This window comes from Glycine soja, chromosome 1 (genome assembly GCF_004193775.1).
Source record: "Glycine soja cultivar W05 chromosome 1, ASM419377v2, whole genome shotgun sequence".
NCBI classification, from domain to species: domain Eukaryota; kingdom Viridiplantae; phylum Streptophyta; class Magnoliopsida; order Fabales; family Fabaceae; genus Glycine; species Glycine soja.
Genome location: NC_041002.1, coordinates 51,462,576 through 51,601,443, shown reverse-complemented (window position 1 = coordinate 51,601,443; position 138,868 = coordinate 51,462,576). Strand labels below are relative to the sequence as shown.

The window sequence follows — 138,868 nt, the reverse complement described above, 5'->3', positions numbered from 1 at the left end:
TAAATGATGAAATTAGTTATTTCTATCCAAAACTCAATTTTCGACAGAATTTTTTAAAATATTTTGTTAATTATTTATAAATACTTAAAAATGATTTTTGTCACACATTTTTTGCATGCTAATTTGTCACCAAATTATGTAGCTGCGTTCATTGAATATGAAAAACTTTGTTGTTGATAGTGATTTTATCCTGATTTTCAAAATTAAAAGTTAATAAAAAAAAATATTTTTCATTTCTATTTTATTTGATTTTTAACTTTCCAACTTAATTTTGCGTTATACCTTAAATTAAATCAGCCTATAGTTATTATAAAATATATACTATTTTAATGATTAAATGACACAATAGATGGCGTGTATCCAAAAAAAAATTCTTAACATTTATAAATAATTTTGTCTTTAAAATAACATTTATTAATAATTTTGTCATACACACAAAAATTAGACATCCCGCTATTAAAAAAAATAATACGAATTAGATGATGTGATGTTTCTAAAAGGCAAATAGTTGAATAACATAATAGACGACATTTCTTTCTATCAATGATTTTTCATCATTTTTTAAATCAAAATTTTCACATAACAAATAGAACTCAGTAGTGACAAATAAAAGATCATGACTTATTAAAACATTTACTAAAAAATTAGAATTGGCACTTGCTTAAATAACGTGAGAGCTAGGTGTGCCTCACGAGTCACTTCAAAATACTATTATTTTTCAATGGTGTCATCAGCCAACAAACAAACGGAGAGTGAACAATAACAACAAAAGAGGGCAGCTTCAACAAATACAAAGAAATCGACGCAATTATTAATAACAAGTGGGCTCACATGTGAAACACACCAAACAAAACAAAACAATGTTAGCTCGAACTGGATATTTCCCTTTACCTTTTTTGCTTATTATAAAAAAAAGTTTAAGCCCTCTTGGTAAATCAGCTTAATTAAATAATGAAAAATATCAAATGCTTTTATGCTATCAAGTTTGGTTCAATATGTTTGAAAAACCTTAAACGCTTATTTTTATCAATTTTCTGTGTAAATATTTCAATGTCTTTTGCATGAAGCTTAAATTTTTCTTTGATGTTTTGTGTTCTAAATAGTTAAAAGAAGTTTTCAACTAATCATTCACAATGATTAACCATAAATAGTTCTCCACAAAATTGCTAAAGTCGCAGTTAATTTATTTAGACCTATGATATATGTTTACTTTTCAACCACTTCGAACATTAGAATAAATTTTGTAAGAAAATTAATCAATAAAAAATTAAAATCATTTTATGCAAAAGACATGAAAAAATATATAGATTAGCACATTAAATTATTTTTCAAGTGACTAGACACTACAGCTATAATTTTTGCACTGACACGAATATTATTATGTTTCCGGCCTTGACCTGACATTACATTGACTCGTTTGATAGTAAAGATGAATAGATGTAGGCAAATTAAAGCCATTGACAGCTATTAGTAATGCATTTCTCATGTGTTAATTAAAAATCTCGGGAGATAGATTATAGTACGTAGTAATTTTTTTATAAGACTGTAATCCTATATTTTTAATTTATTTCTATCACCTCGATATAACAAAGAACAGAATGGTAGACAGTAAATTAATATCCCAATGACAAAAACTTGAATAATTATTCAAATTCACCAAAAAAAAAACTTTTAATAACTTGGCATGGATCCATGTATGATCATGCCTTTAATGGCTGATTGAATTGTTAATTTATCACGTCGATAGAATTGGCATAATTTTCGTGCAAATATTGAAAGAGAACGCTTGTTTCTCACTTCTCCAAACCACACCTAATCAGCACTTCACCCAAATTAATATATAAGTAATCTAATATAAAGTATCAACATGGTGGCTGATGATAATTAAGGTGGAAATATCAATTTATATAGTCAAAAGTATTTATTTATTAGTTATATAAAAATATTTATTCTGTACATTACACAAATTAAAATACTTGTCTAAAATACAAATGTAAAGGATAAGATATTTGTCAATATATATAAATATAAAATTTGTGGAGATGAACGATGGTTGGAGCTGAAAAGTCTAAAAATATGTGGAGGCTGCGAAAATATTTGGAATAATTTGAATTCCATGGTGAGAGAATTGTTTACCCTTATCTTTTTATAGGTCATATTTGACCTCTTCCATATTCAATGAACGTTTTTAAAATAAATATATTCAGATTTTTAAAAGATGAATAGAGATATATTTTCATCAAACAAATGAATGAATGGGTCTAAGTGAAAGGCTGAAAAGAAAAAGCGTGAAAATTATTTACAACCAACTTGCTATTACCACTAATTTTATTTTTCTACAGGACAGAATTTGCCTTTTGACTTGAAATAATTTTACTGAGTGATATGCAATGTAATGTTGCATTACATTATTGAATTCAAAGAAGTCTGCGTGTTGAAACGTCAGGTAAGGAGAGACCCAACCTTAATTGCTGCTACGTCAAGAACTGGGACCAACCTATGATAGATGGCCAAGAAAAATGAGGGTCCTCACAGTCATGTCACTCAATAACAATGATGACACTTGCAACTTGTCATCACTCATCACTTTGCCCCAGATTTGGGTACTGCTCTATGGAGGAATGGAATATAGAAGATGTAAGTACTACTACTATTCAACAGGTACATGTATGCAGTCTTACATTTATTACATCAAAGCAAATAGTCAACCAGTTTGTAAAGTATTATTATTATTATTATTTAGTTATAATTATATTTATTTTTTTTATAATAAATATCTAGGTTTAATAATTCACTCATTTTATAAAGATCAAAAACATCATATTTTACAAAAAAGAAAAAATTATAGAACCAAAATTAAAACCCGCTAATATTATAAGAATTAAAAATATGTTTAAGTCTAAATATTTTAAAAATTATATTTTATTGTGAATTATGATAGTTGATAGTGTACAAAATTATTTATTACTTATTAAAATATTATTTATTTAATAATTTTTATAGTTTATTTTGAGTAAATAATATTACACTAATTGTATAAAGACTTTGTATATTGTCATTCTAGTGTGAATGGTTATGTAAGACAAATTTATTAAATTTTATAATAATTATTTTAAAATTAATTTTTATCATATTTCTTATTGGTTGACATAATTTAATCTACTATATATTTATATAAAAAAGATATGATTTTATAGGGTGATGTGACATGATAGTTTCATATTTATTTCATCAAAAAATATTAAATGGTATTATTTAATTTAATTATTAATTTAAATTAATATTATTCTATCATGTAAATAGATTATATTTTGTTATTGATTCTATTAGAGTCATATTTAATTATTATTTTATTAAATACAGACAAATTATATTTTTAGAACTTTCATTCTTAATAACATATTTTTATTCTTAATTGATTATTTCCATCCTCTTTTAGAATTTTTAACAATAATTCTAACATTACTTAATAATATACTATAAAAATATCAATCAATTTATTTCATTTCTTTTTAGTATTTTTTAGTTAATAATATATCTTTTTTAGATAGTATGTATTAAGCTATATCATGTTTGAAATCATCTAATTAAAAATTATGAAAAAGAAAATATTAAATTAAAAAATCATATTCAAACACTAATTGATAAAAATATATTCAAATGTTAAAAGAACATTTGAAGTAATAACATTCACCTATTTGGAATAAGTTTTTAGTTTAAATCAGTTTTTCCTTATTTATTCAATTAAATAAAATTTTCATATTTCAAATTAACTTATTTGATTAATGTTGAAGTTTTTTCAATTAACAATATATGAATTTATTAATGTGAAAATATAAAATAAAATTAACGGGGGACACATTTATGAAGCCCAATTAACATTTATGCAGATACAAAAGACACAGATATGGTAAGATTTGGTTTCCCATTTGGTCGACTTGGTCATGGAAAAGAAAAGGAAAATCCAAGACTCAAAAACTCAAATAGAAGCTACTAATAACAAGTATCCGCGGAAACAAAAATCACGTTGGCGGGTCTCTCTCCTTCCTCCTAACTCAAATAGATGCTAAGACTTTTTATTTCTTGTTTTCATTATTGATTATCCTTTTCACAGCCACGCTTTCTTTGCTTTCACTGATTATCACCCTCCCCTTCCTATTGGTTCCTCTTTTCTTATTTTTAATTAATCTTTCTCGTCAAGTCTTAGATTTTTTTGTTTGCTCTCTCTCTCTCTCTCTCTACTTCGTGCTAATTTCTGTGGGTATGGAACACATATTGTTTATGTGGTAGAGATCGAGGGTCGACCGTGCTGAAAAGAGAGATTGAACGCATGCTACTTTTTCCCCTCCAAAGAGATTGCTTTATCTATGGTAGAGCTGCTTAATGTTAAATTCGTGGTGATTTTGCTGCTTTAAGAACTCGGAAACCATTGGCTAGCTAGCATTCTGTATCTGATCGGTTCAAGGGAAAAGAAAAGGACTTGCGCTTCTGCAGAATTCTTTCTCTGTAAGTTTGCCTCTTAATTATCCTATGTATCCTTTTCTATAAACCTTCTTTAGTATTTCATTCTTAGGTTTAAACTTTAAAAACTCGATCTGCATGTTCCGTATCATATAACCGCGCGCATGGGTATCGCACAAGAGAAATTATAAGATGATGATCCGGAGGATTAATTAGTATGGTCTCCATCGGTTAAATTTCATGGGACATATATAATCAAGTTTTAATAAAAAAACTTAAAAATTTAAAATTTCAGTTTAATGAAGATTGATCAAGACCACAATCACATGATAATCTTAGAATATTTAATAATTTATTGTCTAATAGGTGAATGGAACCATCATCTATGGTTAATTTTTCACATTAAAATTATAAACTGTGTTTTAGGATTCTAACTCTTTTTAGTTAAATTGGTCTTAATCCAGTATCCTTAAAAACAATTATCTTGAAACTCATATCTTGTTCTGGATAATTTTATTTTTATAGATTTTGAGACATGGCTCATTTAATGTCTAAAAGAAAACATAAAGACAAAATATTCATATCAAAAGTCAATACGAGAATAGCAATTCCATGTCAGACTCCATATCTATCAAAAGTTCATTAGTGTTTTGATATGTACTGATAAATGAGAATCAAATATCATTTTTGCGTTCATTTAAAGCTCTTTTTCCATTTTAATTTCATTGTACCTTTCTCGTTGTTTTTCGGAACATTTTGAATTCAAATTGCATAAGAAAAATTAAGAATTCACGTTGCTTAACGACAAGTTGATCCAAACAATAGGAAGAAATAATGGGTCAAAAAGGAAGATTTCAATCCGGAATATAATATTTGTTTCTCTTGTGTATATTGAGCAAATATAGTAAGATATGTTGCATGCTTCTTATTCAATGTTATTTGAAGATTGAAAGTCCACTGCTTCCGACATTTCAATTTAGATTTAGGACATATTTATTTTCGACATTATGAGTGAAATTGATTTAGTCAAACATCTCAACTACTTTCAATCATTTAAAAATAAATTTATAAAAATCAAATCTACTCAACTTTAAGAAAAATGAATTCTTAAGTGATGAACATTGGTGCAATTTTACTTTACATTTAAATGGCTTTTTATTCTTATAAATATAATCTATTTATTTTTAGTTCTTAAATTTTTTTACTAAATTCATTTCTAGATATTAAAATTTAAAATAAAAAGATTTTTCACCACTTAAAAAACGACAACGACTTGTATTTAAAGATTGTAAAAAACAGAAATATTCAGCAGCTTGTGAATCAGATTCACAAATTAGCTGCTGAATATTTTTGGCTCTCCAGCTGATCAAGGATGGAGACATTTATTTTCATCCTGATCAGTCTCTTATAAATGGCATTCGTGAGTTCATGCACATCTATAGGGAAGGCAATTAGTGTGCCAAGACTGGATCATCTTCGTCAGACAATATCCAGTTCTGGAATTTTTGTCCTTCGTCTCTTAGATCTATTTGTTTAGCAGATGCTTTGAGTATGTGTTGGCCTCGAGGCTCAGCTTTCTTCTCTTGTCTTTGTTACTTTTCCTATGTATCGAAAAAAATCCATCACACATGTACAATTAGTTGGGTACCAACTAGAAGTCTCAAATCCCAATACGTAATAATTATACAAAACAATATATGTCATGTAATTAATAAGTAGTGGCATTTATGAAGATTAAAATCATAAAAAATAAATTAAAATCACATAAGTCCCACATAAATCCATCATTACTTTCATATTTTTGAGTTTTGAGATGAATATTTTTATTTGTTGCTGTACCTTATAATGTTGGGTATCATCTTTGAAGTCAGCAGTTTGGCCAGTTGTTTTTATATTTTTTCAATACATGGATAGTTGTTTAATATTTCACACTAGTATTTATTCTTTTAATCAGTATGGATAATTTTGTATTGACTAGCTTAATTTTCATTTTTTTTTTCTTTTCCGGGTCTAATGTGTAGCTCTGGGACACTCTCCTAATGAGAACTGATATTGGTGAAGGGGAAGAGTTACAAAATCCCCGCTCCTTTAAGGTACATAAATATAATTGAATTTCACTATTATGTTTACTGACGATGTTTTCGAAATTTTATACTTTCAATACCAATTATTATTATTTTCTTAAAAACTAAACTTGGATATTAGAACTAACCAATCTACTAATCGGAATTCATGTTAACAGGTGCATAGTAAAATCTGCACAGAACTCGCAAAATTAGTGGATAGAATCTCAAGAATAGTTCCAGACATAGAGGCGGCAAGGCCAGGATTCTCATCAGGAATAGAGTCTCTGTGTTTGCTGAACAATGCAATTGATAAAGCTAAACTACTTCTGCTACATTGCTCTGAATGTAGCAAACTCTACCTGGTGTGTACTCCATTTTATTAAAAAAATAAATAAATTATACTATTTCCTATCTTAATTATAAGAAGAAAAAAATTATACTTCACACTTATTAAAAAAATTAATTATTTTTATTAAATTATGTTATTTTTAATTAAAAAATAAATAACTTTCTTAAATTATTCTTTATTAGAATCTGATATCAAACATAATTTTTTTTTACCTTATTAAATGAAAAATATTTTAGAGAGAATCTCATTAAATATTAAATATAATATAAGTAATCAAGATTTATTTATATTTAAAATAAAAAATAAGAAATTTTTATTGCCTATATTCGAGACAGAAATATCTAAAACTAGCTAAGGTAGAGAAATGCTAATAAAACATTCTCTAACATATTTTTTTAAACATATTCTTTATTATTATTGGTTAAAATTATTAAAAATCACAAAATTCTGCTATTCTTACCTCTTATCTAACGAGTCTCATACACGACTTTACAACTTCTAATTAATTTAACTAAGAATAAAAAGTGTGTTGCTACTGTTTCTCCCAAGCTTATAAGCTACGAGTCTATGACAATAAGCAACTAAAAATATGTATGATCTAATCCCTTATCAGTGGATTATACTTACAGGTTGCATGATACTGATGATAGTTTCGTTGGTTTTAATATTTCTTTCAGGCTGTGACAGGGGATACAGTACTCTCAAGATGCCTAAAGGCAACAAGATCATTAGAGAAGAGCTTAATCCAAATTCAGGATATGGTTCCTGTTATGTTGGCTGTAGAGGTTAGCTAGGTTATATTCTGTATTTTCATTTTCCTTCCTGATGCTATTGAATTATTACGATTCTTTTAACCGCATCAAGCTGTCAGATTAAATGGTGATTTGTTTGTTGACACTGAAATATGGCTCGCAGGTTTCTAGAATAATTCATGATCTTGAGTGTACGAGATTTGTTCTGGACCCTAATGAAGAAGAGGCTGGGAGGTTTGTGAGAGAGTTGCTTACTTTAACCTCAGATTCAGTTGATGATTCTGAAGTTAAAGCTCTCCAGTTTGCAGCATCTCGATTGAATATAACATCCCCAAAAGCCATCATAATAGAACAACGATCTATTAGGAAGTTGCTAGAAAAACTTGGACCAAATGACCTCAAAAAGAAGAATATACTGAGATATCTTCTGCATCTACTGAAAAGGCATGGAAAGCTCATGGTGGGAGAACATGTGGAGAAGCTCTATTCTCGTTCTGAGGAACAAGCTGCAACTGAGAACTCGAGTCACGGTTCTCTACGAAGCAACCATGTTGAATCAGACTCAAGCATGAACTATGGTCAGTATAAAACTCACACCAATGAGTTAAGTGGAGTTGCACCCCTTGAGGAGTATTATAAGTGCCCAATATCCTCAAGGTTGATGTATGATCCTGTTATCATTGAGTCAGGAGTAACATATGAAAGGATCTGGATAAAAAAGTGGTTTGATGAGGGTAATGACATATGCCCCAAAACAAGAAAGAAACTAGTCAATATGGGATTAACTCCAAACATGGCCATGAAAGACTTGATATCAGAGTGGTGCAGAAATAATGGAGTCTCCATTCCAGACCCTAGTAGGCATGCAGAAGATATTCGCACATGGGAAACTTCAAACACTTCCATTAACAGTTTAGCAAGCTATTTCAATGATTTCACCGCACCGGTGGATCTTAGTAACATGTCAATTGGGTCATTGGATACTAGTTTTAGTTCAGATGCCTCACAAAGTAAGACCACTCGTGGCTCAAATTTGATGCAGACCAAGAGCCGTGACAATTCTCACAAACATCAGGCTCATACAGAGATACATGATACTGATTTGATGCTCTTGCCTCAACTCTCTGATCTTCAATGGGATTCTCAATGCAAGGTCATTCAAGATCTGAAAGATCATTTGAAAAGCAATAGCCAAGCTTTTGTTTCTGTATCAGCAGAGAATTTCATAGAACCACTCGTGAGGTTTCTGAGCAATGCATATGATCTGCGTGATGTTCAAGTGCTGAGAGCCGGAAGTCAGCTTCTGTTGGAGTTTGTGAACAACTGCAGGCATGATTTCTTTTCCCCTTTCTCAATTTTCTTCTTTGCATATTGCTTACTTGCTTACATTTTTCTATTTTCATTTCACAGTTATGTTTTGTCTAAATTAATTGACATCTATCCTTTAAACTAATATTCACTTGCAAATGTGGTCTTTCTAATGTTCAAAACTCGTTTTGGTTGTCTGACTCATTGTTTCAGTTCTTTCCATTTAAATATTTGGAGATTGTTCAAACATATTTCATTTTTTTTCCTGTCTTAAAATTAATTGTGTTGTCGCTTTATCCGTGCCCCTGCTTTTGATATTAGAATGACTCTTCTTTTGTGATTTTCTTGCAGAAATGGCAAGACTAATTTGAGTGAAGATACTTTCATTATGTTGGCAAGTTTTCTCGATTCAGAAGTGATAGGAGAAACTCTTGCCATAATGGAAGAACTGTCAGGATATGGGTTTGGTAAAACTAAAATTGCAGCATCTAGTGCTCTCAGTTCTATTCTAAACATGCTTGATTCCGAAAACAAAGGTTTCCAACAGCAAGCTATTAGAATAATGTACAACTTGTCCTTCAGTGGTGAAGTTTGTCACCGCATGCTATCTCTCAGGTGCATCCCAAAATTGCTGCCATTTTTTAAAGACAGAACCCTTTTGAGATACTGTATATATATATTGAAAAATCTCTGTGACACGGAAGAGGGTAGGAAATCTGTTTCTGAAACAAAGGGATGCATATCTTCTGTTGCTGAAATACTTGAGACAGGCAATAACGAGGAACAAGAACATGCGTTGGCTGTTCTAGTTTCTCTATGTTCTCAACATGTGGATTATTGTAAGTTGATAATGCGTGAGCATGAGGAAATCATGGGCTCTCTTTTCTATATCTCACAGAATGGAAATGACAAAGGAAAGGAAAGTGCGTTGGAATTGTTCTATCTTTTGAAAGATGTTGACATTGCTGTGAATAAAAATTGTCCTGAGCCAAATATCAACAACTCTTGTCGAGATTCTAACAGTCACGACCGTGAAGAAAAAAAGCCATTAAAAAGATCCACGTTTCTGAAGAAACTATCACAGTTCTCAAAGTCCAGTTCTCATGCAACAAAATCCAAAAGATGACAATGAATTCCTCTGCATTTCAACCCACAGTAACAACCTTGCGATCTTATTATAGGTTTTGCCTTTTCTAGCACTTATTTGCGGCATTTTTAGCTTTGAAGATTCATTTGCAAATCATCTGCTACTTAATTTTGCAGTATAACAACAGGTAGTATGAGGATGTATAGTTGTGCTTTATGAGTTTTGACATTCCGATTTAGGGCTTGTTAATTGTTAAGGAAGTAGACAGTTTTTGTGATTTCTCTTTTCCTTCATACTAGGTAGACCAATTACACATTTCTTGTTTATTCTCATTGTGTATATATTTAACACTTCACAGTATTTGGCTATTACTGTAAAATAGATATTGGTGTAATAAAGGTGTTTGCCAATATTATTTTTACTTATCTTCATTTGATCCTGGTAGTTGTTGAAACTTGAAACCATGGGTGTGTTTTGCTGAATCTGTCGACTTCACCCCCCCCCCCCCCCCTTTCAGTTTAAGATGTTGTTGCTCAAATAATCAACCCATATAATTTTAAAAACTAAAATGGCTTACCATCAATGCAAACAGCCAAGCAGATTGTACAAGAGTTATGGTTGGCTGTGATCCATCAGCAGCCTCAGTTATGAAAATATCTTCCAGTTATCAAATCGGATTATCCAATAAACCTGACAATTTAAATTAAATCAATTGACTATCATTTTTTTAAAATTGACTATTATTAATTAAATCAATTGACTGTCGTTTTTTTAAAAAATTGGGACCACTAGCATGTTGTCACCAAAAGTAAAACTCTAATATTTTCTTAAAAAAATGTTAGAGGAAAGATTAAAATCGTGATTCTTGAAATAAAAAAAACATATTTTTACGGTTATACTTAAGTGTTCATTTAAATATTTAATACAAAATATGACATTAATATAAGTTTTATGTAAAAATAGTTAAAAATTCAAACTTTTTTTTTTAATTTATTATATTTTTATAATATTATATATTATCTTTTAAAATATAATATATTAGATTAAATTTTATTTTCATATAAATTAGAATATGTATATTTATATAAGTTTTATTTTTATTTTATATATTATATTTATTTTTTAAAATAATACTTATGATTTAGTGACACTATTTTTTTTTTATCTATATTAAGATATTCATGTTATTTATTGTGATATAGATTAAAAATAATATCAATAAATCACACACATAAATATTTTTAAAAATAAAAAATACTAACATTTTATTTAATTACGTATCTTTACTATATAATTTAATTTTTTTTAAAAAATTGCATACCTTATTAAATAAAATTAAATATAAATAAAAATTATTATTATAATAAATAATAAAATATCTTAATATAAGTAAAAAAAATTCTCATTAAATCACATATAAATATTTAAAAAGATAATAAAATACTGTCATTTTATAAAATTCTAATTTATATAAAAAAATTTACATCAAAGATAAAATTTATTATATATTTACTCTATAAAATAAATTTTAAATATAAAATTAAATATTTTATAAACAGGCAATAAGTGGAAAAAAATTATTTGATTTTATTAAAATCTAATGATCCAATTCAAATTAACCCAATTTTAATTAATTTGATTCAGTTCGAATTCGCAAAAGAAATTCAAAAATCAAACTAAAGTAATCTAATAAAATATAATTAGTTAAGATTTAATTTTATCCTAAACCCAAACCACTCCAACCCATAAACAACCCTAATACCTTCAACTAGATTTATAAAACTTGCTCTAAACTTTAAAATAAATAAAAAAATCCTTCCAGAAAGCTACTGTTGAAGCTTCTGGTGGGGGGTGGGCTTGGGAGCGGGAGGGGAGGGGGTAGTCTTGGTTAGTAATTGAGTGTTGTTTAAACCCATCAAGATGGCATCCTAAGATTTATTTGTAATAAACTAGAAACACAATACATAGACCAACCAAAACCCAACCAGGGATTCGATTGATTAGCTATAACTACCAAGGAAATACCGGTTGAAGAAGTAATAAAAATGATATTTAGCTCTGGCCGAACGCGTGTATATAGAGTCACCTGCATAGTTGGATGACAACCAAATGATCATCTAAGGAAAAAGACAATAAAAATAATACATACAACTGAAAATTCACTATTGAAAAAAAAAATTATCGGTGAGAAATACCATGCGACTTTATATTATAAAACTGAAGATTCACTAAACTTACTTTTAGTTACAGGGCTATGAAACAGCATAAAGTTAAATTCCATAATCAATAACTAACAACACAATGGGAAAATACTAAAGACTGCGTAGCTAAGATCTCAGTTGCATGCCCACCAGGCCTGATGTGCCTAGCAAATTATATATATATGATACAAACCAGCAGACGATCCAGTGTCATTGGTCTCATTCACAGGCTGGTTTGGTATCAATGCTGCTCCAGCAGATGATCCAGTGCCATCGGTCTCATTCACAGGCTGGTTTGGTATCAAAGCTGCTCAAGCATATGGCAAAGGCTTGGAAGGCAGAGAGTGGATAACGGTAATCCATTGTAAATATGTCTTTTCCAATCTTTCCAAACTGCAAGATTACCTTTTCTTGTTCTGCAGCAGAAACATTATGAGATGGATCAACAGCAGCCACAAGTTGAAAGTTTTTAACAGAAGCCACTGTAACACGACCGTTGAAGTTTAGGCACCAGCATTGCAGTTGCTCATGCCATCTAGGAGCCTTATTTTTAAGTACAAGAGGCTCAGCTGAGTCTTGGCTCTGTACTGGTAGTAGCTCTGGGAGGCTTGCATTGTCTAGATCTCTAATTGGACCTTTTCCTTTCAGTGCTGGTGAGGGAGAAAAAGGCTCGTCAATGATTTGAGGAAAAGATGTAGGAGTTGGAGCATTGCCCCCTTCCTGAACAGCTGAGACAGATATGGAGTTCATGGTGCAGTGCATTCTCCTTGGCCCTCTTGCACGGAGAACATTCAACTCATAGGCAATGGTGCTTACAACATAGTTACATGCTGGAACTCTAGGAGATACCTGCTTAGAATGAAATCTCCTACTAGATCTATTATCTGGTTGAATTGCAGCTCCTTGTGGGGGTTGGCTGTCATAAATAGTGAACTTGGTACCCAAAAAATTAGACCTGTCAAAGTTTGTCATAAAGTTGCAGATATGGTAAGGAGCAAGATGAAAAATAAAAAAGAAGGCAAGTTTCAATCAAACTAAAACTTGCCTGAGTTTTCCAACATATGTGTTGCTGGAGCGAAAAAAATCATCTGCAACCAAAGATATGACGAAGTCTGTGCCTGTTGCCCTTCTTACCTTTTTGGCAGCTAATAACAACTTATCAGTCTCATTCTCCGCTGCATAATTAACATCAAAACAATACAATTTCTCAAATATCATTACAAAAACAAAAGGTTCACTTTTGGTAAATCCAAATTATCCAAATTTCCCCTTATTCAAATAGCTTTTATATATTCTGCTTCCCAATATGTATGTGGGTGTGTGAATACCAAGTAATCCATTTGAGCAAAGAGTTCCAAAGATAATGATGATGATGATGATGATGATGACCATTGTGTATAAATGAGTTTAATAATACATAAAGAATCTAACATATTTAGAGCAAGAAGCTTGCAGTTCAATTGTTCATTCCAATTTTTGGAGTAATTTAAAAATGAGAAATATGAGGGCCCTTTTTCCACTTGAAAAGAAATGGCATGCATCTGCAATGAAACAGCATAACAAACTTACATGGTACCAGGCCAATGTACAATAGATATGTTGAAGTTTCTCTGTTCCTCCTGATAAAGCACTGTATTGGAGAATCACGAGGACCAGGCTATTCATACACAAGAGAAACATAACATAAGAAACAGAAATCCCCATAGGGAAACAAGAAAAAAGCTGGGAATTCTTGCTCCCATTGGACCATTTGTATCTATATGCATTAGGATCCCGATTCATGGATCTCTCCATTCAAGAAATAAAAATAAGAGGATCGAACCATTTCTTCTAATTGTTTTTCAAAGTGGATAAATGTTGGTTGATCGTATATTTCATTATAGTTCGATGATTCAAAGTATCATTTCCTATTTGACACCTTTGAATTCCATATTCGAAATTGGGCAACACAAGGGGTGAAGAATGTATCACCTGCTTCAACGAAATAGGAAATGTGAGCCTTCCACATTGTTCAGGAGTCTTAACAATCTCTTTCGTAACAGCCCTCCATGATTTACAAACCGAACCACAGTAAACAACAACAGCACGTGCAGGCCAAGTAGTCTCACTATCTTCCACCCTCCTTATTATGTCCAGAAGCAATTCAGGCGGTAAATTTGCCCACTGCCCTTGCTGAATAGGTTCAAGTGAAGTTAGAATGACATCAGGAGCAACATGTGACTTTGTCCGACCGTTCCAACGCCTGCTCTCGACACCTCGCCTTGACATGCTACCAATCCCATCCCTCATCTCCTTTAGTTCCCTTACTATGCTTTTCAACGACATTTTCCCACAGCATATCAATCTTCCTTACACCACAAAACTGCAATCACCTAAACAAAATCCAAATAACTCTCCACTCAGAAGGATAACAAAATAAGCCTATGTATCACAATGTCACCTTTTCAATTTTTCAGACACCAACAATTGCTCTTAACACAGCATAATGCATTCAAACCATAACTAAACTAATTCCAGCTCAAAACACATTCATAAATCATAGCCCATTAATTACAAGGCTTGCCCTAATTTCTCATAAGGTTAATATAAAAAAGTAATAGAACTAAGGAAAAGCCTGATTTTTCCTCTCCCTCCCCAAAAATATTAAATTTTTTAAAATTAAAAAACAAAGCGAAGACTCTATTGCAGACACCGTGTCCTCAGCGATCTATAAATTCTCAGAATAAACCGGAACGCAGAATGCCGAAGCATAAATTTATTTTTCTAAGGGGTAAAAAAAGAAAAGAGAAAGAAAGAACCAAGACCTGAAAAATTGAAGCGAACAAGGAAAAGACGAATCGCACCAAATCATCTAAGAAATTTCTGGCTTCGACGAGAGAGAAGAGAAACAATGAGAAAGGAAAGTTCTAGAAGCCGGATCCATAAAACGACGAGAAGAACCGAATCAGAGAAAGCGAGAGAGAGATCACGTCGTTTTGAACGCTACGACGAAGAAGAAGGTGAGGGAGATGGAGGAGGCGTGGGAAGGTATATTCCGGAGCGGAGTCTCCGCCACCCGCACCGCCGCGAAAAAGCTATCTCCGGGACCGGAATGGTGTGACACGAATCGGATCCAACCTTTTTATGTTAAATCTTATTTTAGTAACGTTGCTATTGCTTGCTGCAGAAAGCGAAGCGTCATTTATTGGAGCGAATCCAGTGCCTCCACCCACACTGCTCCCTATTTCTTATATCTGGACACGTGGCACTCGTCTTTCTTGTGATCTTAGTTATAACGAAATCGTTGATCCAAGACTTTAATTCGGGTTACCCTATCAACGTTGCTGTGTTATCTCGTTGGAAATAAATCATATCCACTCACCAAACTTTTACTTTACGCTAATTTTGTGCGCAAGTCATAACATAACAAATGCCATCACAACACACTTGATGAGAATAAATAACTATATTATATTTATTAACAAAAAACGAAAGTTTTAGGTTTTAGATGATATTTTGTTAAACATTATTTGTTTTTTTAACTAGAATTTAACTAAGTGCTTTAATTGATCTAACGGAATAAAAGCGCTAGTATTCCGTAAATAAGCTTTGATGGTTATCGGCTCAATAAAACATTATCATTCTCCTATTCATTATAAATGTATCACTATTATATAGAAATTTTAAAATTATTAATTAAAACATATCTTGAAATATTTGAGATGTATCCAATAATGTTCGTATCAAATATCAAATAAATATCGATTAAAATAGTCATTTTAAAGTATCGGGGTTTCATTATTATTCATAAAAGCAAAATTCTATCTCCTTTTGAGATAAACAGATACGAAATTAGCTTTCAAATCTTAATATTCAAACTAGATTCCTTATGTTGCTTGTATTTATAAGTTACGATAAATTACACTTGTAGTTTCATTTTATCATTTTAAAATTTATAATTCCCTGTCTAGGAGAAATAAAATGTGCTATTAGAAATCTATTTTAACGTGAAGAAACTTTTTTAATAATGATGGTTAATGATAAACAAATGTACGATTGTTTATGATAAAAAAAGTAATTTTAATACTATCTCAAAAAGTAATTTTCTTTCTAGAGATATATATATCTCTTGTCATTATAATTTTTTCAAATAGTTCAAAATTAAATAAATTTAATCCTAATGTTATTTTTTCATTTAAAATCCTTAAAAAATTAAAAAAAAACAAAAATTATCAAATAGAGGAGTCGAAGTATTAAAATTTTCGTATAACTCATTGGTTTATCCCAGTGTTTTTTAATCACTTACTTTTTACCTCCGTTAGCAGCTAAATGATCATACCTTGTAATTGTACCAATTAGATACGAGAGAATAAACAAGAAGAACAAGAGAATTTTCAGCTAGAACCCTAGTCTTAGTAATGTAAATTTGTTAACTGTGTAAAGCACGCACAGCTGGATATTAGTGGCTTGCATTCACAAATAAGAATATGCAAAGTAAGCTTTAATGCTGGTTTCTCTCGCCATAAAAAAATTAAGAAACTAAAAAAAATGAAAGAGTCAAGCCATATATAGTATTGGTGGTGACTGGTGAGTGGGGTGACTCAACAATCGAATGATAATAAACATAGACGTGCGTATATAGAAAACCACTAGAAAGGGGACCAACGTTAAACACGATTAATGATGAAATAAATTGGAATTTTAAAGCCTTAAAAGGCTTGATTGTATTGGTCTTTTTAGTTTAAATTATGTGAAACTTTGGTCTTTTAGTTTTTTTTAGTTGACCAAGTTCTTCTATTTTTTAAAATTAAACAAATTAGATTCCTTTATCAAATTTCTTCTATGACGCTCAAATTCTCAAATTTTACACAAATTGAATTGATGTATTTTCAAACTTTATTTTACTAAAAAATATATATATCAAAACTTCAAATTTTGCTTAATGTATAAATTCAATTTTATTAAATTTTCACTAAATATTTTACTTGTCAATTTTAAACTTATTTTATATCATAAATTTATAAAGAAATATTTAAATTAAAATTAATAATTTTAGAGAAAAATAATCAAAATTCACATTTATTCAAATTTATAAATAAAAAACTTAATTAACTTGAAAAAGACAAAACGACCTATAATCTAAATTAATGATAAAACGGAAGAAGTATGGGACAAAGAAAGGAGCGGGGAGGGGGAGTATTAAATACGATGTTGAAAGAATGAATGTTCATTTTAGGTTTTACTAATATGAACTACATTGGTACATCACTACTTATTTGTTTTTAGTTTTAGTTGAATTTCATGGGATAATGCAAGATATATAGCATCGATCAAAATACTAACTTTTATCCTTGTAATAGATAACAAAGTAAAAATAAGAATTAATATAATATAAAATTCATTTGATAGAGATTACAATTCTCCTTTAAACATTTAATGCTACATGCTGAAACTTCAAATTTAAAATCGCTAATAAGGTGAGAACAAGTATTATGTTTTTATATATAAAAGTTTAGGTCATTTATGTTTTTAGAAGTTCACCAAAATCAAAATAAGTCTTAAAGTTGAAATAATATTTACATGAGTACTTACATATTATTTATTATTATAAGATTCTTATATTAACAGCGGGTATTGAACATACGTCTTTTAAATATGACTTCATTTTTTATTAACTAGATGATTCTTTGTGGGTTAAGAACAATTTCTTATTATTTGATGTATTTAATAGGTGATATAAAAAAAATATAAATTTTAGCATTATTAATAAGCTCGTATCATAATTTTAATAAAATATCATTTATTAATTGATTTCTTATCCATTAAAAAAAAAAGCCAGTGATATGATATGACGTGAATTGGTTCAAGGAGTAGTGAACAAGAAGAGGAGGAGCGTGGGGTTGTTGGTTGGACGTTGGAGGAAGCAGAACAGAGCAGAAGAACACACTTCCCACTTGCACGTGCTGCGTCTCCACTGTCCTATCTTGGACATTTATCTTCTATCTATTACTCAAAGAAGCATGGTCTCATTTCTCACTTTGTGTCTCTTTGGATATTACTCATAAGTTTTTTTTAGAGCTTCTTTATTTTTTATGTCGTGTGTTAATATTTTATAAATTTTTAAACATAATGGCTTTTTTTGCAATTTATTTTTTTACATGTTCATGAATTATCACTTGAACATTATGGTGTTCAAGATAGAAGCTTCCTCCTAGTGGTGGGGCTAGTTCAAATTCAGTACTCATGTTTGAAAGGAGTAGCTGGCATGATCTTTTTCTTTTCTCTCCACTGTACTCTTTCCTTTTTCTTAAAAAAAAAAGAAAAAAAAAAGAGAGTGAGTGGATAATATTTATTCTTCTTCAGTTGCAATTTTATATTGCGTTTTAACTTTCATTTCATCCACTTTCGGCAATGTGTTGTTGCTAATATGTCCGGAAATTAATACCTACAATGATAATACTTGTCTTTATGTTTTAAGGCAAATTTCCACTCTAATAATCCTGTTTCGTAAATCCCTTACATGTCTATTAAGAAATGATTGCTAGTACAGAATGAAAATTGATTTAAACCCTTATAATTGAAGCGATTTAATTAGTTTGATCATTTTTATGTAGTGGAGAGATTAACTTTTTACTATCCAGTGAAAAATATTTTTGGCGTTTCATGAAAAATAAAACATTTATTATTAATATTTTACCAACCCAATACCAACAAATATTTCAATAAAACTAAAAAAATATGATATTTATTTTACATCAATAAAATAATATTTTGGCTCTTCAAGAAAGAATATGATATTCATTTCTTTCTATTATTTTAATACCTGCATCTTAGCTATCTTTTTTACGTACTAGTTTCATCCATTTTGTTATAAAAAAATTATCTATCATATCACGTGTCGAGATTTTGTAATGGTAATATCTGATTCTTAATTAACTTGTTTTCCATGCTTTTGTTTTGGTGCCAAAATGTCTGTACATTGTCCTGTATAATAGTTATATGGAGACACTCAATTTATGATTTTTTTTAAGAGAGGTACAATCTATTCATAAACCTAGAAGTACTAATGGATCAATATTATATATATACGATATAGTATAGTTATAATTTATTCTGAAAAATTGGATTCAACTTAATTAGATTTTTTATTATTAATTATATTACAAGCTAAACTAGTTTAGTTAATTCTTAATTTAATTATAATAATTATACTAATGAACTCTTCGATCAATTATATGGTTAAACAAAAAAAAAAAAAATTCTGGATGGGGTATCAGCTTAACGTCTAGCATTATCATTTCTCAATTAGTTTACAAGACATGTGTTTTTATCTTCCCTTATAATGTGGAATAGATTTTCTATATACATTTACAATTACCTATCAGTCTTAAACCAAACCAAGTGTAACAATTATAAAAGTAATTATAAAAATAACTACAGTGGTCTTAATCATTTATAAACAATTTTTGTGTTGGAAAATACTAAATGATAAAAAAGAGATCATCACCACTCACTAGTTATGACTCATGACATCAAAACGTGGCTCAGATGAGGAAATTTTCATCCATAGCGAGGATCCTCACAGATTCACCAAGCCAAGTAAGTACTAAGTAGTAACCGTTGAGATTTTCACCCCCTCCTTGACCTTGTACTGAGATGAGATCATGTACTTGTTTTTTTCTCTCTAGATTCTTCAATGAATCAATGAGCCAGGTGATGTAACCTGTAAGAAGCAACTCAGGTAGTGTCCATTGCATTACTTTTCCACGATTTTGGTACCCTACTGTCAAACACTGACACTCTGGCACGCCACTTCAGTAACCTCTATAGATTTGGTTACATGAATGAACCGTGAAGGTTTTCTAGGAGGAGTTTAAATAAGATCAGAGGAGAGACAGATATATTTTGATTTTTTTTAAGAGTTAAATATGTTTTTTTTTCTCTCTGAAGAATACTCAATTTTTGTGATTACTCATTGAAAAATAAATTCTTTTTGGTTGTTCCTTGCAATTTAAATTTCTGTTTCTATTCCTTACGTACCTTACCATTATGTTCTGTCGGATGATTGCTAAGGTGTCTCAACTTTTTAAATATGTTATAGTTATAAATACAGTAGAAAATGTTATTATTTTACATCATTTATAATATAACTCATAAAAATTTCTTCCGTCGAAATAATAACGTTTTCTACGTTAGTTATAGTTAGTTCAAAAAGTAGAAAAAATTGTTTTTTTTTTTAGATGTGAAGATTTGATGTATTCTTTTAACGGACATGCCAATTATCATTTGAAGGAATTCGATGATTAAAAATAAAGATAATTTTTTAAAATTGTAGGGAGTGATCATAACGGTGAATTTTTTCCGGAAACAATCATAAAATTTAAGTATTTTTCAGAGATAAAAATGTATTTAAGTTATTTTTAAAAATTAAAATAAAATTGAAGAGCAGACAAATAAGGAAAGACCGAAAGAGAGAGAAAAAGAAATAGGTTCCAAAGCTCAATTTTAATTAGGTTATTATTCTTTCTTTGATCAATGACTTCACGGAAAATAAAATATTATTCATTATTAATGGATAAAAGTTTAGAGGAATGAATATAATTTTATTTTTCTAGAGTATTTATTTTGATGTTTTGGATTGGGCGAACGAATTAGATTGGTGGGCTTCTTTGGTTTCTGTCGTACTGAACAAGTGAAAAGTGGCACGCCGTGAGGCACAGTTCACATGGTGTTGGACCCCCCAGTTTGTGGGTTGGGCTACAAAACATGTAATTTGTAATCTTTGTTCAGAACTGTGCCCAACCCATCTAGTGTCCCAGTAACCCACCACTTTCTTACCTCTTTATCTCTCCACAACAACAATATAACTAATGTTTAAATTATTCTGTAAGTATTTTTATGTTTTACAAAAATTTAAAAATTTAATAACTGAGTTTTATTTTTTATTTATTTATTTGAATCCGTATATCTAGTTTACCACTGGAGCATCATTATCTTATACTTAATAAGTTGCATCTAGGCATCTAAGTAAAAGTTTTTGAATTCATAGGGATAGGGTGTTAATTAAAAGTTTCAAAATATATTTTAATTTTTTTGGCTGTATTGTTGACTTAGCGTTATCATGCAATTGGTTAAGGTCCTTTTTTTTTTTTTATAACTGAGAAGATTATCACCATTAAATTCTTTATTCTTTTTTAAAAAATATTGTAAAATAAATTTAGGGACTGCATGTCATGGAGTTGCAACAGTAACTGCAGACAATTCGTTGCACCCTAACCTAGTACATGAGAAAAATGAATTTTTATAATTTTGATTTTCAAAGCAAGAAGTATTTGTAAACTGTCCTGTTTCAAAATAATTTGGAAGATCATCATCTCAAAGTCTATTATGGGTGGCATAATTAAATTGGGCAATAGGCATTAAACATAGAAGCAGAGATTATGACGCAATTTCTTTTCCCGCCGAGTGACATTTCTAATGCTATTCATTTGGAAGTGTTGGAGCTTTCTACAGGGCATATCTTATTGGCTCATTCATTTGAAAACATTTTTATTTGGTTTTAGCTTTTAAATTATTGTTTGTTTGCATGTCATTTCAACAGAAACTCTATAGTTTTTTCTTTTTGTTTTTACTTCACAAGGTTTCCTACCCAATTCAAATAATTTTTACTTCACAAGTTTTTTCTTTTTGTTAACACAAGCTTGTCATTAATAAACTCAATACTTGACAATAAAGACAAAACAAAGGGTTAATTAAATATGTACAAAAATATTATTGACTCTTTAGATAAAAATGTTTTATGGATAATAAAACTTAAATGAACTACGTTTTTTGTATTTATTTCAATTAAAATTAAAGTTTAATCTTAGTAACTCATTTAATAAAAGTTTTCCAATGTGATTCAGCATATAAAATAAAATAAAAGTCTTCCTTAACACCAAAGTCAAATTTTAGTTAAAGAAACATAATTTTTTTTAGTTAACTATGATAAGTTTCTATGGGATATTTGTATATTATTTTTGGTAAATATCACATGTATTTTTTATGAGAGATAATTATGTTTGAGCTTAATACTTATGAATCAAACTTGAGATTAATAAGTTAGAACAACATTTATAAAAAATATTAATTATATAAAAAGTAATATAACTATGAAGTATACACATCTACCCACTTTCCCTATTTTTCTCTTCATTTTCTTCATATCTCTTCTTTGTTTTATTACATACTTATAGTACTTTTAATTATCTCTAATCTCCCGGTCTCTCTTCTCTATCCATTCCGTTCTAACTTATTTTGTAGTGGATGTTTATTAGGAACACGGGCATATGAATAATTTAACATTATAAACACATATTTGACACTCTTAATTTATCTCAATCTAAATTAAATATTCTTGTTATATCATATGATTTATTATATTTATCACTTCTTTCTCTTCTAGTTTTGAGATTTAAGTGTACACAACCATTTTCCGTTTACTAGTGCTCTTATGTAACAATCATCACTAATGACTACTGGCTAGACACACAGCAACACAAGGCTCACATTTCTTAACTTTAGTTTGACGTAGCAGTATCTTAAAACTTCTGCTATTTATTTGCAACGGCAATCTAGTCTGGTTCCAAGCAATAGAAAGTCCACAAACGAAGGATTCACAGAATGGATACAAGCCCTGAAGCAAGCAAATATTTCTGTTAGGTGAATATCCTAATAGCTAAGTGAATTATTATTAACAAGTATAATGCTTTTAACTAAAACCTGGAATGAGTTAGATTGTTTACCCACTCACATGCTAAATACTAGTAATTATCAATTAAGAGATAGCATTTGATAAATTTTCCACTTGGCAGCACACAGAGTATCTCTGCTCAATCTCTCCCTACAGTTACGTTTTACCATTTAACACATTACTTCCCTTTAACGAAAAAGATTAGTTCAATGTACAATATAAGATTTGTTCGGTCCCCCGTGTCTCTCACTTTCAGTCCACATTAAAAACTAAAAAGAAAAAAAATGAATGGTGCGTGTGAATATTTTGAATTGGCCTAGGAATCTCAGCCTCTAAGGCATTCCAAAGAACTTGAAGTCCTTGTCAACATATCGCTTGCAAGTCTTGATGCAAAACAATTTCGTTACCTAATCAAGTTTCCTATCCTCAGTTTAACAAACTACTTAGTCCAACCTACCTTTGCAGCAATTTGTATAAATATTATCACACCACCTTTTTTGCCATAACTACCTCATCAACATAGAATCATACACATATACTAAACTGAACGAAGTTGTCTAAGAAGAGAAGAACAATGGCTGCTGGCATGGGCTTCCGCAGTCACAAATCTTTGTTAACAATTCTTTTCGGTTTTCTTGGATTGTTCTCCTTTACAGTTGAAGCAGCCACAAAAAAATACCAATTTGATGTGAGTTATATATTATATGCATTTACGGTCAAAACTAGCATTCTTAACTATCCATTTGAATTAATTTTTGAATTTTGATGACATTCATTATACTGTACCTACAGATTCAAGTAAAGAATGTGAGTAGATTATGTCATGCAAAACCCATTGTAACAGTAAATGGGAGGTTTCCAGGGCCAACAATTTATGTTAGAGAAGGAGACAGAGTACTAGTCAACGTAACCAACCATGCAAAATATAACATGACAATTCACTGGTACCGTACGCCAATTTGTATTTAACATGACATTATTATATGTGTTAATACATGCAAATGGGATTCTTACAAGCATATGGATTATATTGGTTATATTATAGGCATGGAATTAAACAATATCGCAATGGTTGGGCAGATGGACCAGCTTACATTACACAATGTCCAATCCAGACTGGTAATAGCTACACTTATGACTTCAACGTCACAGGGCAAAGAGGAACTTTGTGGTGGCATGCTCATATTTTTTGGTTGAGAGCAACTGTGTATGGTGCAATTGTTATCATGCCTAAACCTGGGACCCCATTTCCGTTCCCACAGCCAGCCAGAGAATTTGAAATTCTGCTAGGTTAGTTCAGCTTCTGAAATACATAATTCATTATATAACGTGCAAAAGACTAAGTGGAGAAATTATTATATGGTCTCAAACCATAGTTCCAACTAATCTTCATGTCTATTGTTACTAATTTTTTCATAAAAACTTGATTATGTGTCACATTAAAATTGACCAGAACTATAAACATGTGATAGTTTAAGATTATCCAATAATTTCTCGCTAGGGAGCCACCTTCACGTTTACTTGTGATAAATTAATACAACAAATTAAAAATTTTATAACAGGAGAATGGTGGCACAAAGACGTGGAAGAGATTGAAACGCAAGGGAATCAAATGGGGTTGCCACCAAATATGTCAGATGCACATACAATCAATGGGAAGCCAGGACCACTCTTTCCTTGCTCAGAGAAACGTAAGCAAAATTTGGCCAACTTTGGGATTATGTAAAGTAAAAGTCTATGGTTTGGCTAAATTTGGCTAGAAAGTATCTTTGCTCTAAAGAGAACTACGCTTAAAAAACATTTCATTCCCAATCTCTCAAATACAAAATGTTCATTTGTTTTCCAGATACATTTGCAATGGAGGTTGAACAAGGGAAGACTTACCTACTTAGAATCATCAATGCTGCCCTCGATGACGAGCTTTTCTTTGCCATTGGTGGTCACAACTTGACAGTAGTGGAGGTTGATGCAGTTTACACAAAACCATTCACCACTCAAACCATTCTAATTGCACCTGGTCAAACCACAAATGTTCTAGTCAAGGCCAACCAAGTAGCAGGAAGATACTTCATGGCTACAAGGACCTTTATGGATGCACCAATACCAGTTGATAGCAAAGCCGCAACAGCTATATTCCAATACAAAGGCATTCCAAACACTGTCCTTCCTTCTCTTCCTTCTCTTCCTGCTGCCAATGACACACGTTTTGCTTTGAGTTACAACAAGAAATTAAGAAGCCTAAACACTCCTCAGTACCCTGCTAATGTTCCACTCAAAGTTGATCGAAACCTCTTTTACACCATCGGTTTGGCCAAGAATTCTTGCCCCACATGCGTCAATGGAACTCGGCTACTTGCTTCCTTAAACAATGTCTCTTTTGTGATGCCTCAAACCGCGCTTCTCCAAGCTCACTACTTCAATATCAAGGGGGTTTACAGAACTGATTTTCCTGATAAGCCTCTAACTGCTTTTAACTATACAGGTGCACCATTAACGGCTAATCTTGGTACTTCAGTTGGCACAAGAATTAGCAAGGTTCCCTTTAATTCTACAGTGGAGCTAGTTTTGCAAGACACCAACCTCCTCACTGTTGAGTCGCATCCTTTCCATCTTCATGGCTATAACTTCTTTGTTGTTGGAACTGGAATTGGTAATTTTGATCCTGCAAAAGACCCTGCTAAGTACAACTTGGTAGATCCTATTGAGAGGAACACTATTGGGGTTCCCACCGGTGGTTGGACCGCCATTCGTTTCAGGGCTGATAATCCAGGTATGTATATGATTCTTCAGGAATAAATTATTACGTGATTCCAGATTATATATTATGATCCCAACTAATCTCCATATGACATATAGTGTGTTATTCATTTTTTTGGATAAATTAAAAAATCTTGATTATGTGTCAATGCTACATAGAGATTAGTCAAAATCATAGACGTGACTTTCTGACACTGTCTAATAATTTCTTTTCATTAAGTGCATGTGCTACCTTAAAAATTGAGAAAATAATCTTAAACACTGTTATGATATGATGTGATGACATATGTTGTTTTCGTACTTATGGTTGTGTAGGTGTTTGGTTCATGCATTGTCATTTGGAGCTACACACAGGTTGGGGATTGAAAACGGCGTTTCTTGTGGAAGATGGTCCAGGACAAGATCAATCTGTTGTGCCTCCACCGAAGGACCTTCCAGCATGCTAGACATGAATGAATTTGTTAACAACCTTGGATTGTGTTATATGGAATTAACGGTGTTTTATTCAACATTTATTGTCTGTTAATACTTCCTGCTAAAGATGCAGAGAGTTTCAATTAAGAGTTAACAAATGTAAGCAAAGTTTGGACCATGTACAAAATTTATTGACCTGATACATAAAACTTTCATTGATCATACAGTATACCCTCTACTAGTATTCTTTTTTACCACGAATTTGTTAAAGTTGGTGCAGCTTATATAATTGTCATTTCTTTTACCAAAGGACGGAACTGATGCCTTCAATTAGTAGAACTTCGAAAGCAAGATAAATATTGGTTTGTTAGCTAGTTTCTTTGAAACTCAACCATCCATGTTCATTAATTGTTCATGAAGTTTAATTGAAGCTATTCAGACTTTAAAATTAAAATGTTAAATACAGATAAATATATAAAATGCTCTAGATCGAAAATGAAGATAAAAAATCTAGCTGGACAGTTACAGTTCAAAGTTTAAACTCTCCCATGATTCTATAGGTAAATTCGTGCATGCATAGTCAAATATTAAGTTGTTCACAAATATTTGAGAGACTTCGCAGCTGCCACATGCACCAAGTAAAGTTTAGTCATATCATGGCTGATGTGATGCTCTTATAATTATACTTCTAAGAGGATGACATTAACCATCTTCACCAAAATAGTTTTTCGATTCCTATATAATTTTACGTCATCTTTTTTTTGGTTGTCATTTTCTAGCTTTCGTAATATTCGTTTCTTAGCAAAGGCTTCCTGTCATATTCCTGATCTCGTTGGAGTTTGGACTATTGTATTTGTAATATAGCCAACAAGAGAAAATCAGGCCTTAGATTTCTTGGATGCTCTTATAACATTTTCTACATTACCCCTGATTTACTTGTAGTAAAAAAGTCTAGACATGTTTTTACTAGTCATTTTAATATAGTATAGGAAAAATATAATTCTTAAAAAAAGGAAAAAATAATTGAATTTACTTTACCTTTATTTTAAAATAAAATACTTGTATTATTCAATAAAATGTGAAAGTTCTAGTATATATATATATATATATATATATATATATATATATATATATTTAGGTAGTATTTGAATTTTATTTTTAACAGAAATAATTATTTTTTATTTTTTTCGGATCGAATTCCAAATTAGTTAAGATTTTTTGTTCAACAGGAGGATTAAAACCAAAATATATAATATTGCTCCGTTTTTTTTTAATCAATGCAAACGTTTTTTTTTAACGGTTCCTAATTAAGACCCTTTTGTAACTTGGAAATTATTCAACTTTTTCTTCGACTCAGTGAATTCGATGAGAAAACAAGGGATGCATGTGCTAGGGAAAGCTTTAGTGCATAGAACGCTTAAACTCCATGCACTTGTTAACTACAAATTATACAAGATTGTTTTTTTTTAAAAAAAAGTTATCAATCAAAAGAATAAGTTGGTGGAAAACATAAACAGCTAGCGAACGAACTACGTTGGCGGAGCACCGTCGACCGTTCAACGACTTTTTCCATACATTAACCAAACAAAATTAAACAAGCTGTAGGTTGATAGCCTCTTATGTAAACCATATATGATCATACTAGCTTCAGAAGTTTAATAATACAGGTTAATTATATAACATTAAACAAGTGTGCAAAAATTAATTCACTTTAATGTTGTAAGCAGTTGTTCACTCTCAGTCTTGAGCCACATAAAATCGTGATATTAATTTATAATACATAAATAAGTATGCATTAGACTATTAAGAGTGGTCGGAAAAAATTGTGAATTCTATAGTTAAGATACATAATACTACTATAAATTGTGATTAATTAAATACATGTATATAATCTTCTACGTACAATGGATTTTGCTGATTTTCTTTTTTTCTCCTTTTAATATTCCCTCTCTCTTTCTCTCTTATAAGAGAAATTATTATATGTTCTAGATTATCATATATAATGAATCTTGAATCGGTATCACATAATAGTTTCTCTCCTTATAATCCTACTATATGAAGTTTCGCTTAAAACAAATTAATTGTTTTGAGGTTCGGTAGCTGAAGCATAAAGCCACATATTGCTTGCCCCCCAAAAGATTTTTTCTCGTCCTTCCTGATATGTATATACGTCAGAAAGAAAGAGATAAGACGAGAAAAAAGAAAATATATAAGTGACGAATAAAACGGATGATTAATAGAAAAGAGAAAGAAAGAAAAACATATAAATAAAGGTCTAAGAATAAATAAATCGTTGGTCCAAATAGTCCTAAGTTCAATCTTAAAAGATTTTTTCTCATACTACCTTAAATGTATATATTTCAGAAAGAAAGAGATAAAGCCAGAAAGAAGAAAAAAAAGAAGTAACCAATAAAATGGATGAGATGATTAACGGAAAAGATAAAGAAAGAAAAAGATATAAATAAAAGTCTAAGAACCAACAAGTTCTTGTTTAAGTAATTTTGATCTTGATCCCTAAGTAGAATCTTAGATTTAAATCTTATAAATAAAAAAATTTAGTAATTAAAAGAAGAGATTCTATTAAAAATGATTAATTAAATTTTTTGATAAAAGATTAATTATCAACAAATTGATCTAATGTAAAAAATCTTGGGTTGCTACTCCCATGGTCAAAATCTTGATTTATTTGGTATGCCACTTTCCTCTGCAATATGTAGTTGCAAATTTCATAATTTAAATTTTTTGAGAAGTTCAAATATGAATTGGTTGGAATTTTCTTTTACTGCGCGAATTATCTGAGTTTTATTTCTAAATTAGTTCAAATCAAATCAACTACTTTAATTATTCAAAACGTAGTGGTAGTATATCGTGACCTTCAAAACTCATCCACTGCTTTTCAAAGCTTCTCAAACAGCTTCGCGGGTTCAATATTCTTAACAAGGTTCACAATGCACCTGCAGGAACAAAAAAAAGCTTGTCATGTGTTCAAGAATTCGAGTTAATTATTAATGTAGCAGAAGATACACTGATACAGTCCACGGACGTTACATTTTTTTGTTTTTTAGGATGGACGCATTTCTTTTCTTAAAAGTTGCTACATCTTAAAATTGTTTAATTTTTTTACCCCAAAAATATAAAAAAGGGCCTTAACCAAACAAAATGAAACTTTTTAAATTGAGATTACATAACATTCTTCTCTTTAAAAAAAAATTTGGGAAAACATTTACCGAAATTGTAGTGGGCAACCCTCAATAGTGAGATTTTACCATAATGGCATCACAGCAATAAAATAAGTGGCGAAGGAACTTTCCATTTGGGTGGCACAAGGATTTAATTCCTGGCATTGGCATTCACCCTTAGGCCTTGCTATTACTTCTCCTTAACGATAAAGCCTGTAGCCAGAGTATATTAAGGTATATTAACAGGTTAGATTTCATGTACTTATCATTTTCAGTTCCAATTTTGAAAACGTGTAGTATAAAAAATTTATAAAATCTCTAAATATTGTTCACTCCCTACAAACCCAGCCCAAGGCCTTTAGAATTTTTGTCACATTTCACTTACAAGCTTTTATGCACAGCTCATTAAAACTGAAAAGTACTACCTAATCAGCCTATGGTGTTTTCAATTCTTCATGCAACAAACTGATAGCCCATCTTACCTTCTCCCCATTCATATAAATTCTCGAACATATGCACCACTACCTGCATCCATACAAGGCAAGATATCAAATAGAACTTCGACATCAAAGACAAAATGGCAAGCTTGGGGGGTTCCATGTTTGTCTCAACGTTTCTCTTTGTCTTTGTTGGCTTAATGTCTTCTTCATCTGAAGCTGCCATAAAGAAATACCAGTTTGATGTAAGTTAGACTTATTTTGATATCATAATCAACATGCTCATGCAAAGTTCCCTTGATAGCATTTTGTGTTTTCTACAGATTCAAGTGACGAATGTGAGTAGACTATGCCATGCAAAGCCTATTGTAACAGTGAATGGGAGGTTCCCGGGGCCAACTATATATGTTAGGGAAGGAGATAGAGTGCTGATCAATGTCACCAATCATGTACTATACAACATGTCAATTCATTGGTAGGTCAATTTTGCAATATCAGAAACATAGGTGAATGAAGCTTTTGATACTAACATGTATATGTATACGTTAATTTCTCTCACAACCATGTTGCTTCTTATAGGCATGGCCTTAAACAATTTCGTAATGGTTGGGTGGATGGACCAGCTTATATCACACAGTGTCCAATACAGACGGGAAGCAGCTATACTTATGATTTCAATGTTACTGGGCAGAGAGGAACACTATGGTGGCATGCACACATTCTATGGCTGAGGGCCACTGTGTATGGTGCAATAGTAATTATGCCTAAACCTGGAACACCATTTCCTTTCCCACAGCCAGCCAGAGAATTTGAAATTCTCCTAGGTCAGTTTGAATGTCAAGTATATATGACATATTCTTAATATTGGAAGGATAAAAGGGTAAGAAATTTGCTACAGCTAATTTTTTGTGCATGCAATAGGTGAATGGTGGAACAATGACGTGGAAGAGATTGAAAATCAAGGGAACAAAATGGGGTTGCCACCAAATATGTCAGATGCACATTCGATCAATGGGAAGCCAGGACCACTATTTCCATGTTCTGAGAAACGTAAGGAAATATTTAGCACAAGTTTGGGCTATTTGGTTGTGGCTTGGAAAGAGTGAAATCTTTGTATTAACTGCAACTTTGTTTCAATTTTTAGACACATTTGCAATGGAGGTAGAACAAGGGAAGACTTACCTCTTGAGAATCATCAATGCTGCCCTGAATGACGAGCTTTTCTTTGCCATTGCCGGTCATAGTTTGACAGTAGTGGAGGTTGATGCTGTTTATACAAAACCATTCACCACTCCGGCTATACTAATTGCACCTGGTCAAACCACAAACGTTCTTGTCCAAGCCAACCAAGTTGCTGGTAGATACTTCATGGCCACCAAGGCTTTTATGGATGCTCCAATCCCAGTTGACAACAAAACTGCCACAGCTATACTCCAATACAAAGGCATCCCAAACACTGTCCTCCCTGTTCTTCCACAGTTGCCGGCTAGCAATGACACACGTTTTGCTTTGAGTTACAACAAGAAATTAAGGAGCCTAAACTCTGCTCAGTACCCTGCTAATGTTCCTCTCAAAGTAGATAGAAACCTCTTCTACACTATTGGTTTAGGCCAGAATTCTTGCCCCACATGCCTCAATGGAACCCAGCTCGTTGCTTCATTAAACAATGTATCTTTTGTGATGCCCCAAACTGCGCTTCTCCAAGCTCACTACTTCAATATCAAGGGGGTTTTCAGGACTGATTTTCCTGACCGCCCTCCAACCCCTTTCAACTTTACTGGTGCACCGCTAACCGCCAATCTTGCCACTTCAACTGGCACGAGAGTTAGCAAGATTGCTTTCAATTCCACAGTGGAGCTAGTTTTGCAGGACACCAATCTGCTCAGTGTAGAGTCACATCCATTCCATCTTCATGGCTATAACTTTTTCGTTGTTGGAACCGGGGTTGGTAACTTTGATCCTGCTAAAGACCCTGCTAAGTACAACTTGGTAGATCCTATTGAGAGGAACACGGTTGGGGTTCCTACCGGTGGTTGGACAGCAATTCGTTTTCGGGCAGATAACCCAGGTATGTCTCGTGAAAGTTGTCCTAAATTTCAATAATGTTTAACTCTAAGATGATCTAAGCATTGCCCAATTTTTTCTGACATTTAACAGGTATATTATGTATGCTATAATGTCATGTTGTTATTGTAGGTGTTTGGTTTATGCATTGTCATTTGGAGGTGCATACTGGTTGGGGGTTGAAAACGGCTTTTGTTGTGGAAAATGGACCTGGACAAGATCAATCTGTTCTGCCTCCACCAAAGGACCTTCCAACTTGCTAGCCATCCACGAAAATATGGTCTAAGAGAATTTGATTTAAACACCTTTCAATGTTTTTACTGTCTTTCTGCTAATTGCTCAACCTTCCTGTAAAAGTTGCAGAAGGTTTTTAGTTGTGTTAACAAATGTGCAGAAACAATAGTAAACTAAAGAGTGATTTCATTCAGGAATTCTTGTATTTAAATTTCGAAAATAAGAATAATTGCTTCGTTCTATTTTGTTACTTCCGTGGGCATAGATTTTTCATTTCTCATGTATCTCTTAAAAAATCTCCTTCAGCAATTTGCACTGAATGCCTGAAAAACACATCACGGTCTAGACAACTAAAAAACAAAGAACCCTGTTAATCTCGTAACGATCTTACTTCCCTCCCCTTTATACATTATTTAAAGCACTTCATAATATAGATCAAACTACTTATCAAGAAAACTATGCGAGTTTCAAGTGTTTGGATGAAACTCCACGATGAAGTTTAAGCTTAGAATACATACAAAACCTCCAAGAAAGAGAAAAAAAGGCATAACATTTGGAACAAGAGAGTGCTTAGATTTATTTATAGTCAGAGATAGACTTCACTCCAGCAGTCCAACTTGAAGTTCAAACTTAAGAGACTCTTTTCTGTTTTTCCTTTCCTTTCCCCCCCCCCCCCCCCCCCCCCACAAAGCAAGGTATTTGTTGAAGCGAAATCAGCCCGCAACCAGAACCAGATTATGATCAAACCCAGACACGGCCTGTAAAATTTGAAAAGCCTCCAAGGAATCAATGCAAGATGGCTCCACTTGGTTAACAGAACTTCCTAACCCAAGTCTTCCACTTTTACCAGAGCCCCAGACCCACAATTCCCCTTTGGACGTGAGAGCAAGGGAATGTGCACGCCCTGCCGAAACCGAGACAGGGTTTTCCCCATCCAATGCATCAATCAAAGAGGGTAGTTTTCCATCCCCGGGCCTCCCAAGCTGAGAACTCAGGTTCCATCCCCATGAAGCAATGTTTGTAGTCCCCACACTAACATCTGATTCACCGAACTGGCATATTGCCAATGAATGCCCAAGCCCTGCTGCTATAAAAACGGGACTGAAGCTCATTTCAACGGGGAAAACTCCCAAATCTATTTTAGCTCGCCCCAACTGACCATACACGTTGCTCCCACAGCTCAAGAGCACACCATCACCTGATACAGTAAAACACTTAAGTTGAAAAATAATGCATACATCTTATAACTTGCTATTATTGAGTGTTGTGTTACTCACGGCAAAGAACCAGAGAATGATCAAGGCCACATGCAATGTCTAAAACATGAACACCGCGTAACTCTTCGACCAAGCGGGGTTCCCATACTATCGGCATGTTATTCTCCTGTTCAATTCCTTGCAAGACTCTCTTTTCAGCAGCTTCCAGGTCTGAAGTCGAGAGTTGTGAGTTATTTGGAGACTCAGATTCCAACGGAGATGTCTGGAAGTGATTATTCCCCATTTTCCCTATTCTACCGTCCGCTGAATAGCCCCATCCAAACAACTTGCCATCCGAAGTACGAGCTAGAGCATGCCCCCATCCAAACGCGACCTAAACAAACAAGTTAAGTTAGTTACCAAATCTGAGTATGATATAACAAGGGGAATTTATCAAGTACCACCTTGGCTACGTTTTCCCGAGAAAGTGCTTCAAGTTTAGTAGGCACAACAGCCTCGGTGATATGTTGACCAAGACCAAGTTGACCGCGTTTGGACTTCCCCCAGACCCACACGGAACCATCATCCCCAAGGGCAGCGGAAACAACGCCCGACGCAAAAGCACCACACACGTTCACATTCTCTAACAATCCCTTCACTCTTTCTGGCTCATGCCATGATTCTCTGCTCAAATAAAAAAGCATGAAAAGCGCTTCTTTATTTTTGTTAAAAAAAAAAACAAGTGAGTGAAGGGGGATGAGTTAGTTACCTAGAGGATGGGCCGCGGCCAAGTTGGGCCTCGTTGTTTCTGCCCCAGGCCCAGAGGTGGCCGTGGGAAGTGAGGGCGAGGGAATGGTAGTGTCCGGCGTGGACGCTAACGATGTCGGAAGGAAGAGCGGTAACAGGTGTGGGTTCGTATGCGTCTAGTCCCACACCTACTGGGGATCCAACGGCACCCTGGCTGCCATCTCCGAAACACATCACGGTGCTCATCCATCTCAAGTGGACCCCACTAACCGCTTTCAGTTTCAGCTTCCTCACCAACATTTCTTCTTTCTTTACTCTTCGCTTGTCCGTGACCGTGAGAGATTCCTACTGGATTTGTCAATTCCTTCCTATGGTGGGCTCTATATGTTCGGGCCTGATGGGTTTTGGGCCGAACCAATTTTGATCCAGTTGAGCGCAAGGAATATCCGAATTTCCGCGTGGCAAAGCTAGGAGTATAAATAAGAGGTAGTGAAGTAAGCTGATAATAATATTGGTGGTGGCAGAGTAGAATAGCAGATGGCGATGGTTTCCATGGCATTCGGTGTCAGCACTGCGACTTTTCCGAATCTAAACAGGTTGAGGTTAATCACTCAAAATATAAATTTCTCCTTAAACAGATTATCAATATAAATTTTGCATGTGGTTGAAGGTGTCGTGGAGTGGCATATGCAAGTTTGAGCAACAAAGCAAGTACTACATCTTTGGGAGTGCGAGTTACAGAGGGAGAGGGGAATTTGCCGAAGCTTGTTCTCACTTCCCCGGCCGGTAGGTGCGTAATTCTCTATAAAACTATTTTCCCTTCCCTTCACAACACTACCATGTGTGTACGTTGGTTGAATCTGTGGGTGTGCAGTGAGGCTGAGATATACCTGTTTGGAGGTTGCATTACTTCTTGGAAAGTTCCCAGTGGTAAGGACCTCCTCTTTGTTCGCCCTGACGCTGTTTTCAATGGGAACAAACCCATAAGGTTAGCTTCTTCTCTTTAATTACTCTTTTAAGTCTCTCCAGGTATTCTTTTTCCATCAACTATGGTCTATGCAAAGCATATAGTTTCATTTTTTTTTTATACTATTTTTGGATCCCCCAGACACTAATTAATTTTATATTATTGGGCAGTGGAGGTGTTCCGCATTGTTTTCCACAGTTTGGTCCTGGTCCAATTCAGCAGGTATGCGTGCGTGCTCCTTTAGTCAACTCTATTTTCTGCACTTCATCTTGTTCTTTTTTTCTACACATATTTTACCTTTTTATGTTATATCTGCGGAATTAAAATACAAAAATCTGAGGGCAGTACTAGTGATCTTCTTTCACTTGGTCTTGGGTAATAGGCAATGCTGTGCGGCCTGTGCCAGCTATGCTATTCTGATTTTTAGTTAATAAAAAACTTGCTTCTCTTCAGTGAAATCATCAGTGGTGTGATTACTTCATTATGCTGACCTTCTTTTCCATTGTATGCTAATGCTTTCGTTTTTAAAACACTTGCTTGGTTGCGTATTCAACAGCACGGGTTTGCACGGAATATGGATTGGACTGTTGTCGATTCTGAAAACACAGAAGGAAATCCTGTTGTAACTCTGGAGCTGAAGGATGCTCCTTATAGTCGTGCTATGTGGGATTTCAGCTTCCATGCTTTATTCAAGGTCAAGGGCTTCTTTTCTTCAACCACAATTCATCTTTGCAATAGTACAAATTTAACTTTCTCCAAAAATTTAACTTTCTCCAAAATGAGGTGATGCACTTTACAGGATAAGAGTGTAATTATAAGCATTAATTGGAAAATCAACGGTTGAGATTGTAATTTCATAGTTTGGTATCCATATATGTGTATTTTATTACAATCTCAACTGTTTGTTTTTGAATCAATGACTACAATTGCACTTTATTTTAACTATAAAAGAGCCAAATCTACAATACTACTTGTACTCATGCTTGTTGTGTTCTACAACCTAATGATCATGCAATTGCACGCTTCCTTTTTTGCAGGTCACACTAAATGCTAAAAGTCTTGCGACTGAGCTAACAGTTAAAAATACAGACAATAAAGCATTCTCATTTAGTACTGCCTTGCACACTTATTTTCGAGTAAGTGATAGGGGTCATTATTTTGAATGATCATCATGCCATAACCAAAATAATGTTTTAACATTTTGTATTGGGTTTACTGGAGATCTGAACTGAAACTAAGCATCCAATCCTTTAACAAAACATTTATTTATCTTTCAATAATTATTTGAATTAATTTAGAATTATTCTAATGCACAGTTTTTTAACTCAATGCATTGCATACACTTGCTACTTAAACTTGTAGAAGTAATCATTTTAGGGTTGTCTTGCAGGCTTCTGCAAGTAACGCATCGGTAAAGGGGTTGAAAGGTTGCAAAACTCTGAACAAAGATCCAGATCCTAAAAATCCAGTGGAGGGTAAGGAAGAAAGGTATGTATGATACTTTTTGTCTGGGGACTCTTAATTGGAAATAAAACAATAACTACTGGTAAAAGAAAATGGTAATACTGAACTTTGCTTTCCCTTAATCCAGGGGTTGGATAACAAGCTAACTATTGAGTATTTCAAATGATCTCTACCTTGCCAGACATATGTTGACATGCATTTTCTTGTGCATACCCGTTGTTCTTTATATATGTCAACTATTACTTAAAATCCATCTTTATTCATTTTGCCTGAATTTTAACAAGAATTCTGAAATATTACATTCATTTAGTGGCCAATATATGTTCCCATTTCTTCCTCATTATTCATCTTTATCTAATGCACAAGTATATTTCGCCTCAATCTAATTCATGTAAAATCAAAATTTCATTGAATAATGTAGAGTCATATCCTGACATTGAGTTTCTTAATTTAGCTTAATGTACAGTAACCTTCATAATGCAGGGATGTTGTCACTTTCCCTGGATTTGTAGATTGTGTTTATCTTGATGCTTCCAGTGAGTTGCAACTTGACAATGGTTTGGGTGATCTAATATCTATCAAGAACACAAAGTAAGTAATTTTAAACTTTTATTAATTATTTGGTTTGCCCAAGTCACTTGCTTATACTTCTTCTTTTGCCTCTTACCTATGTAGTTGGTCAGATGCTGTGTTGTGGAATCCTTACCTTCAAATGGAAGCATGTTACAAAGATTTTGTTTGCGTTGAAAATGCTAAGGTAATGACTTTACAAAACATTCTAGAAAGTGATCAAAGATATACTCTGCTTGGCTGTGCATTTTTCGTGACTACAATATTAGCATGGAGGCTATTGAATTTAAGTAAACATGAGTGGAAGTGTCCAGCTAGAAATAATTTTCATTGCTGAAATAATTTTAAAGCCTTCTCTATTGATTCTTCTAAATTTTCAGATTGGAAGTGTCCAGCTAGAGCCAGAACAAACTTGGACAGCTGTGCAGCACCTTAGCATAGCTTGAACTGTAAATGTGTTTCTACATCAGCAATTATTTTTGTCATATTTGATACCCCAACAAATATGTATCTTCTGTATTAATAATTTTCTATGCCACTACTGTCGAGGGAAGGATAGTGTACAAGAGTTAAACCTCATTACATTCGTAACATTATCGTAACAACAATAAGGAATAATAATTTTCTTTTATATTCTCAATGCTAAAAGACAACATTTTTCTCAGTTTGGTTTCTCCCAACAGGCAGTGAAAAACCATTATTCCATCTTCCCACTTTCAGTGGATTCGTTTTCATTCTCCTCTCAATTTTCTCCTTAAACATATCATCAATTTGCAAGAAGATTAGGCATGCCATATATCTCTTGGATATGTGGGTGGGATCCATCCCCAGCAAAGAACTCGTGGACAACCCCATTCAGGGTGATGCTACTGCATCCTGGATGATTTAGCAGTCCCCTATGTTTGATCTGGCTTCTCACTCTGACCACTTGGTTCCATTCTCCAGCAGCAGCATAAATGCTTGCCAAATGAATATACCGGCCACTATGATCAGGGTCTAATTCTATCAAAATTTTTCCAATCTCTTTACCAAGCTCAAAATGTTTGTGCAGTTGACAAGCATTGAGCAGTGCTCCCCATATTGCTGCATTTGGCTTGACGGGCATGGACTCTATGAACTCCCTTGCTTCTTTCAACAACCCTGCACGACCCATAAGATCCACCATGCATCCATAATGCTCCATAGAAGGTTTAATATTATAAACAGAACTCATGCTCTCAAACAGGGACTTTCCTTCTTCAGTTAGTCCGGCATGACTACATGCAGTCAGAATTGCTGTAAAAGTGATCGAGTTTGGGTTAATTCCTGCTTTCTGCATTTGGGTAAACCAATCTAGAGCTTCTCTACCCTTTCCATGGATTGCTAAGCCACCGATTATTGCCGTCCAAGCACAGACACATTTCTTCTCCAACTTACTGAACACTAGTAGGGCTTTCTCCATTTCACCACATTTAACATACATGTCTGTAAGAACACAACCCAAAACTGGATCTATTTTTATTTCGTTTTTTTCAATATAGGTGTGAATCCACTTGCCTTGCTCCAATGCACCAAGGCCTGCACATGCTGAAAGAGAGCAACTCAAGGTTATACTATCAGGTTTGATGCCTGCAACTAGCATTTGCTGTAGAAGAGACAAGGCTTCTTTGTGCATGCCTATCCTAACAAACCCAACAATCATGGTTGTCCAAGAGATGACATTCTTCTCCGGCATTGCTTGAAAAATCTTGTAGGCCATGTCTAGATTTCCAAATTTTATGTACCCATCAATCATTATGTTCCAAGAAACAATATCTCGCGTGGGAAGCTGATTGAATAGGACATGTGCAGATTGGATGTTGCCTGAAATTGCATAAACACGAAGAAGAGAGTTTGTGGCATAAACCTCCAAACCAAAACCCCTTTTGATAATGTGAGCGTGGATTTGCTGGGTTTCTTCAAAGGCTGAGAGAGCAGAACATGCTTTGAGAAGGAAAGGGAAAGTGTAAGAATTGTGAGGTACTGAGTTGTGAAGCATTTGATGGTACAAAAGAAGCGCTGCTTCTGGGTCATTACTATTTGAGTATGCTCTGAGCATGGTGTTCCATATGACAGTATTAGGTGAGCTTATGCTGTCAAAAACCACACGAGTATAGGCTAAGTTAACCAACTCTATTCTGGCGTATGAAACCAAGAGCGTGCTTACTGTTAATTGGTTCCTGATGGTGCCTTTTTTCAACAATTGGCCATGAATCTGCATCAGTTCTTTCATATTTGAACATCTCTCCAGTAAGGCCTGGGTCTGCTCCGTGTTTGGCGGAAGGAGCAGCACAGCCATCGTTAAAGTGCAAAGAGATCGAACTATCCTCAAAAGAGAAGTTGAAATAATTTGGAGAAAAGAGTAGAAGACGTTGCTCAAAATTAGTGGCTTTAGTTTGTTCACACTAGTTTGGATAAGATTAGTTGTAGAGTGAATAGAATATCCTGTTTTATATAGAAAATAGAATGGACTTCCTTTGGCTGTTTCCATGTTTTGGTGCCATTTCAGTATTGACCAATTATTACGAGACAGATTTTTAAAGTTACAAAATGAAAAAAGTAAATACAAGGCGCCGCAGTAAGAACTCACTGGAAGCACAGATGAAACAAACTAACTCAGCAGACTAAAGAAAAAAAATACTCGAATGTTACCAATCAATTGTATTCAGTAAACGAATCAACAAAATCAATTCTATTCAGCAAATTTTAGTTCTCATGAACAAATTTGAATCAATTAACAGAACTGCTCCCAACAATACAAGAACAATTGAAACTGTTAAAGAGGAAATGAAAGTAGCTTTACAGTCTCGTAACTCTAAACCACCCTTTCCAAATTGCTCAAGTCAAGAAGACAACATTGCAATGATGCATACGAGTAGTATAATCAGCCCCACAGCAAAAACCCAACACAACCATTTTCTGTTCTTCTTCTTCATCTGGTCGGCATAGTAAAGACTATTAGTCCCACCATGGATAAAGTTACCAGCATTAACCACATTATCCTCAATGTTATCCAACTTTTCTCCTTGTGTCTCAACCAGAATAGCCATATCAAGAAAAACTTGGTGAAGCTTATTCAAACTCCTCTGGATATCCATCACTGCCTCATGCCTAACCTGAGTGCCCAAATCAGCATCCGTTTTCCCAGCCAGAAACTCAACTTTGAGACTCCCAGAAACCATCTTCTCCATGACCTCCTCAGTAGGAACCTCACCAGTCGCGGTATAGTACCTTCTCTTCAAATCTTCCTTGTGATCAGATAGAATCTTGTCCCTCAAGGACAGAAAGTCATTCATCATGTCCCTAAGCTTGACCCTCAAACCATTTGTGACAGACATTCTGGTCCTGTCAATGGGGCTCCCCTCTTTGTAGGATTCTGACAAACTACGATTGGCTATGTTGGATTGGTCAAGAACCTCAAGCATTGCCTTGATGGTCCGTGCCTTGCGAAGCACGGCAACCATGTCGGACTCCATCCGGTCCCTTAGGCCACGGAGAACTTTGGCACCGTGGGTGCACTTTGCCTCTTCATTTAGTTGCTGAAGATCAAATAAGAGATTGGAGATCTCTTCCATTTCAACCTTGATTGCTTCAACTTCTTGGAAGAACTGAGAGAGGTTGCGGTCTTCCGTGGGGTTGAGTTTCCCTGCTTCAAGGTCAAGATCGTCGTCTTCAAGGTCCTTGCGAGCCTGTTTCTTTAGTTCCACATAACTTAGGAACGACTTTGTCATCAAATCATTCATCTTTGCAAAATTTTGGAAATTCCCAACTGCAAAAATACCAACAAAACAAGATACAAAGTAAGGATTAAGAAAACGGAACGCTTGTGGATTTTTCAAGATAGAAATGAAGCATACCCTTTTGGACAAATTCAAGAAATGAGTCAATTTCTCAATGGACGCAAGTTTTTGTCATGAAAAAATGTCCAAATGATCTGATGAAAGAAAGCAAACAGTCAGCGACGGCGAAATAACAAGGGAGGCGAGAGAAGAGAACCAAAGCATAAAAGAAAAGGAAAGCAAAAAAGGAAAGAGTGGAACATTAAAAATTGATTCTTTATTGTGCAACACGTAGAGAAACGTGGTTGGAGAGAGGTTTTTGCATTACTCAAAAAAGAAAAGTAAAATCAGAAAAACTACCCATGCAGTTTCAGAGAAGGAAAAACTACCCATGCAGTTTCAGAGAAAAAAACTATGGAAGAATAAGAAACATGAACGGGCGAAGATTGAAGAGAAGAGTGTGATTGAACCTTGAAGAAACTAATGTGGTTACCTTTTTTTTCTTGAGTGCTAATGATTCCTCGTCAATCAAATTAGTGAGAAGATGATGATAATGGGAGATTTTGAGTCGGTTTATTTAACATATCTTCTCGTAACAAGAATTTGAAATTTTTGTGTTCGAAAAAATATCCGTTGGATATGAGATATCTTCTAGCAACACGAATTTTATACTATTACTAGAATATTTAAGAAAGACATGAAAAATAAAAAGAGGTTTTAGGAATACAAGTGAAAGGAAAGTAACATTATTTTTTAAATTTTAATTGCATTAAATTACTTTTTTAGTTAAAAATATTTAATTATTTTCACGTATTATCATTAGTTAGTAGTATTATTTTTTCCTCTTGAATTATCAATTAAATGATCTTGGATGAGCATCAATCAACGGACCTCGTCCATGTGATTAACTTATTAAACTATCAATATTTGAGTAGATTTCTTTTTTGTGAGATATTTAAGTAGAAAGTTGAAACACGAACGAAGAACAAAAGATGGAAAAAAAAATCTTAGGAACAATGTTCTAAAAAATAGTGATAGAAATTTCATTCAAGTTGACTAAAGGCAAAGCACGACTAGGAATTTTCATGAGTTAGTTTCGTTTCTGTTCTTACCAGATTTCAGTATCGAGTATGGAAGCTTGTCAAATCTAAGTAATACAATTTCTTTGAGAGGAAAAAAAATCTAAAACAATTAAAATGGTTAACTTGGTATATATATATATATATATATATATATATATATATCAAACTCAATAAATCAAATTCATAAAAAAAAATGTTTTGGTTCAATTTATCATGTTTGAACTTTTCTACTTTTGCAAATCAGAGAAGTTCAAATTAATTAGTTAAAGAAAACCATCATTTTAGTCAAAACAATATTGTATGTTGAATATAAGTATGGTTAAAATAAAATGAGAGAATAGATTAAACATACCCTCATATGTAATTCCCTATGATTTAACATACAAGGAACGACCTTAGAGATCAGAGATGACATATTTCTTACACTTATCATGTTCTGTAATTTTTATAAAAGTTTAGAAAACTTACTTGGAATCCATAATGCATTACAAAAAACATTTACTTGATCATTCTCTCTTTTCTGGTCCCAATTATGTATATACCTTTCTGTATTGTTTTCCAATCAAAATAAAGACTTCATTATTTCTATATCTTAAACTACACTTGTTTTATATTTAAATATAATTAATTTTGAAAGAAATAATGTTAATAGAATTAGAGTCTAGTATGTTCTGTCAGTAAATATTTTTACACAATCAATGTCTCTGCGTGTGTGTGTTTAATTTTGTTAAAGCAACAAATCCTTATTTAAAAGATAAGTTATGTTGACTTCTTAATATTTGATAAAAATACAATGCTATTTTATACTTTGTTGCAATTTTATTTCAACTTTACCACATATATTTGCTACATATTTTATTTTGCAAACATATTAACTATTTTAATGTAAAACTTAAGATGTCAATTAATGGGACATGGGAGTGACTGGCTATCTTCTTTCTAAACTTCCAGTGTTCTATGAATTTGGTTTGATAGTATCTATTTTTATTTAAATTTATTATATAAATATTTATATTTTTATGTGAACGTATCATTTGAATGACACTGTTTAGAATAAAATACTTATTTCTATTAGAGAAAATATAAATATAAATACAACACATTCCTCTAAACAAACTAATAATGTTTTTTGTTTGGTGCGTTGAGAAAAAAACGATACATCTTTACAATATTTTTCCTAAAGAATGTGACTTCCACCTTTTAAACTTAAACAATGTCATAACATGGTAACATGCACTCACATGTCAGTTGCTTTAATGGACACCTTAAACTCATCTTTGAAGAAATATTTTGAAAGAAAAAAGTTAAACAAATTGTCTGTAACTAAGTCTGCGGTATCGTGTTTTGTTGTTTAGCCCTTTCAGCCTCAATCTTCCGTAGCATTGATGAACTCAGCTTAATTTCACCTGATTCTCCAGAGACCAAATCTACAACTTCAATCTGCATAAGATCCAAGAAAATAATTTCTAATATCTGACAAAATATTTTGATAATATTTTCTTAACTTTTATGTCAGAAATTATAACCAAACTACACAAACAATAAATTGAGACCTTCAACTGTGAAAGATCTCTTTCAGCTCTTCTTCTGTTTATAGCCAATCCTCCCGGTAATGTCTCTTTGCTGTAAAATAACCAAATCCAGTTAGTAATCAAATAACCCATAACACTTTTAAAAGTGAACATATATCAAGTTTGTGTTCAATTGTTTGTACTGCAAAAGAATAGACAAGAAATCATGACAACAATGGACCAAGGAATAAAAGAGGATAACCAGCTAAGTTTGATACCAAAACTTTAATTATCACGAACATTGAGATTAGAAACCAGCCAATGGGAATGAAATACTTGATCAGAACTCAGAAGTTACTTTTTATAAGCTGTCTATGAATATATAATTGGATTGCTCACCGCCATTACCAAAAATTAAGATGGAACACACACAAGCCAGTCTTAAATCTTAATACCAAGTTACTAACCTTACAATCACAGCCTCCAAGTTCTCATCTGTAATGGAAGGGCCAAATGGATCTGTGATTGGCACAGCTTGCACTTCCAACTCCGGCTTGATAGACTGCATGTTAGTTCAAACAAATATTAATCAAAATTTAAATAAGAAAAAAATGGATTTTTCATATAAACCCGGCTAGAAGAAATACTATACGCATTTGATGGAACACTATTGTTTATCATTTTATTTTCTCATATTTGCAGACAATGTCATGAACTAGGACAAGGTTTTACATTATATCTCCAACACATAAAACCAACAACACAAACCATGCAGCCTCTCCTATGCTACTTGAAAAAAGACATGTTGCTGTTAAACAGATGTATAAGTTGTCTACAATCCGTCCCTCATGTTCTACATTAACAAACAAAATGAATAAAAGTATTCTGACCAACATTTGTACATGTCAACTTTGTTTTTTTTATTTTTAAAAAAGCACAAAACACAGGAAATTCTTTTCATGAATTATAAAGGAAACTGTCATTGCTTGGATTCATACCTTTATGAAAGTTTTGACATTATTTATCCTTTCCTCAATGGGCTGTATCAGTTCAGCAAACTGCAAAAGTAGAACATGAAAGCACAAGGATAAAAATCCAAAAGCAACAGGATTGTCATACAGAAATAAGGTGATCTTCACTGTGTGACTAAATTTTTTAATAAACAAGATCAAATAGCATAACACGAGGCTTTAAATTTAAGTAGCTTGTATTATTTACTGAAGATAATTTTGATAAAGAAAATTTTATCACTAAATTTTAAGAGCGGAACATTTCAAGCATTTAATCTGTAGCACTAAATAGTTTTCTCGGTTTAATGGTAAATTCAGTTTACCTGTTTGAAATTTTACAAACTGACTGCAGAATATCATCCTTAGTTTTGACTTTAAAATACTAATAAATAATTTGAGGTCCTTTGTCTATTTCATCTACGAGCAATCAAAAATGAAATTAATTTACATTGAATAAATTGAAGTTGACTCAGAGATCCTCAAGAGAATATAACTCTTGGAGATAAAAGCAAAGTTCAGACTCCATCTATTTCATTATTCTTTTTTTTCTTTTAACTCTCAACAAACTTAATGACCATGCCTTGGAGTGCCAGATTCTTCAGTTATAACAATCCACATGACAGAAACTTACTTGACCAAAGCATTCACAACAGGATGGAACAGAGAAAATTAATATCTAAAAGTTGACTTTTCCAATAGAGTTTAATTTTCATGCACTTTCACACAGTAAAAAAAATCATAATTTAATCATCCAAAGTATGATTTTTTTAAGATAGTTATTATAAAAATCAACAAACTTATCATACATGATAACTTGTGGTTGGATAAACATTCGCACTGAATAGTTGTATGCAATTGTTTTCCTTTCCAAGAAAAGGCTCGAAAAATCAACAACTCCACTAATTCACAAAAGTGGAATGTTATCAAAGCAGCCAAATAACAAATTGGTTGAACTGTAATACAAATTACATTCAGCAGTTTAGGCTTTTCAGCTGAAAACCTAAAACTGTAGCGGGAGTACAATAATTATGGTAGGTGCGTACATAAAAATATATTAAAAAGAAGAGTCAAATCCATATAGGTTGTGTACTTGTGTTGTGTCTAATAGTAATTAGCAGTTAATATACGAAGGGAATTATGTATATGCATTTCATAACAACCAAAAATAACAATTAAATGTGGAAAATGGAAAAAGGTAACCTGTTTTTTTGCCAGCATAGGTCCATCGCAAACTCCAATTACAATCCGGCGCCTTGCCAACTCCGCTGAAGCCTGCACACAAGTTTCAAGCTTTGGCATTATCTAAATAAAAGAAAATGAAAAAAAAAATTGAAAGAATAGAAAGGAGGAGAGAGAGAGAGAGAGAGAGAGAGAGAGACGGTGAGGAAGAGGCGGTGGCCGTCGTGCAATCGGTCGAAGGTGCCACCATTGACGACGGCTTCGTAGGTGTTGGGCGGAGAGAGTTTGGGAACCACCATCACCATGGTGTCATCGTCACCGTGAACCGCCATTCGATGTGCAGGAATGACTTTCACTGGTGGCAGTAGGTGTGAGATGAAAAGAGGATCGGATTCGTTGTTATATATATTGAACCAATGGTTCGTTAGTGGTGCTTAACCGTTTACTTCAGTGTGCAGTGGGGACACGCACAACAAAAAAATTTAGACAAAAATAATTTTATTAAAGAATTAATAAAATTTTATTTTTATTTTTATTCGTTAGATTTACATTAAAACACACCTAACATTTCTGACTCCAATCTGAATATTGAGTCACTATGCTCTCCACAAAAATAATGGGCATCAAATCGAACCCATCTATCTACCAAAACATTATCTAGGAAATTTTTATGCTAGTCTTTGATATATTACTCACTAATTATTTTTATTAAAATTTTTATGTTTTAACTTTTTTATTTAATTTTTAATTTTTAATAGAATAATTTATTTTAATTTCTTTTATTTTATCATTTACATAAATACATTAAAGATTAAAATAAATGGTTTTTCATAATGTTAGGAATTAAATAACTTTTTTTTAAAAAATAGGGACAGTTGCAATTTTTACTCTAGTCCTGACTTTGCATCTCACTCTTTCGTGGAGGATGCTACTGTAATTGATTTACATATAAGTAATAGTTAATTTTTTTGGGTCTGGGGCGTTTTGTTCTGCCCAATCAGAAAAAAAAAACTTAAAAAATAACCATTAAAGTAATTAGTAATATTTATAATGTCAAAACTTAATAATAAAAAATCACTCTAATATCACAAACAAAATGTATACCAAGATGCTTAAATCATCTAAAATTAAAGAATAACATTAGTCAGTGTCACTGTCACATTAATTTTTGTTTATAAAATTAAATTTTATAGTTTAGTATAATTAATATTTTTAACAATTTTTCATTTTCTTAATTAATGTACGAAAAGAAATAACGTATGAAGACAAATAGATGTCCAGATCCATGTACAAGTTGCTTTATTTTTATACTTCCTTCTACCAAACATGGATCCAATCGCTTCACCAAAAATATGAAAATGTTGTTTTGTCTTTCAAATGCAGCCGCAGATTAGTCCAGGTACATTACATTGAAAATATGAACTTTTATAATTTATTAACCTAGAAAAGGAATGACAAAAATGGGACACGAGTAAAACAACCAAAAACAAAAGCAATTTCGTGAAACTCTCACTCTCACAAATATAGACCCATCTCGTCATAGTAAGGTTATATAAGGAAAAAAATGAATTGAACATTTTTTTTATAAATTAAAGCTAATATATATATATATATATATATATATATATATATATATATATAAACTTTTGAAGAAGTTAAATAGGAGTTCTGATAAAATTTAATTGCATAATTTGATTTTAATTTATGAGGAAATTTCAATTATTTTTATCATTATATTTTCTTCTTTTATAAGTGTTTATCAAAGAAATTATTTTAAAAACCTAAATCGACTTGATTTGAAATTAGCTTTGTTATTTTAAATTAATTTAATGTCAAATGATTTATGTATTTTATTAATTTATATTTTTAACAATTATATATTAATAAGAAAACTTCTTAACTTAATATATATTATATTATAAAACATACTTTAATTTTAATTTTATATTTCTTTGACTGTACGATTTAGGATGTACTTAGCGAAATTAATGATAAAGTAATTAAAGTTGAAAAAATTGCTAAAAGTAGAAAGCTTAAAGTTAAAAGATAATAAACTAGTGTTGAAAAATGAAAATGTTTGGTAAAAGTAGCTATTTAACTAGTTGAAAATGTCAAAAGATAGAAAATGACATAATTAACTATTTGACCAGAACTTGAACTAATAATTATATTTTTTAAATAATTAAAAACTTTCATATTTTAATTTATTTTAAACTATTTATCATCTTAAAAATTAGGATAATAATTTTTTTCATTTATAAATATCTTTAGGAAAGGAAATGTAACAATATAAATGAATTCCTATTATTATACAGAAATATACAGAAATGAGATTTAATAATATTGATGAATCCTTCTCAAGTTATTGAGTCGATTTGCTTGAACTTAAAAAAGTGATTTTCTTATAAAAAGAAAAAAAGAAACAGTTAAGAGTTGCTTTTTTAAAAAAGTAGAAAGTTAATTTAAAAAAAAAAACAATTTAAACAACCACATAAAAAATATTTTGTTGAAAAAAACATAAACAAACATACCCTGCAACCTATTACCTTCGGAAAGCAAGGAATGCTGTGGAATTTTTTTTTGTTTTGTTTTTTTGTGAAGTGTTTATTTTTTAATAAAACCAAAATATATTAAAATTTAATTAAATAAACTTTCATTTTTAATATATTTTTTAGTATAAGTAACATTTAGAAAACATTTCTTTTTGGAAAAAAAACACATTTTTTTCTCTTCAATTTAGAATTTTTATGAATAAAGATTAAATATTTTTTATTTAACTTTCGGCATTTTTATGTTTATTTATACTAAACGTGCGGTTAGAAACCGAACTGCATCACCTGCAGCGTATATTTATGTCTATTTTTACCAAAAAAAATTTTATTACCTATTTCAAAAGCTTAAAAGTCATAAGCTTAGGAATCCAGAATTGAAAAGACTCCCTGAGAACCCAAAAAATTCAAAAACCATGTACAAAGAAAAAAGAAATCGTTTTAACTCTAGGTGGATTAGTGGATATAATCATTTTATGGAAATGGATCACCTGCAAAAAAACCAAGTTCAAGTACACTGCTTGATCAATCTTAACAAGATTACCTATGGTCTCATCAGTTGGCTATGTTCAATTTCCGTTAGTCACTCGATCTCTGTAATAATCGTCAAAAGAATCATTACAATGTGTAATTGGCTGACACTGTTGGCAAGTCAATGTATTATGCCAATGGCTTGTATGTATTATGTAATGTGTTGCCACTGTTCATTTCTCTCCTTGTCCTTGTGATAATGAATCGCTCATCCGTTTGGAAAACTAAACGAAGCATTCCCATTAGGGATTTGATGCTATGCAAAAAACTTTAGACTTTAATGGGCAACTTAACACTTGTGAGTTCTCTGTTTGCTCGTGGCAAAACATTCGTTCAAAAATTCAGAAAGCTGTGATAAGTATAGGTCGGGAAATGTCCTATAATGATCCACGTGGGGAGATAAGCCGAAGTTAAAGGACCTTACCCTCTTTCCCATCTTCCTCTGCTCCTCAATTAACGTTTCTATGGATTGACATGGAACTACTTTGTCAGCAGTACTATACAGGTAAAGCTGAGGGCAAGGCTGGTGTTTCATGAGCACATTGACAATCCTTGTTAACCTCCTGCATTCAAGACACGAAAAAATGCTCTTAACAGTTACCACCTAACATTTTTAAGTATATTATACATAAGAGGGCCTATTAACAAACTTGGATGAGGCTGCGATCCATTCCACAATAATTATGAAGTAATGTAAGATTGCAGGGGAGAAACTTACTGATTCACATCTGGCAACTGCAAAACAAATGAGAAGAACTTCTCTAATAGTGACAAGACCACTGTTTCGATTGTGGAAGGTTCGTTTTGTTGAACCTTTGACAAGCTAACTTCAGTCTCTGATTTAAGCTTGCCTTCTACCTCAACTACGGGTCCTAAAGAGTTGCGCTTCTTTAATATAGCTGCAGAAAAACCAGCAGCCCATACCTACAATATAAATGTATAAATATGAGTGAGAGAACAATTTGATAATTCATAATCCAAGGAATTAGCAGCCATGAAGATAACAACAAATCAAGATAGTTTGGATATATAGAGTGGAAGAGGATAGAATGGAGTCAACTGGAATAAAACAAAATGACCATTATATTTGTGACAGATTGGGGAAAAAGAATGATTCCATCTCTCAAATTAAAGGGGAAGAAAAAGAGGGGTATTGGATAGAATGGAATGGAATGAATGCATTCCATCATATTCCATTTTCATTCCATCCTGTTTTAACAATTCAAATAGTAATAAAAGTTACTATCCTAGTATCATTTGATTTCAATCCACTCCTCTTACTATTCTATCACTCCAAGGCAGCATAACCTAAGAAATGTAAGCCTTGAATAAGAGATTCTAACATGTAATTGAAAGAGGGGGTGAGTGCTGACCCCCACATTATTTTATACACACACAGCAACACAATTCTCCTTGGTGCAGGGGAGACCGCAGAGTAAGAAAGGTGCATGACCTAAACCAATGACAATGTCTAACAAATTCAAGATTAAACAAAGCAACGCAAAACACATTCACAAATATATTATATACTCCAACCAAAAAACTGCAGCAACAGCTGAGTTTATAAAATGCCACGTTCTTAAACAAACATTTCATATTGCAAGGATTAAGCAATGGATACTCCAAGTAAACAATATTATTAAATCAGAATATTAGTAATTCAATACCTTAGGATTGAAAGGTTCTCCTCCTCCCGAATCAACAATGCATCCCTTAATCTTCTCCATGAGTTCCTCACTACCCAGCATTCGGGCAAGAATGTAACCATAACTACAAAAATAAAAAAATAAAAAAAAATCAAACATGAAATAGTAAATTTCAATAAAAAAAATGAGGAAGCTTTACGAAAGAGAAGAATCATATTAACGAGTCCACATACACAAACCAACCCGTGTTGCTGAAAGTGTGAAAAACCAGACAGTGTTCCCTCCCATCGTGTTCCTCGCGAGACACCCAAGAAACGAGGTGGTCGGCGAGGAGAGAGATTCGGGTCTCGAGCACGTGGCCGAGGTCGAATCGAAGAAGCTCCTTGACGTCGACGACGAAGGTAAGTGCGTTAATGCCACGCGAATTGTACCACTCGACGTACCTCTTGAGGTGCTTGGTTCTGGCTCCCAGCCACCCCAACAGCACCACCGTGGCCACGCGGTCTTTGCCTCCGCAAAACGCGGCGTTTCGGGTTTCGGAAGCCGGGTTCCAAGGGAAGGCGCCACCAGCAGTTTGGGAGTGAGAGAGAAAGGGGTTGAGGGATGGGGAAGAAGTGAGAGAGGAGAAGAGGAACCTGCGGGGATTCCAATTCGAAGGAATGGGAGGGCGCGTGAGGGTGGCGCGTGGGAAGGGAAGGGAAGGGTGTGAGGTAGTTTTGCAGAGAAAGTGGCGACCCAAAGTAGAGGGGCTTAACGACAACACTTTCAGTTGGGCTTCCATCATAGATACTGATACTGATACTGATACTGATGATGCAAATGCAAGACTAACATTCACAATTCAGATAATCAGATCCACTGCCAACCCTTTGTTTTCTTCGCCAATCTGATTTATTGGTTAGCAATAACATTAACATCATAATTCATTTCAAGTCCTCACCTTTTCTTTTTTTTTTTACTATTTTGTTTCTTTTTATTTGTGTTTAAGGTTGTTTTGTAAAAATTAATAAATACAATAATTTTTTTATTCATTTAAAATAGTTGTGTGATTTTCTATTATATTCTTTTTTTTTCATTCTACAATAAATGCATGTATAAATTAATTAAAAATTAAGAGACAAAATGAGAATATAATTGATAAAAAAAAGTGTTTTTTTCTTCAAATTCTGACAATTAAAAAGGAATGAAGAAAGTCACAATTCACATTCTCAATTTACATGTATTCTTCCAAGAGCGTCGAGGGTTGAAGGACAAAGTTTGATTAAATTTATGATGAATCAAAACTTTACAAGTTAAATTGAGTTTGTATAATTTTTTCAAACCCAACCCAAATGAGTTTATTCACAAGTATAATTGTTTTGGGTTCGGTAAACAAGTCTAAAAAAAATTTAAAAAAAAAAAGTGAAATAAAAGTAAATAGTGATATATAAATGCATATGTTCATGTTCAAATTCTATTATATCTTAACACTTAAAAATTCAACATAAAGATTTTCTATCCCTGATCACTAATACTAATATTTGTTTTTATCATGACTATATGTGCGTATAACCTTTCTTTTCTAAGAATGAGACTTAGTCCTTGACTATTATTTGAATTAATTACTTAAGTTTATGCTCGTTTAAAATCTCCTTTTGATGTCTTTCTCACTATTTAATCTATGTTAAAATGATTGATTACCGTTTGACATAATTTTAGATGCGATGAGAAAGAACTAAGAGGTGAATCCATTTATTGGATCGGCATGAAAGACACTTAGTAAGAAATAACCAAGCATGTAAACTAAAAAATATGTAACATCGTATGATTCAAGTAATCAATCTTACTTAGTGAGATATTTGCTTTTGTTCTATTTCTTTTTTATCTGAAGTGATTTAAACAACCTAAATGAATGTGAAGATATCTTCTACCTAATTTTATTCCATTATATAAAAAATGAATAGAATTCTGTCTAAGGCTTGGGACGTTTGGGATTATTCTTTGCTTCATATCAAGAGAATAATGAAAAGAAGAAAAGAATTAAACAGTTAAAAAAAATAACACACCCACGCATATATATATATATATATATATATATATATATATATATATATATACATTGTGTGTGTGTGCCTCTTTCCATGTGGAATTATCAGTTTTTAGGCAACATGATGGGACTGCCATTCAAAATGATAGGAGTACTACTTCACCTCCCCAGAATGGAACTACCATTCAAAATGACACCTTACTTCCCCAAATTAGATTTGAAGTTTATACCTTTCGCTGAGAACCTGAAGTCTGAACTGCTAGGTGGCATAATTGCTCTTTTTGTCCTTGGCCTTACTTATCTTTACTATCGCATGAAAACCCCCAAAGGTATGCCATTACTTGTAGATTTTGTTTGTATCATTTTCAAATAAATTCTAACTTCTCATTTGATCAATATCGAGATAAATCTTCTACTTGCTGCACCATTAATACTTTGCATTAGTTGTGACTTGTGATCGTCCAAATAGTAAGGTAGGGAGTGTAATGTTTGAAAGAGATGAGATAAAGTGTTATATTGGCAAAGCTAAAGGGAAATTCCAGTATTCAGTATTTACCTTGATTTTTAAGATTTGGTACCTTACTATTTTTATAGGCGCGCGTTTCCTGGTTACTAACTACTAAGAGTTGACAAATAGCAGTGACTGTGTGGCAAATACTGCTGGGCCGATCCAGCATCTTCTTTATGGGTTTATTCTTTGCGCTTTGCACCAATTAATATTTACAATTTACAAATACGCGATGACGATATTACCTAGATTTAGGTAACGGTATCAGCTAGTTAGAAACTAGAAAACAAGATCGTTTGCTGATATTCATATTTTATTAATATTAATATGAAAAATAATAACAAAGCACTTTTATGCAATCTTGTAAATAATTAATTTCTTTTGAAAAACGTAAATCTAACATTATATCGAATGATTTCTACATATATTTTATTCGATAGTAAAGAATGTTTTAAATAATTTTCTGTTAGTATTTCTCATATTAATATAATCTTTCAATGAGCATAGTTTTTTTACTTAATTTTTAATTAATTTTTTATAATAATTTTAAAGCATGACAATACTATTTTATTTTTTTAAAATTATATAAAATAAAATAATATTTTATTTATTATAATAAAAAATATGAACATAATATAAAAGCACCCTTGAGCCCATGTTTGAGAAAAAAAATTTCTTAAAAAATAATCTTTTTTTTTTCAAAAACTCTCAGGAAATTGAGAAAAGGCAACAATTATTTTTCAAAAATAAGTTGAACAGGATAATTTTAGACTCAATAGAAAGAGTTATATGACCCTTATTACTACTACAATCTAGCTAGCTCAAACTCGAATAAAATACGTTTAAGCACATACAATACAAACCTAATTTATTTTACAAACAAGATTTTGCGTTGAAGGTAAACAAAACATCTTTCGTTATTCCATGCACTGGTTGCAATACCTCTCTTCTAAGGCAAGCTCTCTTAGTCAGCAACAGCGTATGGTTTTGTATTCATTTCAGGGAGCTTTGGTAGGTTGGATTGAGGAATGTCCTGGATATGCCACTAATTTTTTTAAGAAATTGTGCTGCTTTTCTTTCTTATTTTTCCAAATGGGCAACCACCTTGTTTTTATGTATGAAGAGTGGATGCTTTAAGAAGAAAAGTTGTGTCCAAATTAAACATACATAAATTTAATAATACTACTATCCGAATTTCAATGGACATCGCTTTATAAACTTGACTTTCTTGTGCAGAATTTTAGGTTATGCTTCTTACAACAAATAACCATCACACGAGATAACTCAATTGAACATATTAGGAACGGGCTAATAGTGAGGCGTTGGGGTATTAGTTTAAGAAAGTCTTGGTTTAGATTTTATTGTCGCCGTTATTAAAAAGATGGCTGATGTTAAGTTCTAAAAAAAATCAGTTAAATATGAGTTTACGTTGATTTTAAAAATAAATATAATTAAATTAAATATTGATACTGAAATGTTTTTATTTTTTAGAATGTTAATAGCCTCTCTTTTTGTTTCCCTTTAGTCTAAGAGAAGACTCATAATAACCTTACAAGAGGAAGGGTAGGAAAGAAAGAAAAAGAGAGAATGAAACAAGAGGTATCACGAAATTCAAATTTAGCTCTTCAAAATTCATAATTCATGTTTACACTTTAAAAGTATTGTAGTTTCAGTTTTAACCTCTCTTTTTTGTCAAATAAATTTTGGCGTCATATTTTTAAAATAATTCTATTTTCTTTAGGAAAGAACCTTTACTTGCTATTGTAATTTAATTATGATGTAGTGATTTAATTTTTGTGAAGGGAAATAAATGACGTTATTCGTATCGTAAAAAACTGTCACAAATTTTTTAACCTCCTTCACTGACCTTCTTCGTAACGTAACTTTCAACGGACCAATCGACAAGATTACGACGAAGATTTTAGTGGTGCAGGTTCCGTTAATTGATTGCTTCGAACAATTGAACCCCATTAAACCACAACCCAAAATCACAAATCAAAACCTTTTTGAGAAAACCCAGATCTGAACACTTGCACCATCTCCGTCATGTACGCCACCGTTTCAGAGGAGGGGAAGGTCGAGGTGGAGTTCATCTACGAGCCTCTGAAACCGGCGAGTAAGCCCTTGCGCCTTGCGGCTGACGATGATGAGTTGAAGGATTTCAGTGTTGATGTATTTTTTTAATTTTTTTTTTTACAATTTTTAACGGTTAAAAATTATATTTTAAAATAAAAAATGACAGGTACGTGTGGATAGATTTGAAGTCATCAAATTCTTTTTTTTTTAAATTAAAAAATAACCCATTATAATTTTATAAAAACACAAAATAAACTAAAAAATTTACAAATATTAAATCCGAACTTTATTAATTTTATATGAATGACAAATATATTTTAACCAAAACATACTAATATTTTAATGAGTAGTGATACAAGAATGAATCACCCACAATTTTAAATATCATATTAAGATCTATTAATTTTTTTTTATTGTTTTCTATCAGATGATAAATATCTATATTAGTTTCCATTTTTATTTTCACTTGTTAGATAATATATTGAGTGTTGATCAAATATTTTCTTATTGTAATTTATTTTATCAAACGCCAACTAACTTAAGGAGTCCACGTCACAATCACGATAATAGAAGTCAACAAAATCCCTTCAAGTGATGAGATTCGTAGGTTTTTTCTATTGCTGACTATTGACTTGGATTGAGAAACCTAGGCTTATATTTGGACATAAACTGTCCTACAAATACCAAGGGAATTCAGCCCTTTACTCATCACAGCCTCAAACTCGCTGCTTGTTTTGATTTGAACTTTGTAGTTTTGTTATTTTGTGGAATGGCAGCGAAGAGCAAAATCCTAGTCCTTGGAGGAACAGGATACATTGGAAAATTCATAGTTAAGGCAAGCGCAGAAGCAGGGAACCCCACTTTTGCCTTGGTCAGAGAAAGCACCGTTTCTCACCCTGAAAAGTCTAAGCTTATTGAGAGCTTCAAGAGCTCCGGAGTTACTATTCTTTATGTATGTGGCTATGTGCATTTGAAGCACACTTCTTCTTTTTTTTTTCAAAATAAAATAAAACTTTTGTACTATTTAAATGTTCAATAATCCAACTTTTCTGACACCTCTCTGTATAATGTTGTAGGGTGATCTAAGTGATCATGAAAGCCTTGTTAAGGCAATCAAGCAAGTTGATGTTGTAATATCCACACTAGGTGGACAACAAATAGATGATCAAGTGAAGCTCATAGCAGCAATAAAAGAAGCTGGAAACATCAAGGTACATACATGCACTAGTCTTCTATAACAAAATAATTAACTTAATCACTATGCACGGTACTTCATTTGTCAAATGTACGCATATATTGGTGTATAGTATTAGTAGGTAAATATAAATATTAAGTATAACTCTAGGTGTGACTTGGAGAATAATTTGACAAAATCTTCAGTTTTATTTAAGGATTTTTATCTTACTCTCGATTTTTTCATATTTATTTCTCACGTGACATAGCCGACGAAAATCAAATTTCTTTTCTACCGAGTTAAAATGGATGAACACTTGAATCAGAGATATAAAGTTGTGTTTCTTTGATCATCAGAGGTTCCTCCCGTCTGAATTTGGGCTTGATGTGGAGCGTCACAATGCAGTTGAGCCAGTGACTAGCTTTCTTGAGAAAAAAGTGAAAATCAGAAGGGCAATTGAAGCTGAAGGAATCCCATATACTTACATCTGTTCAAATGCCTTTGCCGGTTACTTCTTACCTACACTGGGACAACAAAATGTCACTGCTCCTCCTCGGGATAAGGTTGTCATTCTAGGAGATGGAAACGTCAAAGGTAAAATTGCAATGGTTCAAATTAATCTTTCATAATTTTTTTTCTACAAGTAAAAGATAATAGCCAATTAGCCATGCAGTTTAATTGTCTCAATTGTGCGTTTGAAATGTTTGTTTCAGCTATTTATGTGAAGGAGGAAGACATTGGGACTTATACCATCAAAGCAGTGGATGACCCAAGAACCTTGAACAAAATTCTGTACGTGAGACCCCCTGCAAATATTTTGACCTTCAACGAACTCGTGTCCTTGTGGGAGAACAAGATTAAGAATACCCTTGAGAAAGTTTACATTCCAGAAGATCAACTTCTTAAGTACATCCAGGGTCAGTGTGAATGCTCATTTATGACTTTTCTACCATCACAAATACAACTTATAAGAACTTTTGGTTTCTGTTTACATATAAATGCCACTAGTTTATAGAGGGTTGATCTTATTTGTCTTGAGTTTATTAAAGCCAACAAAAGTGTAAAATGCACGCTTATCTTTACTTCATATTGGAATTCAACTTTTATTTTATATAAAAAGGCAATAAGAATCAAATATAGACCATATAGTGATATAGAGTACGTATTTAATTTGTTAAGTGAAGGCAACTAAATATTTTTTATATTTAATTAAACTGTACCTCATATTTACTTTGATTTTTATATTTTTTATTTATCAATGCAGAGTCTCCTTTCCCTGCCAATTTGATGTTAGCATTAGCCCACTCAATGCATGTAAAGGGTGATTGTACAAACTATGAGATTGATCCTTCTCTCGGGGTGGAAGCTTCTAACCTTTATCCTGAGGTGAAATACACTACAGTCGACAACTATTTGAATGCGTTTGTCTGAAATCCAGGGAACGTGTTATTGTCAATAAACTGCTCCACCCAAGTTGATCAATAAAATCAGAGCATCTTGTTTATTGCTCAAGAATTTGTACTTTGTCTTTGTATTGTCGTTCGCTACTTCGCTTAGCTGGGTGCTGCTTGAAAGTTCTTTTAATGTTACAGTTCTATTACTATTTGTTTGTGGTGTGAATGTGATATTTGTAAGGTCCTTATCAAGTTGTTTACGGTTGAATTTGAATCAAATGTTAGACAAAACAAAATCCATTTATCTGGTTTTTATGTTGTTTTTTTTAAGAGATAACATGCACATGTTAAATTACTTTGGACAAAAGAAAAAAGAAATTTATAATTGATCTGATATGAACTCAAGAGCAATTGAAATCCAAGCTCCGGTGCCATGGTAAGATATTAGTGACGTGGTGCGATGAGAAAGTGGGGAGTGAATTCCCGCTAGAATAATCTTTGAATGTGAGTTTGTTATTTTTGAAGTGTGTGAGAGTAAAAACTAATTGATTCATGAGAGAATGGTTCTTTTATAATTTCTTCTCCCTTGGATTAGGTCTTTTGTACCTTACCTTATGCATATTCTTCTCTATGGAGCTGTTTTTTTGGCATTTCTTGTAACGGACCCGTCATAATGTAGACGTATATCATAACAGTTGTCCTTAGATCAGTGTCGTTTAAGTATAAATGTTGTTGACTTAAGTTATGAATTTGAGATATTCTCTATATTAATTGTCCCTAAATCAGTGTTACTTGGGTACATGTGATACCGATTTAAGTTACAAAGTTAAAATATTTTCTATAACAATTGTTCCTAAGTTAGTGGTTCAATCACAAGTAATGTTAACTTAAGTTGTTAAGTTGAGATATATTTTGTAATCGTTGATGTCACTTAGGTACAAGTGATGTTGACTAAGTTATAAAATTGAGATATCCTTTGTTACAATAATAAATAAATACAAATTCTTAAAGGCAAAAAATTAATTAACATATAATAGTATAACATCAACTAAATTACCTTGGTTTTACGTACCAATGTTATTGAATCATGCGCATTCACGAATGATAACAATAGATGCGTTGCCCTTTTTTTTTTTAACAAAAGGAGTCACAACCCCCAACTTAGAAACCCACATTTAATATTGTAAATGTAAATTATGGGTACAATGACTATACAAAAAAAAAAAAAAAAAAACTCACACAAATCATGTTATGCAAAGTATAAAAAGAGGTGCTTTATTTTTTTTCCCTCTAAATTATAGGTATTCTTGATCAAAGATAATCATGTGTGTGTGGAACCAAATTGTATAGTTAATATAGTAAAAGAGTTGTGTAATTTGATTTAATTTATTTTTACAATTCAAAATTGAATTGAACCACATAAAAATTTGAATTTTTAAAGTCATTAAAAAAGACAACAAACTTCGATTATTCATTTTTTTTAACCCGTGTTAAAACTTTGGACAAAAGAAAAAAATGAATATTATAAAAAATTGTAAATTTTAAAGGACAAAGGGCAAAAATTGGCTTTTATATATATATATATATATATATATATATATAATAATAATAATAATAATAATAATAATAATAACATCAAGAAATTTTAAAGGATGACCTCTATACATATTTCTCATTACCGTGTCAAGGTACAACACATTATATATGTTTAGTAATCTTACCATATTATTTCACTAGTTAAATAAGGATGAATTTTGGATGATGATGTCAGTATCTCAAATTTTGGCTTCAATAGTTAGAGTTATTAGGTAGACCGTAGAGATTCGGGTAAGTAGTCTGCAAACTTTCATTTTCAATAACTTTTTAAGTTTCAATATTTGATATTTCATTCGTAAGAAACAAATATTATTATTTGGTTGTGATTTTGTTTTCTTTTTTAAAAAAGGATAGAATTACCATTACTCAAACTTTTTTCCAAAAATACACCTTATGATTATGACAATTATGAATTAAATTTTTTTAGAGAAAATGGTGAAACTAAAAAAATTCCCCAATCAAGGCAATAGTAATATTGAGTTTGAATGGCAAGCCTAGACTTATCGCTGGACCAAAACTTTCCTATAAATACCAGGGAAGTTCGTCCCTTTTCTCATCAAGGCCACAAACTCTGACTTATTTTAATTTGAACTTTAAAGTTTTGTTATTTTGTGCAATGGCAGCAAAGAGCAAAATCCTAGTCATTGGAGGAACAGGATACATTGGAAAATTCATAGTTAAGGCAAGCGCAGAAACAGGACACCCCACATTTGTCTTGGTTAGAGACAACACCCTTTCTCATCCTGAAAAGTCTAAACTTGTTGAGAGCTTCAAGAGCTTTGGAGTTACTCTGCTTTATGTATGTGCCTTTCATTTACAATTTATTTTTTCTTTTCACAAAAGAAAAGAAAAATACATACAGTACTATTTCAAATTTCAATCCAACTTTTTTTACATCTCTCTGTGATTTTGTAGGGTGATCTTACTGATCATAACAGCCTTGTTAAGGCAATCAAGCAAGTTGATGTTGTAATCTCCGCATTAGGTGGACAACAGATAGATGATCAAGTGAAGATCATAGCAGCAATAAAAGAAGCTGGAAACATCAAGGTACGTACGTACATGCATAACCCTTCTTTTACAAAAATACTATTAACTTAATCCCTGCTTCATTTTGTAAAACGTTTCCCTATCAGATATTAGTGCACAAGGTATTAAAAATTGCTCCTAAACACCATCATCATCGGCAAGAAAATGATACCGACATAGACAGAAATCTCAGCATGGTTGCAAATAGCAGTAAGTCAGTAAACAACTGCAATGGAACGGTGTTTCAGCGACAACAAGCACATAAAAACTCTGGGTTTTTTTTTTCATATTTAATCATTTTTTAGTTACTTATTTTTTGCATATTTTTTTTCTCTCTATTAGATCAAATCCATTTATCCTTATTCGTAAGATCCGATACTGGAATTTGCTAATTGCATGTTTTCACAACAAAAATCATATTTTATATTGTTCATTTATATTATTTAAAAGAGATTAGTTTTTATGTATATGACTTTTAAGGTAGTTTTTAAATTTAAACCTCCAAATATGATTTTGTAATTAATTTCTTTGATGATCAGAGGTTCCTCCCGTCTGAATTTGGGCTTGACGTGGACCATCACAATGCAGTTGAACCAGTAAGTAGCTTTTTCGAGAAAAAAGTGAAAATCCGGAGGGCTATTGAAGCTGAAAGAATTCCATACACTTACATCAGTTCAAATTTATTTGCTGGACACTTCTTACCCAACCTGCTACAACAAAATGTCACAACTCCTCCCCGGGATAAGGTTGTCATTCTAGGAGATGGAAACGTCAAAGGTAACATACAATACATCAAATTAATATATTACCGCTTTTTGAAGATTATCAATTTTCTTTAATAGAGGTTATTAGTAAGATTAAGTTTCTCATGTATAGATAAGCGTACATGTTACATTTGTTTTAGCATCTTGATATAGACCTTCTTGTATCAGGGAGGCTTTTGATTTTCTCTAAATGCGTTTATTGTTTTATCATTTTGGGTTTAATATAATTTACATTTTTTTAAAAAAATATATTACCGCTTTTTCCAACAAGTAAAAGATAATAGACATGCAGTTCAATTGAAATTCTTGTTTCAGGAGTTTATGTTATCGAGGAAGATGTTGCCACTTATACCATAAAAGCAGTGGAAGACCCAAGAACCTTGAACAAAACTGTGTACGTGAGACCCCCTGCCAATATTTTGACCTTCAACGAGCTCGTGTCCTTGTGGGAGTACAAGATTAACAGCACCCTTGACAAAATCTACATTCCCGATGATCAACTTCTTAAGAGCATCCAGGGTTAGTGTGTACTTTGTATACTCTCATTTATGACTTTTTTGCGGTCACAAATGCAACTTATAAGAGTCTTTGGTCTCCGTTGTAGTAATTTTTTTTATCTGTGCAGAGTCTCCTTTCCCTGACAATTTCATGTTAGCATTACGCCACTCATTTCTGGTAAAGGGAGATTGTAACTATGAGATTGACCCTTCTTTCGGTGTGGAAGCTTCTAAACTTTATTCTGAGGTGAAATACACTACTGTCGACAACTATTTGAATGCGTTATTATTGCCAATAAACTGCTTCACCAAAAAGTCAATAAAACCATATAGTAGAATCTTGTGTATTGCTCGAGCATTTGTAATTTGTCTTTCTCTTTAAGTAGTTACCTGTTGTTGTGTTGTCGTCAAAAGACTCCTCTCATACTTAAATTGTACTGTTGTTCTTCTAATACAAGTTCTATTACGATTATTCATTTATTTGGTCACTCTGATTTCATTAGATTTTTTTTAGAAGATTAGGTAATTTTTAGATATGAGAAAAATAATTATACTATAAAAAGATTTACACCATCTTCTAATTGGAAAACTTTGGCTTATTTCTGGTACCAAAACTATAAATATCAGGAAAATTCATCCATTTTCCGATTAAAGCAACAAATCACAGTGTATAATACTCTACTATTAACTTCGGTTGTCTTAAACTCTTTAATTAATCATAAGAGATTAAAAAGTTAAATTAAAATAATAAAAATATTTTAAAAAACAAAACTATGTTTCATTAATATTAAAATAAAATTATAGCAAAATAAATTAACATTGTTTTTTTCACAATTTTTATTTTTAACTTCCTAATTGATATCATAACAAATAAAAAAAGAAATAAAAATGACTTATAGAAGAAATAAAAAAATTAGTTTTTATCACCATACTATCAGTGGTTAAATAGAAGAAAATAAAATACTGCATAGCTAGGTTTTGAAGATTCAAAGGGATTTAATTTGGTAGTGTAAAGCAACCAAGAATGGTGCTAACCCGAGTCTAGCTGCATGAAGAAGTGGGGTCTGGGTGCCACCTTCATTGGCTGCCTCAAGCCTATGAATTGAGAGACTGAGAGCTACTTTTGTTACAGATTTTTCTCACAAGTGCGGAACTTGTTCTTAAAGTAAGTGGGAAACTAATCTCCATACGAATTAATAGGCACCGGAGTGAAATACAATTCAGCTCAAATATTTCGCAAAACAAAATTGATTCTGTGATTTTAAATAAGTAACATCCGTTACAAAAATGAGCTATCGGTTTTTAAATGATAAGTATTCTCATTGTAAAAATGACTTGTATTAATTAGCCATAAGCGTATGATCTGCATATAAGGGGCTAGATATGAAGAGATTTAACACCATAATCAAAAATCTTAAAGACTCAAGTTTATGAATGTTTCATTCACCTATGTGTTCAACTTTCTCATTTTCAATCAATGTTAAACTTCACCTACTTTGATGATCCTTAATGTTTAACCGTGAACCGGTCACTTGGCTTAATTCCATCAATGGATTCACTCATTAAGAACACTTTCAATACAAAAAATTCCTATATCCATGGATTCATGGCTAACTCCATTATACTCATTTGAGCTAATTTTCATGTTGAATCATCGACTCTAATACTAATTATTGTGAAACCAAGAAAATAAATAGCAGGAAAATTTAGCCAATGAATCTATATACTCACACTTATACTCCAACGTGAATAAAAGAGGTGCCAGCAAAAAGGCAAGATAAAGATGTCCAAGATAACATGCATAATAATTTAAGACGGTGAAACATTCATCTCGGAAGGATCAATGCTGATTAAATAGAAGAAAAGATAAGAAGCAGGAAGATGGAACAATATGAATCAGATCCAGAATTAATCGACAATAAATTAGAAGTGGAAATGGAAGTGGGATAACTGGATAAGAGTAACTAATATGTGGCTTGCTATCTGCCGAGTGCGCCCATGTCTTCCTGCAAGCATAATGATTCACAGAAGAAGAAAAAAAAAATAATATTTGTCTTGTGATTCCATGATGACTAAATAGTAAACAGTGTTGTGGTGGACCAAGGAGCTATACGTACACTATGTTGGAGTTAAGTAAAGTATGACATTTCTTAATTATTTGTTTCTTTTCTTCTATACGTTACAGTAATGGGGCTAATACCTAGTTCACTCTCTCTATATAGAATGAGACAAATATATATGGCAACATTTTTCTATCTTGCTTCACAAATCACACATTTCAGGACTGGTTGCAATACACAAACACTAACATACACATGATATTACTATTTATGTTTGGGATGAATAAATCTCGAGAGCTTGCACAGCTAAGCAATGATCTGGACTATTCTTTTCATTGCCAACCGTCTTTATAACATTACTATTAACTTCTCTTGTCTTGAACTCTTTAGTACTAACTTTGGGAATCTTACCTTAACTGACGATAAGAGATTAAAAAATAAAATAAAAATGTCTCGTTAATATTAAATAATTTGGAAAAATACCTCAATTTAAGAAAAAAAATATTAGTATTAATTAAATTTGTTATATTTCTTAATTTTAATAAATTAATTAATGGAGTCTTATAATAAAAATGAAAAGCCCATTAGTTCAAGTAGTTCAGTCACAATCAGGATAATAAAAGTTAATAAATCACTTAAAATGGCGGGATTGGTCACAATATTTTACTGTTGAGTTCGATTAGGAAACCAAGGTTTATCACGGGACCAAAACTTTCCTGTAAATACCAGGGAAATTCACCCCTTTTCTCATCAAAGCCACAAATTCATTGCGTATTTTGATCTTAACTTTGTAGCTTTGTTATTTTGTGCAATGACAGCGAAGAGCAAAATCCTAGTCCTTGGAGGAACAGGATACATTGGAAAAGCTTATTCGACAAAAAAAGTGAAAATCAGAAGGGCAATTGAAGCTGAAGGAATCCCATACACTTACATCAGTTCAAATGCCTTTGCTGGATACTTCTTACCTAACCTGTTACACCAAAATGTCACAGCTCCTCCCCGTGATAAGGTTGTCATTCCTGGAGATTAACACTAACAAGTAAAAGACATGCAGTTCAATTATTTTGTCATGTTTTGCGCTTGAAATTCTTGTTTCAGGAGTTTATGTGAAGGAGGAATACATTGGGACTTATACCATCAAAGCAGTGGAGGATCCAAGAACCTTGAACAAATCTCATGTTCGTGAAACCCCTTGGAAATGTTTTGTCTGCTAACGAGCTCGTGTCCTTGTGGGAGAAAAAGATTAAGAGCACTCTTGAGAAAACCTACATTCTTGAAGATCAAACTCTTAAGATCATCAGGATCAATACTTTTTTTTAAAATATTGTTTGTATAAGCATTCCACATAAGCAACCGTATTGAAAATGTTTGCTAGCATTCTTTTAATAAATAATAATTTATAAAGCTATACCACTTTAGACAATCACCCAAATTATTTTTTTCAAATTAAAGTTTAGCATCATTGTTTTAAAATTAATTATGTTCGAGTTTATTAGCGCAATTTATAGTATAGTGGTGTCAAAGGGAATATTATTTGCAGGGACCAAATCAAAGTCAAACTTGAACAAAGAAAATAAACATAGCAACGTAAGCAACTTATCTATAATTATTAAATAATAATATAGGGAATAAATGAAGCAGACAAGGAAAACAAATCACATCCCAACTTCAATACTTCATATCAATGAATTCAGTTAATTTGTATTCTAAACCGGTTCATACTTCGTTGAACATTGCCCATATAGCGACTAAAAACAGATCATTATATTAATTTATTTTGTAGGAATTCCGTCACAATCAGAGTAATAAAAGTCAATGAATCCCTTTAAGTGAGGAATTTCGAAGCATTTTATCATTGATTATTCAGTATTGACTAGTATTAACTTTGATTGCAAAACCTTCAAACCTAGGCTTATCTCGTGACTGAAACTGTCTACAAATAGCAGGCAAATTCATCACAGCTACAAACTCAGAGCTTATTTTGATTTCAACTTTGAAGTTTAGTTGTTTTGTGGAATGGCAGCGAAGAGCAAAATCCTAGTCCTTGGAGGAACAGGATACATTGGAAAATTCATAGTTAAGGCAAGCGCAGAAGCAGGACACCCCACTTTTGCCTTAGTTAGAGAGACCACCCTTTCTCATCCTGAAAAGTCTAAACTTATTGAGAGCTTCAAGAGCTCTGGAGTTACTCTTCTTTATGTATGTGCCTTTCAATCACAATTTCTATTTTCTTTTCAAATAAAATACAGTACTATTTCAAAGTTCAATAATTCAACTTTTCTGATACCTCTGTGATTTAATTTGTAGGGTGATGTAAATGATCATGAAAGCCTTGTTAAGGCAATCAAGCAAGTTGATGTTGTAATATCTACACTAGGTGGACAGCAGATAGATGATCAAGTGAAGGTCATAGCAGCAATAAAAGAAGCCGGAAACATCAAGGTACTTCTTTACAAAATAATTAATTAATTAATGACTGTCCAAGGTACTTCATTTTGTGAAATGCACCCATATCCAAAAGATATAGTATATTGGTGCATGTTAGGTAAGTTTGGGTACTTATCAAAACAAGGCGACAAACATATCATATTCGTTTCTTGTTTTTTAAGATTTATATAGAAGAAAACAGACAAAACAACAACAACAACAACAACAATGCCTTATCCCACTAGGTGGGGTCGGCTACATGGATCAACTTCCGCCATAATGTTCTATCAAGTACCATACTTCTATCCAAATCATTAAGTTCGAGATCCTTTTTGATAACCTCTCTTATAGTCTTTTTGGGTCTTCCTCAGCCTCGAATTGTTTGTCTTCTCTCCATCTGGTCTACTCTCCTCACTACAGAGTCTACCGGTCTTCTCTCTACATGCCCAAACCACCTAAGTCTATTTTCCACCATCTTCTCTACAATAGGCGCCACTCCAACCCTCTCTCTAATAGTTTCGTTTCTAATTTTATCCTGTCGAGTCTTACCACACATCCACCGCAACATCCTCATCTCCGCTACACCTACTTTATTCTCATGTTGGCTCTTGACCGCCCAACATTCTGTTCCGTACAAAATCGCCGGTCTTACCGCAGTCCGATAAAACTTTCCCTTTAGCTTGATCGGTACCTTTGCATCACATAACACCCCCGATGCTTTTCTCCATTTCATCCATCCTGCTTGAATGCGATGATTCACATCCCCTTCAATTTCCCCATCATCCTGTATTACAGACCCAAGATATTTTAACCGTGTGACTTGAGGGATAATATGGTCTCCTATTTTCACCTCTGAGTTAGAAACCCTCCTTCTTTTGTTGAACTTACATTCCATATACTCCGATTTGTTTCTGCTTAGGCGAAAGCCATGTGTTTCTAAAGCTCGTCTCTAAGTTTCCAACCTCTCATTCAACTCCTCCCTCGACTCTCCAAGGAGGACTATGTCATCTGCAAAAAGCATGCATCTCGGCGCTATCTCTTGGATTTGTTCCGTGAGGACATCCAGAATTAAGGTAAAAAGGTAGGGGCTAAGGGTTGACCCTTGATGCAAACCAATTGTGATGGGAAAATCGTCTGACTCTCCACCCTGTGTCCTAACACTAGTCGATACCCTATCATACATATCTTGGATAGCTCGAATATATGCAACCCTAACCCCTTTCTTCTCTAGAGCTTTCCACAAAATCTCTCTAGGCACTCTATCATACGCTTTCTCCAAGTCAATAAAAATCAAGTGCAAGTCTTGTTGGGCCATGCGATATTGCTCCATCACCCGCCGTAATAAATAAATCGCTTCCATGGTCGACCTTCCCGGCATGCGATATTACACCTAGACCACTCCTTGAAACACTCCTTTTTTACTCTAACTTTGCTCTGAACATTTTCATTCCACCACCACGATTCTTTACCCCTAGGTCCAAAACCTCTAGATTCACCCAACGTCTCTTTAGCCACTTTAATAATCTCTTGGGACATCTTGTTCCACATATCATTTGCACTTCCTTGTGATTGTCCACACCATCCCTCCCATATCTTTTGTTGGAAGATTCCTTGTTTCTCACCCTTCAAGTATCACCATTTGATCCTTGGTGCTACCATAGGACTTCTTCTCTTTGCCCTATCTCTAATTCTTACATCCATAACCAAAACTCTATGTTGGGTAGTCAAGCTCTCTCCCGGGATAACTTTACAGTTCAAGCAATACTTCCTATCAGACTTCCTGATAAGGAAGAAATCTATCTGAGAACATGTCCCTCCACTTTTGTAAGTGATAAGATGTTCCTCTCTTTTCTTAAACCATGTATTGGCTATAGAAAGATCCAAAGCCTCCGAAAACTCCAAGATGGATTTACCCTCCCCATTCATCTCCCCTAGGCCAAAACCCCCATGCACCCCCTCAAAACCTCTAGCCACGCTACCTACATGTCCATTGAGATCCCCTCCTAGGAAAACTTTCTCTCCTTGGGGTATATCCTGAAGTACCCCTTCTAGATCCTCCCAAAATTTTACCTTAAAGTGTTCTGCTAACCCAACTTGAGGTGCGTACCCACTAATAACATTAAAGGTGTCCTGTCTCACTACCAATTTTAAGGCTATGATACGATCTCCTACTCTTCTTACATCCACGACATCCTTCTTCCACTCCTTGTCCACAATAATCCCTACCCCATTTCTTGATCTAATTTTTCCCGTATACCACAGCTTAAATCCCGAGTTGTCTAATTCTTTCACTTTTTCACCTGTCCACTTAGTTTCTTGTAGACACATAAAATTGATCTTCCTCCTCACCATAACATCCACTATTTCCATAGATTTTCCAGTAAGTGTGCCTATATTCCATGTACCAAAGCGAATCCTCCTGTCATGAACTAGCTTCTTTACCCACACCCGTTCACGAAAATGTGGGAACCCTTGCTTACTTTTCATTACATCCGGGCGGCAATGCAGTGGCCCTTGCTCTTTTGACACTGTACTCGAGCCATACAGCGCGTTGCTTCCGGGCAACGACCTAGCATTCACATTATTACGTAATTGATCCATATCATAGAGATTCGACAAAGTTTAACGTTGGCTGTCGAAAGCCTAACACAACCCTCTCCTTTTATCCGGGCTTGGGACCGGCTAAGAATAGCAAAGCTAACCTAGGCAGGATTAAGAAAACAGACAAAACAAATACAAATATTTGAAGAAAAAAAAACAACTTCAAAACAAGGTGACAGTTTTATAATTATAAGAGAAAATAGAAAATAGAAAACATTTTCTCAAAGTAAACTAGCCTTAAGTTACCATTCTAATTTATAATATATATAATAGATCAAGTGACAATATTAATTATACTTTAAGGTGGGTTTTTGCCTTACTTTCTATATTTCATTTTTGTTTTGCTATTTAATCAAATTCATTTCATGCTTATTTCTAAGATCTAATATGCAAGTTTGTTAATTCTATGCTTTTCAAATTGGTATTGTATGCATACTCATCCAACATAGCTTAATGAAAACCAAATTTCTTTTCTGATGAGTTTAAATGGTTGAAGTGTTGAAAACTTGACTTAGTCATCTGAAGCGGTGTTTCTTTTATCACCAGAGGTTCCTCCCATCCGAATTTGGATTAGATGTGGATCATCACAATGCAGTTGAGCCAGCAGCAAGCTTTTTCAACAAAAAAGTGAAAATCAGAAGGGCAATTGAAGCTGAAGGAATCCCTTACACTTACGTTTGCTCATATGCCTTTGCTGGTTACTTCTTGCCTACATTGGGACAAGAAAATGTCACAGCCCCTCCCCGTGATAAGGTTGTCATTCTAGGAAATGGAAACGTCAAAGGTAACAACTAACATACAATATGCCAAATTCATCTTTTACAACATATTCTTTAAGCAAAAGATAATAGATACATGCAATTCAATTACCTAAAGCTGTGAGCTTGTTTCAGGAGTTTATGTCACGGAGGAAGATGTTGGGACTTATACCATAAAAGCAGTGGAAGACCCAAGAACCTTGAACAAAACTCTGCACCAGAAACCCCCTGCCAATGTTTTGACCTTCAACGAACTCGTGTCCTTGTGGGAGAACAAGATTAAGACCACCCTCCACAAAATCTACGTTCCAGAAGAGCAAATTCTTAAGAAAATCCAGGGTCAGTGTCTATACTCATTTATGACTTTTCTGCCCTCACAAACATAGTAACTTACAAGAATCTTTTGTCTCCATTAACATGACATCTTATTTGTCTTGAGTTTTTTAAACACACAACGTTTGGAATTGGATGTACACATTTACCTAATATTTATGTTGAGTTTGTTTTTTTTTTTTACAATGCAGAGTCTTCTTTCCCTGCCAATTTCTTAATAGCATTAGGTCACGCAATGCTGGTTGAGGAAGCTTTTAACAATGAGGTTGACCCTTCTGTCAGTGTGGAAGCTTCTGAACTTTATCCTGAGGTGAAATACACTACCGTCGACAACTATTTGAATGCGTTTGTCTGAAATCCAGCGAATGCGTTATTATTGCCAATAAACTATTGCACCCAAGTTGATCAATAAAATCAAAGCATCTTGTTGTGTATGGCTGGAGAATATGTACTGTCTTTCTATTATTTAGTTACTTGTGCTTGTGTTGGCGTCAAAAGAGTTCTTCCTTACTTTACACTGTAACCTGTACTGTTGTTCGCTTAGCTTGGTGCTGCTTGCAAGTTCTTCTAGTATTTATTATGGTTCCGTTGCAATTTGTTCATCACCACTCTGATCCTAGTGGATGTGCGTTGAAACTCAATTGCCAACAAGTATTACAGTGTGATTATCTCGAAGTTCTTATAAATTAATGTCAAAGTTTTTCACTGTCCGTTCATGGTTGTTAAATTTATCATCACTGCTTTGTAAATTCTAATACCCATTTTTTAGTTGTTGGATCAAGTAGAAAACGAATGTCAAGTGCACAAAGTCACGGAGATAACTTTATTAGAGATTAATGAATATAATTCTAGTCAGACTGTGAGAAATTTACAATACAAGTATGGAACAAATTGCTTCTTAATTTAATAACCGATCTAGAATATTCATCCCAATGTTACAAAAATATCATCACGTCATATTCTATACCAATTTTCAAGAAATCAATGTAAATTGCCAATATAAACAATCTTTTTTACACTAGTTTCATTAGGTGGAAATCTGGTGCAATATAACCTTTTGGATGACAAAAACAAGCTATTTTGACCTAATATGAACCGGGAATTCTAATGGAATTTTTACGTATTTTAAAAAATTATTAACTTGTATGTTTAAAATATGTCCATTAATTTTGTTATTTTTATTTTTTATTTTTTATTTATTTTTATAATTAAAATTAAAATAAACATTCAATAATATAAACATTTTATATTTTTTATATTTTATTTATTTTTATAATTAAAATTAAAATAAACATTCAATAATATAAAATTTTTTTATTTTTCATAAAACAACAAACCAATATTTAAATCTCATTAGCTTAGTTCTCCATGTCTTAGATGAATAGGAAATTCACATTTTATCATTTATAGAAATAAATTTTTATATTATTTGAATTTTAATATATTTAATTTAGCTTAAATTTTAATAAATATATATTAGTAGATATGTCAATAAATATTTAAATATACTTTATATATGCATAAACTTGTTATTATTGAGAATATTATCCTAGCTAGATCCTTTTCACTTTAGTGATGTTTTGCATGTTTCTTTTTAACTTTTTTTTTTTAAAAAATTGTTTAGTTCATTTTTTTTTGTTTGCATGCTTGATTTGAGATAATAAAAATTGAGTGAAATTATTTAATTATAATAAAATTTCATGTTTTTTAATTAAATATATTTATTATGATTTGCACACATGTTTTTATATTTTATACTTGTAGTTAATTGCATAGTTCAACATATTTAATATTGTTGAATCCTTGACAAGCGTATCAATTCGTATAAGTAGTAATAAGACGGTAAGATTGAGTATCGAGTACACAAGAATTTTGCTTGTACTCACAATTTTATATATATATATATATATATATATATATATATATATATATATATAATGTTTAAACAATTTGTGATTCAAATCGAATATTATTCATTGATTAAGTATAACAAACACAGGGAGTTGTGAGATGATGTTGATAATGAGTTATGAAACATGTTAAGGGCTTAGGTTACCAAAACTATTCTTGATGTAATCGTAATTGATTTTTCTCTATTTAATATTAATTTGATTATTATCCGTATCTACTAACCTACTCTAACTATGATCTCTCAAGTGAGAGAGCCTAAATCACCTAATATTGTTCCTAATCCCTTAAGAGTTATATTAAATATTTTCATTACAAACAAATATGATAAACAGGCTAGACAATACCACTTTATCCCTAGACATGGATCACCTAGATATTTTTTCCAAGTTCTTATCATATAAATATTTTCCAATGTCTAAATCCTAAAACAGTACATGAAAAATGGATGATCAAACCACAGATATGTGAATGAACATAAAAAAGAACAATAATATTAATATCATATAAAATAGATGGTTTAGAATTATTATATCAAATAGAGTTTGATTTGTAGGACTTCTAATAACAACAGAGGAATTTTGGCCTCTTATTGTCATGAAAAGCTAATAAATATAAAGAGTGAAATGAATGGAAGAAAATGAAATAAAAATGGAGTGAAATGGATTGGTCGAAGCTTTGAAACGAATTTTCCTTGCACTGGCTGTCTATGGCTTCTTGCATCTCCTTTCTCTATTTTTTTTTTTTTTTTTGCTTTGCTTCATGGTGAAGGAACCACCTCCTGAATGAAAAATTCATTCATTTTTATATACTGCACCACTTGATGGACTAATCATCCTTGTGCGTTTAGCGCGATGCTTGCGCTGAGCGCACTTATCCAATTGGATTAGGTGGTCACACGGTAAGCCATAGGATATGTGCTTAGCACGGCTGCACGCGACAACTGTCTTTCAATGTGACTTCTTGCACTAAGCAGAATTGCTTGGGGTGAGCGATTTTGACTCACTAAGTGAGGACGTCACGCTGAGTGCGACACTTCAGTTCTTCAATCCTCTTCCATAACTCTATTATATCTCTAGAAAAAAATACAGCCAAAATTATTATAAAATCATTAACTTTAGCATCTTCTATCTAAAAACTTAGAAGAAGCTAAGTTCTTGTTGTTTCAACACAAAAAAAAAAAACAATAAAAGAAAAGAAAATTAGATACTTATGTGATTTAAATATATAAATAATGTATCCATAGCAGTTATCAAATATATAACAATTAATAAATAAAATGTTTTATGTATTATTTTAATCACATGATAATTAATTATTGTAATTATAAAAATTATTTCAGAAAAATTAATAAATTAATTAAGGTATTATATAAAATAAAAATTCATATAAGATTTAATTGTTTATATAATTTTGTCAAATTTTCTATACATAATTGTTTGCTGAAAAGTAATTAAAATTGATTTAATTAACCTAAAAAATGATTGTATGTCTTTTATTAAATAAAATTTTAAATTAAATATATTTATTAAATCAATTAATTATCAATCAAACATTATTAACACAGTCAAATATGTCTAATTAAAACAATCAAATATTCAATATATCAATCAAATTTCAATAAACTATAATTAGCATGAAAATTAATGTTTAATGATATATTTATATTTGGTATTAATCTTTTATTCTAACTCCATACATTAAAATAATTTTGATTATATATTACTATAAAAAAATTATTTTTAAAACTTAAAATCTTTAAACTAAATTTATTAATGTGACTGAAACAAACAATAAGGAATAAATAAGAATGCACATATAAGTTTATTTATTACAAACACAATTTGATTAGCAAAATTGAATTTACAAAATACAAAATTATAAATTCTTAATTCTTAATTCTATAACATAAAAGATTTTTTTAGAGACCTATAAAATAGAAGATAAAATACAATTTTGATTATGTTTCTCATCTACATCCATCTTATCAAAGTACAAGATTATGTACATTATATTCTAAATATCAAAGAATATATAAAATTTAATTCTTACTGTGGGATTGTTATTTGAAACACAAACTTCAACAATCTTTTCCTATTTCATCCATAAGGCAAACATATATAAATGAAACACAAGACTGACAAAAATAAATATAAAATAGAATAAATTAATTGGTTTTTATCTATCTATAATATATATTGTTACATATTATAATTTTAAAAAATTTAATTGCAATAAATTATTATAATTATATTATAATTATTATATAATTTAAAATAAATTATCTTTAAAAAATAAATAAATTTATTATTTAAAGTTCTTGAAGATATCACGTATATATATTCCTATTGAAAAATATCTTCATATATATTACTATAGATATAGTAGATTAGAAGAGATATATTCACATTTAATATAGACTCTTCTCTAAAAAATGTTATCATTTTTATATAAAAGATGCAAGTGAGAAAACTAAAATAAATTTAAAATGAAAATCTTTCAATTCGAAAAAAAAATACCCCAATTGTTCAACGCAGATATCAGTTTGTCCCTTATTTTATCGTCTATCTAGAAAGAAGAAAAAACAGTCAGTTTTATGTAACATTAAACAAAGTCAGTCAAACCTTAAAAAGAAAAAAAGCCAGTCAATGCAGATAAAAGAGAGCATAGCATGCTTTTCAAACCAAGGGCTTCTTATTCAATAAGCTTTATGCTCTAACGTATATTTAAATTTTTCTGTAAGAAAAAAAGTGTGTAAATTTTAATTCGAGTATGTGGCTCAATTAAAATGAAGAGTATTTTTTATATCTTAATTCTGATAAAATTAAATAAATAAATTTGAATAAATTCGTAAATTATTTATTATATATGTAAATGTGATGTTAATCGTTACTTTTTATTAATAATTAAACATTTATTTTTTAAGTAATTTAAGATAATTAAATTTCTTCATTACAATATGTATATAATCGGTCTGTTCCGCCCGGTATTGTTTTAAACTGAATTATCAAATGTTCAGTATATGTTTTATGTCAAGAAAAATGCATGAAATTCGTTAAAGTAATTTAGTTTAGACTTTGGAATAACGTTTTATATCTTTGCTTTTACTTCGGGGTGAACGACCCATTGCACTCAATGTATTTAACCAATAAAAATTAATCTAATTAACAAGAATCAAACTCCTATCTTATAAGCATCGATAAGGTAAATTAATTGACGTGAAATTTTTGTGGTGTTTGATTGTAAAAAATGAAAAAGAACTGTTTAATTAGAATGAAAAAGATAAAATATTTAATAAATAATTTTTTTATATTAAATGAAAATATATTATTATTATTAGATTCCTTTAGTTTCTACCGTGTCTTTGGAATTCATTCTCTGACCAAAAGCATGTGGCCATATGCATAACATATAACATATAAGCAGTATTTTTTTTTTTTTATAAAAAAGATCACTTTCTTTGACTATGTTTTATCAGACCTTTGAGTAATTTATATAAGCTTTTTTTTACTAACTTTGATGAAAATAAACTTGCTTGTTTGTCTGGTATATAAACTTATTTTATTGGTTTATTTTTTATAAAATAGTTTATCAAAATAAGTTACTTGAATTAACTTATAGAAAATGAATTAGTTTATAATTTACTAATTTTTTCTTCTTTTTCATCATTGTATTCTTACTATTTCATTTTTTCCTCTTAATTTTATCCTTATTATTTTATTTTATCGATTAGGATTAGAAAATATTATTCATATCATGTTTCCCTGTCACGCAAGTGAAAAATATACACATTCAAGTTCTTCTTGTACAAATAGAAAGAATGAATATTTAAGAAAAATTATAATGAAAAAATACTTTTAGTTTTTTTTTAAAATAATATTATTAATAAAGTATTTAAATGTTAAAAAATGATTTTAAACAATATAATTCTAATAAAATTATTTTATTTTATTTTCCAAAAAATGAGAAAATTAACTATACCATTTTTTGTAATTCAAAATTTTAAAAATTATTATCCTATGATTTAAAATGAAAAGTAATTAAAAATAAAAATTCAAATATTAAAAATATTAAATATGTCACTTTTAATTTAATAAGCTAGTTTTCAACTTTTCATCTCATAATTTATAACTTATAAACTTTGAGTTAGCTTATATGTTAATTTTACCGAACATAGTCTTGTCCCTTTCAAATTTAAATAATTTTTATACTTTCATCTTTTCTTCCTTTCATTTTATTTCATATGTTTCAAATATTGCCTTAACTAGAATCCAATATATTTTTTAACCTAATGAATAAATTAATCTCACTCATCATAGGAAATTCTTAACATATGAACCCAATAAAATCTTACATCATTTCACTAATTAAATACTCCAAGCCTCAAAATATTAAAGAGATGAATAAATAACTTTTATCATCTTTATTCAATTGTCTCAAAAGGTTCGACTAGAATTATTCTAGCTCCGGATCACTGTACTCGCTCGTCTAAAATGGCAATCAAACAAGCTTCCATTGTTGAATCATGAATGTTTGTTTGACTTTTTCATTTTTTTTATAAAGGTTAAATTATTGGTCTTTATAGTTTTATGATTCATATTTTTTAGTCTTTATAGTTTGAAAGTGATTTTTTTAGTTCCTATAGTTTATATTTTAATTCTTTTTTAATCCTTATAGTTTAAAAATGATTCTTTATAGTTTGTACTTTAATTCTCTTTTAATCTCTAAAGTTTAAAATTGATCTTTTTAGTCTCTATAATTTGTATTTTAATTACCTTTTAGTCCTTACTAAAAAAATATAAAAATAATTAACTACAAATTAATTATAAATTATCAACTATTTTTTATTAAAGATTTTCTTGCGATAAATTAGTTATAAATTACTTGTTAATATTTTTGTAGTTAATTATAATTGATAGTATTACTCATATTTTGATGATAAGAATTAAAAGAGAATTAAAATATAAAATTTAGGGACTAAAAAGACCGCTTTCAAACTATAGGGACTAAAAAAGAATTAAAATATAAAGTATAAGGATTAAAAAACTACTTTCAAAATACATGGACTAACATAGAATTAAAATATAAACTACATAGACTACAAAAACCACTTTAAAACTATAAGAACTAAAAAGTACAAGTGATGAAATTACAGGAACAAATGACTCATTAAACCTTTAATAAATTGGTTGAAATTTAGCTAGTAGAAGATTATGTTGTTTTGGTTTGGCTAAAAAAAAATTAGAACAGAAAACTATTTATTATAATTAAAAATATAAATCAATAATATAAAAAATATATTAATCTAATCCAAATATGTTATTCATGCCGAATAATAAGAATCTGATAATATTTGAGTAGATTTATCTTATCAATTCATTCTATACTAAAAAAAAATTAAATGACGTAATAAAACAATGACGAACCCAAATATTCATCTTGTCTAAAGTTCAAACATGCACTGCATCTACAAAGGATATGTTTGCCGTTAAAAACAAAGATATTTTTGGTTTGAATTTGATAGAATAGATTTTAACATGTTAATATGAAAAGAATTGTTTTAAAAAATGATGTTAAACAAATTAATCTATGTTTAGAAATAATATTTTTAAAATGGAATATTTAAAAACATTTTTTAAAAATGATAAAATGATTCACTTTTGAAATATGTTTTTTTTAGAGAAAAAAAATTAGCGAGTCTTAACCTAAAAAACAATTTCATTTGCCTTAAAATTATGTTATTTATATAAAAACCAATTAAACCTATTACATTTTTTTCAGTCTCAAAACTTTCCAAATAGCATCGTTTACTAGTGTTAACTGACTAAAATGAGGTTGTTAGGTTATACGTAATATTTCACCTACCAAAGAGCAAAGGAGTCAGAACGAGACGTGCATGATCGCCAACAAAAACAAAAATCATGACATAAGTTTGTGTTAGTTTGTTTGACTAATCTAGTACTAGTATCAGTAATTGTTATGACGACTTATGGAAAGCAAAACTTATGTCATGAACAAAACTGTACAATAAAGCAAGCTTTGAATTTTACTTTGAAAATAGGTCTATAAAAATAAAATGATCGATTTAAATGTAGAAAATCCATCTATTAATTGAATATGTTGATTTAATAAGTTTAGCGTTTAATTATACTAGTAAAGTCAATTATATATTATATTTAATTCAATTTAATAAGTATACCATTTAATATTATTATATAGCCAACCCAATTGTACTGATTTGGTACATTACTTTGGTTTTGTTTGAATTTCAATAATAAATTAATAACATTATCCATTATATAAGAACTGGAAAGACAAAAATTTATAGCTCTTTCCAAGGGGCAATGGCACCTGAGGGAGGAGGTGAGTTGGTGGATCGATGAGTACTACCTTCTCTTCTTTTTTTTCTAATTTTTTTTTTTATCTTCAATGGTTCGTTTTCCCTTCCTTTTCATCTTCGATTATTACAATATTTCTTAACATTTATAATAACTTGGTTAATGAATGGCTTGAACTTTCCTCAATTTTTAATTTTGTGCTACTCAAGAAACAAACACGCCCGTCCCTTTCTTTACTAAGACCATGTATGGTCTTTTTCACTGGTTCCCAAAACAATATTTTTACGAAGCCATCCAATTATTTATTGTCAAAAAAAATAATTTAAAATTCAAAAACATGTTATATTAAAATATAAAAATAAAAAGATGAATATTAAAATCATTTCGTTACAATATGAATAATGAAACATAAAATTATTATATATTTGTATTATTTTTAATTAAAAATTATATCAAATTATTGGTTGGTTTGGACTACGGAACTCATGGAGCCGCCGGCCGCTGATCAGGAAATTGATACTTGTTTGTTTGGTGCGTTAAACTTGGAGAGAAATGAAGGGAAAATTTTGACATATAGATCAAAGTTGATGGCCCTATAAATACCAATTGATGTATTGCTATACATCATCACTAAGCCATAGCTACTTTGATTACCTATCAAAAACAAAAACCACTGTTTTTTTGGACTAGTTTTAATTTCTTCCAATTCCATGGCTGGGAAAGATAGAATCCTGATTTTGGGACCCACTGGAGCCATTGGAAGACACATAGTCTGGGCAAGTGTGAAGGCAGGGAATCCCACATTTGTGTTGGTGAGGAACACCCCTGGCTCTAACAACAGGGTCAATCTGGTCAAAGCTGCTAATCCTGAAACCAAGGAAGAGCTCATTGAAAGCTTCAAAAATTCTGGAGTTAAGCTGATTCAGGTTGGTGCTTTCATTTGAATGGCAAATTCTTATTTAGAACTAGTAGGAGTAATTGATTTGATAGATATCTGTTTTGATGGAATATTCAGGGAGATATGAATGATCATGAAAGTTTGGTGAATGCAATCAAGCAAGTTGATGTCGTAATCTGCGCATTTGGTAGACTACTAATTGAAGACCAGTTGAAGATCATTGCAGCAATTAAAGAAGCTGGAAACGTCAAGGTTGGTCCTTTTTACTGAATAATTTTAAATTTTCATGTGTTCAAATTGCCAAATAAATTAATGCAGTACTAGTAGATTAGTTTTATTTGCTCATGTAACAAAAATAATGATCGTTAACATCACTTTTAAATTAATTATTATAAAAATCAATGATGGCACTATTAGTACGCAGGTTATTTTTTCAAAAACTTATCCAATTGTTTAATGCTGTTATAAATTTTTCTAAACTAATAATTACAAAATGCTAATTCTTAATTCCTTGTGTCAACAGAGATTTTTTCCATCTGAATTTGGGTTGGATGTAGACCGTCACGATTCAGTTGACCCAGTTAGAGAAGTTTTCGTGGAAAAAGCAAGAATTCGAAGAATAATTGAAGCTGAAGGAATTCCTTACACTTACCTATGCTGCCATGCCTTTACTGGTTATTTCTTACGTAACCTGGCACAGATTGACATCACTGTTCCTCCCAGGGACAAGGTGTTCATTCTAGGAGATGGAAATGTGAAAGGTAATACTCATATATGTTGAATTTATTTAAGACACAAGTAGTGAATAACAGAGACAGTTTCTTCAAGGTGTAAATGTTGTTTACTTGTTTCAGGAGCGTTTGTGACTGAGGCTGATGTGGGAACTTTGACCATCGAAGCAGCGAATGACCCTAATGCCTTGAACAAAACCGTGCACATAAGACTCCCTAAGAATTATTTGACCATAAATGAGATCATCTCCTTGTGGGAGAAAAAAATTGGGAAGACTCTTGAGAAAACTTATGTTTCAGAGGAAAAAGTTCTTAACGACATTAAGGGTAAGTAACAAATTCATGTTTAAGTACATGTTACATCAATTTTGTGAAACTAACCATAAACCATGTCTTGATTTATGATGGTTTTTTGGTTTACTGCAGAGGCTTCTTTCCCAAATAATTACCTGCTGGCATTGTACCACTCACAGCAGATAAAGGGAGATGCAGTGTATGAGATTGACCCTGCAAAAGACCTTGAGGCTTCTGAAGCTTATCCTAACGTGGAATACACCACCGTCGATGAATATTTGAATCAGTTTGTCTGATTTCTGAGGAACTGGTGCAATGCAATTTTTGTTGATCTGGAAAGTGCCCAATAAAACCCTTGCCTTTTTTACTTTTTGCAAAATTGCTTGCTTTTGTCCTACCCTTCGGAAACCATCCACATTAATGTAATCTTCTTTTCACCTAGAAGAATGAGTAATAATACTCTAATCTGCAGTCGGAAGCACTGTTTACAAATTTTTACATTATCCTTGAATACATGTCACTGTTCATTTTCTGCTTGATGGCGAGGGATTCACTTTGAAAAATATTTCAAGCACACTGCACTCACACGTGGGTGCCGGAGTTTCGTCAAAGAGGGATACTCTACAATGTATTCTACTCTACAAATTGTCGAATATATAAAATGACTTAACGGAATAAAAAAATGCTACATTATTTTAAGTATTTTTAGAGTTATATTCCCTATTAAAGTAAAATTATAATTTGGTTGAAACTAAAACACTATAACAAAAATATTTAAAGTACTCCTACATCAATTTTTTTGTTGGTAATAACGTAATTGTTTTGTTTAATTGTATTTTCATTTTTTAACAAATTAAAATATCTTACTATTTTTTTATCTGGCATCAATTTTAAAATTTATATGTGTGGTTTTTTATTATGAAAAGTATGAAATGATAGTCAACAGGTAGAATGGTAGAATAAGTCAAAGAAAACGTAGCATGGTCTTTTAAAAGATATATAGGACGACGTTATTGACATGTTCGAGTCCTTCTTAATAAGCATAATGTTTGGTGTACTCCAAAAGTTAGGTATACACTATTCGGTTTGGTTTTGAGGATGGAAATAAAGAAAAAAATATTTTAATTAAAGTTGAGTATAAAAAGTGTGAAACTCATGTATAATTTACGGATAAAAAAATCTACACGTAATTCATCTTATTTCTTTTTTTATTTTCTTCTTTTTTCACATGTTATAAGAGATGATAATATAAGAGAGGAGGGAAAAATAATAATATAATAGGGCATATATATGAAAAATAAATAATAAAGAAAATAAAAGTATGTATCATTATTGTTATTAAATTAAAAAATAAAAGCAAATTTAGGAATCTAATTAGAAACAAATACAAGCTCAAGGACCCAATTAAAAAACATAGTTCAATAACCTAATTAAAAATTATCAAATAATTCAAAGACATGTGGGTTAATTTAATCTTGTTTAAATTACTTTTATAATTGAGTAGATGGAATATAGATGAATCATTGGAAATCAGAGAGGCCAGATAATAAGCAAAAGAAGAATAAATATTTATGAAATATGAAGATAGGAGGTTTGACCATTTTCTTAGAGTTATATTATCGAAGAAAAAAATATTAAAATTGTAAGGCATAAAAAAGATAATATATCATAATAAGACCCAAACAATAATTACTACACTAATGTGTTGTCCACGTGAGAGATTTTAGTGGATATGGGTTTAGGGTTTTCCTTAAAATGAAAGACAGAAATTAGTAAGTCGATTTCAGGAAGCCAAAGGTCTAGGTGTTGGTGGCTGGTGGCTGGTGGCTGGTGGCTGTACAAGTACTTGTTGGATGCGGAAATTTAGGCATGGATATGTCACTTAATCTCTATAGTAACGATGCAAGCCCATAACGGTGGTTAGAAGCTCAGTGAGTACTTAAATCTCCTTATAATGTAGATCTTCACCCACAATTAGCATCTGTAAGTGTTAAATTTGAAGTAGTTTTTCCCCCTTTTGTTTTCATTATCTGGTTCATTCATGCCTTGCCATTAGAAGTTTTTGGAAAATCAACTTTTGAGCTTGTAGTTGTAGTTATGTTCATGAAATGACTATCACATTGATAAGTTACTGATGGTTAACGGCCCGTTTGGTTTTGGAGAATGTTGAAAAAGTCTTCGGTTCACAATGATCCTATAATTTTTTTATAGTCATATTATTCATACGAAATAATTTTTAAATAAATACTAACTAATGTCTTAAATATATTAATTAAAGAAATTAAAATAAAAATATTTTTATTAGAAAATAAACATAATTTTTAAAAATTCTCCTATAATTTTTATAATAAATATTTTTTCTTTTAATTTCTTAATCAATATTCTAAATATATTAATTAACAATACCCAATATTTTATGCTCCTCTGTCACTTCATTAATAGTAACATATTAAGCAAGTTGCTTAAAAATGATACATGTATGTCTCATAAAAAAAGCTTTTAATATGTGTTGTGTATAGAAGATGTTCTTAACTAAATTTAACTATATATGTATATACTGAAATTTATATAGAAAATGAAAGGTGTGTATTTAACTTTTAAAATTAAATTCTGTAAAAAAAAATTAAAATTCAATTTTATCAAAATTTATTCAGAAACAAACCTAAATATAATGACGCTGTGGTTGGTTTATGATTTGTAACGATGACATGTTCAGTTGACAAATTACATACGATTTAATATAAAATTGTTACAAGAGTCGTTTATGTTGACCAGTCAAACAGTACGGTGTGTATGCCTGTGACTCTATTCAACCCATTTACAACACATATTTAAACTTTTTAAAAATAATCAATTTAAATAAGAGAAAAATTAAAAAAAACATATTAAGAGAAATTAATTTAGTTTTATATTTGAATATATTAAGATAAAAATGGTTTTAAAATAATTCATTTCATTTCAATGATTTTAAAGAATTGTTTTTATAATAAAATTGCAAAAACTAAGTGAAATAATTAACTCAGAAAAAAAAAACTAAGTGACATAATTATTTACAGTGGTAAATTTTGTATTTAAATCATTAGTTGTTAGGGATGAGGTATTCACCAAAAAAAAGTTGTTAGGGATAAGATGGAAAATTAAAAATAACTAAAATACATAAATTAGTAGCTTTTAATTATAAATTCTAAGATTTTATTTATCATAGAAAAATATTTTCATTTATTCAAATTTGAATATAAAATACTAACCGCATTTGAATAATACTGTCGTACTGGTAATGTTTTCTATCAATTATGTTATAATATTTAAAAATAACATAATTCGAACATATTTTGATTCTTTTACGGTAAAGAGAGAGAGAGAAATATGAGAATGCAATTATTCTTGATTAAAAATCAGTAACTCTCTACTATAGTCAACAAAGGTGTGATATGTGTTTTGTGTCTTTCAGTAAAGTTTATTTTAGTTTTTTCCACTGTTTTAACAAAATAAAAAAATCAACAAAGGATTAACTAATCAAACTCATATCTCATACACAATAATCAATGAAGGTTTTTTCCACGGTTTAAGTTATTATTATTATTATTATTATTATTATTATTATTATTATTATTATTATTATATATATATATATATAATTAAAAATATATTAGTATTATTAATCAGGTCAATAATTGGTGGGGACAACACATTATTAGATCGTTGTTGTAGAGGTTGTATACTCCCATCCTATAATATGGTACGGGTGTTGTGATAATTAATAAATAAATTTAAATTTTTGACTTTCTAATCCAATTCAAATTAATTTATTTGTAAATAATTTTATTAGGATTAAAATTTATAAAAAAAAATTAAATAGTAAATTCAACTCAATCCGTTTAAATTTTGTTAGATTTGATCATGAATTTAACATAATTTAATTCAATTCATCTTATAAAAACTCCTATAGTTATTATAATCAAATCATTGTGGTTAAGAAAAAACTTTAATTACGACTAAATTAGTTATATATTTCAAAATAACAATTGATTTAGGCCTCTAAAAAAATTGACTTTCAAAATTGATTTTAATTAAATATAAAACAATTATTAATGTATAAAATTAATTATAAAATATAAAAAATATAAAAATATTATTAAAACCGGTTATATATTTATAACTGGTTATGAATATATATCCACTTATACAATGGGTTAAATATTCAGCTTTTTATAACTAATTATGGTTTGATGATAATAATCACTTTATATATTGATTATTAAACAGTTATGAAAATATCCTGGTAGTCGTAGTTGTAAGTATACATGTTTTCTACATCAGCAGGACCTATCCAATAAAAGGTTGTTTCCAAATTGAGAGTGTTTTGGGTTTTTTGGGCTTCCTATGTTGAGTAAGACTTAAATAAGAAGGTTTATTTTGGTCTAGAAGAATCAGATTAGATAGAGAGACCCACATTGTACAAATGACTTCAATAACTTAAAAAAGTGAATTAAGTTAACAAATTTCTCGTTTAATTGACTTCTAAATTTCCTTTTAAATCTATATGTTAAGAATATTGAAGATGAAGATGAAAGTTATATTAACAGAATACTTTTAAATAAAACATGCAAGATAAAATAATCAAGATAGGGAAGAGAGAGATGCAAACTCAGTTTATCATGTGTCTATTTCCAGTTCTCAAGCAACTCATTTGAGATTTTCACTAATTTTATAAAAAAAAATTTACAACTTCTGAACACCCAAGAAATTTCTTTCATTGTATTCAAGAAACTCATAATTCAAGAGACAAACAATATCTTGATCTCAATAAGTCTTTAAAGAAAGTACATATCTTTTATCTCTTTTAGAGAAAAATATACAAGATGAAGTTCTTAGAAGAATCCTTAATTGATTTACAAGTGTTTGACCAATAATTTGTTTTTAAGAGGATAAGACAACAATATTTATAGGCCCTCGGTATCTTTTCAAAAACTTATCAAGGGATGTGACTTTTCAAAGTGACTTTTAAAATTTTTTTCACTTTTCAATCGATTACACCTAGAGAGAAATAAGTATTTCACATTCTCTGTTCTACATTTTGGGATTTCATCTAACAAGTTTCAATGCAATTGTTAGAGACTCTCTTATATTTTTCTCCATTAAAATTATTTATTTGGTCTCGACAACTTATGATTTTTATCCTTGTATTAAGGAGTTTTTTATGTTAATCAAATTGGTTCTCTTATCTATTTTTTCTTAATTTCTATGTTGTGTTCTATTTTTATTGATACTTCTCAGGTGTTATTACAAGTTTTTGATGGAGTTTGTTATTGGACGGAAACGAAATGGATATTTGTTTAATTGACGCGGAAAAAAATTTCATAGAGATCATAGTTAGTGCCTTATAAATACTAACCAAAGCATTGCTCTGCACCACAAACCATTGCTAGTTTAGTTACGTACATAGCTTGAAAACACAGTGCTTGTTTAGACTAGTATCTTCCATGGCTCCGAAAGATAGAATCCTGGTTTTGGGACCCACAGGAGCCATTGGAAGACACATAGTTTGGGCAAGTGTAAAGGCAGGGAATCCCACTTTTATATTGGTTAGGGACACCCCTGCCTCTGTTAACAAGCCAAGGCTTGTCACTGCTGCTAATCCTGAAACCAGGGAAGAGCTCATTCAGAGCTTCCAAAATTCTGGAGTTACTCTAATCCAGGTTGGTGCTTTCATTTGATTAGCAACTTCTATTTGAAACTGTTTCGACCTCAAGTCTGCTAACATCATTAGGTATTTGAGAACTTAATATATCTGTTTAATGGAATGTGCAGGGAGATATGAACGATCATGAAAGTCTGGTTAATGCAATCAAGCAAGTTGATGTAGTAATCTGCTCATTTGGTAGACTACTAATAGAAGACCAAGTCAAGATCGTTGCAGCAATAAAAGAAGCTGGAAACGTCAAGGTGCGCACTTTGCTCCCTTTTATTGTATAACCATTTCGCCGTTGGGTGTAAAATTATGGTACACTAAATGTGTGTTTGGTTCCACATCCAAGATCCATGTTTAGAGCAAAATCACATCAAAAGTGATGCAAAAGAAACTATTAGTTGCGTTGGAGATCCACGTTTAGCGGTTTCTAGCTTGTTTCCAAACACTATAACTTTATATTACATTAAAATTTTAAACTATGGTCAGTGTTAAGCGCTGATTCTTAATTTCTTGTGTCAACAGAGATTTTTCCCATCTGAATTTGGGCTGGATGTGGACCGTCACGATGCGGCTGAGCCTGTAAGAGAAGTTTTCGAGGAAAAAGCGAAAATTCGAAGAGTAATTGAAGCTGAAGGAATTCCTTACACTTACCTATGTTGTCATGCCTTTACTGGTTATTTCTTACGTAACCTGGCACAGATTGACATCACTGTTCCTCCTAGGGACAAGGTGTTCATACAAGGAGATGGAAATGTGAAAGGTAATTAATCCCAAGTGATAAATATAAATAACAGTGACACAGTTCAATTCAATTGGGACAAGGTGTATATTTGATTTTCTTGTTTCAGGAGCGTATATTACTGAGGCTGATGTGGGAACTTTTACCATCGAAGCAGCAAATGACCCTAGAGCCTTGAACAAAGCCGTGCACATAAGACTCCCAAACAATTATTTGTCCTTAAATGATATCATCTCTTTGTGGGAGAAAAAAATTGGGAAAACTCTTGAGAAAATTTATGTTTCAGAAGAAGAAGTTCTTAAGCAAATTAAGGGTCAGTAACAACACTCTTTTTATACTTAAAAAATTCATTTTTATAGGATATGGTTTTAAGTACATGTTACATCAATTTTGTGAAACTAACCATAAACCATGTCTTGATTTATAATGTTTTTGGTTTACTGCAGAGACTTCTTTCCCAAATAATTATCTTCTGGCACTATACCACTCACAGCAGATAAAGGGAGATGCAGTGTATGAGATTGACCCTGCCAAAGACCTTGAGGCTTCTGAGGCTTATCCTCACGTGGAATACAGCACTGTTTCTGAATATTTGGATCAGTTTGTCTGATTTCCGAAATCTTAGGAACCAAAGCACTTATATGATTTTATCACTCTGCAAAATGCTTAATAAAACAAATGCAGTTCTTCCTTCTGTTTTTCTTTCAGAAAAGGCCTATGCAGGCTTTTTTGCTGCACTACCATTGTCTGTTTCGTAGTGGTTGCTTGTGTTTGTCCTGTTCTCAAGAAAGTATCCACATTTATCATTTATGTAATGTTCTACCTGAAAAATAATAATATAATCTGTTTTAATATTGTTACATCTCTGCCATTGCTTGTTTAATTTTCTTCGTAACGACGTAGCGTTCTCTTACAATATTATTTAAAGCGCACACCAGTATTGACTTATTATGAATAAAAAAAAGTATTGGTCATACCGTCTTGGTTACATCTGTCATTGCTTGTTTTCTTCGTAACGACGTAGAGTTCTCTTATATATTTTATTTCTTATATGTATTTTTAAAAATATTAATCAAAATAAGAAAATATTTTTTATTATTTCATTTCAATATTCATAAAACATGTTCTTAAAAAATATAACATTTTTTTACTGTATCATCTGTTGAGGGACTGTAATAAAATCAGACCTTATGGAATAGTTTTGTTTAATTATATTTTATTTGGTTTTATGTTTTAATGAAATAAAATATATTATCTTTAAGTTTTATCATTCTTGCTTTATTTTTTATCAATATATAGGTTCAAAGTTCATTGGCAGACACCATATATTTAAGGCCAGAAACACAATACTCTCCTAAACTATGAAAAAATGAATAAACACAATAATTAATATATTTAGTATTATTTTTCAAAGATCAAACTGTCAAAACTTTTTCTCATAATATTCACCGTAATTACATAGTTGAAATTCAAATTTAATATAAAACAATCTCGTGATTGTTGATTCAAGTAGTTGAATGTTTAAAATAATATTTGTAGTGTTTATAAAAATATTGTAAGTTTCTGTAAAAAAAATAGGAAATAAAAATATCGTAAGTTAGTGCACTGAAATTTGTTGCATGCGAGTATAATTATAACATGTTAAAATTGTCTTTTTTTATTTATTTACAAATTAAAATTATTTTTCCATTCTTTTGGACTTCAACTATTTTTGTCATTCCTAAATTACTTATTGTATAATTTGTATTTGTATCATACACAAGCACCACATGATATAGAAACACATTATTGGTCGCCAAATTCAACGGAGTTTGTAAAAGGAAGATAATTTCATGTGACATCATGCAAGTTGAATTACGTTGAATTTTTTATTATATCCTAATCCATTATTCAAGATCCTTGAACAATAGAACAAATTATTTCAATCTCCATCTATTTGTTTTATTTTTCTCAAAGACTCCAATTTTCAAAAGATACATAATCTCGGTCATCTAGTTTCATTAAAAAAATCTTAAACTGAATATCACAAATTGACTTTGTGATTACTGATTATGAACAATCTTCTATTAATAATGAAACAAGTTAGACTAATAATAAAGATTATATTCTATGACTTAGTTGTCATTAGATTTAAGTTCAAGTTAGTTACTAAATAAATTAATTTAAGATATATTTAAAAGTTCATTTAACTAAAAGGGTTAAGTTTTAAGTTATTAAAAAATCTTTTAGATTTAAAATATCAACTTATTTAATCAATATGAATGAGTGAAATTAAGTTCAATCTTCTTAAACAAAATCTCATATTTTAGTTGTGTAAATAAAAAATTATGATTGAGAAATAAGACCTCATAAAAGGTGTTCATACATTTTTCTTTTTGGACAAAAACTAATCATTAATAAAATCAATTAACACTCCACATCAATGTTATCATGATTCCAAAGTAATTAACTTATTTAAATAAAGGTAAAATTATATTTTTGGTTCCCCTAATTGTCTCCAATTTTAATTTTGGTATCTCTTTAAAATTATTGATGCATTTAGTTCTCCAATTATGTTCAATCCAGTAAATATGATCTCCAAGTCCAGATTTAAACATTGATTGTTACAAAGGAATATTAACTACACGTGTCATGTTCTAATTAGACGTTGATAACAATAATACATTTTTATCGTCGATAAAGTCAACATCCAATCAAAACGTGACACGTGAGTTCAACTAAAATTACGTTACAGTGAATATTCTTTTATAACAATCAATGTCTAAATCGAGACTTACTGATCATATTTATGGAGATTGAATATAATTAGAGGACTAACTGCATCAATAATTTTAAAGGGAGATTGAATATAATTTTACTTAAATAAATGTAAATAATATAATGATAATAATGTCATTGTTGTTGTTACTAGTTTATTTAGCAATAGGTTTATAGATCTATTTAGAGACCTTAATATAAAAGTCGTATTTTATATAGAACTCAACTATCCTGATAAAAAAAATAGAATTCAACTACCATATACATTCAAAAAAAGATTTTATATTATTAATTTGATATTAGACTAATCTTCATTGATATAGTCTTTAAATAATATTATGTTACTTTGTTATCTGCATTTTCACCGTTAAATAAATTAAAGTATATACTAGTTTCATTTTATTTAAACAAAGACTATATTCATAGAAACTTTAATGCTTAATTCCCATCAATTAGTTTAATTTCATTTTTGAATAAATGAGGATTTAAAAATACAATTTAAAAAATGTATATATGATTATCTTGTCAGTTTCTATTTAACAACAATAAAATAAAAATCCTTAAAGAACTAAAATAAATAAATAAAAGCTTTAAAGGACTAAATTTTTTTTAAAAAAAAATCCTATTTTATAGAAAATAAATTATTTAAGCTTAGAAAATAATCAAAATATACATGCAATTTTCATCTACAAAATAGATTTATTTAACATTAGGTTGACGTGTTACAAACAACCAATTTAGATTCAATAAGACAAGTAGAGATATCATTAAAAAAAAGTACTCATAATTAAGCATGCCTATTAATAACTATAGATATCAATGAATACAAACTGACAAAATGCAACAACAAAAATTCTTTATATAATTGCATAATTGATAAATGAAAAGTCAATTGAGGCAATAAGGGGGTGGTTTGATCGAAGAGAAGACACTATTATTGATAGGGATAGTACTGTAGGAAGCAAAACTTGCTATTTAGATAGGTTGTTAGAAAAGAATAATATTATTAGGATATTTTGTGATTTTGCTTTTTTTTTTTTTGGAAGGAAACTTTGTTATTTTCATTCATCATGCCTCCAATGCACCTTCGTACATATATATAGCTAAGAACATCCCGACAACACTAACAACAAGAGAAGTACTATCCCTACCAATATTATTCTTTTCTAACAACTTATCTAAATAGCACGTTTTTTTTTTTTCTTCCTGCAGTACTATCCCTATCAATTATTTGAAGAGAAATTTTCAAAACAATGGCGAGTCTTATATCTCTATCATGTTACTTTGATTTAAATATTTATTTTTCATTTTTTTTTATTTCACACTACCAAATCATCCCTAAGATTAATAGTATGTTTGGTTTAAAATTACAAAAAAAAGTATATTTACAAATTCTAATACAAAATTACGTGTTCTAATGCATAAAATGAGAAAAAAAATCGTTGCTTTGAAAGTAAAATTGTTTTTGAACTCTCTAAGGTCCCAATTTTATTTCAAACATTCACTACACTCAAACATTCCTAATTTGTATAGAAGGCTTACCGCAATGTTATGGTGTCAAATGTCAAAACATGCTTGTTGAGAAAACGTAAGGGTTTGGACTGGCGTAGAATTGACAATCTAGTTTAGAATTAAAAAAATAAATTCATATTTTCTTAGAATTGAAATTGGTAAGAATCATAATTCTATGTTTGAATTGCATAAAAATAATAAGCTATAGAATTGAAATCTTATATGGAATTTTAATTTCATTTTGTGAACTCTTTTTTTATCAGTCATTATGAGAGCTCTAGACAGTTTTTTTTTTTTCCTGCAAGAGCTCTAGATAGTTAAAGGTGGTTTAAATAGATAAAAAATTCAAACCATCTGTGTAAGGTGGTGGCGTTAGCTGATGGCAAACAATTGGTGATGGTAGATTGGTAGTGATAATAATATTAAGAAAGAGTAAAAAATGATTACAGTGATTGATGATGGTGAGGATAATTACAACTTATGATGGGTAATGGTGGCAATATGTGGGAGATAACATTAACAGCAGGATAACGATCATAATGATATTCAGAGGTAATAACAATAATGGATTGGCTTTGGTCACTTGGGAGTGAGTAGAAGAAAGGAAAAAAACACTTAAATATATTTTTTATAATTTAGTGTTTTTTTTTATTTTTTATTCTAGTAAAATATTTTTTTTTAATTTTTATTCATTGCAAATTATGTTAGTCAATTTTTTATCCTTATAACACTTTAACATGTTTTTTTCATTATTTAAGATACTATTTAAAGTACTTTAAAGATAAAAAATAAAACAAAACTAAAAATAAAAAATAATTTTATAAAGATAAAAAAATACTAAATTATAAGGAATAAAATATATTTAAATAAAAGTAATTTTGCCATTGTCTGGATCTGGGCCACACAATTTGGGTTAGGAAATAAGAGATTAGAATCCATTTAACTAAAATTTAGCCGCATGAAATAGTTGTTTAACTACTCAAAGGACTCAAAACAAAATCACTACTTGTTTTGAGGTGGGGCACATAGCACTTTAAGATATCAATTCATATTCTCATCATTTTACTTATAAAATAAAATGAACATAAATATATTTTATGATAATATAATTTCATTCATGACATATTTTAAAAATATATCTGGTTTGTAGCCTACAGATCACACAATCACGAATTTATTGCTGCTCTAATTTTGAAGTTTGGTTCCATTCCATGGCAGAGAAAAGCAGGACACCCCACGTTTGCCTTGGTCAGGGAAAGCACCATTGCTCATCCTTCAAAATCAAACTTTATTGAGAGCTTCAAAAGTTCAGGAATTACTATACTCTATGTTTGTATCTTTCAACAAAAAAAAAAGTCAATTAGTTTAATTCGTACTGAATAAAGTTCAAACTAACTGTTCTAACCTCTCCCTCTGATTCTGTAGGGTGATCTAACTGATTATTAGAGTTTGGTTAAGGCAATCAAGCAAGTTGATGTTGTAATCTCCACATTAAGTGAACATCAGATAGATGACCAAGTGACATAAGATAATAGACATGAAGTTGATGTTGTAATCTCCACATTAAGGCAATCATTCTGGGAGATGGAAACATCAAAGGTAACAAATAATGTTATGTGCCAAATTAATCTATTACCGTTTTTTTTCAAGTATAAGATAATAGACATGAAGTTCAATTGCCTCAAGTTGTGTTCTTGAAAGCCTTTTTTCAGGAGTTTATGTCACCGAGGAATACATTGGGACAAATACCATCAAAGCAGTGGATGACCCAAGAACCTTGAACAAAATTCTGTACCTGAAACCCCCTGCCAATGTTTTGACCTTCAACGAGCTCATCTCCTTGTGGGAGAGCAAGATTCAGAAGGCACTAGAGAAAACTTATGTTCCTGAGGATCAAATTATCAAGAGCATCCAGGGTCAATATGAACTCCTTTGATACTTAATTACTGTCACAAATTTAACCTATGCGAATCTTTAGTATCCATCAACACATCAATGATTTATAGATAGAGAGGTGGATGGTCTTGTTTGTCAAGTCTAGAGTCTTAACAACAGAGAAAGAGTTCAATTCACGGATCAACAGCAATCATGTTGGAAAATCAAGTGTGAGCAATTAGTCCTATATTGATTAGGAGAAGGCTCAACAGAAAGATATATAAGAAATGTGACTCATATACTTAATATACGTGATGTTCGCTTCTCTTGGTAATCCTTATCATTACAGTAAGGATATATCTCTACAAAAATTGAAACATTCTTAGTTCAACTCCTCTTAGGACATGAGTATTTTGATACATCATATTAGTGAAATTAAGTATCTCTAATTTTATGTATGATGGTTCCTTTTGTAGAGTCTCCTTTCCCTAAAAACCGATACAAATTCTGAACTTTATCCTGAGGTGAAATACACCACAATAGACAACTATTTGGATCGGTTTGTCTGAAATCTGAGGAATGTGTTAACAGAAATTTAGAAACTGCTCCACACCTCCACCCAAGTCAATAAATTTATAAAACAACAACCTCTGGCCTCTTGTGTATTAGCCAGTTGGCCATCTGTTTTCCTCAAAATAATCCCTCCTAAGTTCTAACCTCCTTACTGTAATATACAGAGCGTGTTTGGTTTCCGGTCTAATTTTCTGTACACGAATTTTGAGACCAAATTCAATACTCTACCGCAAACTGAATGCAAAAGGAAGGGTGATGATGCTTTTGCAAACTTGATTTTTCCACTAACGTCCATTTGCAACGGATACCCAACCATGCACAAAGTCTGTAGTCTGTGCTGCTTTTTGCTAGGCTACACGTTGTTAAAAAATTGTTCTAAATATTGAAGTTGTAACCTGTATAACAAATTGCTTATCACTCAACTTCTTTGGCTTCGTTCATATTTTGCTTTTTGATAGTGAAGATTCGTCGTTTATATTAAGTGCAAACCTGAGGAAGGATAAACAGTCTATATAATGATATTTTGTTTACGCTTTGTCGCTTTACGAAAAAGAACAAAATGTTCAAGCACTTTCTTTTGCCCGTATTAAACGAAATAACGATGTGGTATAGTAAATAATAAATATAACTTACACTGCTTATCTGTATCCTTGAAGCTGAATTTACATTAAAATTACATTATTTCTCATGCAACTTTGGTGTTTCCGATATCATGCTAGTATATTTTATGAAAAATGAGTATTGAGATTCTTTGTGAAAAGACACATTCATGCACCATATCTCTACATCAAACATACAAGGATGAAAACACCACTTTGTCATTTTTACAATTATTTAACATTTTTTTAAAGAAGAGAGATAAGTAATTGCAAAAGTAACTCTTTGATCTTCATCTTTATTTTTTTTATAATTTAACAGTCAAATCATCATCACATCACGTTATTGTATTTAGTGGAGGGATCAAATTACTTATTATAAGAGTAATTTAAAAAAATATATATTGTCACGCTATTGCTGCACATCACTTTCCAATACATTCTTGGTCCCCTTTCTCCCCCTCCATGAATAATGAGAAAATGTCATCGTTTACCAATGCATGGTAGGCAACAAAGTCAAAGGCATAATTGTCTATAATATAGAAACAAAATAATGAAGTTAAATAAAAGCATAATTAACCTAATATAATCTATTGGTGAATTTTACTAAGCTAATTTTTAGAAGGCTTGACCAGGATAGAACAACGTTGATAACCAAGTTGGGTAATCTCGTCACAGATTGCTGGCATCTGACAAGATACTCGAAATTCCTATATAAATTGTAATATACAAAATCACCACAAAGCCAGAGAGAAAAAAGACAATTTAACATATGTTAGAAAAAAAAAAGATGCAAAGTCTTAAACTAAATGATAAAATAAATTCAAAATATGACAGGACATATATTAATAATATAATATAACATACAATAAGTATAAAAGAAAATAATTTTAAGGGAGAAATTTTAAATAGTCTGAGTTAAAGCGCTCAAAGGTTATCTAGAGAAAATCCTCTCATTGCACTAGTAGGAAAATCTAATTGCGCTTCTTTTCACAACTCGTGAAAGGATCCCAAAACCTTATGAATACTAATACTCTTGCTCTCAAACAAAAATTTATAAGAAAAGTAAGAGAAGAATTTCAGAGAAAAAATGCAAATTAATTTTCTACTTGTCTACTTGTGTCTATTGGCTAATATATATATATATGCATAGACCCCCTTATGCAGTGACACAAAAAATTCAAAGTAAAAATACCACACTTAGAACAAACAAAAAAACATAACAAACGTAATAAACCAACTTGATCCATTATCCTAAAAGATAGAAATTCTAATTTTACGTAACAAATTCTAAAACAAATGTTTTATTTTATAAATACAAAATTAATATAAGTAATATATTTTTATAAAATTTAAATTATAAAAAAATATTTACTAATATTCTCCCACATAATTATAAATTTTAAAACATTAAAAAAAACACAATTTGTGTAGAAACATAAAAGAAATAGCATCTGATATTGTATTTCAATATAAGGAATCTTCCGGGTTTGAGTCCTATACCAAATGTTTATGAACTTCCACCCAAGAAAAATGTACATACATACTTGTCTTGAACTACACCTTTTTTAATCGAACTTTAATGCACAACCCCTACAATATTGGTGTTCATTTAGGTTCTAATCAATGGTTGCGCGTTACACAACCTTGCGCATGGATCTTGTTTCATGAGTGTCACTTAAAGATTAGCCCATATCTCATATTGACAGCCCCACCACCACACTCACTAGGTGAATTTTCAAAGAATGATTTGTGACCTCATCCCTACAATAATTGTTATCGGATTCATTAAGAGGTATTTTTTTATACCAAAAAATACACATATGTAAATACCTTAACCTTAATATTGTCACAATTTATAATACACCTCATCATAGGAATGAGAAATAAAACAAATTTGTAAAAATTATTTTGTTGTACTTTAGTCAACAAACAATTTTGTTGTTACCTATTGAACTCCATTCATGGGACCATCAATCACATAAAGACTGGTGTCCATTGTTGTAACTAAATAATGAGCTTTAGTCTCATTTCTCTCAACGACTCAAGGACTTGTTGATGTATTAACCTTTTTGTAAGTGAATCTGCAATATTGTTTTCTGACCTGACAAAGTCAAGAGAAATAACACTATGAGAAATCAAATTTCTGATAGACTTATGTCTCACTCTTAAATGTCTTCTTTTTTCATTAAAATTTTTTCTAGCAACTTTAGACATAACAACTTGACCATCACAATGCATTGAAATTAGGGGTATAGGCTTATTCAATAATGGCAAATCACATAACAAATTTTAAGAAACTCAACCTCACTAGTGACAGTATTTAAAGTAATAATTTATGCTTCCATGGTACAATGTGAAATAATAGTTTGTTTAGAAGATTTCCATGATATTGCACCACCAACTAAAATAAAGACATAACCACTTGTCAATTTTATTTCATCGGAATCAAAAATTCAATTTGCATCACTAAATCCCTCAATAACAATAGAAAAACATGTATAATGAATGTCATAATTAATGGTTCTTTTTAAGTATCTAAAATCCTTTTCTAATGCAATCTAATGAGAATGATCAGGATTATCAGTATACCTTCCTAGCTACCAATTGCATGTGTAATGTCAAACCTAGGGAAGTTTGTCAAATGCAACAAAGAACCAATAATTTAAGAATATTTATGAAAAGAAATTTTGTTAACTCATTGGCAAGTGCACCAAATTTGTCACAAGTAGTATAGTACTCGAAAGTCCGAGTGTCGAATCCACAAGGATTTTGTTTGTACTTAGATTGGTGCAAACCCAAATTACAAGCAATAGATAAGGAATTTAAAATTAAAGATGCAGAAAGATAAAAGATAAGGTACAGATATGAAAGAAAAGATAAGAGATTTAAAAAAATTAAAGATAGAGAAGATAAAAGATTTAAGTTAAAAGATGATAAAGAAAAAAATAGAAGATAAAATAGATAATAAAATTTAATGTAAAAGATAAAGATAATGATAAAAAAAATGAGTGCAGAATGTGGTGATGTCGAGACCTAGCCTGTCTTATTTGACTAAGATGTATTATTTTAGATTTTTCTCTATCAATTTTGCGAATTTTTTCTACCCACGTCTGTTAGGATACTTGTCCCTGATGTCTCACGATGACAAACCTATCTTACCTATCTATCTCGCAAATGTCTTTGCAAAGACTCAATAGATAAAATATAAGAAAGGATAATAGGAAAGAAAACACCCGTTTGCATTGATAAATATGAAGTGTACAATACATCTTTTGATTTTTTAGGCCTATTAAACCTTAACTAAGGGTTTAGCCTCTCATAGCCATAAGAGACCTTACACTTGAAAATGGATTTAGAAACTGATGGAAGAGAAGGGATGGAAAAATGACAGTAAAAGAAAGATTTCCCCTACTAGAGACATTCAGGCTTAGGATGTAATCATCAGAGAGCTTTGAGTCTCCGAGTCTTTAGGGTGGTGTCTTTTCTTCTTGGTTTGACTCCCTCCTTATAGTTGTTGGAGTGGACGTAGGTCTGGTGCCAAAAATCTTCCTTATTCATGTTTTTTATATTTTCTGGATATTTTTCGCTTTTAATTTCTCCTTTTCATATCTGCAATCCATAAATACGAAAATATCAATTCCTAACATTTAAGTAAAAAATAACTGCTAAATAAATATTTTTAAAGATATTTTCAATATATTTTTATTATAAAAAATAACTCATATTTAACAGTTATTAAATTCCTTTACTCAAATTTTTCTTTAACTTAATGGATAAGTCATAAGGCGTAGAAACAAGTTTCACATCAAAATAATTAAACTTCTTCAATAGCTTTTCAACATAATGTGATTGGGTTAAAACCATGTCATCATCTTTCTTTATAAGCTTAATTCCCAAAATCACATCTGCAGGACTAACGTCCTTCATATCAAAATTATTAGACAAGTCACAAGAAAGACTTCACATCATTTATGAAATGCATATTACTACCAAATATCAATATGTCATTCACATACAAACATAAAATGACACATCCACTATCATCAAATTGTTTCACATACACACATTTGTTACTATTATTGATTTGAAAACCATATGAAAGAACAACTTGATCAAACTTTTTGTGTCATTGCTTTGGAGTTTGTTTCAAACTATATAAAGATTTAAAAAATTTGCAAACTTTCTTTTCTTTACCCAGTTCTACAAAGCCTTCAAGTTGGCTCATATAAATTTCTTCTTCTAATTCACCATTTAAAAAAGCAATTTTTACATCCATTTAACGAATTTCCAAATTAAGAACACAAGCAAGTGCAATTGAAACTCTAATAGTAGTAACTTTAGAAACAAGAGAATATGTATCAAAGAAATCTACACCTTTTATTTATTTACAACCAATCACAACAAGTCTTGCCTTAAATTTTTCTATAGATCCATGAGTTCCTAATTTCTTTCAGAAAACTCACTTACAACCTATACTTTTACAACTAAGGGGAAAATCAGTAAGAAACTAAGTTTTATTAGTTTTAAGAGAACTCATTTCATCGGTAATAGCTTCTCTCCAAAAAGGTACATCAATAGACCTCGTGGCCTCACCATAAGTTTTAGGATCATCTTCAAGTAGAAAAAAGCAAAATTCAGAACAAATCCTTAACGTTTTTAAATATTTTACTCCTTGTGGGTTCAAAAACAATGTCCTTATTAACATTACTACAAGATAATAAATTAGAACAAGAAGTATCACAAATAGATTTAAACAAATTATTTTTCAAAGAAAAAACATTTTCAAAGAAAGTGACATCTCTAGATTCCATAATAGTATCATTAGAAATTTCGGACACTTTTGAATTAACAACCAAGAATCTACAAGTAGTACTATGTAAAGAATATCCAATAAAAACACAATCAACAATTTTCCGTCCAATTTTCTTTTTCTTATTAACAAGGATGTTAACCTTTGCAAGACATCCCCATACTTTAAGATATTTCAGATTTGGTTCTCTTTTTTTCCATAGCTCATAAGAGGTTTTTTAAAAAAATTTGTAAGGTATCCTATTAAGAATATGACATGCAGAATATAAAGTTTCACCCCACATATTTTTTGGCAAACTAGAACTTATAAGCATAGCATTCACCATATCAAGCAATGTACGATTCTTTCTTTCCACAATACCATTAGATTGAGGAGCATACGGAGGTGTCACTTCATGAATAATACCATGCATTTTGCAAAAATTACTTATATCTAAAGATGTGTATTCTCCACCTTTACCAGAGCGTAGAATTTTAATTTTTCTTTTTAATTTATTTTTTACTTCTGTTCTATATACTTTGAACTTATCAAATAACTCACTTTTGTGATTAACTAAATACACATAGCAATATTTGAAGAAATCATCAATGAAAGCAATAAAGTATATCTTACCACCACGTGTTAACACATCATTACTATCACACACATCACTATGAACCAATTCAAGCAAGTTAATTTCTCTTTTAATATATGTAGTAAAATCCTTTCTAGGTTATTTTGCTTGAATACATGAAGTTTTAGGAATAAGATTAAGAGATATCATTCTTTTGATAGAATTCAAATTCACATGTCCAAGTCTAACATGCCATATATCAAAACATTCAACATTTGCAACAAAAGAAGAAATGCTAGATATTTTATTAATAGAAAGAGGCAGACTTAACTTAAACAGACCATCACAAATGAAGCCTTTATCAATAAAAACAACATGTCTAGTAATAACAACTCTATTGGACTCAAAAACAACCTTGTACCCTTATTGGACTAACAAAGAAGTACTTATTAAAATGGCAAAATTGCAAAATTGGTCTCCCACTTTATCTTCAATTAGGGATTTGGTCCCCCTATAATTTAATTCATAAATTTGGCCCCCCAGTTTTATAAATCCCTGTAAAATTGGTCATGAAAACCCGATTTAGACATTGACCGTTAACCTCAATGTCACGTGTCAACGTCTGAGCGGTTCCCTGTAAAAGTTTCATTTGTTGTAGGTAAAATTGCACTTTGGTCCTCCAGTTTTACTCCAATTTCGATTTTGGTCCTTCTATAGTTTAATTCACACATTTAGTCTCCCATTTTTATAAATCCCTTTATAAATTGTTCCTGCAAAATTGATCTTTTGAATGGTTTAGCCACTGGTGCTAGAGACATAGTAAGTCTTGATAAATCTCGAACTTTTTTTTCATTGCAAGTTTTTCACTCACTTGGAATCCAGAGAAAAATCACTCTTTGTCTCTCTCCCACTTCCGGGGTTGTTCAACTTGGGAAAGTGATGCATGAATCTCAACCTGGGTTTGAAATTTTCAGATCTCTTACTTTAACAGGTTCTGTAATAATCCCTTTTTTTTTTTCTTTTTTTGCTCCCCCATGCGGTATTATGTGTATACAATTGTTTAAGTGGCCTATGTATGACAATGATATTTTTGTTTGAAATACAACTTCTCCAGTAGTGAAATTTGACTGAATTTATAAAAGGATTTATAAAACTGGGGGACCAAATGTGCGAATTAAATTATAAGGGGACCAAAATCGAAATTGGAGTAAAACTAGAGGACTAAAAGTACAATTTTACCTACAAAAAATGAAGTCTTTACAGGGAACCACGTAGACGTTGACACGTGACATTGACATGTGTCATTGACACGTGACAGTCAACGTTTGAGGTTAACGGTCAACGTCCAAATTGGGCTTCTAGGACCAATTTTGCAGGGATTTATAAAATTGGGGGACCAAATTTGTGAATTAAATTATAGGGGGACCAAATCCAAAAATTAGAGATAAAATGGGGACCAAAAGTAAAAATTTGCCTATTAAATTTTTCCTAAAATTATAAATGTGATAGACTCCATCTAAAACAAGAAAATTTACTAAAGATAGCTCTAGTTTCACTTGACCTTCTCCTAGTACATGTGCTATACTCCCAAATCATATTTTAAATAATAGTAGAATTTTGTAAAGAGATAGGCAAAATATCTATTGTTAGTGTTATGTTCATTTGATTGTTTTGTGTGTTGTATTTTCATGTATTTACTTTTTTTATAACAAGGAGCTACATATATATAAAGGCAACCAGTCACCAACGTGTAGCAACAAAATACTTGCAACAATAACATTAAGAAACAAAAAAATAAAATCGAACAACAAACTTTCTAATGTTAAAGACTTGTAACGTTTAGAAAGGAAATTGACAAGTAAAAGATAGCCTCCTAAGATATAAGAATAGAAGTAGTGGAATGCTTTTAGTTTTTCAAGAAAACTAATTCTAAAAGTATTTTATCTTTAAAAATATAATTAATAAGAAAATATATTTTAATTTTAAATTATAAGAAAATATTCCAACAATCTCTCACTCCTTTAAAATTTAAAGAAATGAAATAATATAATAAAAACATTTTTAATGGAGCATAATACATTGTGTTTTCACCCATAAATTGTTCAGGTGTACTAGAAAGGGACTCAATCATATCCATGATAGACATTTTGAGAAAACAGAATGATATTGCAGAAAAAACTATGCAAGAAGAAAGTGATTTCTCTCCCTAAGTTTGTTAGAAAAATAAAATAAAAGAAATAAACAAGAAGAAGATGCAAAGCCTTAAACTATAGAACACAACTATAGTAGCAAATTAAATTTAGAATATGACAAAATATGGATTAACAATACAATATAAAATACAATAAACACAAAGGAAAATAATTTTAAGGGAAAAATTTTAAATAGTATTTGTTGAAGCACACAAACCTATCCTTAGAGAAAAAACACATCCAGGTAGAAAAATCTGATTGTACTTCTCTCTTAAGAGACGACAATTCGTTGGTTCCGATTGTGTGTAGCAAAAGGATTCTCAAACCTTCTGCATGTTGTTGTCCAAAAAAATATTTTTTTATAAGAAAAGAAAATAAAAAATTAGAGAAAAATGCAAATTATTTTTCTACTTGTATCTATAGGTTAAATAAAAGAGAGAGATATACATAAAAAAAAAAACTCAAAATAAAACTCACACGTAAACCCACGTACAAGCATGTTGTCATTATCGTTACCAACCGGTCTCATTTCGAAACCATCGTGCTTCTATCCCCAATTCTTCTTCTTTTTTCCTTGTATTGGAAGATACCATTTTGTAACATTGTCACACAGTATCAAACTCGTCTTTTTGTCTGTCACTATATCATTACCACTCACGAGATTCCACCCAACCTCTTTTTAGTTTCTAAACTCATGAGAGCCCAAACACCAGTTTCATTAGTAGTTGTTTGTGTGCAATCAAGGTAAACTAACCAACCTTATCCATAAATGGATCAGTCATCACCTTATTATAACCGATTTCCTCAGACTCCAAGCTCAACCAAAAAGGGAAGAAGTGGTTATGAACCATCAGACACAGAGACAGAGCGGCAAGAGATTCCACGGCATGAACGAGAAAGAAGAAACTTCACTTTAGAAGAAACAAAAGATTTTACTCTAATGAACAAAAGCCCCATGGCACTACACAGGAGGCACCCTTCAAGGTTTGAAAACGAAGTCTCATCAGCTTCAACAGCTTCAGCTCCACGAAGAAGACACCATAGTAAATCACCCTATAAGCTGCGCGTAGCAGAAGCAGATGTTGCTGTTGCTGTTGCTGGTGTTGCATCATCATCACCCATAATAGGTTTGAATACAAGGAGAAATATCAGTCCCTTGTCGAGACCTGACATTGGAAGAACCGTGTCTCCTTTCAGGGAGCAAAGAATTGAGAAGCCACACTACAAGAGATCAGTGACTGCTCCAAGATTGAGGATTCAAGAGAGCAACAACGGAGGGAGAACCAATGAAATGGTTAATAGACAAAGAGAAGCTTCTCCTTTCAAAGCTCCTTCGGTTGGAGAAATCAACGAGATGATAGCACAGGTGAAGCTATCTCAAGATCCCACCAGTGATTATTCGTCAGTGCTTGAAAGCACTGATTCCATTCATCCGGGTGACCTTTTCTTTTCTCGCGAATGCAATGCCTTTCAAGCGAAGAATTCTTCGTTGCCAAGACGCATCGAACAACGTGAGCATTTCAGTCCAAGGCCACCGGTGAACACCACGAGAGTCCCATCTGAAAGAAAAGGAAAGAATGCTGACATTAAGATGAATATGAATATCTTGTCTCGATCAACCACGGTTTTAAGTACTTCGGCTACGAGCAGAAAGGGCAGTGGCACTGGGAAGCCAAGTAGTGTAACAAGCGAAAGTAGTGGAAAGACAACTGAAAGCATGAGGAAATTCACAGTCAACAGAAAAAAGAATCAGAAAGATACATGGTTTTCTTGCATGAGAACAGGTAACTGTAGAACCACTAGAAAATCGCCTGAACGTCGACCAATTGATGAATCTTCTTTCATAGAGAGGGCAGTGGTAGTCGAAAGCCTCCCACAATTCTGGGCAGATAAGCACCAACCTGCTTCACTTAATGGCTTCATTTGCAACAGACAAGAAGCTCAACTTCTCAAGGAATTGGTATGCTCTCAAACACTCAAATATGGTCCCCATTACATCCCTTGAATTCTTCTTGTGGACAAAACTAAGATGTAGTTCCCTAGGTAGTTTTAGTGTCTTTTTTCAATTAGAATTAAAGTTTCATTCAGTACCTCGAGCAGATATTTAATACTAATCTTTAATACGCGAATTACTGAGATAAAACTTTCATTCTGGTTATAGAACAATACTAAAATCACTTAATAAATTACGTCTAAGTTTTTTCCTCTTCTCTTATTGTTACTTGTATTTGTATAATAACTTATGACTCAAGCTACTTTGCTTTTCAGGTGTCTCAGGGCTCTTGTCCTCATATTTTGCTTCAAGGACCCTCTGGCTCTGGGAAAAGAGAACTAGCAATGGCTCTTCTTCGAGAAATATATGGGGATGCATGTTGTAACGTATGCTTCTTCCCATAACTATCCTTCCAATTATGTTTTGTATTTCTAGGCTGACTTTATCAGACCCTTTTGCAGCTGTCTCATGATTTAAGACATTTCCCTATTCAGGTAGAGATTTCTCACTCTCCTACCTATATAGGTTTTGATATATGATAAGTACAGATTAAAAAACCATTTATTATTATTATTATTATTATTATTATTATTATTAATTTTTTATTTCAAAAAGTTGCATCTCCTATAGTATTACTACTTTGACAGGACCAAAGGCTTAAGAAAGTATCTGTTCCAATAACATCCAGTTCTCATCACATGGAGCTCGATGTAAATTCAGAATCAAATGCTAAATATGCTTTAATGGGATTAATCAAAGAAATTAGCAATATATATGCAGTTGCCCCCGAAGTCAGCAATATTAATTTCAAGTCAGATTTTAAAGGTTAGTAGCTTAAACGCATGCTTATTTTACGTCTGAGTGATCCTTTAATGTGAGCCTAGCTAATGTGGTTGAGTTCTGTTGATTTCAGTTATAGTTCTTTATGACGTCCACAAAGCAGTAGATAATATCCGGCACATTATCAAATGGATCATAGACCGCTATTCGGATATTTGCAAATTAGTGCTCTGCTGTGAAGATGATGCAGACATTATTGAACATGTGAAAAATCGATTCAAAGTTATCCAAGTTGATGCTCCTCAAAATCACGAAGTAAGAATAAAAACACTATAGAAATTGTAAAAGTAAACATCAATCTGCAACATATCAGATCATGGATTTTTTCCCCTGCAATTCTATACGTATTTTTTTCTAGATCATTTTATCCTACAAGATGTCTTTTTGTTGTGGTAAATTGCAATTTTGGTAAAGATCAAACTTTGCTTCCATTACTGTCAAAAAAGAAAAATTAATTAACACATATGCACCTTCAACTATGCAGATTATTGAGGTTCTTATTCAGATAGCAAAGAATGAGGAAATTGATCTATCCATGAATTTTGCTGCAAAAATTGCTACAAAATCTAAGCAGAACCTCAGAAAAGCAATCATGGCTCTTGAAGCATGCAAAGCACACAAGTAAGAACTTCTGACTGGCGACATATTTATTTTAACATTTCTAGAAAATTCTCTATAGAGACTAAACGGGGCACTATGATGGGCAGCTATCCATTTTCTGCAGAACAACCAATTCCGGTTGGATGGGAGGAGATTGTAATAGAAGTTGCCGCAGAGATCCTAGCTGATCCATCATTTTCACGGCAAGAAACTTCTTTTTCTATCTTATGTTTTATAATAGAGAATTAGAAGCTAACAACATCTTATCATTTGGGTTCTGAACACAACTAATATGCTTTACTTCTATTCTTTTTAAGACTGACTTATTTGAAGGCAGAAACAATACATCGTTTTGTAACTTGAAAAGTGTCGATCAGATTATGGTTTAAGTTTTTAATTTGAATTTTGTTATGGTTTTATCAGCTTACTCTCAATACGAGGGAAATTTCAAATGCTTCTCTTGGATTTTGTCCACCCGAAATTGATTCTCCAGGTAATAAACTAATAATAAGAGTCCATAAACAATTTATTCAACTCATCAAAATAGTGCATAAAGTACATTCTGTTCAAACATGCAGAAACTCGTGGGACATCTCCTAAAAAGAATTGAGGTCAGCTTAAGAAGGGAGCTTTACTACTGGCATGCTTATTATGTGAGTTTCTTCCTCCATAATTTGTCTTAAGGTGATGGTATATTATAAAATAGAACTTGGCGCATTTCTAACATAACAGTTCTGTGCTCCTTCCCCATTTTCCCTAAAATTCTAGACAACCCCTCCACCCCATAGTTTATGTGTGTTTCTTGTGGTAAATTAGTAACCAAAGTCTATAATGAACAGGACAGAAGACTCCCCCCAGGAATAACTGCTTTACTAAAGTTAGAAGGTAAGGCAAAACACTTCTAATCTTTTTTAAACTAACCATATAGATTGCCTAGCAAAAATAACCCAAGAATTAAGGCATACATGGTTTTAAGTTGCGGACCCGCAACAGCAATTGCAGTCACAACTTAACAGTTTCTTGACTGTCCCCAACTGCATCGCACCGCAATTGCAGCCACATCAGTCACATTTTTCTGCAATTGTCCGTAATATAAAAGTTTTTTGACTTACCGCAACCGCAATTTAAAACCTTAAATATGCATGACTTCCCTAAATAACCTACTGAGATGGGTATACTGTTATTGACTAATATGCTATTCTCTGCAGAATTCGTGGCCAAGTTCATGAGCATGTGCAGAAAAAACTCTGGCAATCGGCAATATGTGTAGGTTAACATGGATGTCATTACAGGATGAATCCTCACTCAGACACAGTTAAGAATGTTAACATCATATGAGCAGCACTAATGAATGTTTTAATTAGTAGAAGAACGTGATTCCGTATCCCCTTTCGAAAGAACAATACTTTAGTAGAGATCAGAAAGGAAAGTACTTAAATCAGATTCTGTTTCATTTGTAAAACGCATGCATAAAATATTTATTATTGTTCAAGCAAAAAGTCAGCTTTTCGGACCTGATTTCTCTCCTGTTCTTATATTCCTTTTTAAAATTGAATCATAAAATTAAATATTAACATAATTACATAGACAACACAGTAAATAATTGAAAAAAGAACAATAAAAAAAGCCAATTTACTCAAAACTCATAGTGAACCACAGAGAAGTCAGTGAACCTTAACACCGTGATATTGTAAAATGTTTGAGTGTGTTTGGATGCCACAGGTAATCGATTTTGGGAGCTAAAATCCTGATGTCACCGTGAATTTTTGGAAACAACAATGTGTTGTTTAGCTCCATCATGAGATTGGCGATGATTTTGCTTCACTGTGTCGTCACCCCGAAAACACACTGACTCGCGCCTATGAGTTAGTCAAGAAAACACGTTATCTTTTCTTGGGCAGCGGTTTATCAAATTTTAAATTTTATTTTATTTTTAATTTAAATTTAATATTTTTTCTTTATTTTCTTTCCTTAAATCCAAACAGAAGTTTGGATGTTTGGTGGAATGATGATCTGAGTGAAAATCATGTCATATTCTTACGTTGAATGTGAAAAAACTTATTATTGCTAACTTGCTATGACATTATTGGATTTGACTCCATATTTTGTAAATGATTTTAAGAATAGTTGGAAAGTAAAATAAAATTAACAAAGTATGAAGACTATCAAATTGAACTGTTAGACCATATATTTAACCACAAGATTTATCAATTATATCACAACTTTATCAAAAACAAAGAGAAGTATTTTATAATATCATTACTTTCACTTTATATATTGTTTCAGTTATTTAAAATATAAAAATAGAATATATTTAAATCTTATTTAAATTTCTTATTTACTTAACTTACTTTTGTATTCATTTAATTTATAAATAAAATTAATTTTACATGACATACCATATATTTTTAATTTAATAAATATTAATCTAATCACCTATTTTAATTATCATTAAATTGTTAAAAATTAGTAATTTTATTTTAGATAAATAATTATTTTTATTCTTAAATAGGTAAAATATTGACAAATTCAATGATAACATACAGCTTGGATGAATAAATTTATAGTATTTTTATTTTTTTCACTTTCGAAAATTTAAATTTAGATTTTTATTTTTTGAAAATAAATTTATTAGTCTTCTAAATGAAAATAAATATTTATTCTTTTATTTTTTATCAGCCGTCAGCACAGAGGAAAAAGTTCCTTTGCCAGCGGTCAGCAGTGATTGACAATTTGACATATGACGTTGTCCGAAATCCAAATATTCCGTTTAGCCGCTCCAACCATAGCCGTCCGATGGAAACTCCCTTTAATCACACGACACATTTTCACTCAACGACTGGCCGCTGAACTGAGTGCTATACGTTACCTTTTTTACTCTTCACTTGTTTCGCACTTTCTTTCAGTCACCATCTCCGACTCTTTCTCTTATCTGTAACTTCCTTTAACCCTTTCCACCCCAAAAATATTCACTATGCTACTGTTTTTCTGCTTTCCTTTTGATGATTCCTTTTTTATTCTCTGCATCGCCCTCGTTGATCGTTATGCTCCTTCTTTTCCCTTTTTTTTTTCTTTTGTTTCTCGATCTAATGCAACCTGAAAAAAATGAAGTAATCACCATTTTTCATATATGCTAGTACTTTTTAAGGTCCCAAGGTTTCTTTTTACTTGATGCTGTGTTTGTCAATTTCGGTCTTTATTCTTCAACAGCTACGTTTTAATTGAATCATTTTTTTTCACTTGTCTTTTGGAATCAGTACTTCTAAGAAACTGAGGTGGATTCTTCTGATTGTTGTTTTGATTGCAATGAATAGTAATGATTTTGAGAGATATAAGATTGGTTTTGTAGTTGGAAAGAGGGCTTAAGGGTGAAGGGAGAAGGGAGAAGGGAGGAGAGGTTGTGGGTTCGGATTCCCCATTGACATTTCTAATCAAACTAACAAACTAATATTTGCTGATAAAGAAAAAAGAATCGTAATGATTTTGATTGATAGTCTCTTATTTTGTGTGTGTGATAATTTTGATGCTTATGTAGCTAAGTCAACATGGCTCACCATGAAGATTCAAGTGCATGGAATTCGAGTATACCTCACCCTAAGCTCAATGAAAGAATTCTGTCTTCTCTGTCACGGAGAACTGTTGCTGCTCACCCCTGGCACGATTTAGAGATTGGTAAAACACCCTAAATTGTTTTGGATTTTTTTTGTCACTTTTAATTATAATGTAATGAAATATGGTTTATTTTTTAAAAGCGAAAACCTATTTTGTTTGTTTTCTCCTCAATGAAGAAGAAGGAGTTCCTCTTCAGTTTCAACAAAACATCTTTTCACTGAGGTAGCAATATTTGACGGAAAACTATCAAATGCTTTTGTGCACATGCAGGGCCAGGAGCTCCAGCTGTTTTCAACTGTGTAAGCTTTTACTCTTTTGTAACTTAATTGCAAATCATAGGGAAAAAAGTATCAAAAGATTTCTTGCAACACCATGGCCATCTGAGTTTTGGGGCTTATAATAATTTATTTCTGGCAATCCTTCAAATATTTAATCTTTGTACTTGTATGTAGTGAATGCAGCTAAAAAAAAGTACTATAGCATTAACAAGGATACGATGGTAATGGAATCCTCATTTTATGACTTGAAATGAGGTTGTGCTTAAATAAAGAGAAATCACTAGCAGTCTGAAACTCCAAATCTTACATTTTGCCTACATAGATTATTCCATTTAACTCTTGTTTCTAGAGAAATAAATTGATTTCCATGGCAGGTGGTTGAAATTGGCAAAGGCAGTAAGGTTAAGTATGAGCTGGACAAGACAAGTGGACTTATAAAGGTGTCGTTTCCATTTTCTTTCTTGCACTCCTCTTCTTCCATTCCATATGCTTAATGTATTAGCAAAATGTGAAAGACTTTCTTTTAATAGGGCAGTATTCTCATTTACCATTTCCAAATTTATTTCTCATTGCTACCTGTCTGTGGTGAAGCATAACTAACTCACTAACGAATGTTCTGATCAACCCAACTTAGGTTGATCGTATTCTTTACTCATCAGTTGTCTACCCACACAACTATGGTTTTATCCCAAGAACCATTTGTGAAGACAGTGATCCTATGGACGTGCTGGTTCTAATGCAGGTACCAATGCTTAAAAATTGTTGTTTCTGATACTTAACAGAAAATGTTTGTTTCCAGCCAAAATTTCAACTGTATTAAAATTTGAACTTTTGTTCTGAGAAGGAACCCGTGCTTCCTGGTTCCTTCCTTCGTGCTCGTGCTATTGGACTAATGCCTATGATTGACCAGGTAAAAGTTGCCTCCTCCTTGCTTTCTGTTTTTCATTTGCATTGGAACAATGAAGAAGTGAGGGTCTTTTCTGAAAAAACATAAAAGGCATTAAGCATTTTTAATTATTTAGCTGATTAGTTAATTATTTGCTCCTCGCCTAGTGGTAGTGTATTGAACATCAAAGTCTATTGAAATGAGAAAAAAAACATTGCCCTACCTTCTTAGTTGATATGACATGGTGAAATTTGTCACCATTAACCTTTCAAACCCTAGTCCAATTTTACCTTGGAGAGTGGTATGATTGAGATGGAGGTTCATTTCTTGGGATCAAAGAAATAAAATTGAAGGTTGCGAGGAACATTGTTAAATGCATCTCAACACCATTATAAGGATCTGACTGCAACTTCTGTTCACTTTATATTTCACTTGTCTTTCAACATTGCATAATTCGAATAATTTGTCACCACTTAAAGTCCAAATTTGGAGAAAAATTATTTTTTTCTAACAAATTCTGCTACAGGGTGAGAGGGATGACAAGATCATAGCAGTTTGTGCTGATGACCCTGAGTTCCGCCATTACACTGACATCAATGAGCTTCCTCCACATCGGCTTGCTGAAATCAGAAGATTCTTTGAGGACTGTATCCTGTTATTTGCACGTACAAATAAACCACATGCATCTCTGTTCGTAGTTATTGACAATTATGCTCATTAATGATTAGTTTTCTTTTAGAATAAAAGCCTATAGAACGTTTGGGCCAATATAAAAACTTTTACTTTCACATTTTCTATCTCGTAACATGTACGACGAATTTCTAATGGATTACCTAATACACTCTAAGTCCCCCATAGGTTTTGATGACCTGTTGAATAACTTTCTTCTATCAATGCCACATCCCCTGGTTTCAGTGGTTTGCTGCATGTTTTCCTTAGCTTGTCACACTAGACAAGAAGAATGAGAACAAAATAGTTGATGTTGAAGACTTTCTACCGGCTGAAGCTGCCATTGATGCCATCAATTACTCCATGTGAGCTATTTTCCTTTACCGTGACTCAAATTTTGTGTCCATTTTTGGATTCTTGGCAGTAATTTGAATGATTATTTTATTTTTCTTACATGGATGTTTCCCTTTGCAGGGACTTGTATGCTGCTTACATAGTTGAGAGCTTAAGACACTAACTTCCTTAGAAACTGAATAGCCAATTTCAGTGATCTCCAACTAAATATGTAAAATGTGAATGAAACTCCATAAACATTGTGATTTCCGTGCTGTTCTGTGATGCACTAGTGCTGCCTCGGTTATTGACACAACAGTGTCTAAAACTTCTGCTTTGGATGCGGTTGTACTGCCCCCCAATAATGAGTTCATTTATAGTATTGAAGTCCTTATCCTTTGTTTGGTATTGGAGAAATAGTAACACATGAATGAATTTTCAGTTAAGCAAATTCCTCGAGTTTTATTGTATGTTTGGTTTTACTTTTGATAAAGTTACAAATAATAGTATGTCTTTTTCTTTAAATTTCACATGAAAAGATAGAGGCTAGCATCGAGTACGTGTGTCCTACCACATTAGTTTTAACTTCAAACTCAGTTTGGTTTAGATTTTGAAAAAAATAAATTTAAAAGATTGAATTCATTTATTTTGGACCGAAATAGTATTTTAAAGTAAAATTGTTTTGAAATGTAAATATACATATGTTAAAAATTTAATGGAATTTCATACTTAGAATCAACGTTTTCATGTTGGAAAAGTTTAAAACTTTTACTTCTTTCAAAATTAATTTTATTTACCACAATTAATTTTAAGAATCCAAAAACCAAACGTGTGATTATTTTGGAATCCAATTATTTTACCCTCGAAAACTATTACAATGGAAACAAATACTCAAATAGACATTACAAAGTTGCATGTTTGTGAACAATTTTTGTTATGACTGTTTTTTAAAAAATTATTTTAGGCAATCAGTAAAGATAAGCAGGGTTTTTTTATAAAAAAAATTAATTAAACACATCAACTTATTTTCTATTTTTTCATAGGTTTATCAAAATTTAAATAGTCTCTTATAACTTAACTTTTTTATGAAATTCTAAATATTTTCAGTCTGAAATTTTAATCAGGTCCTACTTCCTTAATTTTCATTAAAATATAGAAGCCTATTTTTTTATACATATATTGAAACTTATTTAAATGCACATATTGATATTAAGTATTTTCTTTACTCGTGATAATCGAAAACAAGACCAGTGAGTTTCTATTATATTATACTTTATATAAGTTGTGAAATAGGTTCGATAAAATTAAAACATTTTTTCTTAAAAAACACATTAAAATATTCCCTTAAAAAAGTTAAAAATATTAATAGTTTTAATTGATATTAACTGCTAAGAAGCCTCTGTAAAAATAAAAATAAAAACTGCTAAGAAGCCATTTTTTTTAAATATAGGAAATCCGTTAAATACTTTAAAAATCAAACTTATGTTAATAATATATTTAAAATAAGTTAATTTAATATATGTTATCGGCACAAAAGCTTTTTTTTTTTTCTAACAACACTTGTTATTTTTTATTAAAAAAAAAAGAAGAAAGGCAGCCAGTAGCAAGTGGCTATGCAGCTTTTTTTTATATATAAATTTTTGTAAATAAAGTACTATTTTCATAAGAGGTAACAAAAATATGCTCAGAGGAGGAAAATCTAAATAATTTCTAAATCTACGGAAATGGTTTTTTCTTTTTTATCTGAATAATTAAATATACTCTTAGAAAGAAGCATTCTGGTTTTATATAAAATAATAATAAAATGAGTGTAAACCGTGAAGTGATTTCTGAGATTGGATGCGAGAGTTCTGAGAAGAAAAGAGAAGATCGGTGAGTGAGGAAGCAAATAGCAATAGCACCGCCACCGTCACCACTGCCACTGCCACTAGCAACAGCAGAATGGGAACCTTGGGCAGAGTTTTCTACGCCGTCGGATTTTGGATCCGCGAGACCGGCCAAGCCATCGATCGCCTCGGCTCTCGTCTCCAAGGCAACTACCTCTTTCAAGAACAGCGTATGTTTTACTTACACTTCTCCGTTTCCATTTTTATTAGGGTTTCATTCCAAACTCCATTAATTCTTATTTCGATTCGAAATTATTCAGTGTCTAGGCATCGACCTCTGATGAATCTGTTCGACAAAGCTCCCTCGGTTCACAGGGATGCATTTGTGGCCCCTAGTGCCTCCCTCCTCGGCGATGTCCACGTTGGCCCCGCTTCCTCCATTTGGTATGGATGCGTTCTCAGAGGTAAAACCCCACAGCCACCGCAGCTGTTTCCAACTTGTTATTTTCATTGACTGGGGTTTGTTTGGTTCATCTGAGGTTAGCCTGGTTTGGAATGTAAAGTTGGTTCAGAGATTAATGAAATGAATGTATACTTTACACAGGATTGGTACAACAACAAAATGTGGAACGATTTTAAGTGATTTTTGGCCTCTCCTTCAAATTGCTTGAAATGAGATAATTAGGTTCCTGCCAAACATTTCCTTGGTCTGTTAGTCGTTAATCGTAATGTTTAGAGACTTGCCCTCTCAGGCACACACTATCAGTGTTTGTCATCTAAAGAGTAAGTGTGCCTGATGAGACGGTGTAAAATGTTTGCTTTAACAGAAATTGTTAAATGTTTGACTTAGGCTTCTAAAATGTGCTTTTATCGTATATGTTTGGATAAACTTTTCTGAAAGCACTTTTAGGAGAAAAAAATAAGAAGGACAAATTTTCTCTCATAAACTTAAATTAGCTTAAGCTTTGATAAAAATAAGCTTTTGGAGAAGCTAATATGAGAGTGCTTCTACAAATTAGCTTATGCATAAGCTAATTTGTACTTTTGGAGAAGCTTATTTCATGTTTCCTTCTTATTTTTCTTCTTGTATAAGTGCTAATGGAGAAATTTACCCAAACAAGACTAAAATGTAATGCTAAAATGTATAAGTGTAACTCTGATGTATATCTGCACACTCACCTTAAATAACTGAATGTGAAATTCTTTGCTTACTAGGGTATGTTTGGATCGACGTTTGGATGGCCTCAACTTGAGTCTAGGATTGGTCAAACATAATTTTCTCATTTACCATGATGTTTGGCTTTGTGTTGGAAACATGATTCTTTTTAGACTCAAGTCTCATTGATTTCATTAGCTGTAGTTTTTTTTATCTACACTAATGTGACTCATGATGTTTGTTCCATGTATCCCTCCAAGTTTGTGGTTCCAAATCCTATGCGGCAGCATCCATTTTATAGTTTACTATAACAGAAACCCAGAAAAGTCAGGTCCCTTCAGTTCCACCTAGACAAACTAAAAGACAAAGATAATAATGATAAATTCGAAGTGACAAAAGAGACACTTACGCACCACGCTCCAAATGCAGCTAGTACTATTACTATACTTCAAACTTCTTTTGTTATTATATCAATACTCTGAATATTAACATAAAAAAAATATTTGAAGATTAGCTGAAGTTCTGTTTCCTGTCAACATTATCACATTTTCTCTTTATTGTAGTTGTATGTCAAAGTTGTGTTGCAGTATGAATTATTTCTCTTATTTGTATCTTTTGTTTGCTACTTTGTATTTAATTGTTATATTAATTTGTTTTCTAAGTTTTTATCAAGGTTATGGAATTTATTTCAAAATAATGAATTACAATACAAGACATCTACATAATATATATGCTCATTAAAACCCATTTTTGGCAATTATTCACCCAAAATCAATTTTGATTGCAAGTTTCCAAACAATATCATGTATCAAAATTAATTTTATAATATATATTATCCAAACAAAAATCACGTTACTTCATGCTCATGTTTACTTAGAATTAATTCGATAAAATCATATTGATTCAAAATCAATTCTACAAATGCATATCCAAACACACACCAAGGGAGTGTTTGGTTTGGTTGTTTTCTGTTTTCATTTTCACTGGAAATAGAAAATGGTGATGGAAATGTGTTTGGTTGGATTTCTGTTTTCATTTTCAGTAAAAATATTTTTTCAAACGAACCAAAAACTGAAAACAATAAAATCTTGTTTTCAGTTGAAACCAGGAACCTCATTTTGGGTAAAATGAAAACGCGGTGACAAGAATGTAATTTTAAAAAAATCTAAAAATACATTTCCTTTTGAAAATGTATTTTCAGTGTTTTTATTTCTTGAAAGCAGAAAACAAGAAGTCAAACCAAATATGTTTTCAGAATTTTAATCTTTTGAAAATGAAAACAGTTTTCAGAAAATGAAAACAAGAAATGAAAATGCAAACCAAACACACCCTAAGTTACCATGCATTTCCTTTTTCTTTGGGTAACATAGGAAGGACCACATATTTGTTACCTCTTTCCTTCACTTTTCATTGCTTCAACTCACATTCGATGGACTGTGAAGGACAACTGTTGTGCCTTTCTTATTGCTATTTGCTATGCTGTATGCATGTTCTCATTATCATTTGGTATGCATAATTTGCATATTGCACACTCAATATCTCGGGGTTGAGTATTGATATATCCCAGCTTCCTCTTTCTGATATTTGCACTTATCTTGCTGTTTTCTACCTTAAATGGTATTCTTTGTGTGAAGGCGATGTTAACAGCATTACTATTGGATCTGGAACTAATATACAAGACAATTCTCTTGTTCATGTTGCCAAGTCTAATTTGAGTGGAAAAGTCTTGCCAACTATCATTGGAGATAATGTCACTGTAGGTGAGTGAAAGTGATGAATTATTATTGTGAGTGACTTCAGCATTGTTTTAGTGTGAAAACTCTATCTATGGTTTTGACACTGTGATTTCAGGTCATAGTGCTGTGTTACAAGGATGTACAGTTGAGGATGAGGCATTTATTGGCATGGGTGCAACCTTGCTTGATGGTGTATATGTTGAGAAACATGCCATGGTTGCTGCTGGAGCTCTTGTCAGGCAGAATACAAGGATCCCCTATGGAGAGGTTTGTATGAACCTTCTGTTTTTCCTTTGGAGAGAATGAGAAAGTACTTTGTTCTGCTCTCTTGAAAATCGAAATTAAATGAAGTTTCACTTGTTAGGTTTTGTCAGAATTAACAATGGTAGTTGACTAGTTGTCATAGCAATCAGGCCTAAATTAAAATGAATGGTTCAAGAGGTGTTCATCTTATTTTTTTACATCAGGCATGGGATTATCATTGTCTTTGATTTAAACTGATTGAATGAATGCTTTTAATTGCAGGTTTGGGGAGGTAATCCGGCAAGGTTCTTGAGGAAGCTCACGGAAGATGAAATGACCTTCTTCTCACAATCTGCCTTAAATTATTCCAATTTGGCTCAGGCTCATGCTGCTGAAAATGCAAAAGGACTTGATGAGACTGAATTTGTAAAAGTTCTTTACAAGAAATTTGCTCGTCGTGGTGAGGAATATCATTCAGTGCTAGGTGGTGTTCAAGAAACTCCTGCAGAGCTTAACGTTCCGGATAATGTTTTGCTAGACAAAGTTCCCAAGGCTTAATTTTTTTTTTCTCTTTTATGGTATCTTTATGTGCGATTTTCCAGAGAATGGCTGCTTTTGTTTCCTGTAAGTTTGGAGAGCTCCCATTGTTATCTCAAATATCAACACATGCTGCACGAGTTGGCATGTGGCTTTGCTCATCTCTGTGCTCAATAAGAAGCCTTACTTTTAATTTCTTGATAATGACTACAGTGGAACAGTTTGGTAATAGTTCAGTCATCCAGGGACATCTACAGTTTTACAGTACTGTAGTTGGGCATGTATTTTAAAATAAACAATATCAATTCAGATGTGCCTTGAACCTGTATTTTCATGGATTATGATATATCCTTTTTTGGTCACATGTCAGTTATACTGCTTTTGCAAAATAAATTCAATACTTTTTTTAAGACAATTTCAATACTTTAAAAACTACTTTGATTGTAATATTTCGTTAGCATGCACGCTTAATATGTGCTATGTGCCTTAGTGTTGCGCAAAACAAGATTGACAATCAACTAATCCTAATTATTAGTGATGATTAGAAAATATTCTTCATCGAAATATAAATCATTTTTTCAGTTTGTTTAACTTACTTAAATTAGATTATTTTTCTTTGAAAATACAATACTTACTATTTGTTTATATTTCAGATTTAATAAATATTATTTCAATATAATCTTTCCCCGTTAACTATTAAAAATCATTATAAGGTAAAACACTAATTAAAATAGTGTCTGAAAATAAACTAAAAGTTATTAAAGTAAACCATCTATTAAACACATTTATTTTGATGCAAAATGTTGATTGAATACATTTGTATTTTAATTAGAAGTTATGAAAAAATTCTGCTAACTTAATAATAAATTATAGAAAATGTAATATTTTTTTAATTGATAATTTAGAAAATATTTCTCACAAAATAAAATATAATAATATAAAATCAAGAAATATTTCAATGTCGAGAGTACAAACTTGAACTCATCATATACTAATGGTAGATTACTACTAGATTTGTTCCTCGTGGAGCTGAAATTCCCATGCGAGACTGATCAAACTTACTTATTGATAGCATGCTTGGATATAAGTTCAGGATCCACATTTTCCAACAAATCTATTACAGAAGTTTTTTTTTTTTTTTTTCAAAGTTGAACATCAATGAACGCCCAACTGAACAGGCACTTACATTGGATTTATGCAATGCTGGCATACACAAGACCACAACTTTATTTTGAATAATGCATGAGTTGCTATTTGCTAAAGCATTGATTTAATTTTAGCATTATGAAACAAACAAATTAATCAGTAAGGGCAAGGAACACGACGCCATGAGCTTTGCTACACGTGACCTAATAGTGAATAAAAAGTGGCAAACAACAAGGGTCCCATTAACTCCTTTTTTAGGTTTTGGCAACTGGTATGAGCCTTGTACAAGGGTCTATATTTTTTTTTCTTGATTTCAAATCTTCTCAACAGTACTAGCAGCAAAGATAATCATTTGGATCAAAATGACATAATCACCCATGGAGCAAAAAATTCGTTGGAATGAATTGATTCACCAAGGAAAAGTAATTAAACCATTTGAACATTAACTTTTTTCTTTCACACTCTAAATAACATTTAAATCTGAGTAGCAAGAAACAACTTTGCATATGGATGATGGTGGATACACGGGAACAAGTCTCCCAATTGAAGTTAAGTGTTTGTTTGGTTTGGAAAGACGAAACACAACTCAAATACATTAGCACTGAAAAGCAATGAAATGCGAAATGTGTGCGTGTTTGTTATGAGTGAAAGGGTGTGAAAGTTTTGAGAGAAAAAAAACGATGGGCCATGCATTTTATTCTCATCTCAAAATGAAAAGAAATGGAATAGAAGGAACAATGAACACGGACACAAATTTCGTTATTTTATGACCTGTCCAAAATTGTCCTTGAGTGAATGAGAACAGTGAACGGAGAATCCTATTTTTCTTTGTCAAGGATAAAATGAGTATTTAGTTAAATATTTAAATTATCTTTTTATTTTTATTTTTATTATCTAACCATTTTAATTTAAATTGTTCATCTTTTCTATATTTTTTTTCATCTTTACCAATCAACTTTATTTTCTACTCTTTCATCTCTCTCACTTTCATCTATTTGCATCCCTCTCTACCAAACATACCCTAAGAGTGTGTTTGGATGAAGAAATTTAAAATTCTAAAGAATTTAAAATTTTGAGAATTTTAAATTCTTTAATTTAAATTCTTTCATTTCTAAAATTTTGTGTTTGGATAAAAAATTAGATTTCTTCATTTTTAAAATTTTGTGTTTGAATAAAGAAATTAAATTTGTTCATAGGATTTTAATAAAATTTAATTAGATTGAGTTCTGCAAGGATGTTAATAGGATTTAATTTTCTAATGATGCATCGGAAACACCCCGTTGTGTATGCTTTCTTCTTTTTCAGAGGAATCTTAATGTACCAAAAACCCAGAACTCAACTCAAACCCACATCTCTCTCTTCTCTCTTCACCCCAAAATGCCTTCTCAATCAGAAACTCCTTCTCCTCCCATCCTGGAAGCCCAAGCCCAACAAAACCTACAAGCCCGTTACCATCTTGGCCTCTTTTCCTCCCGGGCCCACCTCCGGCCTGGCCCAAACCCTAATCTCGCTCCTCCGCTCCATCCTGAACTGGGCTAACGCCGTGCAGGAGCACGGCATGCAGAAGAAGCGCGCCTTCTACACCCACCAGAACTGGCGCGACCATCGCAGCTCCCTCCGCCACCTCCGCCACGTCTTCTCCAGCCTCTCCTCCCGCGTCATCCTCTCCCTCGTCACTCCCGTTCTCTTTTTCACCGCCTTTGCCGCCGCCATCATCGCCGACAACGAGGCCCTCCTCCTCCACCTCCTCCTGGACTTCCTCCCCCTCCTCCGCCCCTCCTCCCTCCCCTACCAGCTCATCCTACAACGCAAAAGAATTTGAAATTCTTTCATAAAATGAAAGAATTTGAAATGCTAATATTTAAGTTAATTAAAATCCCTGAACAAAATACTCAAATTTCAATTTCTTTTCAAATTTTTATCCAAACATCTTATTTAATTGAAAAGTAATTAAAATCCTTTAAAAAATTGAATTATCCTATTAAATTTATCCATCCAAACATACTCTAAGAAATAAGAGTGGCTAAGCCCCTTTTTTAATATTAATGTTTTGATTTCAAGTCCAATAACATCATGGATAAATAAATTATTTAGTCCTCGAGCTATCTATTTATTGATAATTTAGTCCCTATATTTTTTAAATGATCAATTTATTTCACAAATATGTAAATATTATGATAAATTAGTCCAACCATTTATTATATAAGCCATGCAAGTCGCTAACTAATTTATCAATAAGTATTGTAGTTTTAGGATCACTCTTACATTAAGTGTCATAGTTTAATTATCAAATTTTCAATATATTTAACAATTTCACTAAGCTGTGTGTATATGTACGTATCATTTATACTATTTTAATTTAAAAAGTAGCATGAAGTAAAAAAAAAATTCCTATATATCTATTTATTTTAATATATATGTATCGTTTGGGTCCATAGATTAACGTGACAACTAAGGTGACATTAAAATATGCATGTCAGTCATAATATGAGGTAATTGGACTAATAAGCTATTGATATATGTTTGAATTTTAATGATTATATTATTATCTTCTTATTACGAATTATCTATAACTTGTTTATGCTTATTAGCAACCGCCTATAAAATGATTATGAATTATCTATAAGTTGTTATGTTGTTAGGTAATCACTTATCAAGTGACTACTAATTATCTATAGATAATCAGGTTCAAAACTCTTGTTTAACACTATAAATAAATAGGTTATATCTTTAATTTTTTATTGATTTTCAACTCACTCAAATACTTACTTGAGCATCGGAGTCTGTGTCTTTTACATATACACTTCCCTTGTTTCTCGGGTGGAGAACACTTTGACAAAGATCAACTTTGTAATCTATTTCAAATTTCGGTAAATAGAATATACATAAAAATAAAAATATTATTTTAGTAAATACAAATTAAAAATATTTTTAATTAAAAATATTCTAATAATATTTATTTTTTAAAAATTTAGTATTTAAACGAATTTTTTATTATTTCAAAATTAAATGTAACCAAAATTAATTTTATAAAATTACCTTTATTAAAATTAATTCTATCGATGTATACAAACAAGGAAAAAGTTGATTGATTATTATTCAGAAAAAAAAAAGGAAAAAAGGTTGATTGAGACATTTACCCCCACAAACCGTACAAAGTCCAAACAAACAAATCCAACTTCAATTATATAACATAGGATAGGACGGTAGCGGAGTGCGTCACCTTTGTTTTGTCTGCATGTTTTAATAAAATAAATAAATAAATGAGTATGGATCTCGCTTCATTTTGTTTGTAGCAAACATAGGTTTCCCAAGATTCAGACCTACATCTAGAAACACATATTACATTGATAAATTGTATTATGCATTTTTTTAAAATTGTAAGATAAAGAGAGATAAAAAATTAAAATATGTCATATATAACTTTGTAAGCACTCTTTTATTTGCCTTAAAACTGAAATGTGAACTGTGAAGTCTTCTCCCTAAATTTTAACAACGTAGAAAAAAGATTAAAAAAGTAATATTAAAAAGTTGTCATAAAAAATAATGAATGAATAATGTAACCTTTTTATTGCATTCTTCTCTTGGTTTATTGTGGTTGCCCAAGTTTTTTGCCCATCTCATTACTTTTCACTGTATTTTGCAGAGTGTTTATTGCCAATTGATAAACTTATCATTATTGATAGTGGGTGATTTGTATAAAAGTTTTAGGAATGAGACACGTTTTCAAATATATTATTTATTAAATATTATAAAAATTTATGAATCTAACTTCATATTTAACGTGCTTCTCTTAAGATTTTCTAATTTTCAAATGAATTTTTATCGTATAAAAAAATAAATTTTAAGTAATAATAGTCTCTTTTAATACACTATAACTTCTTTTTATTTTAATAAGAATTGAATATACATGGACTATATTCATTATAAGAAAATACTAGTTATGATAATTATAAAATATAAAATATAAGTATTAACAAAACAAACTTACCGGTATAATATTATTTATTCTTTTAATAAATCACAGGCCTATATTCTAAGACCGCTGCAGTAAAAAAATACTACTATTCTAAGACCGTTATCGTCATTTCACGCTTCATCTTTATGTTTTTTTAATATTGGAATGGAATTTCCACTTTCTCTTTCGTCGTTCCCCTCTGTTCCCGAAACAGTCTCTGCACACTACACTGAACTCCATTCACAAAGGAAAAAAAAAAAAGCAGAAGCATAAAGAAGAAGAAGAAGAAGAAGAAGAAGAAGAAGAAGAGAAGAAAGAAATGGCGCATTCTCGGCAACAGAACAAGGCTGGCTTCACGCTCTCCAGCAAGATCAACAACAATGGGAGCTTCTCTTCCGGTACTGGTAGTAAGAGCATATACGACGACGTTTACGGAGGTCCACTGAAGTTCGGCGTTTCGAGCCTCTCCCCTCGTTTCGAAGACTACGGCGAGATTTTCGGAAGCTTCCACACCGTACGCGCCTCTTCCATTCCTGTCCTCGATCTTCCCGCCGTCCACCACTCCGAGGCCTTCTTCGATCCCCGAAACCACGCTTTCAACTACACCGAAGTTTTCGGTGCTTTAGATTTTGCGGTTCCATACGAGAATTTGTTTCACCCCCACACTGCTCTTGACGGTGCCTCCGAAGAAGAAGCCTGGTAATGCAAATGCTACCACTGTTGAAGTTACTTAGCTCACAGTTCGTGATCCCTTCGCATGTTGGTTTTTTTTTTTTTTTCTGTTAGGCGTAGTGTAGAGGATTGGAAACTGTGTTGCTTGCTGTTTTTTTTTTTTTTTTGTCTCATTTAGAGTGAATTAATGACTTTGATTTGAGGGAAATTGTGGCATGTGGATAAGGATGGAGCGTTGTTGATTTGTTGTGATTTAATTTCATGAACTGTTCGCTTAGAAAATTAGTTCTCGTGTGATGAAATTGTGGCCGCTTTGTTTTTGAGGACTTTGATCTTTACTCATTTTTTATTTTCCATAAACAGGACTGGGATTTGGGAGTCTAGAGTGTTGTAGATTAACTAGTGTCTAGTGAAGTAGTGAACTATTTATTTGGAGTTTTTTTATTTTATTTTTGTGAAATAACTATTTGGAGTTTGATTTATGTTGTATGCACTCCTGGTAGTGTATCTGTAATTCCACGTGTTATGATTTGAGGTATTTTTATACTTACTGTAAAATTTGCTTAATTGCATGAAATATACACGCACACACATTACTGCTTTTAATGTACTTCAAAGACTTCAAATATTGCATAGATTGCATGCAATGCAAATATAATTCTGCAACATAATCACGATCTTTCATCATCTACAGGAGTCTTGCAGAAACGGACTCATTCTCTGGAGAATCAGATCAATCTGCAAATAACCAAAGCATGTCGAAAGGAGATCTTTTCCATTCTGTTGACGGTAATGCAGGGTTCGATGTTTTGTATCATAATAAGGTCAATGGTACAAGCAATGAACGTAAGTCAAAGGGGAAAACTCACATGACTCAGCTACATGCTGTTCCTGGTTTCGGTCGAGTATATGATGAAACCACACAATTGCATCAGACTGATCCATCCTTTCAGATTGCTGATGATATTGATCTTGATATGGAATTTAAAGCAGACAAAGTGGAGGGAAACCACCCAAGGAAAACAATGGCACATTTGCGCAATTTTGCCTTTGGGGATCAGACTTTTGATAGTGATCTAAATATTCAAAATGGAGGCAGCAGAAAGGATTCTGATTCCAGGGAGATGTTCATAACTGTGTCAGACATCAACCTCAGAAGTTTGCCCTCTCAAGTGCCTCCCCAGTCTCGTCCACCGCCTGCACTGGATGTAAAAAAGGGGAGTATGCCTGGATTTCATTCAAACAGCAGGCTGGTTGCTTCTGAAGAGACACCAGGTGCTGGTTCACCACCTTTCTTTGATGTGGAGGATCATATGAATTCATCTGCTACAGCTTCTGTTGATGCTATAAAAGAAGCAATGCTTAGAGCGGAAGCAAAACTTAGGAGTGCCAAAGAATTAAAAGAGCGAAAGAAACGAGATTGTGAAAGCCATTTAAAATCAAGTTATGATGCGAAAATTAATGAAGCAAAGATGTGTAAGGATATCAAAAGATTAAGTAGTTTGAACGATCAGACAACGCAGGGAAGTCATGATCAGAGACATTCAAAAACAAAGTTATCTGTCACAGATGACAGGCAGAAACTTAAGAAAGCTTCCCCAGAAACTCTGGACAATTTAGAAGGGAAAAGAGTTTTAAACACGTTCGAGGAAAAGGACAAGATGGAATCCAGGTCATCTCAAGAATCTGATAGAAGTTCAGGAGTTGGGACATGGAAAGACGAATGTGAATTTTTTGAATTGGCAGGAATGGAAGAATCGAGAAGGGTAACTCAACCAACAAAGCAGAGTAAGGATTTGGTGCAAGGTACTGAAACCCAAAAACATGACCAGATGGAAAGAGAAGCATCTAATGTGCAAGAAAAGCATAAACAAGTAAAAGCAACTGCAGAAAATTATCAGGGGGAGGAGTACGAGAAAAAATATAAAGCAGCAAAAGAGGCTTGTGAACATCATGAAAACATTATGAAATCTGAAGCATCTAATGGTAAACATAGGCAACGAGAGCAAATGAAAAAAGAAAAAATGGCCAAAGTATTTGAGGTGGAAGACAATGAGAAGGCTATAAAAATAGCCCACCAGCATGGAAAAACTGAGAAGAAAGTAACTGAAGCTGACCAATCTAGAATCATAGAAGATGTGTGTGAGATGGAACACAGAGAGCATAAACAAGTGGAAATCCAGAAACCCAAAGAAGTAAATAGACAAACACCAAATGAAGTTCAGCTGACCATGGGGCTTAGGGAAAATGAGAAGAAACTCAAAGAGGTTGAAAAGCAACAGCAGAGTATGAAAAGGCACAAGCAATATGAGAAAATCAAAGAAAATGGAAAAACAGAAAGAGAAGCTTTTGCCCTAGGACAGACTGAGCATGAGGAAAAACTGAAAGGTTCTGTGGAGCCAGAAGATATGGATGAAAGATCAAATGTGGCTTTTGAACCGTATTACACAGAGGAAAAAGAGGTCTCCAAAAGAGAAAATGAAATGAAACTAAAACTAGGTGAACAGATTCAGATCAAAAAGAGACTGAAAGAAGCTCATGAAAGAGTAGAAATTGAGAAAAGCCTCAAAAGCTCTTCTGAAAATGAAGAAAGTGATGACGGCCTAACACGTGCTTTCAGGTTGGATGGGAATGGAAAGCAACTTAAAGAAGACTTTGAACTGGAAGTAAATGAGATAAGACTGAAAGAGGCTTCCAAGCAGAGGGAAAATGAGGCATATGAAAAAGATCAAAATAGAAAGAAATTTAAAGATGTTTATGGAGAAGGAAATAGACTTCAAGAAGCAGGTGACAACAAAGGGATTCAGAAAGTTATGAATCAAACTCCAATGCAACAGATTAATGGGATGTTGAATGAGGCTCAAAGGAAAAAAGTCACTGAGAGCACATCAAGCCAAACATTTGCAATGGAAGGAAGTGTAGCTGTATCAAATGAGAATAGTCACCTGGAGCAATCTGAGAATATGGAGCAAGATGTAGGTGAAATGGAAAAAGATAAGGGACTGAACAAAGCTTTTGACATGGAGAGGAATGGAGAAGGGGGAAACATAAAGAATGCTAAAGCAACTAATGAGACAAGGGAAATAGAGAGTGACGAAGATCTTGCAGCTCAATCAGCCTTCATTCATGAAGAATTTATTGGAAAACAGAAGGTATCTAAAGAATCTGTTGCTGACCAAGATATTGGACTGATGAGAACAGAATGCAAAGTTGGAGAAAAGAAATTGAAAGAGATAGGGGTGGAAAATCAACAGGCTAATGAAAAAATCAGAGCACCTGAAATGACTGCAGGAGATGCAGAGCATTCAGGAACCCAGACAGAAAAGGAGGGAGACACAGTGACTAAGGCTGATTACAGAGGCACAGAAGCAGCTGGACCTGCTGCAGTACAAGAGACTGTAAATGTCCAGAAAACTGCCCAGTGGTTCCATGTTGGTCAATCCACAGAAAGCAAAGGAAAGAGTACTAATGAAACTTCTTCTATAGTGAAAGATGCAGAAAGGATGGGAAGAGAAAGAGAGTCGGAAAAGGATCATCTTACACAGACAGAAGAGGAGGGGGATAGAGAAAGAGAACGAGAAAAAGACATTGAGAAAGCAATGCTGGAGGCTGAGAGGGAAAGGGAAAGAGAAAAGGATAGGATGGCTGTTGATAGAGCCACTTTAGAGGCTCGTGATAGGGCATATGCTGAATCTTGTGAAAGGGCTGCATTTGAAAGAGCAACTGTGGAAGCACGGTACAAGGCACTGGCTGAGGCCAGGGAAAGACTTGAGAAGGCATGTGCTGAGGCCAGGGATAAGTCAAACATTGATAAAGAAACTATAGAGGCAAGATTGAAAGCAGAACGCGCTGCTGTAGAAAGAGCAACTGCAGAGGCTCAAGACCGAGCTATGGAAAAATTAAAGAATGAAAGGACTGCATTTGAGTCCAGAGAACGGTTAGCGAGATCTGAATCTGACAATTTTTGCGGAAGACCAGACTCTTCATCCTCCGTGAGTATCATTTTAAATTTACTATTGATAATTTTTGACATTTTTCAATAAATTTCCTATGAATTAATTGACAGGATATGCTGGATCCTGAGTTTCAGAACTTAAGCTCTACCACAGGTTCCAGACATCCATATTCACTTTATGGTGGTGTGTAAAATTCATCACCCCTGCAATGCTTTAGTATGTACTCTCGATCTACATCCTGCTATATAATCTTAACTAAATCTTGTACTTTGCTTGAAGCTGCCTCTTTTTCTGAGAGATCAGATAAAGAAGGTGAATCAGCTCAGAGGTGTAGAGCTAGACTGGAGAGGTATCGCCGAACAGCTGAGCGTGCAGTAAGATCTTCAATCTTTTGATACTCACATATAAAGGCACATAGACAGTAACATAATGATGAATTTTCTGGAAATTTCAGGCTAAAGCTTTGGCAGAAAAGAACATGCGTGACCTTCTAGCTCAGAAGGAGCAAGCTGAAAGAAATGTAAGTACTCATCTATATAATTTTTCTGTGTATAAATTGGTGTTTCTGTGTTTCATTGATTACTCAAGTCTGGTGCTGTTTGCAGAGACTGTCAGAGACTCTGGATGCTGAAGTAAGGAGGTGGTCAGGTGGAAAAGAAGGAAACTTGCGTGCCTTACTTTCTACCTTGCAATATGTAAGTGAAAAATATTCTTAACTAGGCTTATGCTGCTTCTATCTCCTCTACTCCCAACTTCTCTATGACAGTAGTAATTCACAATAGGGTGTGGCATGTTTAGGTCAATGATATGAGTCTCAAATAAATGAGAAATGTATGTATTGGCATGCTTGATCACGATGTTTTTAACTTCCTGCAATTTGGGACCTTTTGAGTTAGGATGAGCATCCATCGAGTCTAATCTAGACTGATAGTTTTGAAGTTGCAGAAAATATGCTGTCTATATGAAATTTTTAACTTTTCTGCCTTATCAGATCCTTGGGCCTGATTCTGGATGGCAAGCAATCCCTTTGACCGAGGTCATTACTTCTGCTGCTGTGAAAAAAGCTTACAGGAAGGCCACCCTGTGTGTTCATCCTGACAAATTACAGCAACGTGGAGCAAGTATTCAACACAAATACATATGTGAAAAGGTTTTCGATCTTTTGAAGGTATGTAATGCTTGCTATTGCTATCTTTCACTTTGTTGATTTTATTCATTTTTTATTTTGTTGCAAAAAAATGGTCCTATACCTAGTATGGATAAGGAATAGAAAGTTGTTCCTGGTTGACTGAGTGGATTACTGGATAGCCGGAAGGTAAAATATTTAGATTGACCACTTTATACATGGTACAACAAAAACATGAGAAGGCGAAAAATGAAATGTACTTGAATTCACTTTTGGTTGACAACGATGTGCAACCCTGATTCTTTTTTTTTTCACCTACTCTACCAAGAACACCAAAAAATAAGGGCATTATCAATTCACATGAGTAGGGATCAAGTGCTTTCCCGAAACTTAGGTGCTACTAGACTATTAAGGGTGTTGGTTGGTTGGCCTTTTTATTTGGAGCATGTCAGTAATTGTTATTTATCCAGGGTCTTAATTCTTATTTTATGTGCTTTGAAAGTTGGCGTTTTCCATTAGAAATGTAAGAAAACTATTTATGAGCATTTATGTAACCGTGTTAGGTTTCTTGATAATTATTCATTGGCATATACAACCAAACATCATTTGATGAGTTCACGGTGCAGTTTAAGATTACCTTTTGGTATAGTTGGCCATTGTCAATGTACAATCTCACGTCATTTAATGACAAAGCTTTGTAGTTTGATAAAGCTTCATATACTACATTAATTATTATACTTAATGTACTTCAGGAAGCTTGGAACAAATTCAACTCAGAGGAGCGGTAACAGCCTGGCAGCCCAGGTCTGTTTTTTTCTCCCTCCCTGTCTCTTGCAAGTGTGTATAGAAGCTTCTTCACCTTGGCCGGGTAATTCCTTCCCCAAGTGACACACAGTCCAAACTTCCAAAACCGTAATAATTATTTTGTCATAGTCTATGTTCTGTTGTAATAGTCTCATAAGTGTTTGTATTTATGAAGAAATTTTTTGCCCATGGTATAGCAAGAAATTAAGAAATACAAAAGTAAATAGATATAAAGCATGGGGCTAAGACTGGCTTTCTGTTAGCAAAATTGGGGATTATTGTTACAATAACTTTTTAATCAATTTTAAGAATAAAAGGACCAAGAAACTGAACAAATTAGGTGGGTGCTGTCAAAGTCAATGTTTAGCAAGAAAAAATGTTAGATCATACATTAACTACTTGAACATTGTTTTGGTGGTGCAACATTTGCTGCTGTTCATGTTATATATCTTATATCAACATCGTTAATTGTTAAAATTGCAGTCAAATGTAGTTCCATGATCCATCCGGGTTTAATCGGTATTATACTATTATTTAAAGTTGGTAATGACCTAATGTTAATTTAAAATAGAATTTTTATTTATCATTTATCAACTTATCTGGTAATGAATATAATCCACATTTTATGTCACGATATCATCAAAGTTCATCTTTTGAGGTTGTGGTGCATGACCTGATGACCCATAAACAAAGAGGTTGGAAACGATAGCAAGACACTAACACTAACAGGTTTTGGAGATTAATTTGCTATTACTACATGGTATAAATAAGAGAGAACTCCTTTCAGATATTTAAAAGCAGCGAAAGAAGCCTGACCTTGTTGTATACTGCATTGCCTTAGACACTACTCCCCAAATAAAAATCTCTTGAAATAATATAAAATGCATTTGGGTGCATGTTTTTATTTTACCTTGTCCTGTGCGCAAGATGGATTTATACAGGCTCTGGAATAGTGCTTAAAACCATTTACATTGACATATAATACAAATAGAATTGTGATTCTCAGTGGTTTTAATGATAGGGTTTAGTGATCCAGATGAATCCTCAGGGCCTTTGAAAAGATCCAGATGAATCCCCCAGGAAAAAAGAGAGGAGGTAGCAACTAGTAAGCTGGATTTCATTGTTTTCACATTATATTAGGTATTTAGGTGGGCTCTTCCTGGTGAAACACCTTGTGTTTTTTATGATTGATGATACACATGGATATAGGAAGCCATAGGCATAGACGCAGCCTTCCTATTTTTTTTTTAAAAAAATTGATTTAAATAATTTTGAACAGTTAGATTAGTAATTTTCACAAATTAGTAATTTCACTTCAGTTTCTTGAAACTACTGGAGATGCTTATTTAATTATTTTTTCTTGAACAAGATTTGCGGAACTGTTTTTTTAATGAAAACATCGGTATAAAAATTCATTATTGAAATATAATATTTTTTATTGAGGATGAAAATTTTAATACTTGACGTAACCGTTAAATATACCTTCACTTGACTTTTAAAAATATTTTAGTAACTTAATCCATTTTATTTTAGAGCAAAAATTCAACATTGTTAATATCTATAAAAAAAAAATAGGGGAATGTTAATAATATACCTTCACTTGACTTTTAAAAATATTTTAGTAACTTAATCCATTTTATTTTAGAGCAAAAATTCAACATTGTCTATCTTTAACTACTTAAATTCAAGGCTGTTAATATAACTTCAATGATTTGGTAGCTTGTATCAGGTTAGGTTGAAACTTTATTGTTATTATTGTACAAAGAAAATACTTTTAAAATTTTATTTATTTAAAATATTAGTTTTCATACTTTTTCTCTCCTCTCTCTTTTCTTTACCTTTTCCTGTTTTGCTCTGACGAAGCATAAAACAAATGGAATTGGTCCCACTATTTCCATTACGCGCGAATGGTTTTGACTATCGATTTTGTGACCCCACAGGGACATAGAAGCATAAAATCGAAGTGTCACACGACAGTCAGGAAAAAAAAACTAATACTCAAGTCCCACCCTCACCCAAAAAATAAGGACATTTTTTATATCTTAAAATTTATTATTAATTGAATTAGTGTTAATTTTTTTAAAAAAATTAATCAACAATATAAACATGAATAATATAAATACAAGAATAAATTAAATTTTCATACTTAAATTTATATAATAATACATAAATAATTAAAAGGAATACATAACTATTTTTTTGGAAACTACCACAAATTTGGGAACAAGTAACATCACTTTCAATTATTAAAATGCACCCTTTCTATATTTTTTCCTTTTTATTTATTTATTTATATATTTATGGTTTTGGGAATGCATGACCCATGTTAAATTTAATATAAATGTAAATTAAATATTTTTATAATGTGAAGTGGTAAAAATAAAATAACAAGGAACATATTAAAAAATTTAGAAGTCATTAACAGGAAAATATCCACCAATCAATTTTTCAACTAATGGCGCATGTGCAAGTGCTTGAGTGTGTAGGTGTGTGCTTTCAATATTTCACCCAGCAAAGTCGTTAATGCATAACCAACGAAAACCTTAAATTGTATTAAAAAATGGGTTGCCATACTCAAAGTGATTGGAAAGTTGTGATGCCTTTGCCCTAAATTCTATGGATGGATTTATTTTTCACTTATTTCAGACTTGAGCGCTCTTCGTACAATATTCTATATATGGTCTGAGAAAACAGTTACGAAATTAATTAGTGTGTTTGAAGTAAATTGATTAATTATTTAGAATTTACACAAGGGCCTCTAGGTCATGAACATTTATTTTAACAAAAACATTTGTACGAAAATTACGAGCAGATAAATCGTCTAATCACATCATAGATGAAAAGGTGCAAGCTAGCATGCATGACCATACAAGGATGGTCTAAAGTGTATTAGTGTGTTCTATATATGAAACTGTCTTTGTACGTAACTTTCGTTTCGTAGTCTTTCTCTTATTTTTAAATTCTCAGTCATATTGTTCTTGTCAACTTTTACCAGCGATTCATTTGAATGTTTCCATGTTTCATGTGCAAGTAATAAATATTTAATCAGAACATGCAATTAAGGGGCACTTTGACCGAGGAAACAAAGCTTGGTACACCAAGAAAAACTAAAATGTCATACTCGCAATTTATTTTAAAAAAAAAAATATTCTTGGTCATGGATACTTGGATATTTCATGACTTTGATTTTATTGTGGGTGGAATTTTGTTGGGACGGCACAAAAAGTCAACCAAAATTGCATCACTCCTCCTGTTTTGTACACAACATTGAAAACAAGACACCAAGCACCACATCAAAGAACACAAATGAAGAAACTTGCACACCAAACCTCACAATATATAAAGCCCTCCCAATCATGTAAAGTGCTATAAGTTATCTCTAATCCACAACTCTCACCAACCATTTCCTTTCATCTACACATTTGCTATTCTATTTTCTCATTCAACAGGATCTAACATGTTTAGATCCACTAGCACTAGAGGACCTGCCAAGTATGAGAGATTAGAAAAAGAACATGCTGACAATGGAACTTCAAATGAGGAGTTTAAGAGGAGCACAAGTTTGCCTTCTCGGGCTATGGGTTCAACCTTTGGAGACATCAATCTACACAGAAACCCCACAAAAAAAGCCAATAGTAAACCCAAGGAGAAGAAGAGTCACCCACTCTTCAGCTTCTTTGATCTTCGCCGGAAGAAGAAAACAACAGCTAGGCCTGAATTTGCGAGGTATCTTGAGTATGTGAAAGAAGGAGGCATGTGGGATTTGAATTCCAATAAACCTGTCATGTATTACAAGTGATAAGATGTAGAGCAAAATGTAAGTGTGATTTTGTTCTTGATCATTAATATATATAGATGAATCAATTGCAAACATCAAGTTCATCTTCCTATTGCTTCCAGTTGGATTTGATGACATAAATTTATGACTTAACATATATATTGAATTCTTAGAGGCCTAAAGACACTGCCATATACAACGTTATTCCTCTTGTCACCTTTTCTGAAAGTTGATTAGAGATATATGGTTTATGTGTTAGTGTTGCACCTCTTAATATCAGGTTTCAGAGTAATTTGAAATGAAATTTGAGAATGTTTTTCATAGGATGTTAGTAGAACTCGGAAATTTTTGTATAGTTGAGACAAACACATTTACAATTTTATACACTAAAATTCATGTAAAATATGAACCCAAGAAATATGTGACCGTGCAACCAGCGTACGTGTTGAATTATGCTTGGAGAGGAGCCGCAATCCCTGACCATCATCGCCATGGTGCGATCAAGTGAGAACAAGACCATTTGACCCTTAATTACCAAGCTTTTTATTGAGTCTTGATTTCATAATAAATTTAATATGCTTTTTTTAGTTTCTTTTATGTAAAATATTAATCGTCTCTCATGATATTATCAAATCCCTGAAGACAGGATCTATACCAATGAATTATTTTTATACATATCAATTTTGTATTCTGTACTTAAATGACTAGAATTTCTTTGACTTGAACCACCATACATAAGTAAATATAGTTTGGAACTTATAGTAATAAAATATTTGATAACTCATAAAAAAGAGGCGTTGGTTTAGATCTTCCTAACTATCTCATTAGTGGTACCTATTATTCAGCACCAGGGATTTAAAGTAGATTCCCAAATAGAACCTGTGAATGATTCTCATGCACTCTACTCGAATGCAATGCAAATATGTCTTATCAGTTATCACTTTGTTGTTCTAGTTATTCCCTAGTTGACACTTGCCATAATTCTACATCATGGTGCAACTGTTTGATTCTCCAACCTATGTTGACATATGGATAAAAATTAAAAGTTTAGATCCCCTAACTCGGAGTGATATGTGACCATAAGTTCCAACGGTGATATTGTCTGTATTAATGCAGGGGTGTCTAAAAAATTTTACTCTTTAAAACTAGAGAAAACCTTCACTTTAAGAAATGTCTGGTTTGCTTATTTATTTATTTTATTTCCGTTATCATTAAAAGTTAAAATAATGCTAAAATATATACTTGATTAAATTTTAGAAATAATTTCAAATTTAAAAATTAGCCCAAAACCATAAACAAATTGCAATAATAGAGGATAGAAAAGTGAGAAAAAAAATATTCTTATTTTTTATGTTGTATTACACTCTAGCACAAGGTTGGTATTTATAGCATATCAAACAACTAAAATCAATCTGATAGCTAAAAATGGTAATCTGTCAAATTGACTTTATTTAACTAATCTTATCTATTGGTTAGAATCACTTCTAACACCTCCCCTTGATTCAAACCAATTACAAACTAGCAACATTCAAAAACTCTCTCAACTCCTTAAACCTTTCACTCTTCAAGGACTTAGTCATAATGTCAACAAGTTGTTTCTCAATTCTGCAGTGTTGAAGTCTGATCTTCCCTTTTCTCACTTGATCTCTGAGGAAATGAAATTTGGTGTCTATATGCTTGCTCTTGCCATGTGACACAGGGTTCTTAGCCAAATCAATTGTTGATTTGGTGTCTACCAACAAATCCACTGCCTCACCAGTAAACACCTTCAATTCTTCAAGTAGAGAAGATAGTCACAAAGCTTGACAGGCAGCTGCACAGGCTACAATGCATTCGGATTCACAAGTGGACAATGCTACTACTGTCTACTTTTTAGAACTCCAGGATATGGGAGACCTTGACAGTAAGAAAACTTGTCCCATGGTGCTCCTTTTGTCAACCAGATCACCAAACCAGTCAGAATCAGAGTAGGCTACAAGGTGTAGGCTATCATCTCCCTTAGTGTGATGAGGAAACAAAATGCCATATCTGAGTGTTCCTCTCAGATACCTCATGATTCTTTTAGCTGCAATCAAGTGTTGTTGTCTAGGATCACTCATAAACCTGCTGACCAAACCAACATCGAAGGCCACTTCTGGCCTGCTGTGACAAATAAACCCCAAGCTACCAATAATCTGCCTAAACATAGTTCCATCAACAGAGCCTTCATCTTCACTCTTCACAAGCTTTACATTCAATGTAGCTGGAGTGTCTGCTGGTTTACAACCCATCATTTTAAATTTCTTCAGGACTTCAAAGATATATTTCCTTTGATGCATGAAAATGCCTTTCTCGGTGTAGGCAAATTCAATCCCCAGAAAATAGGATAGAATGCCCATATCAATCATCTCAAATTCACTCTTCAATCCTTGCTTGAGTGATTCAATAGCAGTCAAACTACTACCAGTGATGAGTAAAACATCAACATACAAGCACAACATCACAATCTCAGTTTCACTTATTGTTTTGATATGCACACCATGCTCAATTGAGCATTTCTGAAAGCCAAAACCAGTGAGAAAAGAGTTAATCCTTTTGTTCCATGCCCTAGGTGCTTGTTTCAAGCCATACAAGGCCTTCTTCAGTCTCAAAACCTTTTATTCTTTACCTTTACATATAAAGCCAAGAGGTTGTACCATAAAAACTTCTTCATCAAGTGGCCCATTTAGAAAGGCTGACTTGACATCTAGTTGCCACAATTTCCAATTTCTCCAGCTAGCTAGGGAAACAATCAATCTTACAGTCTCCAATCTTGCTACTAGAACAAATACTTCAGTATAGTCTAAACCTTCCTGCTGCATGAATCCTTTAACCACCAGCCTAGCTTTCTGTTTGGCAATCGACCCATCAGGTTGAGTTTAATTTTAAAAACCCATTTAACAGTAGTAACCTTTTTGTTCTGAGGTAAATTTACCATTTCCCAGGTATCATTCTTTTCAATGCTCTTCAATTCTTCCTCTATTGTTGATCTCCGTACTTCCTTAGAGATAGGTTCCTCAAAAGTAATAGATTCCATGTCTGCCATAAGTGCCATATGCTGAACCAAATCACCATCCTCAGTAATTGCACTATCAAGGTAAACCTGATAATCTTTGAGTCTTAAGGGAAAACTTATGGCTCTTACAGGTCTATCAACCACCATCTGAGGTTCATTATTGACCACTTCTTGATGTATCTCTCCTACTGGATCATCATCTTTCAATTCAAGCTGAATCTTCGTCACAGAAGTAGGTTAAAACTCTCCCCATGAGCTTAATTCATCAAAGTAGACATCTCTACTAAATAGAACTTGTTGATTCTTTGGATTGTATAGTTTGTATGAACTAGTAGAGTTGTATCCAACAAAAATCATTGGCTCACTCTTGTCATCCAACTTCTTTCTCCTCTGATCAGGAACATGCCTATAGCATAAGGATCCAAAAATCCTAAAATGTTTGACTGAAGGTTTGCTTCCTGACCAAGCTTCTTCTGGAACCATGGAGTTAAGCCTCTTGGTTGGACACCTATTTAGAACATGCACAACTGTCATAGCTGCTTCACCCCAAAAACTATGAGGAAGATTCTTCTTTTTAAGCATGCTTCTAACCATGTTCAAGATTGTCCTATTCCTTCTTTCTGTAATGCCATTATGTTGGGGAATGTAAGGAGCAGTTACTTCATGAACTATACCATGCTCCTTACAGAAACCTTCAAGTTCTCCAGATGTGAATTCGCCTCCATCATCTATTCTTAGAATTTTAATGCACTTTCCAGATTGCTTCTCCACAAAAGCTTTGAAATCTTTAAAGATGTTGAACACATCACTCTAGGCTTTGATTGGGTAGAGCCACACCTTCCTGCTCAGATTATCAACAAAAGAGACAAAATATCTATTTCCTCCTAATGATGGAGTGTTAAGAGATCCACAAATATCTAAGTAAACAACATGCAGTTTTTCACTAGCCTTAGAAGTAGTAAAATTGCTTAAGGAATTCCTGGGTTGTTTGTTGATTAAGCAATTATCACATATCTTCTTAGGAATTTTAATTGGAGGGAGACTAGTTAACATTTCTTTGGATCTCAAGAGGCTCATATCTCTAAAATTTTAGTGGCCTAGTCTAAGGTGCCATAACCATGAATCATCTGACAAAGTTGCAGTGGAAAGACACTGAGATTCAATGGTGCTTAGGCTTACCTTGAAGGTTCTATTCTTGGCCAATGGAGCTTTCATCACCAGTCTCTTCGCTTTGTCATGGATTTCTAGAAAACCTTTAATTGAATTCACTGAACATCCTTTCTCCAGGAGCTAACCCAAGCTGATCAAATTAGTGGTCATTCTAGGAACATACAATACTTCTGTAATCATTGCTTGTCTTCCATCTTCTCTTTTGACTAGTGCATTTCCAGAACCTTCAGCCTGAGTGGTTCTATTGTCTGCAAATTTCACAGTACTCTTCTTCTTTGGATTAAAATTGACAATCCAATCTCGATGCCTTATCATATGATTATAACACCCAGAATCTATGTACCATACTTCATTGTTGTAAGATTCTGGATTGGTGATCATCATTAGCATCGAAGGTTGCTCCTTGGAGCTTGCTTCATTCTCTTCTTTATCCATGTGTGCCTGATGATCTCCGTGTGACCGGCTCCCTTGATGATCTGTGTGACTTGTTGGAGCTGTACATTATGTAGAAAAGTGCCCAATTTGATTACAATTGAAGTATTTGAGCCTCTTCCTATCAACCTTTTTCTTTCCTCCTCGCCAATTATTGAAGTCCCCTCTTTTATTGGAGCTTTCTGGTTGATCTTGATCGATCTTTCCTTGATCTTGGTTTTGACTATTTCTTCCAAAGACACCTCTAATATCTTTTCCATGACCTCGACCTCTGAAATGTCCTTTGAAGTTGTGGCCTCCTTTTTTTAAAGTATAAGCCTGCAATGCTTGATGATCACCAGACTTCTATGAACCTCTTTCAATAAGTCTTTGCTCATGTGCCTCAAGAGAACCTTGAATTTCTTCTACCTTCAAATCTTCGAGCTTCTTGGATTCTTCAATGGCTACAACAATGTGGTCAAATTTGGGATTGAGAGTTCTGAGAATCTTTTCAACAATTGTTTGATCTATGATTTTCTCACCGTAATTTTTCATTGCATTCGTGTGGAAGATGACTCTGTTGAAGAACTCAGCTATCTTCTCATTGTTCTCCATTTGCATTAATTCATATTGTCGTCGCATCATCTGGAGTCTCACCTTCTTTAGTTGCTCTGTGCCTTCGTTCCATTTTTCCAGAATCTGCCACGCTTCTCACGAAGTTGCAACACTTGCAATCTTCTCAAAGTGCTTCGCATCAACGCATTGATGCAGTAAAAAGGTCGCTTTACAATCTTTCTTCTTATTTTCTTTGTAAAGTGCCTTTTGCACATCTGTGGCATCGGTTGTGTGCACCGGAAACCCTTCTTCTACAATTTCTGTGACTTCTTGATAACCAAGAATCGTCTTCATCTGCATGTACCATTGATCTCAATTCTTTCCATTCAAGGGGGGAAGACTTGTTGAGTAATTGACGCCTGTTGGTCCCATCATGTGTGTCACAAGGATCCCTCTATCGAACCTTGACTCTGGATACCAATTTGTTGGAGCAAGAACAAAACTTAAACACACACACACACACAGATTACAGTAACAAAGGATAGAAAAGTGAGAGAAAAAATATTCTTATTTTTTCTGTTGTATTACACTCTAGCACAAGGTTGGTATTTATAGCATATCAAACAACTAAAATCAATCTGATAACTAGAAATGGTAATCTGTCAAATTGACTTTATTTAACTAATCATATCTATTGGTTAGAATCACTTCTAACAGATATTTACTCGCAATGACATATGTGATGATTTATGGGTTATGTGTAGCGATGCATGGTGGTTGGAGTTAAGTGTGAATGGAAACTTCTATTGGTGGTGAGACTTGTTTCGATGAGGATTGGTGAGGGAGAGCTCACAATTTTGAGTAGAAGATAACAAAGGAATGGTGGTCGTTTCAATTTGACCAATTATGCAATTAAGTCAACAACTATCTTGATTTGTAACTAGTTGTTAGGTGGTGATGTGAGTTTTGGCGCTAAGATAGCAATGTGAATAAGAAAACAAAAACAAGAAATGGAAATGAAAAATGAACAACAAACATTTTTTGTTTAAATCTTAAAACAAAAGTTATATTTAGAAAATGAACATGGAAAAAAAAAGGTTTTGCAAACCAACCACATTCCAAATTTACAAGAGTTATTAGGTTAAATGACTTAGTTGGTGAAAACTTATAAGGTGTAGCCATATATGTGATTGTAAAAAAAATAAATTATACCTTCAAGAAGAAAGTTTTTTTTTAAAAAAAAAAACTTAATAGTGTAATTTACAACTATAGGTGAAAAAACAAAAAATGGTGTTTTCATCTTAATTAATTATATAGTCAAACTTAAGTGGAAATTAAAAATTCAGCTTATAATAATAATCTACATATAAATTTCTAAAACAATTACTAAAATAATGTCACACACATAGTTCATATTTTAACATATCTATTATTTTATTATGCATTTACATGCAATGCTGATTATTAATTTTTTAATTAATGAATGCATTTTGAAGTAAATGGTTCATTTTTGTATCCTTCTGGTTGTACAACCTATTTATTTGATAGTTATCTGACCCTCGAAAGTGTGAAAAAAACACTTGTCTCATTTCTATTATCATGTCACACAAACCTTCTATAACCACTTATAAAATATATTTGAAAATATCCAGGTAACAATAAAATCATGATATGAAAAAATCATTTCTCGAAAATATTAAAAGATATAGGCACAAAAATAAGAGGAGAAAATTGATCTAAAAAAGTAACATCACACTTAAATGTTTATGGTTAGGTCTTAGGTCTTCTTAACTCTTAAAAAAGTCAAATCCACAAACATAAGAATGCAGACTAAAATTATAAAATTTATTTTTCAAAATGCACATGCTCCATAAATATAAAAAAGAAAATGCAAGAGTTGATTTGGACATGTCTACTAAAGAATTTTCGCGGTTAATGCTGAAAATTGAAATTCAACACAACATTCTACGTATCTTATGCATACCTATTCGAAATTTCAAATTCTAAAAGAATAGAAAACGACGTGTCTTTGGCAACAAGGAGGAAGAGTGGCTTTCCCTAGTTCTTTTTTTGAATCCGGTTCAACGGGCCTCGTCCTAGATATTTATTTATTCGCATTCATTAAACGGTGTCGTGCGTCGTTGAGATTTTTTTGTTTTTGATCCCAGTGCTTTCTAAACATTGAATGGGCTGGGCCACGGAGGGTCCACAGAAGAAGGAACCCAAAAAGAGAGAAAAAACTAAAGAATAGAAAATAAGGCCTGGTCCCGACCCCAAACAATTGCGGAGGAAAAGTTGCATCAAATTCCAGAAGCAGAGAGAAAACTCCACAATTTAACTCAAGAAGAGGCGGTCACAAAACACAACACTGAGAAAGAAACGATGCGATTTTCTTGGAGAAGAGGTTAGGTTGTTGGGTGTTAGTGTTAAATATATAAAGAACAGAACAGTCGCCAACGTTAACATTAACAAACATCCTCAAAATATGCGCACGCCTCTGCTTCCCGCTGCTTCATCTGCTTCGTTCTTCACTCTCTTTCTCGCTTAGCCTTCACTTTCTTCTCTC

At 32.1% G+C, this 138,868-nt stretch overlaps 22 protein-coding genes across 31 annotated transcripts in view; 17 read left to right on the top strand and 5 right to left on the bottom strand.

Annotated features, from left to right (window-relative positions):
* The first annotated feature begins 3,934 nt into the window (after positions 1–3,934).
* On the top strand, positions 3,935–10,454 carry LOC114420522 (U-box domain-containing protein 5-like). The gene is made up of 6 exons (XM_028386397.1): positions 3,935–4,506; positions 6,483–6,554; positions 6,704–6,889; positions 7,554–7,661; positions 7,792–8,957; positions 9,288–10,454. The coding sequence occupies exons 2-6, from the start codon at positions 6,501–6,503 to the stop codon at positions 10,060–10,062; spliced, it is 2,289 nt and encodes a 762-aa protein (XP_028242198.1). The 5' UTR covers positions 3,935–4,506; positions 6,483–6,500; the 3' UTR covers positions 10,063–10,454.
* Positions 10,455–12,198: 1,744 nt separating this feature from the next.
* LOC114420506 (tubby-like F-box protein 5) lies at positions 12,199–15,472 on the bottom strand. Of its 3 annotated transcripts, none has more exons than XM_028386387.1 (5): positions 15,029–15,472; positions 14,196–14,596; positions 13,794–13,881; positions 13,270–13,399; positions 12,199–13,179 (listed from the first exon to the last, which is right to left on the bottom strand). In XM_028386387.1, exons 2-5 carry the CDS (start codon positions 14,547–14,549, stop codon positions 12,504–12,506), a joined length of 1,248 nt encoding a protein of 415 aa, XP_028242188.1. In that variant the 5' UTR covers positions 14,550–14,596; positions 15,029–15,472; the 3' UTR covers positions 12,199–12,503. The 3 variants fall into 3 exon arrangements, with proteins under 3 accessions (XP_028242188.1, XP_028242189.1, XP_028242193.1); XM_028386388.1 differs by having other exon boundaries at positions 14,196–14,586; positions 15,029–15,404; XM_028386392.1 differs by having other exon boundaries at positions 15,068–15,404.
* A 7,959-nt stretch (positions 15,473–23,431) lies between these two features.
* On the top strand, positions 23,432–26,332 carry LOC114420497 (laccase-11-like). Its single transcript, XM_028386380.1, has 6 exons — positions 23,432–23,623; positions 23,728–23,879; positions 23,981–24,225; positions 24,498–24,626; positions 24,782–25,705; positions 26,008–26,332. Exons 1-6 carry the CDS (start codon positions 23,510–23,512, stop codon positions 26,136–26,138), a joined length of 1,695 nt encoding a protein of 564 aa, XP_028242181.1. The 5' UTR covers positions 23,432–23,509; the 3' UTR covers positions 26,139–26,332.
* Positions 26,333–29,832: 3,500 nt separating this feature from the next.
* On the top strand, positions 29,833–32,262 carry LOC114420452 (laccase-11-like). Its single transcript, XM_028386348.1, has 6 exons — positions 29,833–29,967; positions 30,046–30,197; positions 30,302–30,546; positions 30,644–30,772; positions 30,867–31,790; positions 31,919–32,262. The coding sequence occupies exons 1-6, from the start codon at positions 29,863–29,865 to the stop codon at positions 32,047–32,049; spliced, it is 1,686 nt and encodes a 561-aa protein (XP_028242149.1). The 5' UTR covers positions 29,833–29,862; the 3' UTR covers positions 32,050–32,262.
* A 101-nt stretch (positions 32,263–32,363) lies between these two features.
* On the bottom strand, positions 32,364–34,360 carry LOC114420469 (probable E3 ubiquitin-protein ligase HERC3). The gene is made up of 4 exons (XM_028386361.1): positions 33,986–34,360; positions 33,681–33,900; positions 33,298–33,610; positions 32,364–33,218 (listed from the first exon to the last, which is right to left on the bottom strand). The coding sequence occupies exons 1-4, from the start codon at positions 34,261–34,263 to the stop codon at positions 32,734–32,736; spliced, it is 1,296 nt and encodes a 431-aa protein (XP_028242162.1). The 5' UTR covers positions 34,264–34,360; the 3' UTR covers positions 32,364–32,733.
* Positions 34,361–34,400: 40 nt separating this feature from the next.
* Positions 34,401–37,604, top strand: LOC114420477 (putative glucose-6-phosphate 1-epimerase). Its single transcript, XM_028386366.1, has 10 exons — positions 34,401–34,559; positions 34,634–34,753; positions 34,838–34,951; positions 35,101–35,152; positions 35,487–35,624; positions 35,968–36,066; positions 36,321–36,418; positions 36,878–36,985; positions 37,070–37,151; positions 37,345–37,604. The coding sequence occupies exons 1-10, from the start codon at positions 34,501–34,503 to the stop codon at positions 37,408–37,410; spliced, it is 936 nt and encodes a 311-aa protein (XP_028242167.1). The 5' UTR covers positions 34,401–34,500; the 3' UTR covers positions 37,411–37,604.
* On the bottom strand, positions 37,452–39,396 carry LOC114420461 (pentatricopeptide repeat-containing protein At5g66520). The gene has a single exon (XM_028386355.1). It carries the CDS (start codon positions 39,279–39,281, stop codon positions 37,731–37,733), a length of 1,551 nt encoding a protein of 516 aa, XP_028242156.1. The 5' UTR covers positions 39,282–39,396; the 3' UTR covers positions 37,452–37,730.
* Positions 39,397–39,646: 250 nt separating this feature from the next.
* LOC114420484 (syntaxin-112-like) lies at positions 39,647–45,959 on the bottom strand. Of its 2 annotated transcripts, XM_028386376.1 has the most exons (7): positions 45,744–45,959; positions 45,565–45,636; positions 44,353–44,412; positions 43,822–43,916; positions 43,397–43,466; positions 43,180–43,283; positions 39,647–40,804 (listed from the first exon to the last, which is right to left on the bottom strand). In XM_028386376.1, exons 1-7 carry the CDS (start codon positions 45,873–45,875, stop codon positions 39,826–39,828), a joined length of 1,512 nt encoding a protein of 503 aa, XP_028242177.1. In that variant the 5' UTR covers positions 45,876–45,959; the 3' UTR covers positions 39,647–39,825. The 2 variants fall into 2 exon arrangements, with proteins under 2 accessions (XP_028242177.1, XP_028242173.1); XM_028386372.1 differs by lacking the exons at positions 43,180–43,283; positions 43,397–43,466; positions 43,822–43,916; ... (1 more) ...; positions 45,565–45,636; positions 45,744–45,959 and adding an exon at positions 40,840–41,063 and having other exon boundaries at positions 39,647–40,751.
* A 2,589-nt stretch (positions 45,960–48,548) lies between these two features.
* On the bottom strand, positions 48,549–51,166 carry LOC114420444 (transmembrane protein 53-like). The gene is made up of 4 exons (XM_028386338.1): positions 50,503–51,166; positions 50,291–50,393; positions 49,342–49,547; positions 48,549–49,186 (listed from the first exon to the last, which is right to left on the bottom strand). Exons 1-4 carry the CDS (start codon positions 51,051–51,053, stop codon positions 48,913–48,915), a joined length of 1,134 nt encoding a protein of 377 aa, XP_028242139.1. The 5' UTR covers positions 51,054–51,166; the 3' UTR covers positions 48,549–48,912.
* Positions 51,167–52,385: 1,219 nt separating this feature from the next.
* LOC114420415 (isoflavone reductase-like protein) lies at positions 52,386–61,785 on the top strand. 2 transcript variants are annotated; one of them, XM_028386323.1, is made up of 7 exons: positions 52,386–52,624; positions 55,656–55,831; positions 55,956–56,090; positions 56,410–56,647; positions 56,767–56,970; positions 57,318–57,488; positions 61,606–61,785. In XM_028386323.1, the coding sequence occupies exons 1-6, from the start codon at positions 52,390–52,392 to the stop codon at positions 57,482–57,484; spliced, it is 1,155 nt and encodes a 384-aa protein (XP_028242124.1). In that variant the 5' UTR covers positions 52,386–52,389; the 3' UTR covers positions 57,485–57,488; positions 61,606–61,785. The 2 variants fall into 2 exon arrangements, with proteins under 2 accessions (XP_028242124.1, XP_028242119.1); XM_028386318.1 differs by lacking the exon at positions 61,606–61,785 and having other exon boundaries at positions 57,318–57,777.
* Positions 59,603–61,813, top strand: LOC114420430 (isoflavone reductase homolog TP7-like). The gene is made up of 5 exons (XM_028386327.1): positions 59,603–59,842; positions 59,959–60,093; positions 60,612–60,849; positions 61,152–61,355; positions 61,462–61,813. The coding sequence occupies exons 1-5, from the start codon at positions 59,660–59,662 to the stop codon at positions 61,713–61,715; spliced, it is 1,014 nt and encodes a 337-aa protein (XP_028242128.1). The 5' UTR covers positions 59,603–59,659; the 3' UTR covers positions 61,716–61,813.
* Positions 61,814–65,267: 3,454 nt separating this feature from the next.
* On the top strand, positions 65,268–70,223 carry LOC114420436 (isoflavone reductase homolog TP7-like). Its single transcript, XM_028386333.1, has 5 exons — positions 65,268–65,592; positions 65,701–65,835; positions 68,968–69,205; positions 69,315–69,518; positions 69,704–70,223. The coding sequence occupies exons 1-5, from the start codon at positions 65,410–65,412 to the stop codon at positions 69,865–69,867; spliced, it is 924 nt and encodes a 307-aa protein (XP_028242134.1). The 5' UTR covers positions 65,268–65,409; the 3' UTR covers positions 69,868–70,223.
* An 8,139-nt stretch (positions 70,224–78,362) lies between these two features.
* On the top strand, positions 78,363–80,213 carry LOC114420408 (isoflavone reductase-like). The gene is made up of 5 exons (XM_028386314.1): positions 78,363–78,684; positions 78,774–78,908; positions 79,180–79,417; positions 79,511–79,714; positions 79,814–80,213. The coding sequence occupies exons 1-5, from the start codon at positions 78,469–78,471 to the stop codon at positions 79,975–79,977; spliced, it is 957 nt and encodes a 318-aa protein (XP_028242115.1). The 5' UTR covers positions 78,363–78,468; the 3' UTR covers positions 79,978–80,213.
* Positions 80,214–84,708: 4,495 nt separating this feature from the next.
* On the top strand, positions 84,709–86,974 carry LOC114420398 (isoflavone reductase-like). Its single transcript, XM_028386308.1, has 5 exons — positions 84,709–85,380; positions 85,493–85,627; positions 85,896–86,133; positions 86,222–86,425; positions 86,559–86,974. Exons 1-5 carry the CDS (start codon positions 85,165–85,167, stop codon positions 86,720–86,722), a joined length of 957 nt encoding a protein of 318 aa, XP_028242109.1. The 5' UTR covers positions 84,709–85,164; the 3' UTR covers positions 86,723–86,974.
* A 4,618-nt stretch (positions 86,975–91,592) lies between these two features.
* On the top strand, positions 91,593–92,619 carry LOC114394697 (isoflavone reductase homolog PCBER-like). The gene is made up of 3 exons (XM_028356404.1): positions 91,593–91,619; positions 91,950–91,980; positions 92,094–92,619. Exons 1-3 carry the CDS (start codon positions 91,593–91,595, stop codon positions 92,315–92,317), a joined length of 282 nt encoding a protein of 93 aa, XP_028212205.1. The 3' UTR covers positions 92,318–92,619.
* An 8,966-nt stretch (positions 92,620–101,585) lies between these two features.
* LOC114420392 lies at positions 101,586–105,924 on the top strand. The gene is made up of 11 exons (XM_028386302.1): positions 101,586–102,943; positions 103,252–103,362; positions 103,438–103,470; positions 103,624–103,801; positions 103,890–104,071; positions 104,301–104,437; positions 104,524–104,619; positions 104,840–104,909; positions 104,995–105,069; positions 105,256–105,301; positions 105,625–105,924. The coding sequence occupies exons 1-11, from the start codon at positions 101,753–101,755 to the stop codon at positions 105,684–105,686; spliced, it is 2,181 nt and encodes a 726-aa protein (XP_028242103.1). The 5' UTR covers positions 101,586–101,752; the 3' UTR covers positions 105,687–105,924.
* A 1,290-nt stretch (positions 105,925–107,214) lies between these two features.
* Positions 107,215–110,664, top strand: LOC114420384 (soluble inorganic pyrophosphatase 1-like). Its single transcript, XM_028386296.1, has 9 exons — positions 107,215–107,350; positions 107,952–108,088; positions 108,299–108,327; positions 108,681–108,746; positions 108,941–109,048; positions 109,151–109,216; positions 109,719–109,839; positions 110,145–110,226; positions 110,336–110,664. Exons 2-9 carry the CDS (start codon positions 107,962–107,964, stop codon positions 110,376–110,378), a joined length of 642 nt encoding a protein of 213 aa, XP_028242097.1. The 5' UTR covers positions 107,215–107,350; positions 107,952–107,961; the 3' UTR covers positions 110,379–110,664.
* A 1,321-nt stretch (positions 110,665–111,985) lies between these two features.
* LOC114420376 (gamma carbonic anhydrase 1, mitochondrial-like) lies at positions 111,986–116,054 on the top strand. Its single transcript, XM_028386290.1, has 5 exons — positions 111,986–112,250; positions 112,341–112,484; positions 114,811–114,936; positions 115,028–115,179; positions 115,438–116,054. The coding sequence occupies exons 1-5, from the start codon at positions 112,136–112,138 to the stop codon at positions 115,711–115,713; spliced, it is 813 nt and encodes a 270-aa protein (XP_028242091.1). The 5' UTR covers positions 111,986–112,135; the 3' UTR covers positions 115,714–116,054.
* A 2,099-nt stretch (positions 116,055–118,153) lies between these two features.
* On the top strand, positions 118,154–118,660 carry LOC114394615 (UPF0187 protein At2g45870, chloroplastic-like). Its single transcript, XM_028356293.1, has one exon. The coding sequence runs from the start codon at positions 118,154–118,156 to the stop codon at positions 118,658–118,660; it is 507 nt and encodes a 168-aa protein (XP_028212094.1).
* Positions 118,661–120,961: 2,301 nt separating this feature from the next.
* On the top strand, positions 120,962–128,667 carry LOC114420359 (auxilin-like protein 1). Of its 5 annotated transcripts, none has more exons than XR_003668389.1 (9): positions 120,963–121,495; positions 122,163–125,460; positions 125,535–125,607; positions 125,704–125,798; positions 125,879–125,944; positions 126,030–126,119; positions 126,416–126,592; positions 127,303–127,418; positions 128,383–128,667. XR_003668389.1 is itself a non-coding variant. In XM_028386281.1 (9 exons), the coding sequence occupies exons 1-8, from the start codon at positions 121,116–121,118 to the stop codon at positions 127,336–127,338; spliced, it is 4,215 nt and encodes a 1,404-aa protein (XP_028242082.1). In that variant the 5' UTR covers positions 120,963–121,115; the 3' UTR covers positions 127,339–127,354; positions 128,376–128,667. The 5 variants fall into 5 exon arrangements, 2 of the variants coding, with proteins under 2 accessions (XP_028242082.1, XP_028242076.1); XR_003668388.1 differs by having other exon boundaries at positions 128,376–128,667; XM_028386281.1 differs by having other exon boundaries at positions 127,303–127,354; positions 128,376–128,667.
* A 1,989-nt stretch (positions 128,668–130,656) lies between these two features.
* LOC114420352 lies at positions 130,657–131,411 on the top strand. Its single transcript, XM_028386272.1, has one exon. The coding sequence runs from the start codon at positions 130,812–130,814 to the stop codon at positions 131,151–131,153; it is 342 nt and encodes a 113-aa protein (XP_028242073.1). The 5' UTR covers positions 130,657–130,811; the 3' UTR covers positions 131,154–131,411.
* Positions 131,412–138,573: 7,162 nt separating this feature from the next.
* Positions 138,574–138,868, top strand: part of LOC114420346 — a 4,194-nt gene continuing 3,899 nt past the window's right edge. Inside the window, exon 1 of one of the 2 annotated variants that reach the window (XM_028386266.1) lies at positions 138,574–138,868. This exon is cut by the window's right edge and continues 22 nt beyond it. The gene's annotated coding sequence lies outside the window, so the exon portion shown is untranslated. The other variant, XM_028386263.1, reaches the window with a different exon arrangement.

Coding starts and splice junctions, on each gene's coding strand:
- LOC114420522 (XM_028386397.1), top strand. CDS start 6,501: ATGAGAACTGATATTGGTGAAGGGGAAGAGTTACAAAATCCCCGCTCC. Junction 6,555..6,703: donor AAAATCCCCGCTCCTTTAAG/GTACATAAATAT, acceptor TCATGTTAACAG/GTGCATAGTAAAATCTGCAC. Junction 6,890..7,553: donor AATGTAGCAAACTCTACCTG/GTGTGTACTCCA, acceptor TATTTCTTTCAG/GCTGTGACAGGGGATACAGT.
- LOC114420506 (XM_028386387.1), bottom strand. CDS start 14,549: ATGTCGTTGAAAAGCATAGTAAGGGAACTAAAGGAGATGAGGGATGGG. Junction 13,882..14,195: donor TTCCTATTTCGTTGAAGCAG/GTGATACATTCT, acceptor GTGTATGAATAG/CCTGGTCCTCGTGATTCTCC. Junction 13,400..13,793: donor GTACATTGGCCTGGTACCAT/GTAAGTTTGTTA, acceptor TTAATTATGCAG/CGGAGAATGAGACTGATAAG.
- LOC114420497 (XM_028386380.1), top strand. CDS start 23,510: ATGGCTGCTGGCATGGGCTTCCGCAGTCACAAATCTTTGTTAACAATT. Junction 24,627..24,781: donor CTTTCCTTGCTCAGAGAAAC/GTAAGCAAAATT, acceptor TTTGTTTTCCAG/ATACATTTGCAATGGAGGTT. Junction 25,706..26,007: donor TTTCAGGGCTGATAATCCAG/GTATGTATATGA, acceptor ATGGTTGTGTAG/GTGTTTGGTTCATGCATTGT.
- LOC114420452 (XM_028386348.1), top strand. CDS start 29,863: ATGGCAAGCTTGGGGGGTTCCATGTTTGTCTCAACGTTTCTCTTTGTC. Junction 30,198..30,301: donor TACAACATGTCAATTCATTG/GTAGGTCAATTT, acceptor TGCTTCTTATAG/GCATGGCCTTAAACAATTTC. Junction 30,773..30,866: donor ATTTCCATGTTCTGAGAAAC/GTAAGGAAATAT, acceptor TTCAATTTTTAG/ACACATTTGCAATGGAGGTA.
- LOC114420469 (XM_028386361.1), bottom strand. CDS start 34,263: ATGTTGGTGAGGAAGCTGAAACTGAAAGCGGTTAGTGGGGTCCACTTG. Junction 33,611..33,680: donor CTCGGGAAAACGTAGCCAAG/GTGGTACTTGAT, acceptor TTGTTTGTTTAG/GTCGCGTTTGGATGGGGGCA. Junction 33,219..33,297: donor TCATTCTCTGGTTCTTTGCC/GTGAGTAACACA, acceptor TTACTGTATCAG/GTGATGGTGTGCTCTTGAGC.
- LOC114420477 (XM_028386366.1), top strand. CDS start 34,501: ATGGCGATGGTTTCCATGGCATTCGGTGTCAGCACTGCGACTTTTCCG. Junction 34,560..34,633: donor ACTTTTCCGAATCTAAACAG/GTTGAGGTTAAT, acceptor ATGTGGTTGAAG/GTGTCGTGGAGTGGCATATG. Junction 34,754..34,837: donor CTCACTTCCCCGGCCGGTAG/GTGCGTAATTCT, acceptor GTGGGTGTGCAG/TGAGGCTGAGATATACCTGT.
- LOC114420461 (XM_028386355.1), bottom strand. CDS start 39,281: ATGGCTGTGCTGCTCCTTCCGCCAAACACGGAGCAGACCCAGGCCTTA.
- LOC114420484 (XM_028386376.1), bottom strand. CDS start 45,875: ATGGCGGTTCACGGTGACGATGACACCATGGTGATGGTGGTTCCCAAA. Junction 43,467..43,821: donor TTGGAGGCTGTGATTGTAAG/GTTAGTAACTTG, acceptor GTTATTTTACAG/CAAAGAGACATTACCGGGAG. Junction 43,284..43,396: donor GAGATCTTTCACAGTTGAAG/GTCTCAATTTAT, acceptor GATCTTATGCAG/ATTGAAGTTGTAGATTTGGT.
- LOC114420444 (XM_028386338.1), bottom strand. CDS start 51,053: ATGATGGAAGCCCAACTGAAAGTGTTGTCGTTAAGCCCCTCTACTTTG. Junction 49,548..50,290: donor GAGAACCTTTCAATCCTAAG/GTATTGAATTAC, acceptor TTTATATTGTAG/GTATGGGCTGCTGGTTTTTC. Junction 49,187..49,341: donor CAGTTGCCAGATGTGAATCA/GTAAGTTTCTCC, acceptor TCTTGAATGCAG/GAGGTTAACAAGGATTGTCA.
- LOC114420415 (XM_028386323.1), top strand. CDS start 52,390: ATGTGGAATTATCAGTTTTTAGGCAACATGATGGGACTGCCATTCAAA. Junction 55,832..55,955: donor CCGGAGTTACTATTCTTTAT/GTATGTGGCTAT, acceptor ATAATGTTGTAG/GGTGATCTAAGTGATCATGA. Junction 56,091..56,409: donor AAGAAGCTGGAAACATCAAG/GTACATACATGC, acceptor TTTGATCATCAG/AGGTTCCTCCCGTCTGAATT.
- LOC114420430 (XM_028386327.1), top strand. CDS start 59,660: ATGGCAGCAAAGAGCAAAATCCTAGTCATTGGAGGAACAGGATACATT. Junction 60,094..60,611: donor AAGAAGCTGGAAACATCAAG/GTACGTACGTAC, acceptor TTTGATGATCAG/AGGTTCCTCCCGTCTGAATT. Junction 60,850..61,151: donor AGGAGATGGAAACGTCAAAG/GTAACATACAAT, acceptor TTCTTGTTTCAG/GAGTTTATGTTATCGAGGAA.
- LOC114420436 (XM_028386333.1), top strand. CDS start 65,410: ATGGCAGCGAAGAGCAAAATCCTAGTCCTTGGAGGAACAGGATACATT. Junction 65,836..68,967: donor AAGAAGCCGGAAACATCAAG/GTACTTCTTTAC, acceptor TTTTATCACCAG/AGGTTCCTCCCATCCGAATT. Junction 69,206..69,314: donor AGGAAATGGAAACGTCAAAG/GTAACAACTAAC, acceptor AGCTTGTTTCAG/GAGTTTATGTCACGGAGGAA.
- LOC114420408 (XM_028386314.1), top strand. CDS start 78,469: ATGGCTGGGAAAGATAGAATCCTGATTTTGGGACCCACTGGAGCCATT. Junction 78,909..79,179: donor AAGAAGCTGGAAACGTCAAG/GTTGGTCCTTTT, acceptor TTGTGTCAACAG/AGATTTTTTCCATCTGAATT. Junction 79,715..79,813: donor AGTTCTTAACGACATTAAGG/GTAAGTAACAAA, acceptor GGTTTACTGCAG/AGGCTTCTTTCCCAAATAAT.
- LOC114420398 (XM_028386308.1), top strand. CDS start 85,165: ATGGCTCCGAAAGATAGAATCCTGGTTTTGGGACCCACAGGAGCCATT. Junction 85,628..85,895: donor AAGAAGCTGGAAACGTCAAG/GTGCGCACTTTG, acceptor TTGTGTCAACAG/AGATTTTTCCCATCTGAATT. Junction 86,134..86,221: donor AGGAGATGGAAATGTGAAAG/GTAATTAATCCC, acceptor TTCTTGTTTCAG/GAGCGTATATTACTGAGGCT.
- LOC114394697 (XM_028356404.1), top strand. CDS start 91,593: ATGGCAGAGAAAAGCAGGACACCCCAC. Junction 91,620..91,949: donor AGAAAAGCAGGACACCCCAC/GTTTGCCTTGGT, acceptor CTCCACATTAAG/GCAATCATTCTGGGAGATGG. Junction 91,981..92,093: donor GGGAGATGGAAACATCAAAG/GTAACAAATAAT, acceptor GCCTTTTTTCAG/GAGTTTATGTCACCGAGGAA.
- LOC114420392 (XM_028386302.1), top strand. CDS start 101,753: ATGGATCAGTCATCACCTTATTATAACCGATTTCCTCAGACTCCAAGC. Junction 103,363..103,437: donor ATGGGGATGCATGTTGTAAC/GTATGCTTCTTC, acceptor ACCCTTTTGCAG/CTGTCTCATGATTTAAGACA. Junction 104,072..104,300: donor ATGCTCCTCAAAATCACGAA/GTAAGAATAAAA, acceptor TCAACTATGCAG/ATTATTGAGGTTCTTATTCA.
- LOC114420384 (XM_028386296.1), top strand. CDS start 107,962: ATGGCTCACCATGAAGATTCAAGTGCATGGAATTCGAGTATACCTCAC. Junction 108,747..108,940: donor AGACAAGTGGACTTATAAAG/GTGTCGTTTCCA, acceptor AACCCAACTTAG/GTTGATCGTATTCTTTACTC. Junction 109,049..109,150: donor ACGTGCTGGTTCTAATGCAG/GTACCAATGCTT, acceptor TGTTCTGAGAAG/GAACCCGTGCTTCCTGGTTC.
- LOC114420376 (XM_028386290.1), top strand. CDS start 112,136: ATGGGAACCTTGGGCAGAGTTTTCTACGCCGTCGGATTTTGGATCCGC. Junction 112,485..114,810: donor GTATGGATGCGTTCTCAGAG/GTAAAACCCCAC, acceptor CTTTGTGTGAAG/GCGATGTTAACAGCATTACT. Junction 115,180..115,437: donor CAAGGATCCCCTATGGAGAG/GTTTGTATGAAC, acceptor TTTTAATTGCAG/GTTTGGGGAGGTAATCCGGC.
- LOC114394615 (XM_028356293.1), top strand. CDS start 118,154: ATGTACCAAAAACCCAGAACTCAACTCAAACCCACATCTCTCTCTTCT.
- LOC114420359 (XM_028386281.1), top strand. CDS start 121,116: ATGGCGCATTCTCGGCAACAGAACAAGGCTGGCTTCACGCTCTCCAGC. Junction 121,496..122,162: donor GCCTCCGAAGAAGAAGCCTG/GTAATGCAAATG, acceptor CATCATCTACAG/GAGTCTTGCAGAAACGGACT. Junction 125,945..126,029: donor AGGAGCAAGCTGAAAGAAAT/GTAAGTACTCAT, acceptor TGCTGTTTGCAG/AGACTGTCAGAGACTCTGGA.
- LOC114420352 (XM_028386272.1), top strand. CDS start 130,812: ATGTTTAGATCCACTAGCACTAGAGGACCTGCCAAGTATGAGAGATTA.